At 45.1% G+C, this 144,179-nt stretch overlaps 1 protein-coding gene across 1 annotated transcript; it reads right to left on the reverse strand.

The window, feature by feature from the left end:
• Positions 1–1,997: 1,997 nt before the first annotated feature.
• LOC126188370 (antifreeze protein Maxi-like) lies at positions 1,998–89,421 on the reverse strand. The gene is made up of 4 exons (XM_049929969.1): positions 89,287–89,421; positions 63,722–63,848; positions 14,658–14,915; positions 1,998–2,275 (listed from the first exon to the last, which is right to left on the reverse strand). Exons 1-4 carry the CDS (start codon positions 89,419–89,421, stop codon positions 1,998–2,000), a joined length of 798 nt encoding a protein of 265 aa, XP_049785926.1.
• Between the last annotated feature and the right edge of the window lie 54,758 nt (positions 89,422–144,179).

The following is a 144,179-nucleotide window of genomic DNA, read 5'->3' on the forward strand; positions in this document are numbered from 1 at the left end:
CTGTATTAAGGCCCCTAAATCATAAAATTAAGCTGTTTCTCTTATTTTATTTCTTTCAGTTTTGATTTGAAGTGTCCATATTATCTTTAATTCTTATACAGTTAATCTTAAGTTCATACTTTTTCATAATTGTTGTACGTTTATATTCTGTGAATGTTTTTCACATAAGCAATTTGCGCAATATCACCCACAAAACGAGAATTATGGTCGCCTTAAGTACAAACTTTTCCTCTTTCTGGATCTTCAGACCTTTTTTGATCAAAATGTTAGACCTTGCCTTACTGTTTTTTAATTTAGCTTTATGTTGCTCTTGGTTAACATGTATCCTAACGTTTTGGTCTTTTTGTATGGTTGGCATCGCTACGTTGTCTTTCCAGTCCAAATATGTAGCGTGCAAGTTTACGAAGATTTTCTTCCAGTTAACGCTGTCAAGTACCTTTTCTAAATCAACAAAGACTCTGTAGGTAAAGTTCCCGGTACCGAAACCATTATTTAATTTTTATCCAGCAATGAGTACTTTGACAGACTCCGTAACAGTGACCTGAGTAGATGGCTGCCATGCGGTCGACCTGGGATCGATTTCCAGTACTGCCAAGGACTTTTCCTTGGTGGCAGAACTGGCATAGCGTTCACTTAGTCTCTTTATGCCAATTAAGGAGCTATCTGGATGGGCAGCAGGCACTGCAGGGTCTGGAAAGTCGGCAAAGCGGCCAGAAGAGCAGTGTGCTGACCACATGCCCCTCCATGACGGCGCAAGGCAGAGATTGACACGCCGGCCGGTCGGCGTTCCTTGAGCCTTCAAAGCCTGCACGAGGAGCTTGTTTCCTTTTTTTATGTTTAGTTAACAGTGTTGGATTTTTTCTTGTAACGAAAGTGCTACGGAAAATGGTATGTCCCGCCAAATAAACAAAAGAATAGCGTAAATTTGCCCCCTCCCTACGTTTGTGAACGGTTCAAGATATCACAAAGAGAATGGTGTAAATTTCCCTCCCCTCCCCCCCCCCCCCCTGCTACATTTGTGAACGGTTGAAGATATCACAAAGAGAATGGCGTAAATTTGCCTCCCCTCCCTACATTTGTGAACGGTTCTATATATCACAAAGAGGATGGCGTAAATTCCCCCCCACCCCCCTTACATTTGTGAACGGTTCAAGATATCACAAGACGTTTCCAGCAAATCATAGTAACTCTCTTATTAACCGAGATAATGAAGTAATTATGGGTTCTCTAACGGAACTAAACACTTTTTTAACGGCATTCGAAAGCTTCGAAAATGCGACTACAGGGATATAAAGCTCGTTAAAGGCGGTGTTGCAGGGATATAAAGCTCGTTAATGACGGTGTTGAAACGATTTGTGAATGTACGATACCGGACTCAAAAAAATTATTTCAAACGCATGTAGATACTCATGCTAAATGAAAGAATTTTTTTTTAGCCGGCCGCGGTGGCCGCGCGGTTCTAGGCGCTACAGTCTGGAGCCGAGCGACCGCTGCGGTCGCAGGTTCGAATCCCGCCTCGGGCATGGATGCGTGTGATGTCCTTAGGTTAGTTAGGTTTAAGTAGTTCTAAGTTCTAGGTGACTGATGACCTAAGATGTTAAGTCCCATAGTGCTCAGAGCCATTTGAACCATTTGAAAGATTTTTGTTGATATACGTATGCAATCGAAAGGTTTTTTCCTTGTTTTTTGAAATTTCTTGGCTTTTGGGACATGCCCAGACATCTGTCTCAGTAATGGAATGTCAGTTACGAATGTACGAACGTAAGGGCAGCACAGCACCTAGTACCCCAGCGGCCAAAATCTCCGACGCGGGCGGGAATCGAAACCAGGCCTCGCAGCTACCGAGGCAAACAATCGAAAGGGTTGATATAACGGCGCAGCCTGGAATGAGAGTCCCACTTCGCTGTGTTTACTCCGCCACTGTCGATTTCGACCGCTTTACCTTTCATCTTAAGAACATTTCTACAATATTTTTGCGAAAGGTTTCAAAGCGATCGTCAAAAAGCTTTTGGGGGGAGTCCAAATTTCGGAGTGGTGACAATGGCGACGCTTCGAACGATGCTTGAGACAGTAGCAGGGGGAGCGATCCAGGCGGTGCGGCCCGGCGCTCCGCCGCTGCCTGCGCGCTCCGCTGCAGGAGAGGCGCGCTGAAAGCGGAGAACAATTGACGGTGGCCGGCGGCGCGCGCCGCGTGACGGGCCCTCTTCCGGAGGAGCAGCGCCCCGGCTTGTCACCCAAACCCTCGGCCCGGTTGCAGCGCCGATGGAGAGGAGTGCTACAACGTAAACACCAGCACTCTTAGAAGTTGCAACTTTCGAACAATGGTTCGGAAAAATTTAAATATACCATTTGTTGTTTTCCTCTTCAGTCTGTAGCGTGGTTTCAGGCAGCTCCCCGTTCTGGTCTCTGCTATGAAAGCCTGCACATTTCTGTATAGCTACTGCAATCTACGTTATCTATATCCACTGAGGTACTGCATGTGATGCATAATACTAGATCCATTTTCAACATCTACACTACTGGCCATTAAAATTGCTACACCACGAAGATGACGTGCTACAGACGCGAAATTTAACCGACAGGAACAACATGCTGCGATATGCAAATGATTAGCTTTTCAGAGCATTCACACAAGGTTGCCACCGGGGGCGACACCTACAACGTGCTGACATGAGGAAAGTTTCCAGTCCACTTCTCATACACAAACAGCAGTTGACGGTGTTGCCAGGTGAAACGTTGTTGTGATGCCTCGTGTAAGGAGGAGAAATGCGTGCCATCACGTTTCCGACTTTGATAAAGGTCTGACTGAAGCCTATCGCGATTGCGGTTTATTGTATCGCGACATTGCTGCTCGCGTTGGTCGAGATCCAATGACTGTTAGCAGAATATGGAATCGGTGGGTTCAGGAGGGTAATACGGAACACCGTGCTGGATCCCAACGGCCTCGTATCACTAGCAGTCGAGATAACAGGCATCTTATCCGCATGGCTGTAAAGGATCGTGCAGCCTCGTCTCGATCCCTGAGTCAACAGATGGGGACGTTTGCAAGACAACAACCATCTGCACGAACAGTTCAACGACGTTTGCAGCAGCGTGGACTATCAGCTCGGAGACCGTGGCTGCGGTTACCCTTGACGCTGCATCACAGACAGGAGCGCCTGCGATGGTGTACTCAGCGACGAACCTGGGTGCACGAATGGAAAAGCGTCATTTTTTCGAATGAATCCAGGTTCTGTTTACAGCATCCGTGTTTGGCGACATCGCGGTGAACGCACATTGGAAGCGTGTATTCGTCATCGCCATACTGGCGTATCACCCGTCGTGATGGTATGGGGTGCCATTGGTTACACGTCTCGGTCACCTCTTGTGCGCAATGACGGCACTTTGAATAGTAAACGTTATATTTCAGATGTGTCACGACCCGTGGCTCTACCCTTCATTCCATCCCTGCGAAACCCTACATTTCAGCAGGATAATGCACGATACAGATAGCCGTACCGTAGGTGCAACCACTACGGAGGGGTATCTGTTGAGAGGCCAGACAAACGTGTGGTTCCTGAAGAGGGGCAGCAGCCTTTTCATTAGTTGCAGGGGCAACAGTCTGGATGATTGACTGATCTGGCCTTGTAACACTAACCAAAATAGCCTTGCTGTTCTGGTCCTGCGAACGGCTGAAAGCAAGAAGAAACTACAGCCGTAATTTTTCCTGAGGGCATGCAGCTTTACTGTATGGGTAAATGATGATGGCGTCCTCTTGGGTAAAATATTCCGGAGGTAAAATAGTCCCCCATTTGGATCTCCGGGCGGGGACTACTCAAGAGGACGTCGTTATCAGGAGAAAGAAAACTGGCGTTCTACGGATCGGAGCGTGGAATGTCAGATCCCTTAATCGGGCAGGTAGGTTAGAAAATTTAAAAAGGGAAATGAATATGTTGAAGTTAGATCTAGTGGGAATTAGTGAAGTTCGGTGGCAGGAGGAACCAGACTTTTGGTCAGGTGAATATAGGGTTATAAATACAAAATCAAATAGGGGTAATGCAGGAGTAGGTTTAATAATGAATAAAAAAATAGGAATGCGGGTAAGCTACTACATACAGCATAGTGAACGCATTATTGTGGCCAAGATAGACACGAAGCCCACGCCTACTACTGTAGTACAAGTTTATATGGCAACTAGCTCTGCAGATGACTAAGAAATTGAAGAAATGAGTGAGGAGATAAAAGAAATTATTCAAATAGCGAACGGAGACGAAAATGTAATAGTCATGGGTGACTGGAATTCAAGTGTAGGAAAAGGGAGAGAAGGAAACATAGTAGGTGAATATGGATTGGGGCTAAGAAATGAAGAGGAAGCCGTCTGGTAGAATTTTGTGCAGAGCATAACTTAATCATAGCTAACACTTGGTTTAAGAATCATGAAAGAAGGTTGTACACATGGAAGAAACCTGTAGATACTAAAAGGTATCAAATAGATTATATAATGGTAAGACAGAGATTTTGGAACCATGTTTTAAATTGTAAGACATTTCCAGGGGCAGATGTGGACTCTGACCACAATCTATTGATTATGAACTGTAGATTAAAACCGAAGAAATTTCAAAAAGGTGGGAATTTAAGGAGATGGGACCTGGATAAACTGGCTACACCAGAGGTTGTACAGAGTTTCAGGGAGAGCGTAAGGGAACAAATGGCAGGAATGGGGAAAAGAAATACAGTAGAAGAAGAATGGGTAACTTTGAGGGATGAAATAGTGAAGGCAGCAGAGGATCAAATAAGTAAAAAGACGAGGGCTAGTAGAACCCCTTGAGTAACAGAAGAAATATTGAATTTAATTGATGTAAGGAGAAAACATAAAAATGTAGTAAATGAAACAGGCAAAAAGGAATACAAACGTCTCAAAAATGAGATTGACAGGAAGTGCAAAATGGCTAAGCAGGGATGGCTGGAGGACAAATGTAAGGATGTAGAGGCTTATCTCACTAGGGGTAAGATAGATACTGCCTACAGGAAAATTAAAGAACCGTAGGAGAAAGGAGACCCACTTTCATGAATATCAAGAGCTTTGATGGAAACCCAGTTCTAAGCACAGAAGGGAAAGCAGAAAGGTGGAAGGAGTATATAGAGGGTCTATACAAGGGCGATGTACTTGAGGACAATATTATGGAAATGGAAGAGGATGTAGATGAAGATGAAATGGGAGATATGATACTGCGTGAAGAGTTTGACAGAGCACTGAAAGACCTGAATCGAAACAAGGCACCCGGAGTAGACAACATTCCATTAGAACTACTGACAGCCTTGGGAGAGCCAGTCCTCACAAAACTCTACCACCTGGTGAGCAAGATGTATGAGACAGGCGAAATACCCTCAGACTTCAAGAAGAATATAATAATTCCAATTCCAAAGACAGCAGGTATTAACAGATGTGAAAATTACCGAACTATCAGTTTAATAAGTCACAGCTGCAAAATGCTAACGCGAATTCTTTACAGACGAATGGAAAAACTGATAGAAGCCGACCTCGGGGGCGATCAGTTTGGATTCCGTAGAAATGTAGGAACACGTGAGGCAATACTGACCTTACGACTTATCTTAGAAGAAAGATTAAGGAAAGGCAAACCTACGTTTATAGCATTTTTAGACTTAGAAAAAGGTTTTGACAATGTTGACTGGAATACTCTCTTTCAAATTCTGAAGGTGGCAGGGGTAACATACAGGGAGCGAAGGGCTATTTACAATTTCTACGGAAACCAGATGGCAGTTATAAGAGTCGAGGGACATGAAAGGAAAGCAGTGGTTGGGAAGGGAGTGAGACAGGGTTGTAGCCTATCCCCGATGTTATTAAATCTGTATATTGAGCAAGCAATAAAGGAAACAAAAAAAAGTTCGGAGTAGGTACTAAAATCCATGGAGAAGAAATAAAAACTTTGAGGTACGCCGATGACATTGTAATTCTTTCAGAGACAGCAAAGGACTTGGAAGAGCAGTTGAACGGAATGGACAGTGTCGTGAAAGGAGGGTATAAGATGAACATCAACAAAAGCAAAACTAGGATAATGGAATGTAGTCGAATTAAGTCGGGTGATGCTGAGGGAATTAGATTAGGAAATGAGACACTTAAAGTAGTAAAGGAGTTTTGCTATTTTGGGAGCAAAATAACTGAGGATGGTCGAAGTAGAGAGGATATAAAATGTAGACTGGCAATGGTAAGGAAAGCGTTTCTGAAGAAGAAAAATTTGTTAACATCGAGTGTAGATTTAAGAGTCAGGAAGTCGTTTCTGAAAGTATTTGTATGGAGTGTAGCCATGTATGGAAGTGAAACGTGGACGATAAATAGTTTAGACAAGAAGAGAATAGAAGCTTTCGAAATGTGGTGCTAGAGAAGAATGGTGAAGATTAGATGGGTAGATCACATAACTAATGAGGAAGTATTGAATAGAATTGGGGAGAAGAGGAGCTTGTGGCACAACTTGACTAGAAGAAGGGATCGGTTGGTAGGACATGTTCTGAGACATCGAGGGATCACCAATTTAGTATTGGAGGGCAGCGTGGAGGGTAAAACTCGAATAGGAAGACCAAGAGATGACTGCAGTAAGCAGATTCAGAAGGATGTAGGTTGCATTAGGTACTGGGAGATGAATAAGCTTGCACGGGATAGAGTAGCATGGAGCGTTGCATCAAACCAGTCTCAGGACTGAAGAACACAACAACAACAACAATGCACGACCGCATGTTGCAGGTCCTGTACGGGCCTTTCCGGATACAGAAAATGTTCGACTGCTACCTTGGCTAGCACATTCTTCAGATCTCTCAACAATTGAAAACGTCTGGTCAATGGTGGCCGGGCAAGTGGCTCGTCACAATACGCCTATTACTACTTTTGATGAACTGTGGTATCGTGTTGAAGCTGCATGCGCAGCTGTACTTGTACATGCCCTCCAAGCTCTAACTCAATGCCCAGGCGTATCAAGGCCGTTATTACGACCAGAGGTGGTTGTTCCGGGTACTGATTTCTCAGGGTGTATGCAGCCAAATTTGCGTGAAAATGTAATCACATGTCAGTTCTAGTACAATACATTTATCTAATGAATACCCGTTTATCATCTGCATTTCTTCTTGGTGTAGCAATTTTAATGGCCAGTAGTGTACATCTAAATCTACATGGTTGCTCCGCAGTTCACAACTAAGTGCCTGGCAGAGGCTTCATCGAACCATTTTCATACTACTTGTCTATCATTCCACTCTCGAATGGCGCGTGGGAAAAAGGAACACCTAAATCTTTCCGTTCGAGCTCCTATTTTTCTTATTTTATTATGATGATCATTTTTCCCTACGTAGGTGGGTGTCAACAAAATATTTTTGCATTCGGAAGAGAAAGTTGGTGATTGAAATTTCCCAAATTGATCTCGCCGCAAAGAAAACCTCCTTTGTTGCAGTGACTGCCACCCCAACTCGCGCATCAAATCAGTGACATTCTCAACCCTATTGCGCGATAACACGAAACGTGCTACCCTTCTTTGGACTTTTTCGATGTCCTCCGTCAATCCTACCTGGTAAGGTTCCCATACCGCGAAGCAATATTCCAGCAGAGGACGGACAAGTGTAATATGGGCTGTCTCTTGTGTGGGTTTGTCGCATCTTCTAAGCGTTCTGCCAACAAAGCGTAGTCTTGTTTCGCCTTCCCCACAATATTATCTATGTGGTCTTTCCAATTTAAGTTGCTCGTAATTGTAATTTATAGGTCTTTAGTCGAATTGACAGCCCTTAGATTTGTGCGTTTATCGTATACCCAAAATTTATCGGATTTCTTTTAGTACCCATGTGGATGACCTCGCACTTTTCTTTGTTTAGTGCCAATTGCCACTTTTCGCACCATACAGAAATTCTCTCTAGATCATTTTGTTATTGGAATTGATCGTCTGATGATTTTACTATACGGTAAATTACAGCGTCATGTGCAAACAATCTAAGGGGGCTGCTCAGATTATCATCTAGATCATTTATGTAAATCAGGAACAGGAGAGGGCCTATGACACTACCTTGCGGAACGCCAGACATCACTTCTGTTCTACTCGATGATTTACCGTCTATCACTACGAGCTGTGACCTCTCTGAGAGGAATTCACGAATCCAGTCACACAACTGAGACGATACTCCATATGCATGTAAGTTGATTAATAGTCGCTTGTGAGGAACGGTATCAAAAGCCTTCTGGAAATCTAGAAATATGGAATCGATCTCGATCCCTTGTCGATAGCACTCATTACTTCATGGGAATAAACAGCTAGTTGCATAAGAAAGATACTTTCTGAATCCGTGTTGGTTATGTACCAATAAGTCATAATGTTCGATTACAGTATATGTTCCAAAATCCTACTGCAAATTGAGGTCAGTGATATGGGTCAGTAATTCAATGGGTTACTCTTATTTCCTTCCTTGAATATTGGTGTGACCTGTGCTACTTTCTAGTCTTTAGGAACAGAGCTTTCGTCAAGTGAGCGGTTGTATATGATTACTAAGAAAGGCGCTATTGTGTCTGCATACTCTGAAAGGAACCTGACTGGTATACCGTCTGGATTTGCGTTTCTTAAGTGATTTGATTTCATTCGCAACACCTAAGATATCTATTTTTATGTCACTCATGCTAACAGCTGCTCCGGTTTCGAATTCTGAAATATTTACTTCGTCTTCTTTCGTAAAGGAATTACGGAAAACTGTTTAGTAACTTTTCTTTAGTGGCACCATCATCGGATAACATTTCCATCGCTATCGCGCAGTGACAGTATTGACTGTTTCTTGCCACTGGTGTTTTCTACTATATTTTGAGACAATGTTTCATTGTGGAAACTATGAAAAGCATCTCGCATTGATGTCCGCACTAAATTTCGTTTTTCCAGGAAACTTAGCCAGTCTTGGGGATTTTGCATTCTTCTGAATTTGGCATGCTTTTTTCATTGCTCCTGCAACAGTTTTCTGACGTGTTTTGTGTACCATGGTGGATTAGTCCCGTCTCTTATTAACTTACGCGGTATGAATTTATGTATTGCTGTCGATACTGTATCTTTGAATTTGAGCCATATGTGGTCTACACTTACATAATTAGCTTGGAAGGAGTGGAGACTCTCTCTTAGGAAGGCATCAAGTGAATTTTTATTTGCTGTTATAAATAGATATATTTTGCGTTTATTTTTAGTGGTTTTGGTAGACATGGTTTTGAGCCTCGCTACAATGACCTTGTGTTCACTATACCCTGTATCCGTCATGATGCTCTCTATTAGATCAGGATTATTTGTGGCTAAGAGGTCAAGTGTGTTTTCGCAACCATTTACAATTCGTATGGACTCATGAACTAATTATTCAAAGTAATTCTCAGAGAAAGCATTTAGTACAATTTCGGAAGATGTTTTCTGTCTTCCACTGGCTTTGAACATGTATTTTCGCCAACAAATCGAGGGTAGATTGAAGTCTCCACAAATTATAACTTTATAACTGTAGGAGTGAGGTACTTATTTGTTGTGAGATTCAAGTTTTCTTTGAACCGTTCAGCTGTTATATCATCTGAGTCGGGGGGGGGGGGGGGGAGGGGGGCGGTCGGTGGAAGGAGCCAATTATTATTTTGTTATTTTGGTACGGCTGTTGAGTATAACCTCTACCCATAGTAATTCGCAGGAACTATCTATTTCAACTTCACTACAAGATAAACTACTACCAACATAGACAAACACATCACCACCTACTTTATTTAATCTATCCTTTCTGAACACGGTTTGCGCCTCTGTAAAAATTTCGGGCGGAATTAATCTCCGGCTTTAGCCAGCTTTCTGTTCCTATAACGATTTCAGCTTCAGTGCTTTCTATCAGCGCTTGAAGCTCTGGTACTTTTCCAACACAGTTACGACAATTTACAACTACAATAGCGACTGCTGCTTGGTCGATTCTCATCGTTTCTTTCCTCTGTACCCTTTGAGACTGGAGCCCTGTTTGATCTTTCCCGAGACTGTCTAATCTAAAAAAACCGCCCAGTCCACGCCACACAGCCCCTGCTACCCGTGTAGACGCCTCATGTGTGTAGTGGACACCTGACCTGTTTAGCGGAACCCGAAACCCCACCACCGTATGGCGCAAGTCGAGGGATCTGCAGCCTACACGGTCGCAGAACCGTCTGAGCCTCTGATTCAGACCCTCCACTCGGCTTCGCTGAGTCAAGTTGAAACCCTCTGCCGCTAGAGGGCTCCGAAATGTAGCTTGTAACGTCGCTATGTGTAACGTAACTACGTCGGCGCATGAGAAACAGCGTGCTGTAATCGAGTTTCTAACCACGGAAAACGTACCTTCAATGAAATCCGTAGAAGAATTCAAGCTGTGTACCGTGATAATTCTACCGTCGTCAGTAATGTGTGACGTTAGGTTGTTCGTGCTCGTATGAAAGAAACGGTGGCGCTAACGTCAACGTGTGTGATAGATTCGCTGGATCTCTGTTTTCGATTTGCTAGTGCGTGGAAAACAAATCGCCTACATTGATACTTTAACATTTGAAAAACTGTAATATTTAAGGCTGTGTGTACACAGAGCTACCGTAAATGATTCATTCGCTTTCAAATCTCTTTATTTTCCAGAGTATTACGTGTACAAATATGATCGATGGATTACTAGGACCGCAAAATCACCAAGTTTGTATTTAGCACTCTACAAATGTACCTTAGGCGCCAATCGGGTAACACGAGCTCGTAATGGAGCTCGTTCCATGCATTATATAGCAACATCTTGTCAATGCAGCATTGATACGCTCTCTGAGATGTTCCAGTGTTTTTGGCACTGGTGGGTACCCAAACACAGTCTTTAACGTACCCCCAAAGGAAAAAGTCACAAGGCGTTAGGTCAGGCGACCTGTGGCTTCAAGAGGACAGAGCCACATCATCGTTACCAGAACGCCCAATCTAGCGGTGCGGAAATTCGTCGTTTACGTAACGACAAGCATTAGTTCTCGAATGACGGGGTGCTCCCATCTTGTTGGAAGATGAAATTCTCAGAAGCAGCAGTCAGTTTTGGAAATAACCACAACTACAACTTATCAAAGTAAGAGGTACCTGTCACAGTTCCCTCACAGGGGAAAAACAACCCACAGAGATTTGTGATCTCGTTCATGCACCGCAACTTCATGACGATTTTCAATGCCCCACACTCCCACATTGTGGAGATTTATTTGCCTTTGCAGATAAATGGAAGGTTGCTTCGTCACTAAATACAGCTTGGAGGCGAAATGTTCATCCTCAAGTTCCTTCTGCATGGTGTCAAGGCAGTGCACTCGCAACACCAACAGGTGGACACAATAGGAACTAGGTGAGTTTACGATTCTACTCATGTATCAATTGTATTTGTACATATAATACTTTCGAAACCATAGAATTATGAGAAAGAATTAATCACTTATAGTATCCCTGTATATCTTCAACGAGTTCTTAAAAAATATGTTTAAAATGAAACAAAATGAATTTATCAGAACTGATCTTTGTACCACACTCATTTTTCAGTTTCTCAGGCACAGCTGGTAATCCTTTGAAGGGCTTAAAGGGCAGAAAGAGTATCTGGATCCATTTTAATCTCTTTTGTCCGCTCAGGTCACGCAATGTGTTAGTTCGAGTTTCGAAAATTTCTGATCCCATTTGAGTTTGACGTTCATACGATACTTATCTAACAAGGGGACCTCAGTTTTGACAAACGAAATTTTTTATGTTATATACAATGTTGCAACACACCGTGAATGCAAGACCACTTCAGTTCTTTACACTTTGAAAGTGGACGCCCGCTTCTAAATTTCATACACCAGTGCGGCGCATTTCACAAAAAAAAAAAAAAAAAAAACTGGTTTTGAAGATTGGTTGTTTTCACAGTTAAGTAGAAAACGGTTTAGGGCTCTCAACACACTCGTCAGTAGCACAGAAGTGCGTAGCGCTGAAATTATGAAGTCGTTGGTTCCATTGTCTCTCGTAACAACTTCTTTTTGTTTCTTTTTTTGTTATTTAAATTCGATGGGCATTAATAAATGAAACGTTTACTGATAAATATTGAATTATGCGTTTTTATTTTTAGGTACTGTTCGTATAAAAGTAAACCAAAGTTTTGATACAGACGTACAGTATAAGAGAATTAAATATAAAAGGAATAGTGAACGAGTAAAAATGAACGGATCTGAAAAAGGACAGATCACCTGTGAATAAGTTCCCAAAGATGAACGAGTTTGCGCATCTCTACTATAAGTACGTAGGTACGACACAAAGAAGCTATGATATCGGTGGACGATTTTTCTTCGTCCAGGATAGTACACAGTATGCCCGAGTTCCGTTAGGACCGTGGCTATGGAAAATAAAAATCATATTTTACGTTCACAAAATCACTGCATTTGTTGAAAATAGTATCTCTCTGAATCAATACAGAGCTGAAATTTTTCGAAAAATGTTTTGATAAAGTCGCTGTAGTCCTTTTCCTGAATTGTATTTGTTACTGCATTACAATTTTATTGGATGTTCTTAACTGCATGGTAATGGCATCCTTTCATTTCCATCTTCAGTTAGAGGAACAACCAGAAGTCAGCTGAGCCAAATACAGCGCCGGCCGGGGTGATCGAGCGGTTCTAGGCACTTCAGTCTGGAACCGCGCGACCACTACGGTCGCAGGTTCGAATCTTGCCTCGGGCTTGGATGTGTGTGATGTCCTTATGTTAGTTAGGTTTAAGTAGTTCTAAGTTCTAGGGTACTGATGACCTCAGAAGTTAAGTCCCATAGTGCTCAGAGCCATTTGAACCATTTGAACCAAATCCAGCGAACACGGCGGGTGATCCAGGACAGTGATCTGTTTGCTGGGCAAAACCTTTCGCTTTGTGGGCTGGGGAGCTGTGAAGGAGCGACCAGGAATCTATCTCCCCTTTTTTGAGGTAGAATTCGACGAATTCTCGCACACAACCACAAAACTTAACACATAACATGATGTTACCTCGCTGCTCCTTCGCCATTTTCCGCGATGCTAGCGCTGTGACTTCCTACACGGTTATTGTTCAAACTTCATGAATCGTAATCTCACAGCTCGCCACGAGATGGTACTGCACTTTGGAATTTACTGGGACCTATTGTGTATGCTACGGGCAACGGCCTTGCCGCAGTGCATACATCGGTTCCCGTCAGATCAGCGAAGTTAAGCACTGTCGGGCGTGGCCGGCACTTGGATGGGTCACCATCCGGGCCGCGATGTGCTGCTGCCATTTTTCGGGGTGCACTCAGCCTCGTGATGCCAACTGAGGAGCTACTCGACTGAATAGTAGCGGCTCCGGTCACAGAAAACCATCATAGCGACCGGGAGAGCGGTGTGCTGACCACAAGCCCCTCCTATCCGCATCCTTACTGAGAAGGGAACCTCCCCATCGCACCCCCCTCAGATTTAGTTATAAGTCGGCACAGTGGATAAGCCTTGAAAAACTGAACACAGATCAATTGAGAAAACAGGAAGAAGTTGTGTGGAACTATAAAAAAATAAGCAAAATATACAAACTGAGTAGTCCACGCGAAGATATGCAACATCAAGGAAAATGTGAGCTCAGGAGCGCCGTGGTCCCGCGGTTAGCGTGAGCAGCTGCGGAACGAGAAGTCCTTGGTTCAAATCTCCCCTCGAGCGAAAAATTTTTCTTTATTTTCGCAAAGTTATGATCTGTCCATTCGATCATTGACGTCTCTGTTCACTGTAATAAGTTTAGTGTCTGTGTTCTGCGACCGCACCGCAAAACCGTGCGATTAGTAGACGAAAGGACGTGCCTCTCCAATGGGAACCGAAAACATTTGACAGCAAGGTCATAGGTCAACCGGTTCCTCCACAGGAAAACGCGTCTGATATATTCTATACGACACTGGTGACGGAATGTGCGTCACATGACAGGAATATGTTGTCGACCCACCTAACTTGTATAGTTGGCGAATGGGTAAAAAGATTCTTCTACGTTGCCCGATTTAGGTTTTCTTGTAGATGTGATAATTGCTCCCAAAAAAGTGATGAAAACATAAGAATTTGTCACATAAACTGCAACACATGAATCCAAAAGTCTCAAAGTCGCACACTTTTCCCTGTGCTCTGTCAAACATATGTTTTTAACGTTTTCAAATTTTTCCGTGTGTAGACCGTCAAATCCTGCATATGTCCAAGCAAATCTGAACATGTCCTGGAATTTTGGAGAGCGAAGTTGATTATGTGTGAGTGCCTGAACTTTGATAATTGTCTGAAAATAAAAAATTAAACTTTTTGCTCGAGGGAAGACTTGAAGCAAGGACCTCTCGCCCCGCAGCTGCTCACGCTAACCACGGGACCACGGCGCTCCTCAGTTCTGGCTATCCTTGATGTTGCATATCTTCCGCATGGACTACTCAGTTTGTACATTTTTGCTTATTTTTTTAATAGTTCCACACAACTTCTTCCTGTTTTCTCGATTGATCTGTGTTCAGTTTTTCAAGGTCTATCCACTGTGGCAACTTATAACTAAATCTGAAGGGGGTGCGATGGGGAGGTTCCCTTGTGAGGATGACACGGCGGTCGGATGGTCCCGATGGGCCACTTGTGGCCTGAAGACGTCGTGCTTGCTCGGACTGTGTATGCTGTGTTCTCCCTGTCAGTTTTACTGAACACTGTTGTAAGGTTGAAGTGAACGGTGGGAGGATGCGCAGACGAGCTAACTGTGTGGGGAGCAGAGCTGGCGGCGGGCGAGTGCAGCGGACGCGACTGTACGCGGCGGGTGCGCGCTGCCGCTGCCGCTGCCGCTGCCGCTGCTTTCGGCGAGTCACGGCGCGGCCGGCCACTGCCCCGCTCCGCCGCCGCCGCCGCCGCCGCCGCTGCAGCCGTAGCCGCAGGTGCCGCAGCTGCTGCGCTCTGCCCTCTGCCTGCCGCACACACACACACACACACACACACTCACGACCGGCCCGCTCTTCCTCGTTACTGCTCGAAACGCAATACACGGAAACAAGGCGCAACGACACAGTCATACACACCATGCGTGTACGAGGCGTTGTCATTAAATTATCATCTCGGAAAAATCAAACTGCGACCACAAAACCTGTTGCTTCTCCACTACATATTCACCCTTCAGTGTGGCACATTTTTCCCAACACCTCAATACACTACTGGCCATTAAAATTGCTACACCAAGTAGAAATGCAGATGATGAACGGGTATTCATTGAACAAATATATTATATATATTATACTATAACTAACATGTCATTACGTTTTCGCGCAATTTGGGTGTATAGATCCTGAGAAATCGGTACCCAGAACAACTACCTCTGGCCGTAATAACGGCCTTGATACGCCTGGGCATTGAGTTAGAGCTTGGATGGCATGTACAGGTACAGCTGCCCATGCAGCTTCAACACGATACCACAGTTCATCAAGAATGGTGACTGGCGTATTGTGACGAGCCAGTTGCACGGCAACCGTTGACGAGACGTTTTCAGTTGATGAGAGATCTGGAGAATGTGCTGGCCAGTGCAGCAGTCGAACATTTTCTGTATCCAGAAAGGCCCGTACAGGACCTGCAACATGCGGTCGTGCATTATCCTGCCGAAATGTAGGGTTTCGAAGGGATCGAATGAAGGGTAGAGCCAGGGGTCGTAACACATCTGAAATGTAACGTCCACTGTTCAAAGTGCCGTCAATGCGAACAAGAGGTGACCGAGACGTGTAACCGATAGCACCCCATACCATCACGCCGGGTGATACTCCAGTATGGAGATGACGAATGCACGCTTCCAATGTGCGTTCACTGCGATGTCCCCAAACACGGATGCGACCATCATAATGCTGTAAACAGAACCTGGATTCATCCGAAAAAATGACGTTTTGTCATTCGTGCACCCGGGTTCGTCTTCCAGTACACCATCGCAGGCGCTCGTGTCTGTCATGCAGCGTCAATAGTAACCGCAGCCACGGTCTCCGAGCTGATAGTCCATGATGCTGCAAACGTCGTCGAACTGTTCGTGCAGATGGTTGTTGTTTTTCAAACGTCTGAGGGATCGAGACGTGCCTGCACGATCCGTTACAGCCATGCGGGTAAGATGCCTGTCATCTCGCCTACTCGACTTCGATATTCCTCAATCAGGAATAGAAAAGCAACTGAAATCACTCAACAGAGGAAGGTCCACTGGACCTGACGGGATACCAATTCGATTCTACACAGAATACGCGAAATAACTTGCCCCCCTTCTAACAGCCGTGTACCGGAGGCCTTTAGAGGAAAGGAAGGTTCCAAATGATTGGAAAAGAGCACAGATAGTTCCAGTTTTCAAGAAGGGTCGTCGAGCAGATGCGCGAAACTATAGCCTATATCTGTGACATCGATCAGTTGTAGAATTTTAGAATAGGTTGTTTGCTCGCGTATCATGACATTTCTGGGAACCCAGAATCTGCTCTGTAGGAATCAACATGGATTCCGGAAACAGCGATCGTGTGGGAGCCAACTCGCTTTATTTGTTCATGAGACCCAGAAAATATTAGATACATGCTCCCAGGTAGATGCCATTTTCCTTCACTTCCGGAGGGCGTTCGACACAGTTCCGCAATGTCGCCTGATAAAGTACGAGCCTACGGAATATCATACGAGCTGTGTGGCTGGATTGAAGAGTTTTTAACAAACAGTACACAGAATGTTGTTATCAATGGAGAGACTTCTACAGACGTTAAAGTAACCTCTGGCGTGCCACAGCGGAGTGTTACGGGACCATTGCTTTTCACGATATATATAAATGACCTAGTAGATAGTGTCGGAAGTTCCATGCGGCTTTTCGCGGATGATGCTGTAGTATGCAGAGAAGTTGCAGCATTAGAAAATTGCAGCCAAATGCAGGAAGATCTGCAGCGGATAGGCACTTGGTGCAGGGAGTGGCAACTGACCCTTAACATAGACAAATGTAATGTATTGCCAATACATAGAACGAAGGATCCTTTATTGTATGATTATATTATAGCGGAACAACCACTGGTAGCAGTTACTTCTGTGGTGTCACCGCCAGACACCACACTTGCTAGGTGGTAGTCTTTAAATCGGCCGCGGTCCGTTAGTATACGTCGGACCCGCGTGTCGCCACTATCAGTGATTGCAGACCGAGCGCCGCCACACGGCAGGTCTAGAGAGACGTCCTAGCACTCGCCCCAGTTGTACAGCCGACTTTGCTAGCGAAGCTACACTGACAAATACGCTCTCATTTGCCGAGACGATAGTTAGCATAGCCTTCAGCTACGTCATTTGCTACGACCTAGCAAGGCGCCATTACCAGTTAGTATTGAGATTGTAAAACCTGTACCTTAAAGAGCGATGTACACCAATTATGGACTAAAGTTAAGTATTCCAGAAGCTATGTACTATTTTTGGCTACTATAATTACTTGTCATTTTCCAGACCTCACGCCAGCCTGCGTGAGCTTTAACGCGTGCATTTCGGCCTCCTCTAGTTATACGGTGTTGGCTCTTCTGCCAACACAACAACTTCTGTAAAATATCTGGGAGTATGCGTACGGACCAATTTGAAGTGGAACGATCATGTAAAATTAATTTTTGGTAAGGCGGGTGCCAGGTTGAGATTCATTGGGAGAGTCCTTAGAAAATGTAGTCCATCTACAAAGGACGTGGCTTACAAAACAGTCGTTCGACCTAAAATTGAGTATTACTCATCAGTGTGGGATCCATACCAGATCGGGTTGACGGAGGAGATAGAGAAGATCCAAAGAAGAGCGGCGCGTTTCGTCACAGGGTTATTTGGTAACCGTGATAGCGTTACGGAGATGTTTAACAAATTCAAGTGGCAGACTCTGCAAGAGAGGCGCTCTGCATCGCGGTGTAGCTCGCTGTCCAGGTTTCGAGAGGGTGCGTGTCTGTATGAGGTATCGAATATATTGCTTCCCCCTACTTATACCTCCCGAGGAGATCACGAATGTAAAATTAGAGAGATTCGAGCGCGCACGGAGGCTTTTCGGCAGTCTTTCTTCCCGCGAACCATACGCGACTGGAACAGGAAAGGGAGGTAATGACAGTGGCACGTAAAGTGCCCTCCGTCACACACCGTTGGGTGGCTTGCGGAGTATAAATGTAGATGTAGATGTAGAATTGTTCGATTACAGGTCGAAGCGTCTGGACCAGGATAAAGACTAACATGATGTGTTACTGGCGCACCTTTTCCCACCTCAGCACGGAATGTTGCATAGAACTCTAACATCGATTTTTTCGGAAAACGGGGGCTGTTGCATGAAAATGCGTCAGCCAAGTACTGAGATCAGGCCCTCTACGCCACAACGAAAGACTCCTCAAAATCCTTGTAGGCCTGGACCCCTGTGACTGCCTCTGGTTTTCGGCGCGCAGTGGCACCGGCCGAGCCGGCGCCCTTGAGCTGCAGCGGCACGGCCCGCGGGTGTCGTTAAACCCGGCCACTTTGGGCTGAGGCTGCAGCCTGCGGCCCGCTCGCCCCAACCAGAACTAGTTTGCGCCTCGGCGGTCCTCCATTACCTCTCCCAACCGCGCCACCGGGGGCCGCTGTTTCGCCCGCACGCGCGCAGTCAGTTCGGCAGCGTGCTTGCTAATCCGCCTTCGTTTTCTTCCACCTTCCTCCTAAACTCGATACAGCAAGCGACAACAGACGCAGGCCAGCTATCCAATGGAAAACGTTCGACACTTTTCTTTCTTTGGCGCCTCGGAACTCCCGTGGCGTCGTGCGAAATCACACTCGTGACCGCTGACAGAAATCTCGCACTTTTGTTGACGCACGACGCGCGAGACACATACACTACTGGCCATTAAAATTGCTACACCACGAAGATGACGTGCTACAGACGCGAAATTTAACCGACATGAAGAAGATGCTGTGATATGCAAATGATTAGCTTTTCAGAGCATTCACACAAGGTTGGCGCCGGTGGCGACACCTACAACGTGCTGTCATGAGGAAAGTTTCCAACCGATTTCTCATACACAAACAGCAGTTGACCGGCGTTGCCTGGTGAAACGTTGCTGTGATGCCTCCTGTAAGGACGAGAAATGCGTACCGTACGTTTCCGGCTTTGATAAAGGTCAGATTGCAGCCTATCGCGATTGCGGTTTATCGTATCGCGACATTGCTGCTCGCGTTGGTCGAGATCCAATGACTGTTAGCAGAATATGGAATCAATGGGTTCAGGAGGGTAATACGGAACGCCGTGCTGGATCCCAACGGCCTCGTATCACTAGCAGTAGAGATGACAGGCATCTTATCCACATGGCTGTAACGGATCGTGCAGCCGCGTCTCGATCCCTGAGTCAACAGATGGGGACGTTTGCAAGATAACAATCATCTGCACGAACATTTACACTACGTTTGCAGCAGCATGGACTATCAGCTCGGAGACCGTGGCTGCGGTTACCCTTGACACTGCATCACAGACAGGAGTGCCTGCGATGGTGTACTCAACGACGAACCTGGGTGCACCAATTGCAAAACGTCATTTTTTTCGGATGAATCCAGATTCTGTTTACAGCATCATGATGGTCGCATCCGTGTTTGGCGACATCGCGGTGAACGCACATTGGAAGCGTGTATTCGTCATCGCCATACTGCCGTATCACCCGGCGTGATGGTATGGGGTGCCATTGGTTACACGTCTCGGTCACCTCTTGTTCACACTGGCGGCACTTTGAACAGTGGATGTTACATTTCAGATGTGTTACGACCCGTGGCTCTACCCTTCAATCGATCCCTGCGAAATGCTACATTTCAGCAGGATAATGCACGACCGGAAGTTGCAGGTCCTTTACGGGCCTTTCTGTATACAAAAAATGTTCGACTGCTGCCATGGCCAGCACATTCTCCAGATCTCTCATCAATTGAATACGTCTGGTCAATGGTGGCCGAGCAACTGGCTAGTCACAATACGCCAGTCACTACTCTTGATGAACTGTGGTATCGTGTTGAAGCTGCATGGGCAGCTGTACCTGTACACGCCATCCAAGCTCTGTTTGACTCAATGACCAGGCGTATCAAGGCCGTTATTACGGCCAGAGGTGGTTGTTCTGGGTACTGATTTCTCAGCATCTATGCACCGAAATTGCGTGAAAATGTAATCACATGTCAGTTATAGTATAATATATTTGTCCAATGAATACCCGTTTATCATCTGCATTTCTTCTTGGTGTAGCAATTTTAATGGCCAGTAATATATTTTGTTAGAATCGTGTACTGGCGGACCCAGGCTGATTTTCTGCACTGCTCCACATATAAAATTAGACAAGACTAACAAGCCTCGACCCGCGAGACAGGGCTGAACTTCTCATTACTCCAATGTCAATCATTAAAAGTGGTCAGACCACTTTCAGAAAGATTCCGAGACACGATCACTGGACCGGAATATGTTCACCGACAATACTTCCTAGACCGCCTTCAACTGGTTCGTAGTAACTTCCGCCCATACAGATACAAAAATACAACGTTCAGATTTCCACGAAAGCGAATATAATTTCTCATTCACTGAAGATTATCGTCCAGTGAAGTACTTCGCTCCACAACTTAAGTTGAGGTCTCCTCCTATTGTGGTGGACACACTCGCTTACGGGCAATACTCGCCGAGAAAATCGGAATGGTTCAAAATAATGTCAACGATTGCGCATAGGAACGCGCTTCCGGAATCTCAGTGTATGTACATCCGTTTTTATTGTATGTCTGGATTAGGCTTTGCAATGAATCAGGAACAGAATGTACGCATTCTCATCGATCTCTGTTCCCGTATCTAGCGTTGCAACAAGGGGCTGCTTCCCGACAGTTGTTTCAGGCGTTTCTCCGCTGATGATGGAAAAGCCCGATTTTTACGGGCAAATTACTCGCTCTTAAATCAGAGTACTCAGCTCCGACCAACGCCCGTTTAGAAGGATTAGGGAAGACCAGTCCCACCAGCTTCAAGCCGAAAAAAAAACCTCTTGCAACCGGAAACTGGCCAAGGCGACTAAAATAATGGCTAGGACTAGACCAAACGACACGTTACAACCAGGGTGAACGTCGTACAGGCAAAACAGGAACCGCAGCTGATCCGATTGTCCCAGTCGACAAATTATTCCGGTGCTCACGTTATTTATAATCACAATTGAGCCGCAAACAAAGGAGATTCATTGAGTACTTCGTATGTTTCCCTCATACCTGACGCCTTAGTAACAATCCGTCAGGCCCAGGCAGCACAAATAAATACCACAAGTATGCTGATCAAACCAATCAACTTGAAGACAGCTATCGAGTATTTCAGTGCTGACCTGTGCACATTACTAAAAATGGGCACACAATGTAGGGTTAAAGCTCAATTCATCCAAAACTCAAGCGGTTCTGGCTGATAACTATAGTCTCATTAGCCCGAAATATCGGGAATTCCTACCATCGTCAACGGGATAAGCGTTAACTTCTCTCCCTCAGAAAAGGAGATTAGGTGAAAACCTAAACTGAGCTGAGCACACAGATGTATCGAGCACGAAGGCACGAGCACCTCCCCATGACCCTCAAAATATAAAAAGCCATTGCCTTTTGAGCTAAAAGCGGAAACTTGTAAAAACGCTTCTATTTCCAATTGTTGATTACAGCGATGTTATACTACAAGGTCTTTCTCAAGAATACTCACAGTGCTTGGAACTCTTGATGGGTGCCTATGTATGACTTATCTGTGAAGTCCAACTTCTGTATCATATTTTATCATCTTATGCAGTGATATCGTGGTTATGTGGAGACAAAACCAGAGATTTCCATAATAGACTATGTCTGCTCTATCATGCTATCAACGTATATAGTTCCCAGCATCTCTCCTCTACCTTAACGCTCTTGTCTGACAATAAAGCAGGAACATTTTCCCCTGTCCTAACACACCTTTTTATCGGTGAGAAACTTTCTAGAAGTTCTTTACGTTATCAAGAACCTAACTGTGGAATGGTCTACCTCTGAATATCTTCAGATTCAAAACGCAGTTAATGATGTATGTACTGAAACAACAGTAATGTCAGCCCTTGTTCCTACGTAAATTCCTTTTCCCGTGAGCACTAAAAACCCTTCTTTCTAGTCACACTTTCTTCATTTCCCAAAAACCTCAGCTAGTGCAGCCTTTCTAAATTTCTCCCCCTGTAGAACTCGGTCTGTCAAAAAATGTTACTTTTGTACACGTACAAATACATTTTGTATGTGACACCATCACTGTTACTATTATCAGCAATAATAGTAAGAACATGTCTAATATTAATGATATTAGTTCTTAATCACTACTGCTATTCACAATGTCATCAGATACACTGAAATAATTTATAATGATATAATGCCATTTATCATATAAAATTATCGTCACTTCTTGAGTAACTATAATTTAAAAAGAACTGTATGTGTAAAACCCTGGTCTGATGTAATAATGAGGCAGAATGCCCGAAAGTGGTAAGATTAAATAAATAAATATACTTTTTTTAGCAGTTAGTAGGTACCCTTGTTTACTTAATCAATTCTATGGTTCGAGAGAGAAGTCATAAACGTAGATAGTGAACAAAGAAAATCGTAACCACAAACAGTTAATTTTTGTACAATCGTAATAGTATTGAATGTATGTCTCGTTTTAAGGCATCAACAAGTAGTTCCATTGTGGTTCTTGGCCAGTCTGCGGAAGTCGTTTTCATTAATCTTCCGTAGTTGTTTAAGCAGTTATTCTTCTCACCCTCCATACGTGAATGAAACGTGAAGATCCCGTAATAACTGGCACAGTGGGAAGTATGCTCTGCCATGCACTTCATAGAGTTTTTAAGAGTGTGAATAAAAGTTGTAGTTGTAGGTGAACATGCAGCTGCTGATCAGCTTCATCGTAAAGGAAAGCTTTGTCAGCCCGAAGGCTGGTTCGAACATCAGAGTGCTTTACCAGAAAAGATCTAATCAGAGGTGTTACGCTGTTGTCTCCCTCGGACCTATGAGTTAATTCACCTAACAGTTTAAAGGGAGTCCTAGAGTTTAGCGTGGACTCATAACCACGGTGCAACTCGCCATTTTTCATATTAAGAAACATTACCAGAGGGGAAACGGATGACTGTTAACGGGTACAAATATTAAGAGTGACCAGAGATCGAACCGCACACCTCTAAATTCGTAGTCTGACACATAAACCACTGAACCACACTCAACTACATCACGTAGCTAATTTAGTAACGACATTTCAGAAGCGAAATGATAGTATTTCAGTCCTAATCGTTAGCAGCATCATATTCATAATCATAAATGTCATCTTAATCCATTATCATTAAAATAATCAGAAGCAGTCATTTGAAATCTATTACCACTTAAAAGCCTCCTCTAGACTTTTCTGTTTTACGATATTTGGCTATACACGTCGATATCGTTCCTGTCTGTCTTCTTAGGCCGGTCTTCTCTTATGTCTTGAAACGCTGTTAGACATTGAGGTAAAACACAAAATTGTTTACAGATTGTATGTGCAGGGAGACAATGCCACTGAAACTGCAGCAGTCTTCAAATTATTCTACTTGATAAGAAACGAAGGAGACAAGACATAAAAGGCACAGAACTATCACTGTTCTCTCCACAGTCTGCAAGGTAGTCTCCAAATTTATTATCAACTGAAACTTCCTGGCAGCTTAAAACTGTGTTAAGGACCGGAATTCGAATCCGTAACCTTGGCTTTAATCTTCTACCAACTGAGATACGCAGGTGCGGCTTTCGAACACGCAAGGTGATATCCCAGTTTTTGTCTCTAATGCTGATAAATTTCAATAACAAATAAAAATTCTTAATAGGGCAAGTTTGAGAATAGATGTGAAAATCAGCCACAATGACACTAAAATAACACACACTGTGTAACAGAAACATACCGGCAAACTTGGAGGCGTTGTCTGTTTATTTTTTTATTTAATGCCAAATGATAGACTTGTTACCTGTCTTAAAACATAGTTATCGTTTTTTATCTTTTTTGCAGTTTTCCTTTATTTCGTTTTTATCTGCAACATTTTACGAAAAACAATACGCATTAAAATAACAATAAATTAAGATTAGAATATAAATAAAATTTTGTTACTTTAAGAAGAATATAAAAAGATGATACGATAGCGGAGAGATTTGTTAGCGCCATCACCGATTGTGACTGGTGCTGAATACCTCGAAATGGATTCTTCGAGCTGTTGACCGCTAGTCACAATGGAGAAAAACTGTTTGTTTAGTAGTAGCGAAGCAGTAAGCGTTGTGTAAGAAGTGTTGAGTTACAAATTGAGGAAGACAACCCACGTCCACAAACGTCGTGGAACTACGCTACGGAGCGTCGAGCTGACAGCGGCCAACGCCTGTTACTAGGCAACCAGTTCGGCAGCAGACGTGTTTACACGCCAGCGTGCAGGACGCTGGATGAAGTCGAACGCTTCCCTGCCCGGCGCAACGACACTGTAGACACCGCTAAGGCCAATACTACACTTGAAAAAGAACTTTTTGTTAAGAGAGTTTTATGAAAAATGGCTCTGAGCACAATGGGACTTAACATCTATGGTCATCAGTCACCTAGAAGTTAGAACTACTTGAACCTAACTAACCTGAGGACATCACACACATCCATGCCCGAGGCAGGATTCGAACCTGCGACCGTAGCGGTCTCGCGGTTCCAGACTGAAGCGCCTAGAACCAGAGTTTTATAAAACCATTGTACTGGGATTCTTTCTATGATATCTTCTATAGAAGTTAGTGTGTGTTCCTGAAGCTCTTATAAAAGATTTGTTAAAAACGTTTGAAAGTGTAATAAGGGCCTAAGCGCAGTGTCACCGAACAAACTCGGGTTTCCTGCCAGTGAGGTAGCTTCGCGGCAAGCATTGGCTCTTACAAATTCCATAACCTCTGGTGTAGTTCCGTGACGTTTCAGGACGTGGGTTCCTGACTTCAAGTTGACAAATTTTATTTATTTGGGACAATCTAATGGCTCTAAGCACTATGGGACTTAACAACGGAGGTCATCAGACCCCAGAACTAAGAACTACTTAAACCTAACTAACCTAAGGACATCACACATATCCATGCACGAGGCAGGATTCGAACCTGCGACCGTAGCTGCAGCGCGGTCCCAGACTCAAGCGCCTTGAACCGCTCGGCCACAGCAGCCGGCGACAAACTAATACAAGGACTGGAATGCCGCTAATGAACTAAAAAGAAGATTTTAAAAAAATGGCCTGGACTGCCGCTGGTAAGCTAAATAAAGTTTTCTAAATGAAATTTCTGGAGATTTGGAGTTCGAGATAATGGTAGCCAAATCATATACCTATTGAAGTGTGCTGTTGTGTTACTGGTACATACACTATGTGATCAAAAGTATCCGGACACCTGGCTGAAAATGACTTAAAAGTTCGTGGCGCCCTCCATCGGCAATGCTGGAATTTAGTATGGTGTTGGTCCGCCCTTAGCCTTGATCACAGCTTCCACTCTCCCAGGCATACGTTCAGTCAGGTGCTGGAAGGTTTCTTGGGGAATCGCAGCCCTTTCTTCACGAAGTGCTGCACTGAGGAGAGGTATCCATGTCGGTCGGTGAGGCCTGGCACGACGTCGGCATTCCAAAACATCCCAAAGGTGTTCTGTGGTATTCAGCCCAGGACTCTGTGCAGGCCAGTCCATTACAGGGATGTTTTTGTTGTGTAACCACTCCGCTACAGGCCGTGTATTATGAACAGGTGTTCGATCGTGTTGAAATATGCAATCGCTATCCTCGAATTGCTCTTCAGCAGTGGGAAGCAAGAAGGTCCTTAAAACATCAATGTAGGTCTGTGCTGTGATAGTGCCCATCCATGAAAAACACGACCATACCATAAAACCACCGCCTCCGAATTTTGCTGTTGGCACTACACACGCTGGCAGATGACGTTCAACGGGCATTCGCCATATCCACACCCTGCCAGCAAATCGCCACAGTGTGTTCCGTGATTCGTCACTCCAAACAACGTTTTTCCACTCTTCAATCGTCCAATATTTACGCTCCTTACACCAAGTGAGGCGTCGTTTTGCATTTACTGGCGTGATGCGTGGCTTGTGAACAGCCGATTCATCATGAAATCCAAGTTTTTTCACCTCCCGTCTAACTGTCATAGTACTTACAGTGGATCCTGATGCAGTTTGGAATTCCTGTGCGATGGTCTCGATACATGTCTGCCTATTACACATTACGACCCTCTTCAACTGTCGGCGGTCTCTGTTAGTCAACAGACGAGATCGGTCTGTTCGCTTTTGTGCTGTACGTGTCCCTTCCCGTTTCCACTTCACTATCACATAGGAAACAATGGACCTAGGGCTGTTTAGGAGTGTGGAAATCTCGCGTAGAGACGTATGACACATGTGACACCCAGTAACCTGACCACTTTCGAATTTCCGCAGAGCGGCCCATTCTGCTCTCTCAAGATGTCTAATGACTCTGAGGTCGTTGATATGTAGTACCTGGCAGCAGGTGGCAGCACAGTGCACCTAATATGAAAAACGTATGTTTTTGGGGGTGTCCGGATATTTTTAATCACATAGTGTACATTCTGTCAAAATAGGAACACCATATTTCTCTCATATTGCCGCGTATAACTGCGAAGATTTTGATGTTTTCTCACTTATTACAACGCGCACCAGTCGACGCCGTTAACAGCAACCTCCACCTTGTATTTTAGTTTCAGGTCTGAAGATGCCACAAATCAGCCGAAACTGGTAATAACAGCTGAATAAAAACATCATGCGCACTGTTTAGTTCATAAAATAATGAAACAATATCACGCTTTCTCCTGCGAGTCAGTAACGCCGTCCGCAGCTCGTGGTCGTGCGGTAGCGTTCTCGCTTCCCGCGCCCGGGTTCCCGGGTTCGATTCCCGGCGGGGTCAGGGATTTTCTCTGCCTCGTGATGACTGGGTGTTGTGTGATGTCCTTAGGTTAGTTAGGTTTAAGTAGTTCTAAGTTCTAGGGCACTGATGACCATAGCTGTTAAGTCCCATAGTGCTCAGAGCGAGTAACGCCTTTCGGTACATTTGTTGATGGAGGTGAACTGCCAACCTTGCACCAAGCATCGATTCTCTTCAAGTCTTATGAAGATGTCAGAACCCGTATTTCAGTTAGAAACAGGGTACTTAGCACTTCAGCAGTGAGCTACACTGTGGAACTGGACAGCGTCACACCAAGAAACACCAGTCCAGTTCTATTAGTCTTTGTAGATGTGCTTGTCACGTTACCAGTATTGAATGATTAAACTTCCCTTCCGTTCGAAACTGATCTCCAATATCGACAACCGTATGAGGTATGATCCGCATGGACCCGAATTAATGCTTCATTGAGACATGGAAGGAAACGGTCTTCGAATGTCATCTTCAAGAATTTTCCTTAAGAAATTCTCGCCATACCTGAAACACGTGCGTTGTCAGCTCATAGAGGCTGCTGGCTGGGGGTTGCTCAGAATGTACATGTCTTCCCAAAGCATTCAATGGTTGAGAAATCAAGGGACCAGGCTGTTCAGTCAAGGATCCGTACATTCCTGAAGGAATTTGTGGTCTAAAAATGGTTCAAATGGCACTGAGCACTATGGGACTTAACATCTGTGGTCATCAGTCCCCTAGAACTTAGAACTACTTAAACCTAACTAACCTAAGGACATCACACACATCCATGCCCGAGGCAGGATTCGAACCTGCGACCGTAGCAGTCGCGCGGTTCCGGACTGAGCGCCTGAACCGCTAGACCACCGCGGCCGGCAAAATTTGTGGTCTGAAATGCAGTGTGAGATCCCGTATTATCCTGCTGGAATGTAACATTCAGTACGCTGGTTGTGAAGGGTTTACCTTTCTTCGCACATACTGGCGATCATTCGGGCTTCCTTTAATAATTACTAAGTCACTCCTGTTGTCATATCCAATAACTCTCCACACCATGCGTTCCAAGAGCTGGATAGTTATGGGTCTCGAGAATCGCTGTTTTCTGTGATCTTCCACCACGAATACGTTCGAGCCGATATGACTCCCACAAACACAAGAGTCTGTTTACTGAACACCACACAATACCACACAGCGTTTCAGTTGACTCTGAGTAAGCACCATTCAAGTCTCTGTTTCGGTGGTATGGTATCTGTGGTGTCACCGCCAGACACCACACTTGCTAGGTGGTAGCTTTAAATCGGCCGCGGTCCATTAGTACATGTCGGACCCGCGTGTCGCCACTGTCAGTAATCACAGACCGAGCGCCACCACACGGCAGGTCTTGAGAGACTTACTAGCACTCGCCCCAGTTGTACGACGACTTTGCTAGCGACTACACTGACGAAGCCTTTCTCTCATTTGCCGAGAGACAGTTAGAACAGCCTTCAGCTAAGTCCATGGCTACGACCTAGCAAGGCGCCATTAACCATATCTGAGAGTCTCACTTGTATTATCAAGAGCGATGTACCACAAGGATGAATTAAAGTTAAGTAAACAGAAGCTCCGTACTTTTCTTTATAGCATTCATTAAGTATCCTGTTTCAGACCTCACGCCAGCCGGCGTGTGTGTACGCGTGCATTTCGGCTACTTCCGAGTGGCGTGGCTGTCGTGCAACGCCACAACAGTTGGCGACGAGCCAATTGAGTTTGTATTAATTTGCTTGTGTCATGGCTTCGCCACATTCTCCAAATGTACTGTCCGAATTTTATCGCTTGCAGAATCAGCAGACGCAGGCCTTATTGGATGCCCTTGAACAGCTCGTCCAGGGTCAACGTGCACTGCAAACCGATGCGGCAGCCGCCGCTTCATCGCTACCGCAGCCACAACACGCAGTTGCACCCCAGTTTCGTCTGTTTCACGCGGACGAGGAAAGCTGAACGGAGTGGTCACGCCAATTTGGATTCCATCTCGCCGCCTACAGAATTCAAGGTAACGAGCGGCAGCCTTTTTTGTTAGCATCCGTCGGAGTGCAGACATACCGTGTGATAGTGAAATTGTTTCCCCGACGCGACGTAGCAACTCTGTCCTACGAAGAAATTTTGTCTGCTTTAGATGCCTATTTCAAAGAAACAGTCAATGTCGTTGCAAAAAGGTATACGTTCTTTCGTACAAAACGTACGGCCGGTCAAACTAATCGGGAGTGGGTTGCAACATTGCAAGGCCTTACAAGGGATTGTGCTTTTGAATGTGAATGTGGACTCCCTTATTCAGATACTATGGTGCGTGATGCAATTGCACAGAACGTTTCTGATGTTCGCATAAGGGAACAGATTTTGAAACTAGTCAATCCCTCCCTTCAACAAGTGATAGACATATTGGATAGTCAAGACACACTTGACTTTGCTCAGGAATCATTTGAATCTTCGCCAGCTGTGTGTCGCATTAACCGGCCCACCAGGCGCGCTGCACGGAACTGTAAACAGCCTTCGCGCATGTCCGCACCGCCACGTGTGCCGCACAAGCCCGCAAATGCAGTGAAATCATGCCCGCGGTGTGCAACTAGACATTCGCGTGAGAATTGCCCGTCACGCCAAGCTATTTGCTTTTTCTGTAATAAAAAAGGACATGTTCAAAGTGTTTGCCAGAAACAGCTTAGATCGGACACTCACAACCATTCCAGGCCCTTTGCTTCGCGCCGGAATCGAACCAAGGACACTCAGGCTCGAGAACCTTCGCCCATGGACATTCATGTAGTTAATGCCACTCCACCCTGTGCTACTCTCTCTCACTGTGTCTGTGTTCGTCCCACAAAAAGTGTGCGTCGACGTCGACGGAAATGCCGTCACGTCGCAAGTGATTCTGTACCAGTGTCTGTTCAAGTTGCACAAAACAGTCGCTCTTGTCGTCAGCAGGACAATAAACTTTTTGTGGATTTGGGCTTTGCCGGACAAGTGATACCGTTCCAGCTCGATACCGGAGCTGCAGTTTCATTGCTCAATTACGCCACGTACAAACAAGTGGGCGCACCTCCTTTGCGTGCCGCAAATGTTCAGTTACATAGTTATTCAGGACAGCATATCCCTGTGTTAGGACAGTGCAGCCTTCTTGCAACATACAAGGGACGAACAAAACTTCTGTCATTTTACGTTCTTCGTTCTTCTGCTGCAGTGAACTTGTTTGGTTTAGATTTATTTCAGTTGTTTAACTTGTCTATCGTAAATCAGGTCCTACCAGTGAACCAGACTGTGCCTTCTGCCAGTGTTTCTCGTCTATGTGAAGAATTTGCAGACATTTTTGCACCGGGCCTTGGTTGCGCTAAGAATTATGAAGCACATTTGGAACTAAAAGTAAACGCGCAACCGAAATTTTTCAGAGCGCGCAATGTTCCTCACGCATTGCGTGATGAGGTCGCAAGAACTTTACACGATTTAGAATCACAAGGTGTAATTGAACGTGTGCAGGCTTCTCTCTGGGCCTCACCCTTAGTAATTTTGCAAAAACCTTCCGGAAAATTGAGACTTTGCGTGGACTTCAAGGCCACAGTGAATCCACAACTAGTGACTGCTACTTTTCCTTTGCCCCGTCCGGAAGATCTTCTTGACAAACTGTGCCCGGGAAAAAATTTTTCAAAGTTGGACCTAGCAGATGTGTACTTGCAAATACCGGTGGACGAAGAATCCCAGCGCGCATTGGTGGTTAACACGCATCTTGGATTGTACCGATTCAAAAGACTGCCATTCGGGTGTGCATCCGCCCTTGCATTGTTTCAGCAAAATTTACAAACTGTTTGTGCGTCGGTCCCTACTGCTGCCAACTATCTGGACGATATTGTGATCTCTGGAAAGACAGCAGCAGAACATTTTGCAAACCTACGAACATTATTTCAGGTCTTGCGACAAAATGGTCTTCGCTTGCGGAAGGACAAATGGTGTTTTTTGCTCGTGACTTGCCATATCTGGGACATGTAATCAATGCTCAAGGCATACATCCGAGTCCAGAGCACCTCCGTGCCATACAGGACTTGCCTTCGCCGCAGAATTTGAAGCAGCTACAGAGTGTGTTGGGAAAAATTAACTATTATCATCACTTTCTTCCGCATGCCTCTTCCATTTCAGCTCCGCTTCATCGCTTACGCCGTAAAGGTGTTCCGTTCGTCTGGTCGACGGAATGCGAACGCGCCTTTCGCCAATTGAAATCGGCGTTGCTTTCAAATACTTGCCTTACGCCATTCGATCCCCAGAAACCCCTTTTGTTGATGGTAGATGCATCGGATTTCGGGATCGGTGCTGTGCTTGCGCACAAAGATGGTTCGCTTGATCGCCCTATTGCCTTTGCGTCCAAATTGCTGTCGTCTGCGCAAAGAAATTATTCCCAGATAGAGAAAGAAGCTTTGGCTCTCGTGTTTGGTGTTACAAAGTTTCATGATTTTTTGTATGGTCGTCCCTTTACCATCATCACAGACCACAAACCTTTGACATCGCTTTTTCATCCGAACAAGCCTGTACCTCCGCGTACAGCGCAGAAATTCCTTCAGTAATTTTCCTTTTGTTGTCCGGATGTCTTCCAAGACGTCTTCTGCCACCATCCAAGCGTTGTCTGCTATCTTTTGCATTGAAGGTCTTCCACAGACAATTGTTTCCGACAATGGCCCACAATTCATGTCCGCAGAATTTCAGTCATTCTGCAAGGCCAATGGTATTCAACATCTGACATCCGCGCCGTTTTCGCCTCAGTCCAACGGTGCCGCTGAACGTTTGGTCCGGACTTTCAAGTCACAGATGTTGAAGTTGAAAGAGTCGCATTTTCGGGAGGACACGTTGTTGCTCTTTTTGTCTTCGTATCGCTCTCAGCCCCGAGATGGTCGCTCGCCGGCTGAGTTGCTCCATGGTCGTCCTCATCGAACCTTTATGTCTTTGCTGCATCCACCGCATCAGGTTCCTGTGCAGCGGCAGACTTCTGCTTTTGCTCCAGGCGACGTTGTATTCTATCGCAACTATCGCGGTTCACGGCGTTGGCTCGCAGGGCGCATTCTTCGCTGCCTCGGCCGCGCGATGTATTTGGTTTTGGGGGCCTCTGGTGAGGTGCGTCGGCGTCTCAATCAGCTGCGCCTATGTCGTCGCACGGGTTTTGCCGCTCCCCGTCTGCTTTCAGCGACGGTGCCGTCCGGTCAGCGCCCTGGGGACCCATCTACTGGCTCGCCTCATCCCCAGGTGTTACCGACGATGCCTTCCATTTTGCCCCATGGCGTCGCGCCGCCGCCGCAGCCGCCGCCGGCGCCGCCCGCAGTGGACGCTTCGCTGCAGCCGCCAAGCGCCTCTCTGGGTCACGCGCCGCCGTCCGCTTCCCGTGACCAGCTGTCCTCCGCCATGGAACTCTTGCCCGCTCCGGACCACATGGCGTCATCGCGCGTCGGATACCCCGACGCAATGGAGGTCGACCCTTCGGCCCCTCCTGTCTCTTTACGGGCGCATACGCCACATGTTGACGTGCACCCTGGACTAGGTTTTCAGGCGTTTCCTAGCTCCCCTCGGACCGAATGGCCGGGTGCGGGTGGCACAGCCTCGCCTGTTGTTAGGCTCCCCACCTCATCGCATACGTCAACATGGGGCCCTCCCCACGGCGGGCGGAAGCCTTATCACACGACCGTTCGCCGATTTGCGGGGGAGGAATGTGGTGTTACCGCCAGACACCACACTTGCTAGGTGGTAGCTTTAAATCGGCCGCGGTCCATTAGTACATGTCGGACCCGCGTGTCGCCACTGTCAGTAATCACAGACCGAGCGCCACCACACGGCAGGTCTTGAGAGACTTACTAGCACTCGCCCCAGTTGTACGACGACTTTGCTAGCGACTACACTGACGAAGCCTTTCTCTCATTTGCCGAGAGACAGTTAGAACAGCCTTCAGCTAAGTCCATGGCTACGACCTAGCAAGGCGCCATTAACCATATCTGAGAGTCTCACTTGTATTATCAAGAGCGATGTACCACAAGGATGAATTAAAGTTAAGTAAACAGAAGCTCCGTACTTTTCTTTATAGCATTCATTAAGTATCCTGTTTCAGACCTCACGCCAGCCGGCGTGTGTGTACGCGTGCATTTCGGCTACTTCCGAGTAGCGTGGCTGTCGTACAATGCCACAACGGTATCAGTGGTAAACGGCACACAGTAACTGCAGATCTCAAGCAACTTCTTGGTGAGATCATGCCTGCAAAGTCTGCCCTGATTTACTGCCCTCAAATACTGGAGTATAAGTTTCGTTGCTTTCGGGTGATTGTGTAATAGTTCCCGTCTCCATCAGTGTGTCAACGTGTTCTTGCATCATTCTGTGCATACAAGAAGGCTGTGTCCTAGAGATCAGAAACGAAGCTAGTATGAGGTTGCGTTGAGGGCTGCATACATCAGAGGTCAAGGCGCCGCTGTTGCGTTCGTGCTATACCGGTTATGACGAGTCTGACAACGACGACGCTGTTGTTGCTTCTACCCGCTGACCCGTTCCCTCTCGCTCAAACGTCCAGGAATGTGAGGCTAGTAGTGATCTGTTACGGAACATAATGCACGGTCTACCTGTTGTAACGTAGCACTGACAGGGCGAAACTGGGCGATTCTCTGGATCATATGCCTGTAACGGCGCTGTGCTTTGCGAGACTCTGGTGGGCGTAAGACGAAAATTAAGTGATGCAGTGCATACAACTGCAGTTGTGCAGCAAGAGAGGAATGAGAATGTCTGGAAAAAAGTTCGGAGCTACAGCACACGCTTCTGACGAAAAGCAAAAATTCGTCCTATACGAACAGAGTGGTTGTATTCTTCTTGTTTATCCCATCTCCACCATAGGAAAACACATAGACCCTGCGAACGAAAACAGAGCACAGAGCAACCTCACTGTTACGTTCCTGCGACCAAAAAGGGAGCTATTTGCGTCTTCTTCCGATCATAACAACTAGTGCTTATGAGCTAATAGCGAGTTGTTTCTGTAACTTATTCGTTGACAGCTGCAAATTTATTTTAATAATTAATTACCATTTAGAGAATACACTTCATCTTTTTGTCCGCCATTTTTTATTTTATTTTATTTTATTTTATTTTATTTTATTTTTTTGGCCTCACAGTATCGGTAACATGTCGAAATTGAGTGCGTGTCGACATAATTGTTAGACATTCTCTTAATAATCATCAAATATCAATAAAAATTTACAGCAATCATACACATACATACAAAAACTTATAAGTAGATAGACTCGTATGCACGTAGATACACACACACACACACACACGCACATACACACCGGACAAGCTTTAGGGAGAGATTCCTTACTCCAGAAGAAGAAAAAAATATCTAGTAAAAATGGGCTCTAAAATATATACCTTAGGAGCTATGAGCACGTGTTCATCTTCGATCTTCGATTCTATGAAACAGATCTCTTCTCCTGCAAGACTTTGCTTCCCTTATTTTGGGAGGAGGTAGTACGGACCAAACCAAGAAAAAAATATCCAGTACACATGTGTTCTAAAATTCATAGTTTGAGCTATGAGCACTCGTTCATGTTTGCTAGAGTGAAACACCTCTTTTCCATCAAACTAAGGCTCATTGTTCTTAAGATACCGTACGCATTTTAGAGCCCAAGTTTACTAGACTTTTTATCCTGTTTTGGTGCGAAGGAACGTGTCCCTAAACCTTGTCGGTGTTTTTCTAGGACACGAGAGTGCCACGAGTCCTCGGTTTCGTACTTGATCTGCTCCCTACGTTGGTGTAGTCCATTTTTTGTACGGGATAACAAAGCCCCCCATGAACCATGATCCTTGCCGTTGGTGGGAGGCTTGCGTGCCTCAGCGATACAGATAGCCGTACCGCAGGTGCAACCACAACGGAGGGGTATCTGTTGAGAGGCCAGACAAACCTGTGGTTCCTGAAGAGGGGCAGCAGCCTTTTCAGTAGTTGCAAGGGCAACAGTCTGGTTGATTGACTGATCTGGCCTTGTAACAATAACCAAAACGGCCTTGCTGTGCTGGTACTGCGAACGGCTGAAAGCAAGGGGAAACTACGGCCGTAATTTTTCCCGAGGGCATGCAGCTTTACTGTATGATTAAATGATGATGGCGTCCTCCTGGGTAAAATATTCCGGAGGTAAAATAGTCCCCCATTCGGATCTCCGGGCGGGGACTACTCAAGAGGACGTCGTTATCAGGAGAAAGAAAACTGGCGTTCTACGGATCGGAGCGTGGAATGTCAGATCCCTTAATCGGGCAGGTAGGTTAGAAAATTTAAAAAGGGAAATGGATGGGTTAAAGATAGATATAGTGGGAATTAGTGAAGTTCGGTGGCAGGAGGAACAAGACTTTTGGTCAGACGAATACAGGATTATAAATACAAAATCAAATAGGGGAAATGCAGGAGCAGGTTTAATAATGAATAAAAAAATAGGAATGCGGGTACGCTACTACAGACAGCGTAGTGAACGCATTATTGTGGCCAAGATAGACACGAAGCCCACGCCTACTACAGTGGTACAAGTTTATATGCCAACTAGCTCTGCAGATGACGAAGAAATTGAAGAAATGTATGATGAAATAAAAGAAATTATTCAGATAGTGAAGGGAGACGAAAATTTAATAGTCATGGGTGACTGGAATTCGGTAGTTGAAAAAGGGAGAGAAGGAAACCTAGTAGGTGAATATGGATTGGGGGTAAGAAATGAAAGAGGAAGCCGCCTGGTAGAATTTTGTGCAGAGCATAACTTAATCTTAGCTAACACTTGGTTCAAGAATCATGAAAGAAGGTTGTACACATGGAAGAACCCTGAAGATACTAAAAGGTATCAGATAGATTATATAATGGTAAGACAGAGATTTAGGAACCAGGTTTTAAATTGTAAGACATTTCCAGGTGCAGATGTGGACTCTGACCACAATCTATTGGTTATGAACTGTAGATTAAAACTGAAGAAACTGCAAAAAGGTGGGAATTTAAGGAGATGCGACCTGGATAAACTGACTAAACCAGAGGTTGTACAGACTTTCAGGGACAGCGTAAGGGAACAAATGGCAGGAATGGGGGAAAGAAATACAGTAGAAGAAGAGTGGATAGCTTTGAGGGATGAAGTAGTGAAGGCAGCAGAGAATCAAGAAGGTAAAAAGACGAGGGCTAGTAGAAATCCTTGGGCAACAAAAGAAATATTGAATTTAATTGATGAAAGAAGAAAATATAAAAATGCAGTAAATGAAGCAGGCAAGAAGGAACACAAACGTCTCAAAAATGAGATCGGCAGGAAGTGCAAAATGGCTAAGCAGGGAAGGCTAGAGGATAAATGTAAGGATGTAGAGGCTTATCTCACTAGGGGTAAGATAGATACTGCCTACAGGAAAATTAAAGAGACCTTTGGAGAAAAGAGAACCACTTGCACGAATATCAAGAGCTCAGATGGAAACCCAGTTCTAAGCAAAGAAGGGAAAGCAGAAAGGTGGAAGGAGTATATAGAGGGTCTATACAAGGGCAATGTACTTGAGGACAATATTATGGAAATGGAAGAGGATGTAGATGAAGATGAAATGGGTGATATGATACTGCGTGAAGAGTTCGACAGAGCACTGAAAGACCTGAGTCGAAACAAGGCCCCGGGAGTAGACAAGATTCCATTAGAACTTCTGACGACCTTAGGAGAGCCAGTCTTGACAAAACTCTACCATCTGGTAAGCAAGATGTATGAGACAGGCGAAATACCCTCAGACTTCAAGAAGAATATAATAATCCCAATCCCAAAGAAAGCAGGTGTTGATAGCTGTGAAAATTACCGAACTATCAGTTTAATAAGTCACGGCTGCAAAATACTTACGCCAATTCTTTACAGACGAATGGAAAAACTAGTAGAAGCCGACCTTGGGGAAGATCAGTTTGGATTCCGTAGAAATATTGGAACACGTGAGGCAATACTGATCCTACGGCTTATCTTAGAAGAAAGATTAAGCAAAGGTAAACCTACGTTTCTAGCATTTGTAGACTTAGAGAAAGCTTTCGACAATGTTGACTGGAATACTCTCTTCCAAATTCTGAAGGTGGCAGGGGTAAAATATAGGGAGCGAAAGGCTATTTACAATTTGTATAGAAACCAGATGGCAGTTACATGAGTTGAGGGGCATGAAAGGGAAACTGTGGTTGGGAAGGGAGTGAGACAGGGTTGTAGCCTCTCCCCGATGTTATTCAGTCTGTATATTGAGCAAGCAGTAAAGGAAACAAAAGAAAAGTTCGGAGTGGGAATTAAAATCCATGGAGAAGAAATAAAAACTTTGAGGTTCGCTGATGACATTGTAATTCTGTCAGAGACAGCAAAGGACTTGGAAGAGCAGTTGAACGGAATGGATGGTGTCTTTAAGGGAGAATATAAGATGAACATCAACAAAAGCAAAACAAGGATAATGGAATGTAGTAGAATTAAGTCGGGTGATGTTGAGGGTATTAGATTAGGAAATGAGACACTTAAAGTAGTAAAGGAGTTTCGCTATTTGGGGACCAAAATAACTGATGATGGTCGAAGTAGAGAGAATATAAAATGTAGAATGGCAATGGGAAGGAAAGCGTTTCTGAAGAAGAGAAATTTGTTAACATCGAGTATTGATTTAAGTGTCAGGAAGTCGTTTCTGAAAGTATTTGTATGGAGTGTAGCCGTGTATGGAAGTGAACCATGGACGATAAATAGTTTAGACAAGAAGAGAATAGAAGCTTTCCAAATGTGGTGCTACAGAAGAATGCTGAAGATTAGATGGGTACATCACATAACTAATGAGGAAGTGTTTAATAGGATTGGGGAGAAGAGACGTTTGTGGCACAACTTGACTAGAAGAAGGGATCGGTTGGTAGGACATGTTCTGAGGCATCAAGGGATCTCCAATTTAGAATTGGAGGGCAGCGTGGAGGGTAAAAATCGTAGAGGGAGACCAAGAGATGAATACACCAAGAAGATTCAGAAGGATGTAGGTTGCAGTAGGTACTGGGAGATGAAGAAGCTTGCACAGGATAGAGTAGCATGGAGAGCTGTATCAAACCGCCCGCATCTCGTGGTCGTGCGGTAGCGTTCTCGCCTCCCACGCCCGGCTTCCCGGGTTCGATTCCCGGCGGGGCCAGGGATTTTCTCTGCCTCGTGATGGCTGGGTGTTGTGTGCTGTCCTTAGGTTAGTTAGGTTTAAGTAGTACTAAGTTCTAGGGGACTTATGAACACAGCAGTTGAGTCCCATAGTGCTCAGAGCCATTTGAAGCTGTATCAAGCCAGTCTCAGGACTGAAGACAACCACAACAACAACAACAACAAAGTGACAAGTTTTCAGTTAAATGGGCAGCGGCGGAGACTGGCGTGTCTGGTGTGCGAGTGTGGCCGGCCGCTGTGGCCGAGCGGTTCTAGGCGCTTCAGTCCGGAACCGCGCTGCTGCTACGGTCGCAGGTCGGAATCCTGCCTCTGGCATGGATCTGTGTGATGTCCTTAGGTTAGGTAGGTTTAAGTAGTCCTAAATCTAGGGGAGTGATGACCTCAGATGTTAAGTCCCGTAGTGCTTAGAGCCATTTGAACCATTTGCCCGAGTGTACGCAGACGGCGAGTTGGGAAATGACGTGATAGGATCCTCTGCTGAGTTTAAAGCGAGTAAAGGGAGCTCATTTCTTATCTCTATGGTGTCCTGTGGTTGCAACTGGTTTCGCGAGGAGCAGCGTGAGATGGTAGCAGTGTGGCGGACCGGCTGTATGAAGCAGGGGGCGCAGCGGCACGTGCGGCCGACAGCCGCGGAGATTGGGGGGGGGGGGGGGGGGGGGGCGTGTGCCTCCTTATCGGCAGGCGGCAGGGCGGGACATTAGCGGCCGGCCCGCCCCTGGTCTGCTGTGGTCTGGTCGATGTGTGAGGCCCGGGACCGCCGCCTCCAAAGGTCACGGGTCACACGCCCGGGCCCGCACCCCTCGCCAAGCCGGCTCTGGACACCCCTGTGTTGCACGCGCACACCTGTACCCAACCCTGCATACTCCTCTCATTCCCGTCTTTTCCGGTAAATGTCGACTCACACTACACGTCGACGGAACGTTACAGTCAAATGAAGGCGTGTTCACCCTAGGTAGAACGTTAGCACATTACTTTACTAACAAGGGAACCTCCCCATCGCACCCCCCTCACATTTAGTTTAAGTTGGCACAGTGGATAGGCCTTGAAAAACTCAATACAGATCAATCGAGAAAACAGGAAGAAGTTGCATGGAACTACGAAAAAAATAAGCAAAATATACAAACTGAGTAGTCCATGGGCGAGATAGGCAACATCAAGGATAATGTGATCTCAGGAGCGCCGTGGTCCCGTGGATAGGGTGAGCAGCTGCGGAACCAGAGGTCCTTGGTTCAAGTCTTCCCTCGAGTGAAAAGTTTAATTTTTTATATTATCAACTTCGCTCTCCAAAATTCCAGGACATGTTCAGATTTTCTTGGACATATGCAGGATTTGACGGTCTACACAGGGAAAAATTTGAAAACGTTAAAAACATATGTTTTGACAGAGCACAGGGAAAACTGTGCGACTGTGAAACTGTTGCATTCATTTGTTGCAGTTTATGTGGCAAACTAATATGTTTTCATCACTTTTTTGGGTGTGATTATCACATCCACAAGAAAACTTAAATCGGGCAAGGTAGACGAATCTTTCTACCCATTCGCCAAGTGTACAAGTTAGGTGGGTCGACAACATATTCCTGTCATGTGATGCACACGCCGTCACCAGTGTCGTATAGAATATATCAGACGTATTTTCCTGTGGAGGAATCGGTTGACCTATGACCTTGCGATCAAATGTTTTCGGTTCCCATTGGAGAGGCACGTCCTTTCGTCTACTAATCGCACGGTTTTGCGGTGCGGTCGCAGAACTCAGACTCTAAACTTATTACAGTGAACAGAGACGTCAATGAACGAATGGACAGATCATAACATTGCAAAAATAAAGAAAATAAATTTTTAACTTGAGGGAAGAGTTGAACCACGCTAACCACGAGACCACGGCGCTCCTGAGTTCATACTGTCCTTGATGTTGCCTATCTTGCGCAAGGACTACTCAGTTTATATATTTTGCTTATTTTTTTCGTAGTTCCACACAACTTCTTTCTGTTTTCTCGATTGATCTGTGTTCGGTTTTTCAAGACCTATCCACTGTGCCAACTTATAACTAAATCTGAGGAGGGTGCGATGGGGAGGTTCCCTTGTAAGTGCAGTACCTAAAGGTGGAGGTGAGTTATGGGATACCATCCGTGGTACAAGAAGTCGGATTATTTTGTTAAGATAAGCGAAGTTCCACATTCTGACCCCTAGACTAGGCAATCTTACCCGACATACCCCCTCTGCCAATGTTGTCATTGGATGAGGTGTGGAGGGCATGTGGTCAGCAGACCGTTCTTTCGATCGTTGCCACGTTTCATGACCTGGAGTCACTACCACTCATCAAGGAGCTCCTCAGTTTATCTCTCGAGGCTGACTGCACCTCGTTCCAGTTTTCTCGCTGTGAATCGAATCCGGGTTCTCCAAATGGCAGCCATGCTGCCCCTCAACGGAGACGGAATAATTAGAATTAATGAATAAGCAATTATGACGGAGTTTATTAATGTCGAAAGCAAAACTCATAACAGGTGTTCTTGGCAAAGACTGTATAGAAATTTTTCCAGATTGCTAACAATTGGAAGAATAGGAAAAATGATATCAAAATATTTCAAAACACCTTTAATTTACTCCAGAAAATAAATAAAAACAAATACGTGAAACAACAGTCAGAAAGCAATACAGAAATCCTCGGCAACTTCTCCATAGATAACATCTAAAGTTTTCTCCGTCAAGAGTTCAAAATGGTTCAAATGGCTCTGAGCACTATGGGACTTAACTACTGAGGTCATCACTCCTCTAGAACTTAGAACTACTTAAACGTAACTAACCTAAGGACATCACACACATCCATGCCCGAGGCAGGATTCGAACCTGCGACCGTAGCGGTCGCGCGGTTCCAACTGTAGCGCCTAGAACCGCTCGGCCATCAGTCAAGAGTGTTAACTTCTCCAAAATAAGGTATGGTGATCAAAATTGTTTAACCAAGTTATGTTCTTATTTATGCACATTTTACAGAATATCGTTGTTCTCGTTGAAATTCCGTAAAATATCACGAAAAAAAAGCAAACAAGAAGAAAACATTAAAAGCACTAATGCACTAACTTCGATACAAGATAAATGAGCGTCGCGAGTGAAAGTTAACTACGGACACCATTGTCAGTCAGAAACCCCTTCCCGAGAATCCTTGACGTTGATGCCGCGTCTCCTTTGGCCTCCGTCCCGATTTTTTGACGGTCTGCGTGGATGCCACCATTTGAAAGGCATTGTGCAGTGTTTCGAGAATCCGTTCCCTCCCATTGACAGTCTGTGTATGTCGACTTCAGCTCCTCCAAGTCCCACAAGCGGACCACACTGCAATCACAGTTTTATATTTTTTATATTTATGTTACATGAAGTTCATAACTCAAATATCAATCAGCAAAACTAGTTCGCGCTACTTACAGAATTTCTCGAGGAAAACGACTTTGAAGTTTTCCGACTGTCTATAATATGCTAAAGCGAGCTGTGCTTTTTCACAATAGCCGGTGAAGTTATGTGGTAGAATGGGGTGGTAGAATCGGGTGGGTTCAGTTCTCAGCCTTGGCAAAATCGTAAACAAAGTTACATGTGCCATGAACATTTCTCTGGCGCGTAAAACACGTAACGACAAAAAATAATTTAATTTTGTAATGTTTTTTCTTAAATTTAAACTTTTTTTTACGAAAGATCAACGAAAATTGGATCTTTGTGTGTGATACGAGAATGTAATTAGAAATAAGACGTGCAATTATCATAAAAACAGCAAATAGATATCTGTTAATTAGGATATATTCGATGAAAAAATTGTTCAAATGGCTCTGAGCACTATGGGACTTAACATCTAAGGTCATCGCTCCCCTACACTTAGAATTACTTAAACCTAACTAACCTAACAACGTCACAGACATCCATGCCCGAGGCAGAATTCGAACCTGCGACCATAGCAGCAGCGCGGTTCCGGCCTGAAGCGCCTAGAACCGCTCTGCCACAGAGGCAGGCTATATTCGATGGATTTTATGTATATATGACTTACGTATTCGAAATGGACGAAAAAAAAGAAAAAAAAGAAGTAAAACGGGACTCGAACCAGCGATTATCAGTCTAGAGCGCTACTAATTTTTTCCCATCTTTATGTATTTTAAATTTCACGGAAATGCCAGTAGAACATGCACCTCTGTTTAGAAATTTGCATCAGACAGGAATCGAATCTGAAACACCCACATGGCTGACGAGCATTCTACCACACGACCACGCGATCGGCAGTGAAAAATCGACCTTGCTTTAGCTTATGGACGATGGTCGGAAAACTTCAAAGCCGATTTGCGAGAGAATTTTTGGTAGTTGTGTCGAACATTATGAGAGACTAATACTGGAGTTATGAACATCACGTACCATAAATATAAATATTTTCATAAATCCGAATGCTGTGTGGTCCCCTTCCTGAGGTTCCCTTTCCAACTAACAGTGATTCTTCCGCTGTATAGTTGAATTTTTGGAACACAGCCTGTTTCTTCAGTCAAGAGGAGCTGAATATCTTACAGACAAAAAAATTGCTTCCGAGCTTCTTGATAACCGATTTACATATCAAAGTAACGGTGCAAGGTTTAATACTTTGTTTACGATTTTGCCAAGGCTGAGAACTGAACCCACCCGATTCTACCACCCCATTCTACCACATAACTTCACCGGCTATTGTGAAAAAGCACAGCTCGCTTTAGCATATTGTAGACAGTCGGAAAACTTCAAAGTCGTCTTCCTCGAGAAATTCTGTAAGTAGCGCATTTTCGGTGCATAGATCCTGAGGAATCAGTACCCAGAACAACCAACTCTGGCCTTAATAATGACCTTGGTACGTCTGGGCATTAAGTCAAACAGAGCTTGGATGTCGTGTACAGGTACAGCTGCCCATGCAGCTTCAACTCGATACCACAGTTCATCAAGAGTAGTGACTGGCTATTTTACGAGCCAGTTGCTCGGCCACCATTGACCAGACGTTTTCAGTTGGTGAGAGATCTGGAGAATGTGCTGGCCAGGGCAGCAGTCGAACATTTTCTGTATCCAGAAAGGCCCATACAGGACCTGCAACATGCGCTCGTGCATTATCCTGCCGAAACGTACGGTTTCGCAGGGATCGAAGAAGGGTAGAGCCACGGGTCGTAACACATCTGAAATGTAACGTCCACTGTTCAAAGTAACGTCAATGCGAACTCAGATGGAATGTATACCGCAGAGACAGGCTGGACAGTGAAGGAGGAGGCGTGTTTATAGCGATAAGAAGTGCAATAGTATCGAAGGAAATTGACGGAGATCCGAAATGTGAAATGATTTGGGTGAAGGTCACGGTTAAAGCAGGCTCAGACATGGTAATTGGATGTCTCTATAGGCCCCCTGGCTCAGCAGCTGTTGTGGCTGAGCACCTGAAGGATAATTTGGAAATATTTCGAGTAGATTTCCCCACCATGTTATAGTTCTGGGTGGAGATTTTAATTTGCCGGATATAGACTGGGAGACTCAGACGTTCATAACGGGTGGCAGGGACAAAGAATCCAGTGAAATTTTTTTAAGTGCTTTATCTGAAAACTGCCTTGAGCAGTTAAACAGAGAACCGACCCGTGGCGATAACATATTAGACCTTCTGGTGACAAACAGACCCGAACTATTTGAAAAAGTTAATGCAGAACAGGGAATCAGCGATCATAAAGCGGTTACGGAATCGATGATTTCAGCCGTAAATAGGAATATTAAAAAGGGTAGGAAGATTTTTCTGTTTAGAAAAGTTTTGTCTCAAGTACAGATAGTGTTGAGGATCAGTGGACAAAGTTCAAAACCGTCGTACATAATGCGTTAGATGAGTATGTGCCAAGCAAGATCGTAAGAGGTGGAAAAGAGCCACCGTGGTACAACAACCGAGTTAGAAAACTGCTGCGGAAGCAAAGGGAACTTCACAGCAATCATAAACATAGCCAAAGCCTTGCAGACAAACAAAAATTACGCGAAGCGAAATGTAGTGTGAGGAGGGCTATGCGAGAGGCGTTCAATGAATTTGAAAGTAAAGTTCTATGTACTGACTTGGCAGAAAATCCTAAGAAATTTTGGTCTTATGTCAAAGCGGTATGTGGATCAAAACAAAATGTCCAGACACTCTGTGACCGAGATGGTACTGAAACAGAGGATGACGGACTAAAGGCCGAAATACTAAATGTCTTTTTCCAAAGTTGTTTCACAGAGGAAGATTGCACTGTAGTTCCTTCTCTAGATTGTCGCACAGATGACAAAATGGTAGATATCGAAATAGACGATAGAGAAACAATTAAAATCGCTCAAAAGAGGAAAGGCCTCTGGACCTGATGGTATACCAGTTCAATTTTACACAGAGTACGCGAAGGAACTTGCACCCCTTCTTGCAGCGGTGTACCGTAGGTCTCTACAAGAGCGTAGCGTTCCAAAGGATTGGAAAAGGGCACAGGTCATCCCCGTTTTCAAGAAGGGACGTCGAACAGATGTACAGAACTATAGACCTATATCTCTAACGTCGATCAGTTGTAGAATTTTGGAACACGTATTGTGTTCGAGTATAATGACTTTTCTGGAGACTAGAAATCTACTCTGTAGGAATCAGCATGGGTTTCGAAAAAGACGGTCATGTGAAACCCAGCTCGCGCTATTCGTCCACGAGACTCAGAGGGCCATAGACACGGGTTCACAGGTAGATGCCGTGTTTCTTGACTTCCGCAAGGCGTTCGATACAGTTCCCCACAGTCGTTTAATGAACAAAGTAAGAGCATATGGACTATCAGACCAATTGTGTGATCGGATTGAGGAGTTCCTAGATAACAGGACGCAGCATGTCATTCTCAATGGAGAGAAGTCCTCCGAAGTAAGAGTGATTTCAGGTGTGCCGCAGGGGAGTGTCGTAGGACAGTTGCTATTCACGATATACTGAGGCTTTTTGCAGATGATGCTGTGGTGTATCGAGAGGTTGTAACAATGGAAAATTGTACTGAAATGCAGGAGGATTTGCAACGAATTGACGCATGGTGCAGGGAATGGCAATTGAATCTCAATGTAGACAAGTGTAATGTGCTGCGAATACACAGAAAGATAGATCCTTTATCATTTAGCTACAAAATAGCAGGTCAGCAACTGGAAGCAGTTAATACCATAAATTATCTGGGAGTACGCATTAGGAGTGATTTAAAATGGAATGATCATATAATGTTGAGCGTCGGTAAAGCAGATGCCAGACTGAGATTCATTGGAAGAATCCTAAACAAATGCAATCCGAAAACAAAGGAAGTAGGTTACAGTACGCTTGTTCGCCCACTGCTTGAATACTGCTCAGCAGTGTGGGATCCGTACCAGATAGGGTTGATAGAAGATATAGAGAAGATCCAACGGAGAGCAGCGCGCTTCGTTACATGATCATTCAGTAATCGCGAAAGCGTTACGGAGATGATAGATAAACTCCAGTGGAAGACTCTGCAGGAGAGACGCTCAGTAGCTCGGTACGGGCTTTTGTCAAAGTTTCGAGACCATACCTTCACCGAAGAGTCAAGCAGTATATTGCTCCCTCCTACATATATCTCGCGAAGAGACCATGAGGATAAAATCAGAGAGATTAGAGCCCACACAGAGGCATGCCGACAATCCTTCTTTCCACGAACAATACGAGACTGGAATAGAAGGGAGAACCGATAGAGGTACTCAAGGTACCCTCCGCCACACACCGTCAGGTGGCTTGCGGAGTATGGATGTAGATGTAGATGTAGAGGTGACCGAGACGTGAGATGAATGGCACCAGTATGGCGATGACGAATACACGCTTCCAATCTGCATTCACCGCTATGTCGCCAAACACGGTTGCGACCATCATGATGCTGTAAACAGACCCTGGATTCATCCGAAAAGTGACATTATGCCTTTCGTGCACCCAGGTTCGTCGTTGAGCACACCATCGCAGGCGCTCCTGTCTGATGCAGCATCAAGGGTAACCGCAGCCATGGTCGCCGAACTGATAGTCCATGCTGCTGCAAACGTCGTCGAACTGTTCGTGCAGATGGTTGTTGTCTTGCAAACGTCCCCATGTGTTCACTCATAGATTGAGACGTGGCTGCACGATCCGTTAAAGGCATGCGGATAAGATGCCTGTCATCTCGACTGCTAGTGATTCGAGGCCGTTGGTTTCCAGCACGGCGTTCCATATTACCCTCCTGAACCCACCGATTCCATATTTTGCTAACAGTCATTGGATCTCTACCAACGCGAGCAGCAATGTCGCGATACGATAAACCACAATCGCGATAGGCTACAATCCGACCTTTATCAAAGTCGGAAACGTGATGGTACGCATTTCTCCTCCTTACACGAGGCATCACAACAATGTTTCACCAGGCAACGCCGAGCAACTCGGATAAATTTCGCGTCGGTAGCACGTGATCTTCGTGGTGTAGCAATTTTAATGGCCAGTAGTGTGTCTTGAGCTTGGACCGTTCACTTTTTCTAGTTTTCTTCTTATTTTACAGTACAGTACACCTTCTTCCTGTTTTCATGCTTGACCTGTGTTCAGTTTTCCACGGGCTATCCACTGGGCCATTTCACCACTAAATCTGAGAGTGATGCGATGTCGGTAGTGGGGATGGGGGGGGGTGCTATTATAGATAATTCTCATTTGTGAGTGAGTGCGGAAATCAAACGCCGGTACGGTAACATCCGTACGCACGAATGGGTCTTACGGGGCTCCGGAAAGGCTCAAATCATGAAAAGTTCAATTTTTACTTTTTTGCGTTTTCTGAATCTGCAGACTATTATCTTTTAATAGATCTATAATTTATTCAATTCCGAAGACTACAACTATTTTTAAATTTTTTTTTTTAAATGTGTTCTACATGGGCGTGACCCACTGTGGCCCTGTTAAACTGCTGTCAAATGGTGTTATTATTAACGTCCGTGTTCATCAGGTACATTTTAGTGATGTGAAATAAAGTATGTGTTGTGGCTAACCTGTGATGGTTCAATATATATCGCTGGTGTGATTGTCGATTGTTTCATGTTTATTTACTCTGTCGTTATCTCGAAAATATTCGTAATTAATTCTGTTTCTTGAGTCTCTGTTTTGTTGAAGTATAATAATGAGTAAAAGTAAAGTTATTAGAAATCCTCTGAAGGCTTTTAAGAAAAGGAGAAATGTTGGAAAGCCAAAGGTATGTGTTATTACTGTAAACAATAAAGACGATAACCAAGTGAGTGTACCTAACCTCTCAAGTACACCTGCCCATAGCAGTCAAAGTGGGAAAGAAAATACTTCACAAAAGTAGCTTGGTTCAATGAGTGAAAACTATGAATGTTTTATGGGCGAATCGGATGTGAATGAAATATTTGATATGTCGGTTCTCAAAGGAATTTTTTTCAAACTGTGTAAGATGTATTCATTGTAGTGAAGTTGGTCTGGAACTCTCCATAATAAAGCACGTAGGACTTGCTAGTGAAATACAACTGAAATGTGATAAGTGTTCATACATGACCACCTTTTGGAACAGCGTTGCAGTAACTGCAACTGAAGAAAATGGTAGCAAAATCTACGAACACAACAACGAGCGATGCTTGCTTTAGACAAGGAACGCCTTCGGGCTGCAGACAGGGCTGTAAAGAGTCTATAAATACAAGCAAGAGTAAACAGGAGGAGGAACAAGAGGAAGCTGGAGGAGGAGTTTGCAGAGGATGAAGATAATCCATCCTATGGACCTGGAATGCACTAAAAAGTTAATCCAATCTTTGTCGCTCGATTCCCAAAACTTTTATTTTCTCATACTAATTACATGTTTTCTAAGGATCTTCCAAACATATTTGTTTCAAACTTTCAGTAAATGTTACACAATACCTTCTGCATAATTTAACACAGCCTTTTTTCCAAAAAACTGTATATTTTTGAATATATAAATAAAAAATTGCAAAAAAATGTTGTGAATTTTCATTACAATTGAAAAAAAAATCATCTTTAATAACTGAACTAAAATTTTGTAAAATCCCTGTGTTAAGTTGTAGCCCATATTCCAATAAGTAATCTGTAAAAAGTTCAACTTCCTACATCAAATACTTTGTGAGGAAAGATGTAATTTATAAGCGTTATTTTAACATTGCAAGTATAGAGCGTTCCGGAGCCCCTTAACGCCGAAACTGATGCTCGTGTTGTGTGTGGCGCGCGGTGCGTGGCGGCCAGGGCTGCAATACGCATCGATTGCGGCGTGTGCGGGGGGCGCTCGCCTGTATATTCGCGTCACAGCGCGGAGCGCGCGCAGAATCACAGATGAGAGGCGCCGTCTCCCGCCACCCATCAGCATTCCGCCGCCGCATGCCAGCCAGCCGCCGCGGAACTCCGCCGTCACGGTGCAGGCGCGCGCCGTGCTATTACAGGCGGCGTTACGTGTCACACAGACACGTTAGGCGCTCCTTTCATCTCGCCCTCGGAGCTCCGTGACGTCGCGAGAAGTCCCGCTCGGCAGCCGCGACCACTGTCCTCGCGCTCTTGCAGATGAGCGGCTGTCAGACAAGTTACGCCACGTCTCGCTCAGCGCATTAGCTCGGCTACGTTTGTCGGCAAACTCAGATCAATAATCTGTACTGCTACGCTTATAAAAATAATCTACACTGCCTGACAGAAAAGGTGAAGCGCACGGAAGAGCAGGAGAAAACGAAACTTCACGGAGTCAGGCAGATGTTGTTGTTGTGGTCTTCAGTACAGAGACTGGTTTGATGCAACTCTCCATGCTACTCTATCCTGTGCAAGTTTCCTCATCTCCCAGTACCTACTGCAACCTACATCCTTCTGAATCTGCTCAGTATATTCATCTCTTGCTCTCCCTCTACGATTTTTACCCTCCACGCTGCCCTCCAATACTAAATTGGTGATCCCTCGAAGTCTCAGAACATGTCCTACCAATCGATCCCTTCCTCTAGTCAAGTTGTGCCACAAGCTCCTCTTCTCCCCAATTCTATTCAATACCTCCTCATTAGTTATGTGATCTACCCATCTAATCTTCAGCATTCTTCTGTAGCACCACATTTCGAAAGCTTCTATTCTCTTCTCGTCCAAACTATTTACCGTCCATGTTTCACTTCCATACATGGCTACACTCCATAAAAATACTTTCAGAAACGACTTCCTGACACTTAAATCGATACTCGATGTTAACAAATTTCTCTTCTTCTGAAACGCTTTCCTTGCCATTGTCAGTCTAGGTTTATTATCCTCTCTAATTCGACCATCATCAGTTATTTTGCTCCCCATATAGCAAAACACATTTGCTACTTTAAGCGTCTCATTTCCTAATCTAATTCCCTCAGCATCACCCAATTTAATTCGACTACATTCCATTATCCTCGTTTTGTTTTTGTTGATGTTCATCTTATATCCTCCTTTCACGACACTCCATTCCTTTCAGCTGCTCTTACAGGTCCTTTGCTGTCTCTGACAGAATTACAATGTCATCGGTGAATCTCAAAGTTTTTATTTCTCCTCCATCGATTTTAATTCCCACTCCGAACTTTTCTTTTGTTTCCTTTACTGCTTGCTCAATATACAGATTGAATAACATCGGGGAGAGGCTACAACCCTGTCTCACTCCCTTCCCAACCACTGCTTCCTTTTCATACCCCTCGACTCTTATAACTGCCATCTGGTTTCCGTGCAAATTGTAAATAACCTGTCGCTCCCTGTATTTTACTCCTGCCACCTTTAGAATTTGAAAGAGAGTATTCCAGTAAACAATGTCGAAAGCTTTCTCTAAGTCTACAAATGCTAGGAACGTAGGTTTGCCTTTCCTTAATCTTTCTTCTAAGATAAGTCGTAAGGTCAGTATTGCCTCACGTGTTCCAATATTTCTACGGAATCCAAACTGATCGTCCCCGAGGTCGGCTTCTACCAGTTTTTCCATTCGTCTGTAAATAATTCGCGTTAGTATTTTGCAGCTGTGGCTTATTAAACTGATAGTTCGGTAATTTTCACATCTGTCAACACCTGCTTTCTTTGGGATTGGAATTATTATATTCTTCTTGAAGTCTGAGGGTATTTCGCCTGTCTCATACATCTTGCTCACCAGATGGTAGAGTTTTGTCAGGGCTCGCTCTTTCAAGGCCGTCACTAGTTCTAATGGAATGTTGTCTACTCCCGGGGCCTTGTTTCGACTCAGGTCTTTCAGTGCTCTGTCAAACTCTTCACGCAGTATCGTATCTCCCATTTCGTCTTCATCTACATCCTCTTCCATTTCCATAATACTGTCCTCAATAACATCGCCCCTGTACAGAGCTTCTATATACTCCTCCCACCTTTCTGCTTTCCCTCCTTTGCTTAGAACTGGGTTTCCATCTGAGCTCTTGATATTCATGCAAGTGGTTCTCTTTCCTCCAAAGGTCTCTTTAATTTTCCTGTAGGCAGTATCTATCGTACCCCTAGTGAGGTAAGACTCTACATCCTTACATTTGTCCTCTAGCCATGCCTGCTTAACCATTTTGCACTTCCTCACGATGTCATTCAGACAGTATGTGGTGTTATTTCAGTGCTTACAAAACCGGTTAAATTTTCAAAGAACTTGGCATTATGAGCCCACCAAGCAGTATGAGTTGCACCTCCTCTGTCCTTGACGCATGGCTGGCCCTAGTGACCGGTTCTAGGCGCTTCAGTCCGGAACCGCGCTGCTGCTACGGTCGCAGGTTCGAATCCTGCGTTGGGCATGGATGTGTGTGATATCCTTAGGTTAGTTAGGCTTCATTAGCTCTAAGTTCTAGGTGACTGATGACCTCAGAAGTTAAGTCGCACAGAGGTCAGAGCCAGCCACTGATTCGGTTGGGGACGCTATCATAAAGCCATGGTGTCCTTTCTTAGGAAAACTCGCCCACAACTGCTGTAACAAGGCCTTGGTGTCCTGGATACGGTAGTGGAACGCAGTTCTATCGGAGACTTGTCAGCTGATCTCGCTGGTAACTGGAGTACCTCGATCTCACGAAGAGAGTTCATAGAGACACGTGCCAAGTGTGGGTGCGCGTTGTCCTTTCTAAACAAGGCACCAATATACTATCGCTTCAGAGGTAGCACAAGACGGCGCATGATGTCTGTGCCGTGCCACTGTGCCGTCACGGTTCTCTCAGTGACTACTAGCCGTGGCTTGAAATCATAACCGATTGCTGTCCACACCATGACGTGAAGGGTAACACAGCTGTGTCTCTCCAAAACATTGGAAGAATTGGACATCTGCACACGTCGTCGACATACACTCCAACAATGATCATCCGGCGTACTGTAAAACCGCCACTCGTCGCTGAACACAGTCCGACGCCATTCATCAGTAGGCTATGTTTCCCGGTCACGGTACTACTCCAAATGCAGCCGTCCCAGTTCTGGTGTTGACGGCAGTCTACGCATGCGACGGTAATTCTAGTCCGACCGATGGCGAGGTGTGAAACAGAACGTTGTAGACTGGTCATTACTTGTTCTGCGATGCCATATGCACATGTGAAGGGATCGCGATGTGCTTGACATATAATATGGCGACCCTCCCTCCCACTGGTCAGAAGTAGCGGACCGTAATCTTGTACGAGGTGCATTCAAGTTCTAAGGCTTCTGATTTTTTTTCTCCGGACTGGAAAGAGATAGAAACATGCGCATTGTTTTAAAATGAGGCCGCGTTCATTGTCAATACGTCCCAGAGATGGCAGCACCGTACGGCAGATGGAATTTTACCGCCAGCGGCGAGAATGAGAACTGTTTTAAATAGTTAAAATGGCGATGTTTTCCTTACTTGAACAGCGTGCAATTATTCGTTTTCTGAATTTGCGTGGTGTGTAATCAATTGAAATTCATCGACAGTTGAAGGAGACATGTGGTGATGGAGTTATGGATGTGTCGAAAGTGCGTTCGCGGGTGCGACAGTTTAATGAAGGCAGAACATCGTGTGACAACAAACCGAAACAACCTCGGGCTCGCACAAGCTGGTCTGACGACATGATCGAGAAAGTGGAGAGAATTGTTTTGGGGGTTCGCCGAGTGACTGTTGAACAGATCGCCTCCAGAGTTGGCATTTCTGTGGGTTCTGTGCACACAATCCTGCACGACGACCTGAAAATGCGAAAAGTGTCATCCAGGTGGATGCCACGAATGCCGACGGACGATCACACGGCTGCCCGTGTGGCATGTTGCCAAGCAATGTTGACGCGCAACGACAGCATGAATGGCACTTTCTTTTCGTCGGTTGTGACAATGGATGAGACGTGGACGCCATTTTTCAATCCAGAAACAAGGCGCCAGTCAGCTCAATGGCAGCACACAGATTCACCGCCACCAAAAAAATTTCGGCTAACCGCCAGTGCTGAAAAAATGATGTCCATGTTCTGGGACAGCGAGGGCGTAATCCTTCCCCATTGCGTTCCAAAGAGCACTACGGTAACAGGTGCATCCTACGAAAATGTTTTGAAGAACAAATTCCTTCCTGCACTGCAACAAAAACGTCCGAGAAGGGCTGCGCGTGTGCTGTTTCACCAAGACAATGCACCCGCACATCGAGCCAACGTTACGCAACCGTTTCTTCGTGATAACAACTTTGAAGTGATTCCTCATGCTCCCTACTCACCTGACCTGGCTCCTAGTGACTTTTGGCTTTTTCCAACAATGAAAGACACTCTCCGTGACCGCACATTCACCAGCCGTGCTGCTATTGCCTCAGCGATTTTCCAGTGGTCAAAACAGACTCCTAAAGAAGCCTTCGCCGCTGCCATGGAATCATGGCGTCAGCGTTGTGAAAAACGTGTACGTCTGCAGGGCGATTACGTCGAGAAGTAACGCCAGTTTCATCGATTTCGGGTGAGTAGTTAATTAGAAAAAAAACCGGAGGCCTTAGAACTTGAATGCACCTCGTAAGACGAGTATGTCTTCTCTCACGACCCAATACACTTCAACATCGAGCCGCTCTTACAGATGTGCATGTTGCACCAATCGACCATTCGACCAAGTCGAGACCCGAACTGAGGCCCCTTTCAAACTGCGTCAGATTGTCGTGTCCTGACATAGGTGGGAGAGGGAAAAAAGGGGTTGTTGGTCAGTCTGCGCTCCCGAGCGGTACAGAGCAGAAGGCAGATGGACAAATCACAGTGAAGGCATTTGATTGTTTTCTTCCATCTGAGCCAACACTGGTACATTTACTAGAAATGCAGGTGGGGAGACTCGGTAGGGAACTCGTTGTGGAGACTCTTGGACAGACAGGGTTTTGAAATAGTTGTTTATTCCAGACAGGACTAACTAATACACTGGAGGCTAGTTTTAGGATTAGAAAAGCATGAATAACACTGTTACAAAAGAATCCAGTGCAGAAGTCACAGGAGTGGATGCTAACCACGGTAGCAAACACTAGCAGCGTCTTAAGGCAACAACTTAGTTGCAAAACAAAACATACTGAATGTGACACTGTTCACTGAGGCACTCCAAGTGAGAGAGCAGACTTACGCGGAGCTGGACCGAGGCTGGAGTCGATGGACGCGGATTCGGCGCACAGATCGTCTGACTGAGAACTCTGCCAAAATGCGGAATGTAGAGGTTTTAAAGAGTCGCGTGGGGCACTGTTTTTCCTACACTCCTGGAAATTGAAATAAGAACACCGTGAATTCATTGTCCCAGGAAGGGGAAACTTTATTGACACATTCCTGGGGTCAGATACATCACATGATCACACTGACAGAACCACAGGCACATAGACACAGGCAACAGAGCATGCACAATGTCGGCACTAGTACAGTGTATATCCACCTTTCGCAGCAATGCAGGCTGCTATTCTCCCATGGAGACGATCGTAGAGATGGTGGATGTAGTCCTGTGGAACGGCTTGCCATGCCATTTCCACCTGGCGCCTCAGTTGGACCAGCGTTCGTGCTGGACGTTCAGACCGCGTGAGACGACGCTTCATCCAGTCCCAAACATGCTCAGTGGGGGACAGATCCGGAGATCTTGCTGGCCAGGGTAGTTGACTTACACCTTCTAGAGCACGTTGGATGGCACGGGATACATGCGGACGTGCATGGAACAGCAAGTTCCCTTGCCGGTCTAGGAATGGTAGAACGATGGGTTCGATGACGGTTTGGATGTACCGTGCACTATTCAGTGTCCCCTCGACGATCACCAGTGGTGTACGGCCAGTGTAGGAGATCGCTCCCCACACCATGATGCCGGGTGTTGGCCCTGTGTGCCTCGGTCGTATGCAGTCCTGATTGTGGCGCTCACCTGCACGGCGCCAAACACGCATACGACCATCATTGGCACCAAGGCAGAAGCGACTCTCATCGCTGAAGACGACACGTCTCCATTCGTCCCTCCATTCACGCCTGTCGCGACACCACTGGAGGCGGGCTGCACGATGTTGGGGAGTGAGCGGAAGACGGCCTAACGGTGTGCGGGACCGTAGCCCAGCTTCATGGACACGGTTGCGAATGGTCCTCGCCGATACCCCAGGAGCAACAGTGTCCCTAATTTGCTGGGAAGTGGCGGTGCGGTCCCCTACGGCACTGCGTAGGATCCTACGGTCTTGGCGTGCATCCGTGCGTCGCTGCGGTCCGGTCCCAGGTCGACGGGCACGTGCACCTTCCGCCGACCACTGGCGACAACATCGATGTACTGTGGAGACCTCACGCCCCACGTGATGAGCAATTCGGCGGTACGTCCACCCGGCCTCCCGCATGCCCACTATACGCCCTCGCTCAAAGTCCGTCAACTGCACATACGGTTCACGTCCACGCTGTCGCGGCATGCTACCAGTGTTAAAGACTGCGATAGAGCTCTGTATGCAACGGCAAACTGGCTGACACTGACGGCGGCGGTGCACAAATGCTGCGCAGCTAGCGCCATTCGACGGCCAACACCGCGGCTCCTGGTGTGTCCGCTGTGCCGTGCGTGTGATCATTGCTTGTACAGCGCTCTCGCAGTGTCCGGAGCAAGTATGGTGGGTCTGACACACCGGTGTCAATGTGTTCTTTTTTCCATTTCCAGGAGTGTATTTAAAGCTACCCATCCAATCCCGTAGGTTTCTTGCAAGTGCCTGCCAATCACGGTTTAGTTAGGTCCCCTCTACTGCTCCTAAGGCGGGGATGTTAATGCAGTTTGTAACGCCGGAAATGCATATCCTTCTATTTCCATCTATTGTACTATAAATTTTTTCCTTATTTTGTTACGATGTATTATTGGTTTATTTTGCAAATATTGTTTGTTTATTTACGCTGGATCTTGCCTAGGGAAAAATATGCTATCGAACGATTACATCGGTAGGTCGTGTGGAGAACCAAAGTGTTTAGGATCTTTGGTAGTGTTAACTCTGCCGCGTGGAGCGCGGGCAGAGCGGGGTCTCGCTGGGGTGGTGCAGTGGAGCAGGTGTGTTGTGTGAAGCTCCCGCGAGTTGCCGCGCTTTCGGGGTTTGGCAGCATGTAATTGCGCTCGACTTGCTATGATAGTTTCTGACATGGTGTCGCGGACGGGAAGCATTAGCTGTCGCACATCAAGAGCCCGTTTTGCCTGGTGACCGTGTCGAGAAGAAGGCGCGCCAACATCCAGCTTCTGCAACAGCGACGGCCGACAATAAGTGATTGTCGCCACCTCCTCGATCGACGACTTCAAACCTTCAATCAAGCAACAAGGAAGACTGGAAGCACGTTAAGTTTTAGAACTGTATGGCAGACCTCAGCTTGTCAAACTGTTCCATTTGTATCACAAAAATATAACATCTTAGCATGAACCTTTGTTGCTCATTGTCCAAATTGCATTACCAAGCAGGGTCCCTTCCTTTTCCGATCTGAACCCGTGTGTCGTTGATATTCAAACGCCAGCGTTAAAGTAATATCATTCCATTTCACTGCTTTAATTTCAAAGTTCAGTCAATATATTCATAGCTGGCTACAATATTTACATTATACAAGCACAAATTAAGAGTGCGAGTTTTGTTACCATATTTTAGCTTACCTGTGACTCCAGCTCAGCTTGGTACGTACTAAATTCTACTATTGTTAATTGTTCAACATCATTTAATTCAAGTTCAAAGTTAAATCTCTTATTTCTAAATTGCGTAGATTCAAGTAGCTTTTGAGATGATTGTTGAGGTAGCCCAAGACTAACCTGATTTAATTTAATTTCGTAGTGCTTCATAAACAAAGTTCACTATTAAATTCAGTCACTAAATTAACTTTCAATTTTCGGATCTTTTTTTTTTTTTTTTTTTTTTTTTTTTTCTTTTTTTTTTTTTTGCTAAATTAAGTCAGAGTGTAGCGAAATTTATTAGCTCCGACAAACATTAAGTTCTCACACAACACGTGTCAACCTTCAGTTGCCACGCTTTTAGTGCTAATGATACGTGCATTAACCTTTCTTTTTCAGTTACTATAGTAATTGTCCTTAGGACTGGCGACCGTAATTTCCCCCAAATCTCAAATACCTAATTACCGCTAGTTGATTGTTAACGTAACGACCGCACATTTACTTTCTTTATTAACTTTACCCTTTTTCAAAATTAATTTACACCAATTTTATTTGCATTTTTCCTTTCATTTGGATGTAACCCTTCCTCCCTCTTTACGGACAGATTAACTTCGGTAACGATTGCTTTTCCCAAATTTCCATTAGGTACACGCGGTTTAATTTTTCTCGGTCATTAAGGTCGATAAGTGAGGGGGAGGTTACAAGGTACACTAACTACGTCCGTATTTGGTATCAACATTGTTCAGCTGAAAGCTAAACGTAAATGCTCTGCCAAATAACGCTTGCAACATTATTGTTATACGTCATTTAGCCCAGCCCCTCGCGCTCCCCGGAGTAGGGAGTGCTAGGTCAACAGTTCTTTGGCGTTTTCGCTCTCTTTCTAACCCTTGTGAGTCCACTGACGTTGCTGTTCTCAGGCCTGGTATCAAGCTGGCTTTATACGCTCATACGTGCTTGTTGGTTACAAAGTTCTACAGTGGCAACCTACCACAGTGTTTAGGCGACATATGAAGTTACTTGTTAATTCCTTGAAGAGTAACTAACGCCCTGGGAGCGCGTCTGGGGGCGTCTGCATTTTCGAAAGGCTCTGCCCTTACTGTTTCCTTCATGTAACAATATCTCTCCTAGTTTCGTCTGCCCTCAGCATCGTCGCTGCCTCCATGCCTTGGATAACACTACAGTAGCAAGGAATAATCAGTATATTACAATGTGCTGATAACGCTGTCTCATGCGAGTAATGCGCCTTTGACAGCAATCAATCAATACCTAATGCTGTTCGGGCCCCTTACATACCCCTCAAAATCTGAAAACAGTAAGCACCAAGAACACAAGTGCACTCTTTTGGTCGCCTTTCTATCTGTCACACAGAATTGCGACCCTGATCTCGTTGATTGTGTATACGTGTACAAAGATACATTGATATCCAACCATGCCTTCCGGATTTTTCACTTGTTTTGTCAGGCAGTGCAAAGCTCGTTGATTGTGTATACGTGTACAAAGATACATTGATATCCAACCATGCCTTCCGGATTTTTCACTTGTTTTGTCAGGCAGTGCAAAGCTTTTTACCACTTTCTCTTCGACCAGAAACCCAGAGTTAAACTGGAAATTTCCTGCCAGATTAAAACTGTGTACCACATCGGAACTCCAAGCTCTACCATCTGAGTTATCCAGACATGATTCGTGATCCGCTCTCGCAACTTTACTTTCTACAGTACTTTACTCCTAAGCTTCACGGAAACACTCCTGCATACCTTACTGGATCAGCACTACTGGAAGAAAGAATGTTAGAAAATGACATAGTCCCAGCCTAGAGGGTAGTATCCACAAAACATATTCGTTCTACAGCTATTTCTCCACAGTACCCTTTCTCGTCATCTTGGAAGACGTGAGTGTCCACAGTATAGCATGCATTGTTAGTTGCAATATAACAGACAGACGATATTGCTACCGTCCGCCCCCGGTAGCTGAGTGGTCAGCGCGACAGAATGTCAATCCTAAGCGCCCGGGTTCGATTCCCGGCTGGGTCGGAGATTTTCTCCGCTCAGGGACTGGGTGTTGTGTTGTCCTAATCATCATCATTTCATCCCCATCGACGCCCAAGTCGGCGAAGTGGCGTCAAATCGAAAGACTTTCACCAGGCGAACGGTCTACCCGACGGGAGGCCCTAGTCACACGACATTCATTCATTCATTCAATTGCTAGCGATGCTATCTCCATCCTGTCCTGGATTATATGAAAGCGTAGCAGCCATAAAAGTAGTAAGAAACACTAAAAACTAGAAATGAACGTATTTTGAGAGCTATTTTGCCTTCTGTAATGCAGATGCCGCTAGTGATTGGAATGTGCTCGATACTACTTCCGCAATAAATAAATAAATAAATAAATAAAATTAATCTCTATTGTGTAGCTTACGTCAGTACAGATGTAAGAATGAGATATTTCCGAAACTTGCCGCTCTGCTGGGTGCGATCGCCCGAAAGTGAATCAGCAGCCGCTATCACTAAAGTCTGCGTCATTCATCGCTCTAGTGACGTGTTTCGCTGCATGGCTGCATCGCGGGGTACTCCCTGAGAGGGAACCGGACGCTGGTCGGTTTGCCGAGGTGAGGTGCCAGGAAACAGTCGCTGGTGATCCTGTCTGTCAGTCCGGACGCAGCATCGGGCCTAATTTGTGCTGCGGTCACCAGTGGCTGCCGCTCTACAGAGACGCTCCCGACGTGAATCTGCCAGCCGCCACCATCCAGAGCTACTGCAGTGACTAAGTTCGTCTTTCTCGAACCACTGAGACAATTACAGCCACACCACGTCGAATGAGTAGGGCAATCCTTTGGAAGGAAAATTTCGCAGGGCTACGAGACGACCTGAGCTTGTTGACAACGTTCTGTCGTGTGTTCAATGCCTACAACGCGTCAGCAAGCCAGAAAACAGCAAGTCGTACTGACTCGGGGGGGAGAAGGAAGACGACCTCATTAGAGACGGAGCACAATCTCGGGACTGACAAGAAGGCGTAAGGCAAGCCGCCGTGTCCTTTTCAAAGGGATCGTCCCAGCATTCGTCTTAAATCTCTTTCCTTAATTCCAGTCAACGATCACAAATTCCCGTCATACTATCGTTTTCCGCACGTGGTGTTGTAATGGTACTTGAATTACGTAACCATTACGGCACCTCAACTTAACCTCTCGATACCAGCAATATTCTACTGTGTTTCTGTAAAGTAGTTGACATATTTCTGAGACAACATTCAGATTTGATTTCATTAATGTAGAGGTACTTTGATACATCGATATGTTTATGTTGCAAGATATTATTCTTATGTGTATTCTTTCTTTTGTCACTATGATCTTTGACGTACTTGTAACTCTGATTTTTGGGCGCGTAAGCGGTTGCCGGTTAGTAGTTAGAGAGTCGGACCTTGAGGAGGTCAAGTCTTGGACGTCACGTTGGAAAGACGCATATTGTAGCCAGTTCATAAAATGTGAACTTTAACAGTGAGGAAGATGTTTTCAAGTATGTTTTGTATTGTGAAGTGATGTTTTGTGCGTTACGTGCCATTGCAACAAAAGCAATAAAAAAAGTGTAATTTGAATTCGGAGTGCTGATTACTTTTTTTACATCACCATTGTGCTAACTTTCAAAGGTTGAATCTTCAAGAATGGTTTGTGAAACACATCTATAAAACTTTTGAATATAGCAGTATAAAACCTAGGCCTCTTTGCATCCGAATTTGGAATCATCACCACCTAGATTTTCGACGATTGAGCCATGATTTTACAACGAGACCAGCGTGGGAAACACAGAAAGATGAGTGCCTAGTTTATTCATTATTAGATGATATGACTTTATTAACTGTGCTCTAATGACACCTGCCACATAATAACTTCGTTGTTGGCCGAAAATGCAATATTTAGCAGCAACACCACAATCATTATTAAATTTTGACCTTTGTTGTGGTAGAGTTGTTAGAGTGTGTATTTCAGATATGTCAGGAAAACGGAAACCAGATGCAAGTGGTGGGTGGTGGTGGTGCGTTCCTGTGGGACCAAACTACAGAGGTCATCGGTCCCTAGGCTTACACACTACTTAATCTACCTTAATCTAACTTACGCTAAGCACAATACACACACCCATGCCCGAAGGAGGACTCGAACCTCCGACGGAGGGAGTCTCCCGAACAGTAGCAAGGTGCCTAAGAGCACGCGGTTACCCTGCGCGGCAACGAGTGGCGGGAAATATCCACCTTGTAAACAATAAACCGTAACCTGAAGGAAAGGTGCTCATTTCATATGCAATCAAATCTAGAAATAAGAATAACCTTCACTAAAGTTTAAAGTTACCTACTGTAGTCCACAAAGGTGCGCATTATTTAGGAAGAACCACTACCAGTAACTTACCAGTAGACAAAACGTTTAGCTACCGTACTATAAGAGATCAGTCTAAGAGGCGCCTGCTAAAGGATTTACTGATGGAAGACTCCTTCTCTATCTGCTCCACTGACAACTTTCTTAGTAGAATTAATTGATGTATACAGGGTGTCCCAGCTATCTTGTCCACCCAAAATATCTCTGGAACAATAACAGCTATTGCAAAACGACTTTCACCGGTATCAATGTACGGCTGGGGCCCATGAATGTACATATTTGGAAACATTCTAAAACGAAAGCATATGTGTTTTTTAACACAAACTTATGTTTTTTTTAAATGGACCTCCTATATTTTTTCTTCAGCAACCCATAGCATGACAAAGCACATACACAATGGCGTTGATTGCATCGCAATATTCCCATTACATCCCGAGATATTGAGACGCGAACTTGACGCTTGAAACACCCGACATGCGCTGCTAGCGCACGTCCTGAGGCTCAGGCGTGAACCCCATGCTGCCCGTAATCTCAGCAGGATGGCAGCAGATCGTATTATTCGTTTCGGATCTCTTGATAAGTGTGGAAGTGTGATTACGCATGTCAATCAACTCGGATTACGGGCAGCATGGGGTTCACGCCTGAGCCTCAGGACGTGCGCTAGCAGCGCATGTCGGGTGTTTCAAGCGTCAACTTCGCGTCTTAATATCTCGGGATGTAATGGGAATATTGCGATGCAATCAACGCCATTGTGTATGTGCTTACTCATGCTATGGATTGCTGAAGAAAAAAATATAGGAGGTCCATTTAAAAAAACACAAGTTTGTGTTAAAAAAACACATATGCTTTCGTTTTAGAATGTATCCAAATATGTACATTCATGGGCCGCAGCCGTACATTGATACCGGTGAAAGTCATTTTCCAATAGCTGTTATTGTTCCAGAGATATTTTGGGTGGACAAGATAGCTGGGACACCCTGTATATTGAAGCTTCCTGGCAGATTAAAACTGTGTGCCGGACCGAGACTCGAATTCGGGACCTTTGCCTTTCGCGGACGCGTGCTCTACCAACTGAGCTACCCAAGCAGGACTCACGCCCGTCCTCACAGCTTTAATTCCGCCAGTACCTACTCTCCTTTCATTCTAGAAACATCCCCCAGGCTGTGCCTAAGCCATGTCTCCGCACTATCCTTTCTTCCAAGAGTGCTAGTTCTGCAGGGTTCGCAGGAGAGCTTCTGTGATGTTTGGAAGGTAGGAGACGAGGTACTAGCGGAATTAAAGGTGTGAGGATGGGGCGTGAGTCGTGCTTGGGTAGCTCGGTTGGTAGAGCACTTGCCCGCGAAAGGCAAAGGTGCCGAGTTCGAGTCTCGGTCCGGCACACAGTTTTAATGTGCCAGGAAGTTTCATATTATCGCACACTCCGCTGTAGAGTAAAAATTTCATTTCGTCACATAAGGTAAATATCGTGCAGCTATTAAAGATGGCCGTACGAATCAATATGATGGGGAACGATGTGAGCGACATTCAGGCAGTTTGGTGCAGAAAGTTCATCACAAAGTGAGAGAGACCAGACGCTTTACGATTTCGACGTTGTGTGATGTTGCCTCAAGTGTCAAGAAGTGTGCTTTATGCAATTGTTACTGAACTTGTAAATTATCGAAAGTTATGCTCAGGCGGCAGATTTCAACGAGAATGCTATTCGAAAGCTGGTATTTCCTTAAAAAGTACGTCTCGTACATTTAAACATTTCCTGAAAGGTTTGTTATTACTTCTGAAATGAAAATACGTTTCAGGTGCTTTTACTATTTCGGTATAGTACCGGGCGGGAAGGAGCGCCTGGTCCCCGGCGCGAATCCGCCCGGCGGATTTGTGTCGAGGTCCGGTGAACCGGCCAGTCTATGGATGGTTTTTAGGTGGTTTTCCACGTGCCTCGGCGAATGCGGGCTGGTTCCCCTTATTCCGCCTCAGTTCCACTATGCCGGCGATTGCTGCGCAAACAAGTTCTCCACGTACGCGTACACCAACATTACTCTATACGCAAACGTAGGGGATACACTCGTCTGGTGTGAGACGTTCCCTGGAGGCTCCATCGGGGGCCGAACCGCAGAATAACCCTGGGTTCGGTGTGGGGCGGCGGAGGGGTGAAGTTGACTGCGGTAGCCGTCGTGGGATTGTGGACCACTGCGGCTGCGGCGGGGACGGAGCCTCTCTGTCGTTTCTAGGTCCCCGGTTAACAAACAATACATACAATACAATACAATTCGGTGTAGATGAGGACTGTTTAACTAACGATCTGTTGAATAAATATTAGTATATTTCTTTTCCTCAAATATTTCTTGTGTATTCTCGTTTTCTGACGTATTTTGTATCCTTGAGGATCTCCTCTCTATGGATCTATGGAACAAATAGTAATCTAATCTTCGTTATTTTCCTACGTCACCTGAGCGTTCGTTCAGTGCGGAGACGACAAATCAAAAATCAAATGGCTCTGAGCACTATGAGACTTAACTTCTGAGGTCATCAGTCCCCTAGAACTTAGATCTACTTAAACCTAACCAACCTAAGGACATCACACACATCCATGCCCGAGGCAGGATTCGAACCTGCGACCGTAGTGGTCGCGCGGTTCCGGACTGTCGGAGACGACAGTCTTTTATCACAGCCCTGATCTGCGTGCCACCTCTAATGAACCAAATATGGACGTGAAGTTCTACCCAAAAGAAAAAGTTAGAGGAAATAATTAATTTCGTCGGGGGATAGTGAGTGAGTGACTTTTGTAATATACTATTAATATTTTCGTGTTAATATTTACCTTGACATGAAGTGTCTTATACTGTTAGTTCGTATAGGCTACCATCAAAGGTGAACAGAAATGAATATCTGTTCTGCTGTGCCGGCCGCGGTGGCCGTGCGGTTCTGGCGCTGCAGTCCGGAACCGCGGGACTGCTACGGTCGCAGGTTCGAATCCTGCCTCGGGCATGGGTGTGTGTCCTTAGGTGATGTCCTTAGGTTAGTTAGGTTTAAGTAGTTCTAAGTTCTAGGGGACTTATGACCTAAGATGTTGAGTCCCATAGTGCTCAGAGCCATTTGAACCATTTTTTTTGTTCTGCTGTGTCAAATGTACGCATATAGTAAAACATAAAAAGCAAAACGAAAATTACTTTTCGTATCGAATTCTCCTTACACTTTTTATGTTGTCTTAAATGCTTAGAATCGACAAAAGAAAAGAGACGTTTTCTTTTCAAGTTCTGACGACAGCCAATAGTGGCCGATTGTGACTAACAGCGTGAACAATTCCTGCGACTGCGTCAACGAACAGATTAAGCGTACAATAGGAATTTGTGAAGAGAGAGAGACAGGGTGTGCTGTCGCAGGCCGGGCCCCCTGCTTCAGCAGGTGTTGAGAACCGCAGTGGGCCTTCAGCCTCTTCCGTCGCCACCCCCGCGCCGCCCGCCTCCTGCGAAAAGTAATCTGCCGGTTGTCAGCCGGTGCTTTATCCCAGATATAAATGAATTCAAAGAAATCGCGTGCACAGCGTCTATTCTCAGCCGGGCTGTCTGCTCGCCATTGTGTCTGAAGCACTCGCCATCTCTCACGCGCCCCCTCCTTATCCACTGCTTATCCTTCTGTTCGCGCACTACTGAATAAATGCTCTGACCTCTGCACGAAGAAACATCCTCCGTTTTCAAACACGTCGACAGCATCAAGAGCTCAGTCTTTCTTGAGCAACATCGTTCCCCTCTTCTACCGTTGAAAACACTTGCCCCTTATGAAATACACGAATTGAAGAAAAATATGGAAAGCCGGCCGCTGTGGCCGAGCGGTTCTAGGCGCTACATTCCGGAACCGCGCGACTACTACGGTCGCAGGTTCGAATCCTGCCTCGGGCATAGATGTGTATGATGTCCATAGGTTAGATAGGTTTAAGTTGTTCTTAGTTCTAGGGGACTGATGATCTCAGATGTTAAGTCCCATAGTGCTCAGAGTCATTTGAACCTTTTTTTTTTCTACGGTCGCAGGTTCGAATCCTACCTCGGGCATGAATGTGTGCGATGTCCTTAGGTTAGTTAGGTTTAAGTAGTTCTAAGTTCTAGGGGACTGATGACATCCGATGTTAAGTCCCATAGTGCTCAGAGCCATTTGAACCATTTTGAAAAAATATGGAAACACTGCGAGAAATGTGTGCTTCAACATAAACGCAGGTAGAGCTTTTGTGTTTGGCCGCAAGTGGCACCCGCGCGAAGTCCTCAATACGCTGCAAGTGTCAGGCGCGGTCATAACAGTGCTCTATAATGTAAACGTCGTGTAAATAGGGCCTCCCGTCGGGTAGACCGTTCGCCGGGTGCAAGCCTTTCGATTTGACGCCACTTCGACGACTTGCGCGTCGAAACAGTGCTCTGTGTAGTCGTGAGTGCATTAGGTCTGAGCCAACTGAATTGGACAATGTGCAAATTGTTGGTAATCGTATGGTGGGTGTTTCTACAACCAAGAGAGCCGAAGTGTGTTTCAAGAGACGCCGTATCGAAGATTGATATCGCATACAGCGAATGCGTAAAAACATCATCTGCCAAGTCACAGAGCGGGTAAAAGTGTGTGTCGAGTGATCGTGATAGACGTTCACTGAAAAGTATTGTCACGAAAAATAAGTGGAAAACAGCCGCAAAAGTCACTGCAGAACTGAATGTCGGACTCGGGAATCCTTTCAGCACGGAAACACGAGGTTCGCTTCATAAGCAGTAAATCGTCGGTCGACCTGGAATTCCAAAACCACTCCTCAGTGATTCAAATGCCAATAACAGGAAGTACACTACTGGCCATTAAAATTGCTACACCAAGAAGAAATGTAGAAGATAAACGGGTATTCATTGGACAAATATATTATACTAGAACTGACATGTCATTACATTTTCGCGCAATTTGGGTGCACAGATTCTGCGAAATCAGTACCCAGAACAACCACCTCTGGCCGTAATAACGGTCTTGATACGCCTGGGCATTGCGTCAAACAGAGCTTGGATGGCGTGTACAGGTACAGCTCCCACGCAGCTTCAACACGATACCACAGTTCATCAAGAGTAGTGACTGGCGTATAGTGACGCGCCAGTTGCTCGGCCACCATTGACCAGACGTTTTCAATTGCCGAGAGATTTGGAGATTGTGCAGGCCAGGGCAGCAGTCGAACATTTTCTGTATCCAGAAAGGCCCGTACAGGACCTGCAACATAGGTCGTGCATTATCCTGCTGAAATGTAGGGTTCCGCATGGATCGAATGAAGGGTTGAACCACGGGTCGTAACACATCTGAAATGTAAGGTCCACTGTTCAAAGTGCCGTCAATGCGAACAAGAGGTGACCGAGACGTGTAACCAATACCATCATGCCGGGTGATACGCCAGTATGGCGATGACGAATACACGCTTCCAATGTGCGTTCACTACGATGTCGCCAAACACGGATGTGACCATGATGATGCTGTAACCAGAACCTAGCTTCATCCGATAAAATGACGTTTGGCCTTTCGTGCACCCAGGTTCGTCGTTGAGTACACCATCGCAGGCGCTCCTGTCTGTGATGCAGCGTCAAGGGTAACCGCAGCCACGGTCTCCGAGCTGATAGTCCATGCTGCTGCAAACGTCGTCGAACTGTTCGTGCAGATGGTTGTTGTCTTGCAAACGTCCCCATCTGTTGACTCAGGGAATCAGAGGTGGCTGCACGATCCGTTACAGCCGTGCGGATAAGATGCCTGTCATCTCGACTTCTAGTGATACGAGGCCGTTGGGATCCAGCACGGCGTTCCGTATTACCCTCCTGAACCCACCGATTCCATATTCTGCTAACAGTCATTGGATCTCGACCAACGTGATCAGCAGTGTCGCGATGCGATAAGCCGCAACCGCGACAGGCTACAATCCGATCTTTATCAAAGTCGGAAACGTGATGGTACGCATTTGTCCTCCTTACACGAGGCATCACAACAACGTTTCACCAGGCAACGCTGGTCAGCTGCCGCTTGTGTTTGAGAAATCGATTGGAAACTTCCCTCATGTCAGCACGTTGGTAGGTGTCGCCACCGGCGCCAACCTTGTGTGAATGCTCTGTAAAGCTAATCATTTGCATATCACAGCATCTTCTTCCTGTCGGTTAAATTTCGTGTCTGTAGCACGTCATCTTCGTGGTGTAGCAATGTTAATGTCTAGTAGTGTAGTAGTGCTGAAGTCGTAAAATCTGGACTGTGCAGCAATGGAAGAACGTCATCTGGTCGGATGAGTCTTGTTTCACACTATTTCCAACTTATGGCCGAATTTACGTCCCAAGTATGATTGTTTTGGCAGCCATATTGTGGTATTCCACGGGCCTCATGGTTGCTCTGCAAGGCAACATTACTGTCCACGATTATGGCCGGCTGCGGTGGTCTCGCGGTTCTAGGCCCTCAGTCCGGAACCGCGTGACTGCTACGGTTGCAGGTTCGAATCCTGCCTTGGGCATGGATGTCTGTGATGTCCTTAGGTTAGTTAGGTTTGAGTAGTTCTAAGTTCTAGGGGACTGATGACCGAGGATGTTATGTCCCATAGTGCTCAGAGCCATTTGAACCATTTTTTTTAAAACCAGGATTATGTGACCGTTTTCGCTGATCAGGTCCATCCAGTGGAACAATGTCTGTTCCCTGATGGTGATAATGTTGTCCGAGATGTCAGGGCCCTGTTCACACAGCTCGCATCCCCCAGGACTGATTTTGAGAGCATGAAGATGACTTGTCGCATATCTCCTGGCCACTACAGGCGCCAGATCTCAATGTCATTGAGCCTTTGTGGTGTACTTTGGAGAGAAAGGTACGCGATTGCCATCCACCTCCATCACCATTACCTGAATTTGACACAATGTTACAGGGAGAATAGCATAAGGTCCTCCTGAAGACCGTACAGTAACAGGTTTATCCATTATGAAACGACTATAAGCTGCTTTGAATGCCAGTGCATTTCATACATCTTACTTGGCATGGCAATGCCAACCAGCGTGGATTTCGAAAACATCACATCGCATACTGAAAGCTTTGTACCAAGGTAACCGCAATATTTCTTGATTTCCGAAAAGTATTTGACTTAGTACAGCACCTACGCATATTGTCAAAAGTATGATCATATGGAGTATCAAGTAAAATTTGTGATCGGATTGATGACTTTTTGATAGGGAGGACACGGCATGTTATCTTGGATGGAGAGTCAAAAACGTCAGATGTAGAAGTAACTTCGGCTGTGCCCCAGGGAAGTCTGTTTGGATCCTTCCTATTCGTATTGCATAATAATGACCTTGGAGACTATATTAATAGTAGAATCAGGCTTTTCGCAGATGATGCAGGTATCTATAAAGAGAGAAGCTGCACAAATATTCAGTCAGATCTTGATAAGATTTCAACGTGGTGCAGATTGGCAGCTTGCTCGAAATGTTCAGAAATGTAAAATTGTGCACTTCACAAAACGAAAGAAGTAGTATTCTATGACTATACCAATGAGTCACAGTTGGAATCGGCCAACTCATACAAATACCTGGGTGTAACACTTTGTAGGGATATGAAATGAAATGATCACGTAGGTTCAGTCGTGGGTAAAGCAGGTGGTAGACTTCGGTTTATTGGTAGAATACTGGGGAAACGCAATCAGTCTACAAAAGATAATGCTTGCAAATCACTCGTGCTACCGGTTCTAGAATATTGCTCAAGTGTGTGGGACCTGCACCAGTTAGGACTAACAGGGGACATAGACCGTATACACAGAAGGGCAACACGAATGGTCACTGGTTTGTTTAATCACTGGGAGAGTGTCACAGAGATACTGAAGGAATTGAAATGGAAGTCTCTTGAAGACAGACGTAAACTATCCCGAGAGAGTCTATTAAAAAGTTACAAGAACTGGCTTTAAAAGATTACTCTAGCAATATACAACAACTGCCTATGTATCGCTCACAAAGGGATCGTGAGGATAAGGTTGATTACTGCACGCACAGACGCATTCAAACAATAATTGTTCCCGCGCTCCATACGTAAAGGGAACAGGAAGAAACCCTAATAACTTGTGCAATGGGAAGTACCTCTGCCCTGCATCTCTCGGTGGTTTGCAGAGCATAGATGTAGATATAATGTCTTGTGTTTTCGTCCACCCTCTGTATTTCGCTTACTGAGAAACGCCACACAGTCGAAAAATAAGGCAAATATGTTGAGAAAATCCGCAACGCATCTCGAAATGTATGACCAATAATCTATAAAATTGCATAAATGATGCAAAAAATTATTGTAATGTGCACATGCACGTATTCTTCTAGCACTTTCGGTACTGTGGGACAAGGTGTTATTTCTTAGCCGGCCTGGGTGGCCGAACGGTTCTAGGCGCTTCAGTCTGGAACCCCGCGACCGCTACGGCCGCAGGTTCGAATCCTGCCTCGGGCATGGATGTGCGTGATGTCCTTAGGTTAGTTAGGTTTAAGTAGTTCTAAGTTCTAGGGGACTGATGACCTCAGAAGTTAAGTCCCATAGTGATCAGAGCCATTTTTGTTATTTCTTACAAAAAGAAAAGCAGCAACCAGCCACCGTTAATAACATTTCTGGCACGATAACTTTTCCTCCTGCGATTTGTAGTTATTATTTATTTTCCAATACTGGCCAGCTGCGTGATTTTACTTGGCTGCCCAACCGCCAGTCTTTAGCGGGCAAACATCAAACATACGGCAAGTAGTCATGCGAACAACTTGCGCAGAAACGTAAAAAGTAGTACCAGGAAGCATAGCACTACCCAGAGCGAATCAACAGTAAAAACAGAGCCCCCCAAATCATCTAACAGGAAAGTCTGAGACGAAAGTCAACTACGTCTCACTCAGTTGCTATTGTTGAAAGTATTTCGTAAGTTTCGTGCGACTGTGGTACCCGCCCGAAGAAAAGTTAATAATGCTCTTCATTATGAACAAATAGCGCCATTCTCGGCTTCGAGCTGACAGATTCATTGTGAGACAACTGTACACATTTACACTTGCTTATGCTGTACACGCCACGTACAGCTGCTTGTTGAGTAGGTCTTCCTCTCTGAACTACACTTTTACATCTCTCTTAAGCCACACGACTTAAGATGTTGCTTTAATTGTTTTAAAGGTATTGTTGCAGGTATTATTGTTAAATTTTATGAAGTTTTATGGTAACTGCGCAGATAGCCATTGTGTATTATATCTATCGATTCAAAATGGTGACACTTCTCGTATTATTCGCAATGGCTTTTTGCTGTTTTTTATCCGGCTTAACTCGTATCCTTATTCACTTTGTCCGTTTTCGACAAAATAGCATTAAGTCTTTTTAAGGTTTGTGTTTGTGAGCAGGGTACCTGACAGTTTTCAACACTGCATTTTTCAAAAAACATGTAAGAAGTTACTCACTGAGGTGAGGTGTAAATACGGGTGATAGTCAAGAAATGGACAGGAAAGTGTTCCTAAAAATCGCAACCAAAGTCCCATTTCGACCGGCAGTGCAAGAGGGAGGCTGACGACACACTTCTCGTGAATCACGAGAATGTAATGTTTGAAAGTTTTCCGTGTCCTCCACTCTGAAACGCAAGTCATGATTCCGAAAAAGGTTCACGGTGTACTTAATATATAAATGATGTTCCTGGTTTCACGAAGGTCACCATAGAACAGTCCCATATTTGTACGTGCCAACTGCGCTTATTTGAACTGTCTTGATTTTCAAGAATTTAAAGGATGCCACTGTTTAGACTGCTTGCAAGACTGCATCCCAACTTAATAAACTTATGTTTCACTACCAGACATAAAGACAAGGGTACAAAAACGGATGCGCAACTGGCGGAGATTGTGTTTTGTGAGTAGTTGATAAGCGAAAACGTAATGATCATTGTCATCCACGACGTTGAATGTCGTCTGGTGACCATATAAGCGGAGCAGAGACGAATGCGGAATCATTCTTGCGACGACACAGGCCACAAATCAAAAAAATCCACAGACACAGTCGGCTTTGACAGAGGATAAATAATTGTGCCTGGCGCTTGGGATGGCTGTTGGCGTGCGACAATCGTGAGCATCCATTGAGAGTGGTTAATGGAAGATCTGGATGATCTATAAAGTAGCATAGATGGTGATCTGTGGCAGATCGGACAACAGAGCACAATGCTGGTCCAGACACAAATGTTTGGGGCCGCGCATTGTTGACTGTGGGGATACGCAGTTGACGACCCACATGTATTCCCATGCATTGACCCAACGACGTGGTCACATATGACTGCAGCTGACACTTGATCATCGAGACTGGACTGTGGATTAGGGTAAACGTGTAGCCTGATCCGATAAATCACGTTTCTTGATACACCAGGTTAGTGGTTGTGTGTGGGTACGCCGTCATATCGCCGAAAAGCAGCTCGAAGCATACACTCAACCATGACGATAGACAATGGGGAAAGTACACTACTCACCATTAAAATTGCTACCCCACGAAGGTGACGTGCTACAGATACGAAATTTAACCGACAGGAAGAAGGTGCTGTGACATTCAAACGATTAGTTTTTCAGAGCATTCACACAAGGTTGGCGCCGGTGGCGGCACCTACAACGTGCTAACATGAGGAAAGTTTCCAACCCATTTCTCATACACAAACAGCAGTTGACCGGCGTTGCCTGGTGAAACGTTGTTGTGATGCCTCGTGTAAGGAGGACAAACGCCTACCATCACGTGTCCGACTTTGATGAAGGTCGGATTGTAGTCTATCGCGATTGAGGTTTATCGTATCGCGACATTGCTGCTCGCGTTGGTCGAGATCCAATGACTGTTAGCAGAAAATGGAATCGTTGGATTTAGGAGGGACATACGGAACGCCGTGCTGGATCCCAACGGCCTCGTATCACTAGAAGTCGAGATGACAGGCATCTTATCCTTATGGTTGTAACGGATCGTGCAGCCACGTCTCGATCCCTGAGTCAACAGATGGGGACGTTTGCAAGACAACAACCATGTGTACGAACAGTTCGACGACGTTTGCAGCAGCAGGGACTATTAGCTCGGAGACCATGGCTACGGATATTCTTGACGCTGCATCACAGACAGGAGCGCCTGCGATGGTGTACTCAACGACGAACCTGGGTGCACGAATGGCAAAACGTCATTTTTTGGATGAATCCAGGTTCTGTTTACAGCATCATGTTGGTCGCATCCGTATTTGGCGACATCGCGGTGAACGCACATTGGAAGCGTGTATTCGTCATCGCCATACTGGCGTATCACCCGAAGTGATGGTATGGGGTGCCACTGGTTACACGTCTCGGTCACCTCTTGTTCGTATTGACGGCACTTTGAACAGTGGACGTTACATTTCAGATGTGTTACGACCCGTGGCTCAACCCTTTATTCGATCCCTGCGAAACCCTACATTTCAGCAGGATAATGCACGACCGCATGCTGCAGGTCCTGTACGGGCCTTTCTGGATACAGAAAATGTTCGACTGCTGCCCTGGCCGGCACATTCTCCAGATCTCTCACCATTTGAAAACGTCTGGTCAATGGTGGCCGAGCAACTGGCTCGTCATAATACGCCAGTGACTACTCCTGGTGAACTGTTGTATCTTGTTGAAGCTGCATGGGCAGCTGTACCTGTACCCACCATCCAAGCTCTGTGTGACTCAATGCCCAGGCGTATGAAGGCCGTTATTACGGCCAGAGGTGGTTCTTCTGGGTACTGATTTCTCAGGATCTATGCACCCAAATTGAGTGAAAATGTAATCACATGTCAGTTCTAGTTTAATATATTTGTCAAATGAATACCCGTTTATCATCTGCATTTCTTCTTGGTGTAGCAATTTTAATGGTCAGTAGTGTATTATGTTATGGGAGACGTTCACCTATGGATTCACTGGACCTCTACCCGTAATCAAGGACACAAAGACGTGTGTGGACTACGTGAACATTGCTTTGGACCACATCCATCCATTCACGAATCATGTCTTCCCCAATGGCGATGGCACCTTCCAACAGGCTCACTGTGTCACAAGGCCAGAAATGTGTTTCAGTGATGCGAGAATGATGGTGAACTCACAGTGATGTCTTGGTATCCATATTAGCCTGGTTTGAGCCCCTTGAAATACACCACTAACGGTATTAGACACCAGCTCCGCATCTATAGACCATCGGCCCGTAGTACCGGGAACTGCGTGACCTGTGTGTGGAGATATTGAGCCTCATACGTCGGAAACGCAGAGACGAGTAACCGAGGTGAAGCAACACACTATTAACCAGGTGGTCATAATTTGTTTTCCATCACCAGTTGCACAGTGCTAGATAGTAAGGAATTTCGTACAATGTCTCTCGATTGAAACCCAGTATCATGTCACACTCGATGCGGAACGAAATTTTACGACAAAATGGTTGATTGTGACTCGATGATTTTGCCGCACTTTTCACTTGCACGCCCAAGAATACGTGCCTAAATCCTAGGCATTCCATCTCTCGCGTTCATGTTTATTTACACGGCCTTCTTAAAAGTATAGCATAATTACACTGCTTGTCCTTCACTCACTTCTGGAAGCTTTTTTTTTCCTTTAATCAATTTCGATTCCCCCCGAAGGGGGGCGGGCTGGCAGCAGCTTAGTACGCTGCTCTTCTGCCTACAGAATTTTTAAAATATAAGAAGATAGGAAACAATAAAAACAGGCGACAAAATGGTGACTTAATTGTAAAACGGCGGAAAATTGTGGGAAGTTAAAACATAAACATAGGGGGGCGATGCTAATACGAGGTGCATTCAAGTTCTAAGGCCTCCGATTTTTTTTTCTCCGGACTGGAAAGAGATAGAAACATGCGCATTGTTTTAAAATGAGGCTGCGTTCATTGTTAATACGTCCCAGAGATGGCAGCACCGTACGGCAGATGGAATTTTACCGCCAGCGGCGAGAATGAGAACTGTTTTAAATACTTAAAATGGTGACGTTTTCATTACTTGAACAGCGTGCAATCATTCGTTTTCTGAATTTGCGTGGTGTGAAACCAATCGAAATTCATCGACAGTTGAAGGAGACATGTGGTGATGGAGTTATGGATGTGTCGAAAGTGCGTTCGTGGGTGTGACAGTTTAATGAAGGCAGAACATTGTGTGACAACAAACTGAAACAACCTCGGGCTCGCACAAACCGGTCTGACGACATGATCGAGAAAGTGGAGAGAATTGTTTTGGGGGATCGCTGAATGACTGTTGCACAGATCGCCTCCAGAGTTGACATTTCTGTGGGTTCTGTGCACACAATCCTGCATGACGACCTGAAAATGCGAAAAGTGTCATCCAGGTGGGTGCCACGAATGCTGACGGACGACCACACGGCTGCCTGTGAGGTATGTTGCCAAGCAATGTTGACGCATAACGACAGCATGAATGGGACTTTCTTTTCGTCGTTTGTGACAATGGATGAGACGTGGATGCCATTTTTCAATCCAGAAACAAAGCGCCAGTCAGCTCAATGGAAGCACACAGATTCACCGCCACCAAAAAAAAATTCGGGTAACCGCCAGTGCTGAAAAAATGATGGTGTCCATGTTCTGGGACAGCGAGGGCGTAATCCTTACCCATTGCGTTTCAAAGGGCACTACGGTAACAGGTGCATCCTACGAAAATGTTTTGAAGAACAAATTCCTTCCTGCACTGCAATAAAAACGTCCGGGAAGGGCTGCGCGTGTGCTGTTTCACCAAGACAACGCACCCGCACAATGAGCTAACGTTACGCAACAGTTTCTTCGTGATAACAACTTTGAAGTGATTCCTCATGCTCCCTACTCACCTGACCTGGCTCCTAGTGTTTTTTGGCTTTTTCCAACAATGAAAGACACTCTCCGTGGCCGCACATTCACCAGCCGTGAAGCTATTGCCTCAGCGATTTTCCAGTTGTCAAAACAGACTCCTAAAGAAGCCTTCGCCGCTGCCATGGAATCATGGCGTCAGCGTTGTGAAAAATGTGTACGTCTGCAGGGCGATTACGTCGAGAAGTAACGCTAGTTTCATTGATTTTGGGTGAGTAGTTAATTAGAAAAAAAATCGGAGGCCTTAGAACTTGAATGCACCTCGTAAAATACACAGGAAACAGACAGATAAAATAGCAGACAGACAATTAAAAAGCACGGTGACAGTCTGGTTTCTGTTCGCAAGAGATATATAAATCTCACCCAGCGACAGTATGATGTCCGTTCGCAACACTTCGGAAAAGACGCACAACACTGGAAACACTGCACTAAAAAGTCGGCACGAATATGACACACCACAGCCAAGGGCAGATGGGGTTTGGGGGGGGGGGGAGGACCTGGACAGATGAGAGGAAAAAAGGGGGGAGGAGAGGAAAAACGAAAGGAGGGGGGGGGAAACCGAAGGAGGGAGTGGACTCAGAAGGGGGGGGGAGGGGCAGGGCAGACGCGAGAGTGAATGGACAAAGGCAGAGGATGGAAATGCAAAAGGACTCGGTGGAGAGAAGGGAGGCAGAGAGAGCGTAGACAGGGAAAAACAGGATGGAAGGGGGGTGGGGAGAGGGAGCCTGGGAAAAGGACAAATGGTTCAAATGGCTCTGAGCACTATGGGACTCAACTGCTGTGGTCATAAGTCCCCTAGAACTTAGAACTACTTAAACCTAACTATCCTAAGGACAGCACACAACACCCAGCCATCACGAGGCAGAGAAAATCCCTGACCCCGCCGGGAATCGAACCGGGGAACCCGGGCGTGGGAAGCGAGAACGCTACCGCACGACCACGAGATGCGGGCAGGAAAAGGACAGATGAAGGGAGGGGAGGTGAGGTTCAGAGTTGATAGGTGGGATAAATGGAGGGAGGGAGGGCAGCATCTGGGAGAGGGAGTTGACGGAAGCCACCTTGGGAAAGGAGATGAAGCGTGTAGTGATGGAGGGTGGGGGGACACAACAGTGAGGGCGCGGCAGAGGGTGGGGGTTGGAGAGGAGAGGAGCAATCATGGGACGAGGGGATCAAGGTGGCGGTAGGTGTAGAGTATGCAGATATGTTCGAGGAATAGGAGCATATGGGGGAAAGGAATCAGGTCGTAGAGGATCCGCATGGTGGATGGGTCTCTGGAAGCTGCTACATTTCAAATATTAGTCGTCCACTATATCATTGCACCTGTGAGTGACGGCGCTTCGGTAGGCTTATTGTGATTTTTTTTTTATCGTGATATTTCACGAGGACACTTTGAACCAGTTGATAGAATATGCACAATTGTCTTGAAAACTGCTACATTTCAAATATTAGTCGTCCACTATATCATTGCACCTGTGAGTGACGGCGCTTCGGTAGGCTTATTGTGATTTTTTTATCGTGATATTTCACGAGGACACTTTGAACCAGTTGATAGAATATGCACAATTGTCTTGAAATCATTCACAATGCGGTGTGTTCTCCTTAACCGCCAATGTGTTTGTTTAGCATAACTTCACCACGAGGCCACGGGAAGACAAGGGCAGTAATATCGTGGTCAGGTAATAGCTCACAATGAATGACAACACCGCTCTGTACTACCGCACTGATAAATCGAATCACTGACCGCAGCTCACACCCGGGTGGGGAGAGAAGGGAGGGTCTGTTTATTTCTGCAGTCGCTTTTAACTCCATGCCTCCCAAACAGGAATCGACTACTAACCGAGGATTTCTACAACTAGCGCAAGTCGCTTGCTGCGGCGACTCATATTTTCTATCCAATCGAGTCTCATTATTTAGATTTGTCTCGTACCTGCTCGTATACAAGGTCAGTATTTCTGCTATCTCTGAAGATAAGTTCCGCAGTTTCGAAATGAAATGAAACCTGCTTTGATTTGTAACCGAGCACAAATAGTATTCGTTTTCAAGCACGAAGCGAATGCACGAGAATACTTTGCTTCAGCAAACGACAGAAAACCCGAAAGAGTTTTTGTACATTTAATGACAGTTTTGATAATCCACTTTACATTTCATTTTCTATTGTTGTGCATAATACCACTGACTACTGTACGTATTTCAAACATCTGAAGATAAATTTTCAATTAAGTTTGAAACCAAATTGTGATTATTCGGGCTACTTCGGTACATAGCAATTTTCAAACGGCTTTTGGTCATCACTAATGTTGCCGAGTTTCTCTTTATCGCGCCACGAACGTTTATTCGCCAAAAGGCCCTCTGTTTCAGTGTTTACATGGGTTCAGTTATTCTAATGCGTATAACTCTTTTTCTGTCCCCACAAACAGTCTTAATTTTGTGTTGTTTCGACAATGGCAATGTATTTTGTGCTCATTTGGAGAAAAATTGCGTGAGGGATTCACAGGAAAGCCTGAGAAAGTTAAGGAGTCATTCGTTCAATATTCATGAACTCTGTCTTGCCGTGATACAATTCTTCTTCAGAGAGAATATCATAACAACCTCATAAAGAATTCCCGTAGCAGATTTATCTAGTTCGAGAACTTATGACAGTGTCACGACAACAGTATACGACATGTACCCTCCTTTAACGCAGAAAAATTCAGTTGAACAACAGCAGATTAACAAGTGGAAACTTGACACTTGATGAATCTTTGACTTTCCATTAAATGAAACAACAAGTTTACTGTTGTCACCGTTTTATTTATTTCCACGACGCGTTTCAAAGGTTTAAACCTCCATCATCGGGTGGATTTACATTAGTTATTATGAGATTTGTGTGTGCTGTGTTACGATTTTTTGAGGAACTTGTGGCACTGTCTAGTGGAGAAACAAGACACTATTTCAGAAAATTGTTTTGGGTCTCTTTTGACAAAAAATTAAACTGATATCTAACGGTAAACATAAAATAAGTAAAGTAGAGTACCTCCAGTGGTCACAGGTTCCTTTCGCTGTCGTAACACATCACATGTATATTGTCATATTTGTAAACAAATATGGCGTCTGGCATCTGCTGGGTGCAAGGTTCGTATAGCAGAAGAGAAGACATAATCGCAAAGTACAAAGAATATACATCGTAACAACATTATTACAGAATAATTATTTAAAGGATTTGGAGGTGTTTGTTTTGAGGTGTCCAATACATGTGTGTATACTTCAGGTGGCATATAAATCCGATTTTGACATGTTAAAACAGCTTAAACTTCATACAGTCAGGTGAAATGTTAAAATGGCTTAAACTTCATACTTGTTAATAACAATCAGGTGAAATGTTACAGACTTTGCGAACAATAATCATATTGGCTACAGCAGTAAAATTATACATAAATGACTATATTTGAATGGGATTTATTTGTCAATTTCGGTTCCATGTATCACACGGTTCCCTAACAATATCGAAATTAATACTGCGCAAGCGCCTTTCGTACTTTATCGGTATATTGGTACTATTACTTATTATGATATCTGACCGACTTGCCTGCTACAACATATAATACATGGAACTATTCTTTGATTTGTAGAGCTTCCTCGCATATCTTTTTTATTTATTTATTTTTTTTTATTTTCACTATGGGACTTAACTTCTAAGGTCATCAGTCCCCTAGAACTTAGAACTACTTGAACCAAACTAACCTAAGGACATCACACACACCCATGCCCGAGGCAGGATTCGAACCTGCGACCGTAGCGATCGCGCGGTTCCAGACTCATAGCGCCTAGAACCGCTCGGCCACACCGGCCGGTCTCGCATGTCTACTCAGTTCGTTACGGCAAGTGGCATAATCCTCAGCTACTGGATAACCAAAGTTATTATTCAACTTCGATATTAGTAAAGCATACTACTAAAAATAAAGGAGCAATACGTCGTCACGCCTGCGCCTTAGGAGTTTGGTTGAACAACCCTTTGTTTTATTACTTCGCTGAATCGCGTTCCCTTTGCCTGACGACAGGCACCTTAGTGGACTCAATAAATCTGACATAAAAATCATTTCATCATTCTAAAACAAATATCAGCTAGCAATCCTATTTTTTGTCTTTTTATTGAAATCCGTGTGCTGAATAAATACAAATTTGAAATACTCGTTCGCGGTATTCCGTCGCATTCTTTGGCGTGCTTTAGCAAAGGTTCAATGTTTTGTTATCCTCGAGGTAATGAGAGAAGCAGAGCAGGTTCATATTGTGCAAGGAAGGTGCAAAGAAACAGGCTACAATCTTCTGTACGTGAAGTGACAAAAAATGACGGTGTTCAGATTGGGATTTGAACAACACTGCTCCCGTAAACGAATCAAGTGTTTCAACCGCTCTGCCGTCTCCTTCTATTGCACTGTTAGTAGTCTTTGATAGACTTCACACTTCATTCGAATACTGAGTGAGTGACTGTGTCACGAAATTGTTCCAGTAGTGTGAAGAGGATGTCGGTTGATTTAATATTTCTCCTTTAAAACCACAGCCCTTTGGACTGAGAATCTGTGTAACGAGCTCCGCAATTCTTATCCCAGTTTTATTGCCTCAGTAAGTCTCTGAGATTACTATATGGATGCAGTATATTGCAGCGTAATGTATCAGAAAATTTCTAATAACATATTCGTGATTTTAATTTTCTCTTAAAGATTCCATATTTCAGTTGCCGTCTGCGGAGAAGATTTTAGGTACCGTAATACTTGACTGGTGCTGGATCTGATCGCGTTTCAAGTCCATGAACGTCCATCCTAAATTACGTCATTATCTCTGTTACGAGCTCCGCAACTCCATCCCAATTTCATCGCCTCTGTAACTCGCTGAGATTGCTATATGGGTGCATTATATTGCGAGAGTACTACATCCGAAAATTTCTAAAAACGTATTCGTGATTTTAATTTTCGCTTGAGGATATCATATTTCAGTTGCCTTCTGGCGAGAAGAAAAAAAATGTTCAAATGTGTGTGAAAACTTATGGAACTTAACTGCTAAGGTCATCAGTCCCTAAGCTTACACACTACTTGACCTAAATTATCCCAAGGACAAACACACACACCCATGCCTGAAGGGGGACTCGAACCTCCGCCGAGACGAGCCGCACAGTCCATGACTGCAGTGCCTTAGATCGTGGCGAGAAGATTTTAGGTACTGTAATATTTGACTGTTGCTGGATCTGATCGCATTTCATGTCCATGAACATCCGTCCTAAATTACGTGTTTTGAAATTTCCTCTCTGCAGATGGATACTACAGTGATTGCATTCACAGCACCACAGGCAGTTTATTTTCTGTCCCTACGCTATTCGGCAAATGCTTCATCTTATCTTTCCTCATAAGAAGCATGGTCAGATGATTTCGAGTGCCTAATTGATCTCTAGTAAATCGAAACATTTCCGGAGCTTCATGATGAATTCATAGACATAATTAGACTCTGCTTCTCTTACAATCTCCCAGACTGTTCTTTTGTAAAATTTAATCAGTTTTGAGCTTACAGGGCTTGCGACGTAGCTTGTTACTGCTGCCAGCAAACTACAGACGAACTGACTGTCTCTTAATGAATTAGATCATATGTGTTTTAGTCGTAAGCAGTATTCGATGTATTCGCAACAACCCACTTGTTCGAAGTGGCCTAACAATTCTGGAACCCGTGGGAGGACGGGGCGACTATAGTATTATGGCTCGAACAGAAACCTGTTATTACGGAGACACGTAGGTCTATTTCCATGCACTTTTATGAAGGCAGCGGTGTATCAGCAAGTGAAGTAAGGTATGCACAACAGGTTCTAGAACACTCTTGGAATGGACAGAGCAAAAAACTTTTTCGTAGTGATTTACAGTGTAAATCCAAAGTGCACCCAAAATAGAGGGTAGAAATCATTGTCCTCCTTTCCCAATATTTTAGGTAGTGTTGCAAGAATTGTTACTTTTAGATACGTAGGAAGATTTAAGGAAAAGCAAAAGTCATGGTGAGATACTGCGTATCGGCACTGGTGCTTAATAAGTTTGACTGAGGAGATGTACTGGTATTTGAGAGGACATCATGATCAATTGACTAAATGCGCTTCGCTTCTTTGTCCTTTTCGGACAGTAATCTCTTGTTTTTTACCAATCACTTAACTTGTACCTCTGCATAAGAAAACAGCAGCGTTGTCATAATAGCGTTACAATAAATTAGATTTCTCTTTGATATTTTATATCTTTTTCAGTTTTTAATTGACGATCAAGACTGACACGGATGTCGTAAAGCAGTTACCCAATCCCACGTACTTTTTTAAAGTTTCCAGATAAGTCGGCGTTCAGTAGGAAAGGCCCCGTAGTAAAACTTCCACACTATTTGACGTTTTTTCTGGTAAAACGGCCCCATTATCCTTGCTCACTAAGCCAACTCGACTCTAATAAGGAATCGTCATCGTTTGGTCTTAAATCTCTAAAAGCAGCTTTGTTTTCAGAATAAATTTAGATCTATCACCTACGCTAATAACTATGTGCTGTCATCAGTTGGTACTTTCATTTAGTCTATTGCACGCACAACAGAAACACATTTATAGTGTTTTGTAATTTTCGACGATATAAGTTGCAGGTTGCTCGTTAACATTACGTTCACTCTTTTTGTGTTTATTTCTGCAACATGTGAGCATGTACACAAACCGAAAACCAAATTTACTGCGAAATATTTTCTCGCAACAAAATTACGTTTAAAGATGAAGTGATTCGCTAAACTGCTAGCCAACCGCACAAAAACATCATTTCGTTGCAGATGACAATCTGTGACAACCCATGTAGTAATGTAAAGAAAGTACTGTTGAACTTAACACATTAGTGGATAAGGTAATAATCAAAATAGATATAGAATGTTTTGAGATAAGATTTTCGTTTCAATGAATATTAATTAATAGTATTTTAATCACCGAATAAAAGTACCGATTGACGGTGGCGCATATGTGTCGAATTGGCGGACATGAATTCACATACCCTAGTCACAATTGGTGCGAGCGCAGATCCTGTCGTACTTGTGGTTGAGGATTTTGTTATATATGTCCTAAATACGTTCCATGTTCTAATATGGAAGTTCTGTCGGTACCTAAATATGACGCCATTGCACTGTCATAAAGACCCATCTTCGAAAGAAAAAGAAAATCCCCTAGACCATGAGGTAATGAGATGACGGTCTGTTGACACACAGTTAGTACGAATTCAGAAATATCCTTCTTTTGAAATACAACTAGCTTTTAATTCGCAAGAAGCAATGAGTGCTGTCGACAGGGGCTCTCGAATTGATTCCATATTTCTAGAATTCCAGAAGGCTTTTGACACTGCTGCTCACTAGAGACTTCTAATCAAATTGCGTGCCTATGGAGCATCGCTTCAGTTGTGTGATGGATTCGAGATTTCCTGTCTAACAGGTGATCGTACATAGTAATCGACGGAAAATAATCGATAAAACAGAAGTAATATCCAGCGTTCTCCGAGGAAAAGTTTAGGAGAAAATCTGGGCAGGTCTCTTATAGTGTTTGCAGATGATGCTGTCGTTTTCCGTCTAGCAAAGTCATCAGAAGATCAAAACCATAATCATCAAGACTTAGGCACGGTATTTATATGGTGCGAGAAATGGCAATTGTCTCTGAATAAGAAGAAGTGTGAGATCATCCACGTGAGTACGAAAAAAAACTCCTTTAAATTTAAGTTACACGATAAATCACATACGTATTAAAGGCTGTCGAATCGACTAAATTCCCAGGAATTACGAGTAACTTAAATTGTAAGGATCACATAGATAATATTTTGAGTCAGGTAAACCAAAGACTACGTTTTATTGGCAGAAAACTTAGAAGATGCGACAGGTCTATTAAAGAGACTGCCCACGTTACGCTTATGCGACCTCTGCTGGACTGTTGCTGTGCAGTATGGGATCCTTACGAGGTAAGATTAACGGAGGACATCTAGAAGTTTCAAAGAATTATCGCAGAACAGGAAAGATAATGTCACGGATATGATAAGCGAGTTGGAATGGCAATCATTAAAACAAATCCGTTTTTGTTGCGGCGAGATCTTTTCACGAAATTTCAATTACCATCTTCCTCCTCTGAATGTGAAAATATTTTACTGTCACCAAGATCGAAGGGTAGAAATGTTTCATCATAGCAAGAAAGAAGAAACCACGGAAAGATTTAAGTGATCAATTTTCCCACGCATTGTTAGAGACTGGAACGGCAGAGCAATAGTCTGAAAGTGGTTCGAAGAAGCCTCTGCAAGACCCTTAAGTGTGAATTGCAGATTACTCATATAGATATTGATCTAGACATTCCCTTAAAAATCAGAGAAAGCGCTTCTCCTTTTTTTAAAAAAAATAGGTACACCATAATTATTTAATTTATTATATTAGCCGATAGATGTATGGTAACGACTCAAGCTATGCAAATGGGCTCAGAAGCTCTGAAAGTACACAGCTACCGGAAAGGAATTTTCGTATGTAGTGGAATGCTGGAGGGTTTTCCCGTATCGAGCTAAGGTTCACAAGGCAGGCACGTATAAAACACGGAACAATCGCATCAGACCAACAAATATACAGAGTGATTGAAAAAAATACACCCGATTTCACAAATCTGCTACATGACTGAAGGTGGAAACTTGAGGTATATATTAATTTACATATGAGACTAAAAATTTTTGTTTTCGAAAGAAGCAATTGAGTCTACGAAGGTATATCTATTACATGCTTCAGGTACTTATTATAATCACGTTTAGCATGAAAGATTCATAAATGTTTAATATACCTTACACTGCACGTACGGGAAACACCCACATGATAGTCAAACTTCATACTTTCGCAAATCTGTCTGAAGTTACAATATTCACTGCTTTTGTTATGCGACATCGCAGTTCACCCATCGTCATTGGAAAGGGAGGTGCATAAACAGAATATTTCAGAAACCAATACCCAAAAAAATCATATACTTTGAGTCAAGCGATCTTAGAGATCAATGGTGCAATGTGAGATCGGTACACGTCTTGCACTGTAGAAACGCTCCTTGCACTGTAGAAAGTGCAGTCATAATTTCATGTCTGACGGTGGTGCTACACACAGCTTTATATATTTAACATGTGGCCCTTGGATAGTTAATTTGGGAGGATGCTCGCGTCGATCGAGTGAAGCATGCGGATAAAGGAAAGCTACTTGTAGCTGTTCTACAGTTTTAGTTTCTAACGGTCGCTGATCACCCTGAAGCCGATACGTGGGTTCGCTGAAATTGTAGAAATGCTTCGATCAGTGGATGGAACGAATGGAAGGAAATTTGGTCTAAAGCGGTCCTGCTTTGAAAGCGGGTACTTGTTTGATGAATACACAAACTTGCAACATCAGTCTCGCTTCGTTTGTGCCGCAGTCCCTTCCGTAAATGACCACAAAGGATAAAGTCCGTCGTCGTCGCACCTGAAGATCGCACCGTGGAACTGGGAACGAAGGAAACTTAGACTATCTTTTCTTCTGTAACAAAGCCATTAGAGGCGAAGCAGTGCCTCGGATGGTTAAGGAGCATAAGGAAAACGGTCGTGGCTTACTCGAAGAAACTAAATTTTGCTGGCCGAACATGTAACTGAACCTCCATTCCTTTCAAGACCAACCCAGTGTCTTAGCTACTGCACCAGCTCGTTGGATGTCTTGAATGAGATGAAAACAAAGAGGTCGCCAGGTCCGGATGGAATTCCAGTTCAGTTTTATGAAGAGTATTGTGCGGTGTTTGGCCCCTTACTTAGCTTGCGTTTATCGCGAATCTCTCTCCCAAGGGTCCGGAAAACGGCGCAGATGGTTCTTCACATAAAAAGTGTAAAAGAACTGACTCGCAAAATTAGAGACCAATATTCTTAATGACGGTCTGCTGCGGAATTCTTGAACATATTCTCAGATCGAATATAACAGATTACGTTGAGACAGGAAAAGTCCTGTCCGTAAATCAGCACGGTTTTAGAAAGCATCGCTCTTTCGAAACTCAGCTTGCCCCTTTTATATGACATCCTGCGAACTATGGCTGAAGGGTAACAAATGGTTCAAATGGCTCTAAGCTTTATGGGACTTAACATCTGAGGTCATCAGCCCACTAGACTTAGAACTACTTAAACCTGACTAACCTAAGGACATCACACACATCCACGCCCGAGGCTGGATTCGAACCTGCGACTGTAGCAGCAGCGCGGTTCCGGACTGAAGCGCCTAGAACCTCTCGGCCACAGCGGCCGGCTGAAGGGTAACAAGCAGTCTCCACATTCCTAGATTTCCGGAAGTATCGGACACGGTGCCCCATTCCAGTCTGTTATCGAAGGTACGAGCATACTGAATAGGTTCCCATATATGTGACTGACTCGAAGACGTCTTGAGTAATACAACCAGTATGTTATCCTCAACGGCGAGTGTTCATCAGAGACAAGTGCATCGACGAGCGCCCCATGGGAGTGTGAGAGGACTGCTGCTATTCTCTATATACATGAATGATCTGAAGGAAAGCGTGAGCGGAAATCTGCGGCTATTTGCTGATGATACTGTGCTGTACGAGAACTTGGAACTTGTCATCGTTAAGGTACTACAGGATGATAAAAGATGTCTTAGAAAAAAAATCTAATTTGTCTGATGAATGGCAGCTAGATCTAAATGTATAAAAATGTAAGTTAATGAAGATGAGTAGGAAAAACGATTTTGTATTATTGAAATACAGCACTAGTGTGCTACTTTACAAAGCCAGACTGATTAAATATCTAGGCGTAAGGTTGCAAACTGATCTGAAATGGAACGAGCGTGTAAGGATTGTAGTGAGGAAGGCGAATGGTCGATTTTGGTTTAGCGGAAGAGTTTTTTAGAGTGTGTTTAATCCGTAAAGGAGACCGCATACAGAAAACTAGTGGGACCCTTTCTTGAGTACTGCTCGAGTACTTGGGATCCGCACCAGGTCCAATCGAAGCAATTCAGAGACGGGCTGCTAGATTTGTTACCGATAAGTTCAGCGCTCATGTATTACGTAGATCTTTCGGGAACTCAAATGGGAATCCGTGGAGACAAGGCAACGAACCCTCCTGAAAAATTTTAGAGGAACAGCGTTCGAAGCTGACTGTAGAACAATCCTACTGCCGCCAACGCACGTTTCGCGTGTGGACTACTAACATGAGGTAAGAGAAATTAGGTCTCGTACGGATGCTTATAGATAGTCGTTTTTCCCTCGCTCTATTTGCGAGTGGAACAGGGAGGGAAATAACTAGTAGCCCTAGAACGTACCCTCCATCACGCACTGTACGATGGCTAGTGGGGTATGTATGTAGATGTAGATGTAGACGTAGATGTAGAACAGGCTACCAAAAAAAATTCACATTTGAGCAGACTGGCCATGAAATAATTCAGTAACTGCCGCTATGTAGTAGTCTATCACGAACAGAAAGTAGTTGGTAGTTACGCAAGGAAAACAAATTGCATGTCAACAGAAACAGCAGTAGTTGACCCTACGGAAAAGGAATTTCTCGGTGAAATAAAAGCCGTAGGGCTTGTATCCTGGCGTAAGCTTTTTTATTTGATGGCTGTTCAGCGGTTACTTTCTCATTGTCCCTGAAAACTATCCCTCATTTCTTCCAGTGTGACCGTATGACAATGCAGCTGTATGAATTTTTTTATGTTCAGTTCATGAGAGATCGATTCCAAGACAGTTTAGTCTCATGAGGTACGAGACGCGCCTCAAAAATCGAGTGTCATAAAAAGTAGGAAGCAATGACAGAAATACAAGAAATATTAAGGTCTAGGAATAGGATTAAAGAGAGGTCCAAGTTTTGTGAAGTATGCTATATCGGCTGAAGCCACTCGGTCATGATTAGATCTAGTAGAGGAACGGAGCTGCAGGGAGGTTTGACACGCTATCTCAAAAATGACTTACAGTCTGCACTGAAGACATTTTTGTGGAGTTACGATCACGGGATTTAGCGGACCATTCATGGTGACACTCGCCGTATGACCTCCCCAAATCAGGAACGCAAGGGTGCCAGCTTGTAAGAATGGCTGTTGTCATCATGGAAGGCAAAGCTCTCCACAGCAAAATAAGGTGCAGAAGAAAGGGTAGGACTTGGAGATTGAGACTGTTGAAATAAACATACTCATCCGTTTTCCTGAAATGTTCTCGGGTATTCTGCAGGGTGGCTTTGTCCAAATGGAACGATGTTTCGACAGACTGACTTGTCGCCTTATTCAGGCTGGACGCCGAACAGAACCTAATCAAAAATGGTTCAAATGGCTCTGAGCGCTATGGGACTTAACATCTGAGGTCATCATTCCCCTAGAACTTAGAACTACTTAAACCTAACTAACCTAAGGACATCACATACATCCATGCCCGAGGTAGGATTCGAACCTGCGACCGCAGCGGTCGCGCGGTTCCAGACTGAAGCGCCTAGAACCGCTCGGGCACACCGGCCGGCAAAACCTAATCAATCATCGGTATCCCCAGAAGGTGGCAGTAAGTCAGCTTACCAAAATATATCGCTATCTAGAGAATACCAAGTGGGGCTGAATAAATGAGAACATTTAAAAAATCACACACCGGGCAAGTCTAAAATCAAACATCCTTGTTCATGTTCACGGTAACCTCAATGATTCTGCCTAAGTATGAATAGCCGGCCAGTGTGGCCGAGCGGTTCTAGGCGCTTCAGTCTGGAACCGCGTGACCGCTACGGTCGCAGGTTTGAATCCTCCCTTGGGCGGTAGCGTTCTCGCTTCCCACGCCCGGGTTCCCGAGTTCGATTCCCGGCGGGGTCAGGGATTTTCTCTGCCTCGTGATGGCTGGGTGTTGTGTGCTGTCCTTAGGTTAGTTAGGTTTAAGTAGTTCTAAGTTCTAGGGGACTGATGACCATAGATGTTAAGTCCCATAGTGCTCAGAGCCATTTGAACCATTTTTTGAACCTCCCTCGGGCATGGATGTGTGTGATGTCCTTAGTTAGGTTTAAGTAGTTCTAAGTTCTAGGGTACTGATGACCTCAGATGTTAAGTCCCATAGTGGTCAGAACCATTTGAACCAAGTACGAATAATGTCCCCGAAACGTAACAGGCTTCCGGCCTAAACTTCACCCACCACACACTGTCGGTTAAGTGCCTCATTCGGCCAATGATGCATTCGATACGTAGCAACACTCGAAAAGAGGCAAAATCGGAACTCTTCGTACCACACTACACAATTCTAGACAGCAACTGTGCGGTTTCTGTGTAGTATGGAGCGTCGAAGACGTGCAGCTTTATGTGACAGGGTGAGCAATGGCCTGTTGCCCAACCTGAAATGACCACGGAATGTAATTCTGTTTGCAGTGTTGGCTCGGAAACTGGTTGAGATGGATCTGCATTCACCGACAGTTGCAAATTTCCGTGGGGTCTGAAACCGACTGTCACTGACGAGGTGTTAAACTCGAATGTGGTCCCCTATAGACCGTTTCTACGACCACTGTCCTTCCGCCGTGTAAATAGCCCTGACAAGGGAACCTCCCCATCGCACCCCCCTCACATTTAGTTATAAGTTGTCACACTGCATAGGCCTTGAAAAACTGAACACAGATCAATCGAGAAAACAGGAAGAAGTTGTGTGGAACTACGAAAAAAATAAGCAAAATATACAAACTGTGTACTCCATGCCCAAGATAGGCAACATCAAGGAGAATCTGCGCTCAGGAGCTCCGTGGCCCCGTGGTTAGCGTGAACAGATGCGGAGCGAGAGGTCCTTGGTTCAATTCACGCCTCGAGTGAAAAGTTTAATTTTTTATTTTCAGACAATTATTATCTGTCCGTCCGTCCTTCCGATGCGAGGTAACTGCGCCGTAGTATGGGGACGTCGTATGAAAACGTTAAAAACATATGTTTTGACAGAGCACAGGGAAAACTGTGCGACTGTGAAACTGTTGCATTCATTTGTTGCAGTTTATGTGACAAACTCTTATGTTTTCATCACTTTTTTCGGAGTGATTGTCAGATGCACAAGAGAACCTAAATCAGGCAAGGTAGAAGTATCTTTTTACCCATTCGCCAAGTGTACAAGTTGGGTCGGTCGACAACATATTCCTGTCATGTGACGCACATGTCGTCACCAGTGTCGTATAGAATATATCAGACGTATTTTCCTATGGAGGAATCGGTTGACCTATGACCTTGCCATCAAATGTTTTCGGTTCCCATTGGAGAGGCACGTCCTTTCGTCTACTAATCGCACGGTTTTGCGGTGCGGTCGCAAAACACAGACACTAAACTTATTACAGTGAACAGAGACGTCAATGAACGAACACATGGCTCTGAGCACTATGGGACTCAACTGCAGTGGTCATAAGTCCCCTAGAACTTAGAACTACTTAAACCTAACTAACCTAAGGACATCACACACATCCATGCCCAAGGCAGGATTCGAACCTGCGACCGTAGTGGTCACGCGGTTCCAAACTGTAGCGCCTTTAACCGCTTGGCCACCACGGCCGGCATGAACGAACAGATGATAACTTTACGAAAATAAAGAAAGTAAACTTTTCGCTCGAGGGAAGATTTGAACCAAGGTCCTCCCGTTCCGCAGTTGCTCACGATAACCACGGGACCACGGCGCTCCTGAGCTCAGACTCTCCTTGATGTTGCCTATCTTGCGCATGGACTACTCAGTTTGTATATTTTGCTTATTTTTTTCATAGTTCCACACAACTTCTTCCTGTTTTCTCGATTGATCTGTATTCAGTTTTTCAAGGCCTATGCACTGTGCCAACTTATAATTAAATCTGAGGGGGTTGCGATGGGGAGGTTCCCTTTTGAGTGGTGCACCACTCCTTGTAGGCACCTTGGACAGTCCGTAGTGATACACAACAAATTGAGCAACGTCATCACGGAGTTGTAACTGACAAGTCCAAATACGACAGCGTTCTGCCGTTGCGTCCACGTCGACCTGCCTTCCTGCACTGACCGACTGGCGCCACTTCACTTACGTCAGCGCTCCACGACCGCGCTGGAGAGCGAGGGGTGAGCCTGTAAGAAGGCCGACTTACCACAGGAGAGCGCGCGCTGGCGGCAGCGGCGGCGGCGGCGGCGGCGGCGCCGGAGCTGTGCGGCCGGGTGGCGGCGGCCGGCGCGGCGCTGAGCAGCGAGTTGGCGGAGCGCGAGGTAACCACGATGATGGCCATGCGCGCTCTCGGCCGGCGCACGCCTCACGCCCCGGCACGCCGGCACGCGCGCCGGGGGCGCATGCGCCGTGGCCGCGGCACGCGACACGCGAGCGCCAGCGCACGCCGCCCGGTCGATCACGGCCCGCCCGCCGCCGCCGCCGCCGCCTCCGCCGCCCCCTAATCCCTTTGTTACGACAACAAAGTCCCGGCTCTGGAACTGTGTCACCTAGCTCACCGACGAAAACTCTCACTTACGGATATACATGTCGGTTCCGCACCATAGATGTTTCGTGATGATGATAATAATCGTATGGCATTGTTGGCCGGGAGGTCCCATGCGGGGAAGATCGGCCGCCGTATCGCAAGTTCTTTTTAGTTGACACCACTTAGGCGACTTGCGAGTCAACGATGATGATGAAATACTGAAGAGGGACACACAACACCCAGTCATCACGAGGCACAGAAAGTCCCCAGCCTCGCCGAGAATCGAACCCGGGACTCCGTGCGCAGGAAGCGAGAACGCTACCGCAAGACCACGAGGATGTTTCGTGATGCTTCGGCATAAAATCGTAACAAATGTTTAGTACAGCTTTCACCAAACATTCCCCCCTCCCCTAAAGTGAAGTTCAAATAAGAAACAGATGGCTCGAAATAAAGAAAGTGTATTAAGAAAAATGATACGGATATGATTCGAATTTTCAGTTTTTGAACAATGTGTCACTCAATAAGCCGAGTCTATTGCAATGCATTGTTGAAAGCAACTTCGCAAATCTTCATCACCCTAACGGGCATTTTTTTGAGGAATAAGGACAGTTTCTTCCTCTACGATATCTTTTCATTGTTTTGACAAAATCACATGCAAACTATTTATCTATTGTTGATTACCTAAGTTCGTGACAACCTTGTTTCGACATATGTGCCATTATCAAAAGTTCCTTTTGGCATTTTATTCTGCGTCTATGTAATAGCATTATCAAATTTTATCTTATATTATACTTACATCTAGGTGGAATGACGTCCATAAATCATCTGGGAAAGTAACTTGTTTTGCTAGCTATGTTGTTAACGTAGGACGAAAGCTGACATAACCCCTTTGTTACAATCACAACAAGGTCCCGGCTCTGGAACTGTGTCACGTACCTCACCGACGAAAACTCTCACTTACAGATGAACCAAAAAAATCTGTATGTACATTTCGGGTCCGCACCATAGATTTTTCGTGACCCTTCGGCATAAAATCATAACAAGTGTTTAGCACAGCTTTCACCAAACATCCCCCACTAAGAATGAGATTTTCACTCTGCAGCGGAGTGTGCGCTGATATGAAACTTCCTGGCAGATTAAAACTGTGTGCCCGACCGAGACTCGAACTCGGGACCTTTGCCTTTCGCGGGCAAGTGCTCTACCAACTGAGCTACCGAAGCACGACTCACGCCCGGTACTCACAGCTTTACTTCTGCCAGTACCTTGTCTCCTACCTTCCAAACTTTACAGAAGCTCTCCTGCGAAACTTGCAGAACTAGCACTCCTGAAAGAAAGGATATTGCGGAGACATGGCTTAGCCACAGCCTGGGGGATGTTTCCAGAATGAGATTTTCACTCTGCAGCGGAGTGTGCGCTGATATGAAACTTCCTGGCAGATTAAAACTGTGTGCCCGACCGAGACTCGAACTCGGGACCTTTGCCTTTCGCGGGCAAGTGCTCTACCAACTGAGCTACCGAAGCACGACTCACGCCCGGTACTCACAGCTTTACTTCTGCCAGTACCTTGTCTCCTACCTTCCAAACTTTACAGAAGCTCTCCTGCGAAACTTGCAGAACTAGCACTCCTGAAAGAAAGGATATTGCGGAGACATGGCTTAGCCACAGCCTGGGGGATGTTTCCAGAATGAGATTTTCACTCTGCAGCGGAGTGTGCGCTGATATGAAACTTCCTGGCAGATTAAAACTGTGTGCCCGACCGAGACTCGAACTCGGGACCTTTGCCTTTCGCGGGCAAGTGCTCTACCAACTGAGCTACCGAAGCACGACTCACGCCCGGTACTCACAGCTTTACTTCTGCCAGTACCTTGTCTCCTACCTTCCAAACTTTACAGAAGCTCTCCTGCGAAACTTGCAGAACTAGCACTCCTGAAAGAAAGGATATTGCGGAGACATGGCTTAGCCACAGCCTGGGGGATGTTTCCAGAATGAGATTTTCACTCTGCAGCGGAGTGTGCGCTGATATGAAACTTCCTGGTACCGGGCGTGAGTCGTGCTTCGGTAGCTCAGTAGGTAGAGCACTTGCCCGCGAAAGGCAAAGGTCCCGAGTTCGAGTCTCGGTCGGGCACACAGTTTTAATCTGCCAGGAAGTTTCATATCAGCGCACACTCCGCTGCAGAGTGAAAATCTCATTCTGGAAACATCCCCCAGGCTGTGGCTAAGCCATGTCTCCGCAATATCCTTTCTTTCAGGAGTGCTAGTTCTGCAAGTTTCGCAGGAGAGCTTCTGTAAAGTTTGGAAGGTAGGAGACAAGGTACTGGCAGAAGTAAAGCTGTGAGTACCGGGCGTGAGTCGTGCTTCGGTAGCTCAGTTGGTAGAGCACTTGCCCGCGAAAGGCAAAGGTCCCGAGTTCGAGTCTCGGTCGGGCACACAGTTTTAATCTGCCAGGAAGTTTCATATCAGCGCACACTCCGCTGCAGAGTGAAAATCTCATTCTGGAAACATCCCCCAGGCTGTGGCTAAGCCATGTCTCCGCAATATCCTTTCTTTCAGGAGTGCTAGTTCTGCAAGTTTCGCAGGAGAGCTTCTGTAAAGTTTGGAAGGTAGGAGACAAGGTACTGGCAGAAGTAAAGCTGTGAGTACCGGGCGTGAGTCGTGCTTCGGTAGCTCAGTTGGTAGAGCACTTGCCCGCGAAAGGCAAAGGTCCCGAGTTCGAGTCTCGGTCGGGCACACAGTTTTAATCTGCCAGGAAGTTTCATATCAGCGCACACTCCGCTGCAGAGTGAAAATCTCATTCTGGAAACATCCCCCAGGCTGTGGCTAAGCCATGTCTCCGCAATATCCTTTCTTTCAGGAGTGCTAGTTCTGCAAGTTTCGCAGGAGAGCTTCTGTAAAGTTTGGAAGGTAGGAGACAAGGTACTGGCAGAAGTAAAGCTGTGAGTACCGGGCGTGAGTCGTGCTTCGGTAGCTCAGTTGGTAGAGCACTTGCCCGCGAAAGGCAAAGGTCCCGAGTTCGAGTCTCGGTCGGGCACACAGTTTTAATCTGCCAGGAAGTTTCATATCAGCGCACACTCCGCTGCAGAGTGAAAATCTCATTCTGGAAACATCCCCCAGGCTGTGGCTAAGCCATGTCTCCGCAATATCCTTTCCTTCAGGAGTGCTAGTTCTGCAAGTTTCGCAGGAGAGCTTCTGTAAAGTTTGGAAGGTAGGAGACAAGGTACTGGCAGAAGTAAAGCTGTGAGTACCGGGCGTGAGTCGTGCTTCGGTAGCTCAGTAGGTAGAGCACTTGCCCGCGAAAGGCAAAGGTCCCGAGTTCGAGTCTCGGTCGGGCACACAGTTTTAATCTGCCAGGAAGTTTCATATCAGCGCACACTCCGCTGCAGAGTGAAAATCTCATTCTGGAAACATCCCCCAGGCTGTGGCTAAGCCATGTCTCCGCAATATCCTTTCTTTCAGGAGTGCTAGTTCTGCAAGTTTCGCAGGAGAGCTTCTGTAAAGTTTGGAAGGTAGGAGACAAGGTACTGGCAGAAGTAAAGCTGTGAGTACCGGGCGTGAGTCGTGCTTCGGTAGCTCAGTTGGTAGAGCACTTGCCCGCGAAAGGCAAAGGTCCCGAGTTCGAGTCTCGGTCGGGCACACAGTTTTAATCTGCCAGGAAGTTTCATATCAGCGCACACTCCGCTGCAGAGTGAAAATCTCATTCTGGAAACATCCCCCAGGCTGTGGCTAAGCCATGTCTCCGCAATATCCTTTCTTTCAGGAGTGCTAGTTCTGCAAGTTTCGCAGGAGAGCTTCTGTAAAGTTTGGAAGGTAGGAGACAAGGTACTGGCAGAAGTAAAGCTGTGAGTACCGGGCGTGAGTCGTGCTTCGGTAGCTCAGTTGGTAGAGCACTTGCCCGCGAAAGGCAAAGGTCCCGAGTTCGAGTCTCGGTCGGGCACACAGTTTTAATCTGCCAGGAAGTTTCATATCAGCGCACACTCCGCTGCAGAGTGAAAATCTCATTCTGGAAACATCCCCCAGGCTGTGGCTAAGCCATGTCTCCGCAATATCCTTTCTTTCAGGAGTGCTAGTTCTGCAAGTTTCGCAGGAGAGCTTCTGTAAAGTTTGGAAGGTAGGAGACAAGGTACTGGCAGAAGTAAAGCTGTGAGTACCGGGCGTGAGTCGTGCTTCGGTAGCTCAGTTGGTAGAGCACTTGCCCGCGAAAGGCAAAGGTCCCGAGTTCGAGTCTCGGTCGGGCACACAGTTTTAATCTGCCAGGAAGTTTCATATCAGCGCACACTCCGCTGCAGAGTGAAAATCTCATTCTGGAAACATCCCCCAGGCTGTGGCTAAGCCATGTCTCCGCAATATCCTTTCCTTCAGGAGTGCTAGTTCTGCAAGTTTCGCAGGAGAGCTTCTGTAAAGTTTGGAAGGTAGGAGACAAGGTACTGGCAGAAGTAAAGCTGTGAGTACCGGGCGTGAGTCGTGCTTCGGTAGCTCAGTTGGTAGAGCACTTGCCCGCGAAAGGCAAAGGTCCCGAGTTCGAGTCTCGGTCGGGCACACAGTTTTAATCTGCCAGGAAGTTTCATCCCCCACTAAACTGAAGTTCAAATAAGAAACAGATGGATCAAAATAAAGACACTGTATTAAGAAAAATGATACGTATATGGTGCGAATTTTTAATTTCTTAAACAATGTGTCACTCAAGAAGCCGCCTCTATCACAATGCATTGTTGAAAGCGACTTCGCAAATCTGCATCACCCTAACGGGCATTTCTCGAGCAATAAGAACAGTTTCTTCCTCTACAGTATCTTCTTCATTATTTTGACAAAACCACGTGCAAACTATTTATTTCTTCTTGATTACGTAAGTTCGTGACAACCTTGTTTCGACATATGTGCCATTATCAAAAGTTCCTGTTGGCATTATATTTATATATCATTTTATTCTGCGTCTATGTGATAGTATTATGAAATTTTACCTTATATTATACTTACGTCTAGGTGGAATGATATCCATAAATCATCTGGGAATGTAACTTGTTTCACAAGCTATGTTGTTAACGTAGGTCACATATTTACTTTCAATGGAAGAAAGCTGACATAATCCCTTTGTTACAACGACAATAAAGTACCGGCTATTGAACTGTGTCACGTACCTAACCGACGAAAACTCTCACTTACAGATGAACCAAAAAAATTTGTACGTACATTTCGGGTCAGCGCCATAGATTTTTCGTGATACTTCGGCATAAAATCATAGGGGTGGCCGAGCGGTTCTAGGCGCTACAGTCTGGAACCGCGCGACCGCTACGGTCGCAGGTTCGAATCCTGCCTCCGGCCTGGATGTGTGTGATGTCCTTAGGTTAGTTAGGTTTAAGTAGTTCTACGATCTTAGGGGTCTCATGACCTCAGAAGTTAAGTCCTATAGCGCTCAGAGCCATAAAATCATAACGTTTAGCACAGCTTTCACCTAACATCCCCCACTAAACTGAAATTCAAATAAGAAACAGATGGATCAAAATAAAGAAACTGTATTAAGGAAAATGATGCATATAGGTTCAGAATTTTTCATTTTTTAAACAATGTGTACTCAAGTAGCCGCCTCCATTCCATTGTATTGTTGATAGCGACTTCGCAAATCTGCATCAGCGTAATGGGCATTTCTTGAGGAATAAGAACAGTTTCTTCCTCTACAGTATCTGCTTTATTATTCTGACAAAATCACATACAAACTATTTATTTCTTCTTGATTACATAAGTTCGTGACAACCTTGTTTTGACGCATGTGCCATTATCAAAAGTTCCTGTTGGCATTATATTTATATATCATTTTATTCTGCGTCTATGTGATAGTATTATGAAATTTTATCTTATATTATACTTTCATCTAGGTGGAATGACGTCCATAAATCATCTGGGAATGTAGCTTGTTTTGCATGATATGTTGTTAACGTAGGTCACATATTTACTTTCAATGGACGAAAGGTGACAGTTGTATAATGACAGATCGTTCCAATGGTGGGTTATGTTTGGAAGTAAATTATATCTTAGGTAGTCAGAGGCGTTTCTTATCAGATATATAATGTACAGTATCTCTGACAAAAAAGCGTCTAACTACCTAATATACAGAACGGTAGAGCACTTTCCCGTGAAACGCAAAGGTCTCGAGTTCGAGTCTCGGTCCGGCACACAGCTTTAATCTGCCAGGAAGTTTCATATCAGCGCACACTCCGCTGCAGAGTGAATATCTCCTTCTGGAAACATCCTCCAGGCTGTGGCTAAGCCATGTCTCCGCAGTATCCTTTCTTTCAGGAGTGCTAGTTCTGCAAGGTTCGCAGGAGAGCCAGACTAGGTACTGGCAGAAGTAAAGCTGTGAGGACGGAGCGTGAGTCGTGCTTGGGTAGCTCAGTTGGTAGAGCACTTGCCCGCGAAAGGCAAAGGTCCCGAGTTCGAGTCTCGGTCCGGCACACAGCTTTAATCTGCCAGGAAGTTTCATACCTAATATACACTTTTCTTGTAAACATAAAACTTCATTGGAGCGATCTGTCATTTTACAACTGTAAAAAAAATCATTCCCATTATTCTATAGAAAGTGAATACGTGACCTATGGTAAGAACGAAGTCCATAAAAGAAATTATATCCTAGGATTATTTATGGACGTCACTCCTTTCTTTTCTTTCTTTTTCTTGTGCCGGTTTTCCCACTTATACGCAAGGCCGGCATGGTTAATGTGGCAGTGTTAGTTGAAGGGGTGGCCAGATGCCCTTCCCGTACCCCAACTGTCTGCGACTAGTGGTAATCCATGGAATAGTGCGAAAGTAGTCAGATGTCTGCGAGCCGTGTAACTAAGGTTGGACGTGAGGACCAGCCTGGTATTCACTTAGGGGGATGTGGAAATCCGCCTAAAAACCACATCCAGGCTGGCGGACACACCGGCCCTCGTCGTTAATCCGCGCGGGCTGATTCGATCCGGGACCAGCGCGCCTACCCGAGTCCAGGAAGCAGCTCGTTAGCGCGCTCGGCTTAGCTGGCGGGTCATTTATGGACGTCACTCCATCTACACGTAAATACAAATCTCACAGTAACATTACATAGACGTATTAGTATAATGGAGTAAAATGATATATAATTGGACTATCAACAGGAACATTTGATAATAGCACATATGCCGAAGCATGGCCAGATAAGAAATAAACAGTTCGCTGCTAACTTTGTCAAAAGTATAAAGAAGGTGTCATGTGACAGCGAGAGCGAGAGCACCAGCAGCAGCACAGTACTGTTTGTATAAAGCGTTTATTTTGCATTTTGTTTACGACCTTCCACTAAGGAAGGGATTCTATTTGTGTTTATCTGCTCTGCATAGTAACTAACAGTTCTTGATAAAACTTTACGTAGTTTCCGTGTTAGATTTCTTAGTGTTTTCTTGATCGTTTAGAACAGAAAGCGCCCTAAAACCGTCATTTGTTTGTTTCGCGGCCGTTAGCCACTAGTCACTTGAATCAGCAGTTGTCTTGTGACAGCGAGAGCGAGAGCACCAGCAGCAGCACAGTACTGTTTGTATAAAGCGTTTATTTTGCATTTTGTTTACGACCTTCCACTAAGGAAGGGATTCTATTTGTGTTTATCTGCTCTGCATAGTAACTAACAGTTCTTGATAAAACTTTACGTAGTTTTCGTGTTAGATTTCTTAGTGTTTTCTTGATCGTTTAGAACAGAAAGCGCCCTAAAACCGTCTTTGTTTGTTTCGCGGCCGTTAGCCACTAGTCACTTGAATCAGCAGTTGTCTTGTGACAGCCAGAGCGAGAGCACCAGCAGCAGCGAGTACTGTTTGTATAAAGCGTTTTTGTACTTATTTGCTGCGCTTAGCTTTTAAATAGTTTTTCTGGGAAAACCTAGCGTAGTTTTCGCGTCTCGTATTTCAGTGAGTGTTTCTTGATTATCAGAGTAGCTCATCAGAAGATTATCTTGGGAATTTGTCACCGTATAGGGTAGGGTAAACATAGTCATGTGTAGGGACTGTGGTTGTTGTGAGCGGACGCAAGGAGAATTGGCCACTCTTCGGGGGCAGGTGGAGGCTTTGTCTGTTAGGCTCATCGAGCTCGAGGCGCAGGCGTCGGCTCGTAGTGGCGTTGGGGCAACTGTGGTGAGACCTATGCCTACTTCGGTGGCCTTGGAATCACATGGAACCCCTGATGTCGCTGCGTCTTCCGGCAGTGAGCATCTTACCGGTCAGCCATCACTCCAGGGTGAATGGCGGACAGTGGTGGGCTCGCGCGTGCCTGGCCGAAAGGCGAAGGTGGGATCTGGCCGCGTGGCAGCTGCCTTACCCCTTTCCAACAGGTACGGGGTGCTTCCTAGTGGTGATGACATCGTTTCCGAGCCACCACAGGATGCCTCGCCTGTTGGGCCAGTGGCCGATTCTCCGGCAAGGTCCCGACAGTCACAGAGGGCGGGCCTATTAGTTATAGGGAGCTCCAACGTTAGGCGGGTTATGGAGCCCCTCAGGAAAATAGCGGGTAGGTCGGGGAAGAATGCCAGTGTGCACTCGGTGTGCTTGCCGGGGGGTCTCGTCCGTAATGTGGAGGAGGCCCTTCCGGCAGCTATTGAACGCACTGGGTGTGACCGGCTGCAGATAGTAGCACATGTCGGAACGAATGACGCCTGCCGCTTGGGTTCTGAGGCCATCCTTGGTTCCTTCCGGCGGCTGGCTGATTTGGTGAAGACAACCAGCATCGCACGCGGAGTGCAAGCTGAGCTTAATATCTGCAGCATAGTGCCCAGAGTCGATCGCGGTCCTCTGGTTTGGAGCCGTGTGGAGGGTCTAAACCAGAGGCTCAGACGACTCTGCGACTATAATGGTTGCAAATTCATCGACCTCCGTTATTGGGTGGAGAACTGTAGGGCCCCCCTAGACAGGTCAGGCGTGCACTACACACCGGAAGCAGCTACTAGGGTAGCAGAGTACGTGTGGCGTGCACACGGGGGTTTTTTAGGTTAGAGGGACCCCCCCTTGGGCGAAACGATAAAATACCTGACGGCTTACCAGAGAGGACATTATCATCGTTGATAAAGAACGTCCGTCCTCAGAGACCAAAAACAGGAAAAGTTAACGTAATATTGGTAAACTGCAGGAGTATCCAGGGCAAGGTTCCTGAATTAGTATCTCTTATTGAAGGAAATAGTGCGCATATAGTATTAGGAACGGAAAGTTGGTTAAAACCGGAAGTGAACAGTAACGAAATCCTAGACACAGAATGGAATATATACCGCAAGGATAGGATAAACGCCAATGGTGGAGGAGTATTTATAGCAGTAAAGAATTCAATAATATCCAGAGAAGTTATTAGCGAATGCGAATGTGAAATAATCTGGGTTAAGCTAAGTATCAAAGGTGGGTCAGATATGATAGTCGGATGCTTCTATAGACCACCTGCATCAGCAACCGTAGTAGTTGAGCACCTCAGAGAGAACCTGCAGAACGTCGTGAAGAAGTTTCGTGATCATACTATTGTAATAGGGGGAGACTTCAATCTACCAGGTATAGAATGGGATAGTCACACAATCAGAACTGGAGCCAGGGACAGAGACTCTTGTGACATTATCCTGACTGCCTTGTCCGAGAATTACTTCGAGCAGATAGTTAGAGAACCAACTCGTGAAGCTAACGTTTTAGACCTCATAGCAACAAATAGACCGGAACTTTTCGACTCCGTGAATGTAGAAGAGGGTATCAGTGATCATAAGTCAGTGGTTGCATCAATGACTACAAGTGTAATAAGAAATGCCAAGAAAGGAAGGAAAATATATTTGCTTAACAAGAGTGATAGGGCACAAATCGCAGAATATCTGAGTGACCACCATCAAACGTTCATTTCTGAGGAAGAGGATGTGGAACAAAAATGGAAAAAATTCAGAAACATCGTCCAGTACGCCTTAGATAAGTTCGTACCGACTAAGGTCCAAAGCGAGGGGAAAGATCCACCGTGGTATAACAATCATGTACGAAAGGTACTACGGAAACAAAGAAAGCTTCATCATAGGTTTAAGAGTAGTCGAATCATAGCTGATAAGGAAAAGCTGAACGAAGCGAAAAAGAGCGTAAAGAGAGCAATGAGAGAAGCATTCAACGAATTCGAACATAAAACCTTGGCAAACAATCTAAACAAGAACCCTAAAAAGTTTTGGTCATATGTAAAATCGGTAAGCGGATCTAAATCCCCTATTCAGTCACTCGTTGACCACGATGGCACCGAAACAGAGGACGACCGAAGAAAGGCAGAAATACTGAATTCAGTGTTCCGAAACTGTTTCACTGCGGAAAATCGTAACACGGTCCCTGACTTCAGCCGTCGCACGGACGCCAAAATGGAAAATATTGAAATAAACGATATCGGAATTGAAAAACAACTGCTATCACTTAGTAGCGGAAAAGCATCCGGACCAGACGAGATACCCTTAAGATTCTACAGTGATTATGCTAAAGAACTTGCCCCCTTTCTATCAGCAATTTATCGTAGATCGCTGGAAGAACGTAAAGTACCTAGCGACTGGAAGAAAGCGCAGGTCGTTCCCATTTTCAAGAAGGGTCATAAATCAGATGCGAATAATTATAGGCCTATTTCGCTTACGTCAATCTGTTGTAGAATAATGGAACATGTTTTGTGTTCTCGTATTATGACGTTCTTAGATAATACAAATCTCCTTCATCATAACCAACATGGATTCCGCAAACAGAGATCATGTGAAACTCAGCTCGCCCTATTTGCCCAAGAAATTCACAGTGCCGTAGACACTGGCGAGCAGATTGATGCCGTATTCCTGGACTTCAGGAAGGCATTTGATACGGTTCCGCACTTACGTTTAATGAAAAAAATACGAGCTTACGGAATATCGGACCAGGTTTGTGATTGGATTCAGGATTTCCTAGAAGAAAGAACACAACATGTCATTCTTAACGGTTCAAAATCTGCAGATGTAGAGGTAATTTCGGGAGTACCGCAAGGAAGCGTGATAGGACCTTTATTGTTTACAATATACATAAATGACTTAGTTGACAACATCGGTAGCTCCGTGAGGCTATTTGCAGATGACACGGTTGTCTACAAGAAAGTAGCAACATCAGAAGACTCGTACGTACTCCAGGAAGACCTGCAGAGGATTAATGCATGGTGCGACAGCTGGCAGCTTTCCCTAAACGTAGATAAATGTAATATAATGCGCATACATAGGGGCAGAAATCCATTCCAGTACGATTATGCCATAGGTGGTAAATCATTGGAAGCGGTAACGACCGTAAAATACTTAGGAGTTACTATCCGGAGCGATCTGAAGTGGAATGATCACATAAAACAAATAGTGGGAAAAGCAGGCGCCAGGTTGAGATTCATAGGAAGAATTCTAAGAAAATGTGACTCATCGACGAAAGAAGTAGCTTACAAAACGCTTGTTCGTCCGATTCTTGAGTATTGCTCATCAGTATGGGACCCTTACCAGGTTGGATTAATAGAAGAGATAGACATGATCCAGCGAAAAGCAGCGCGATTCGTCATGGGGACATTTAGTCAGCGCGAGAGCGTTACGGAGATGCTGAACAAGCTCCAGTGGCGGACACTTCAAGAAAGGCGTTACGCAATACGGAGAGGTTTATTATCGAAATTACGAGAGAGCACATTCCGGGAAGAGATGGGCAACATATTACTACCGCCCACATATATCTCGCGTAATGATCACAACGAAAAGATCCGAGAAATTAGAGCAAATACGGAGACTTACAAGCAGTCGTTCTTCCCACGCACAATTCGTGAATGGAACAGGGAAGGGGGGATCAGATAGTGGTACAATAAGTACCCTCCGCCACACACCGTAAGGTGGCTCGCGGAGTATAGATGTAGATGTAGATGTATGCATGCTGTGGGACCAGCACAGAAGTTATTCCTATAATTGCATTTCTTACGGCAGGCAAAGTCCTCGGCCGATATTCGAGCATCTCAACCTTAAGATACACCAAAAAAAAAAAAATCTCAGGGTATAAGGCCCGATAATCGTTCTGCCCAGGCGACGTCGGCACGTAAGAAATTAAGCACCCGGAAAGCATCTGTCTCGGTACATCGAGAGAAATCTGAGATGTGTGAGCTGTGGTTCGGTCCTGATATCTGCCAAAACTGCAGCGCATTGAGTATTGGTGAACAAAAAGTGTAGATCACGTGAGTGTATCGATGAGAGTTTACTGTCACGGTGGCACCATACCTTCCACAAAATTAAGGACCAATTATCCCAACTCTTCCAACCATATAAGATCGTTAATAGTCATTACACAGGGTTATTACAAATGACTGAAGCGATTTCACAGCTCTACAATAACTTTATTAATTGAGATATTTTCAAAATGCTTTGCACACACGTACAAAAACTCAAAAAGTTTTTTTAGGCATTCACAAATGTTCGATATGTGCCCCCTTAGTGATTCGGCAGACATCAAGCCGATAATCAAGTTCCTCCCACACTCGGCGCAGCATGTCCCCATCAATGAGTTTGAAAGCATCGTTGATGCGAGCTCGCAGTTCTGGCACGTTTCTTGGTAGAGGAGGTTTAAACACTGAATCTTTCACATAACCCCACAGAAAGAAATCGCATGGGGTTAAGTCGGGAGAGCGCGGAGGCCATGATATGAATTGCTGATCATGATCTCCACCACGACCGATCCATCGGTTTTCCAATCTCCTGTTTAAGAAATGCCGAACATCATGATGGAAGTGCGGTGGAGCACCATCCTGTTGAAAGATGAAGTCGGCGCTGTCGGTCTCCAGTTGTGGCATGAGCCAATTTTCCGCGGGCTACGCGTGAAACTTGCCCGCACGCGTTCAACCGTTTCTTCGCTCACTGCAGGCCGACCCGTTGATTTCCCCTTACAGAGGCATCCAGAAGCTTTAAACTGCGCTTACCATCGCCGAATGGAGTTAGCAGTTGGTGGATCTTTGTTGAACTTCGTCCTGAAGTGTCGTTGCACTGTTATGACTGACTGATGTGAGTGCATTTCAAGCACGACATACGCTTTCTCGGCTCCTGTCGCCATTTTGTCTCACTGCGCTCTCGAGCGCTCTGGCGGTAGAAACCTGAAGTGCGGCTTCAGCCGAACAAAACTTTATGAGTTTTTCTACGTATCTGTAGTGTGTCGTGACCATATGTCAATGAATGGAGCTACAGTGAATTTATGAAATCGCTTCAATCATTTGTAATAGCCCTGCATAGTGAGTTTTTATGAAGTTCACAAATGTTCTGTCCACTTAAATATCGGAAAATTTGACGATCAACACGTCCTGATCCGTGAAAATGTGCTCCGTCATTGTGGAGTACCACAGCATCTTCAGCCACTCTTTCAACGATGTTTGCACATAACCTAACACAACTGTCACAATAGCGATCAAATAATTGTTGAACAACGACTGTCTTATACGAATGAAACTGTAAGTACTGTTGCAAAATTGAACGCGTCGCCACTTGTAAACACAACTTCCTACTCCATAGCTGCCGTTCACGTTAATACAGTTTCTTCATTTTGATCCATCTGTTTTCTGTCTGAACTGTGGATCAAGGAGGAGCCGGCTGCGGTGGCCGAGCGGTTCTAGGCGCTTCAGTCCGGAACCGCGCGACTGCTACGGCCGCAGGTTCGAATCCTACCTCGGGCATGGATGTGTGTGATGTCCTTAGGTTAGTTACGTTCAAGTAGTTCTAAGTTCTAGGGGACTGATGACCTCAGATGTTAAGTCCCATAGTGCTCAGAGCCACTTGAGCCATTTGAATCAAGGTGGATGTTTTGCCGCACCCTTTAGAAGTATGTAATTTCATTAGCAACCTCTTTAATACGTAGTACTGTCATTAAGGTTCTGAGACTGGTCGTATACCGGAGGTATACGAACGTTTCAAATGATGCAGCAGCTTTACGGTGGTGACGCACTGACTCGCAGTGTTGTGTGGTAGGCGTCACCGACGTTTTTCGTAAGGGAGAATCATTGTATGGGGTGATGAGCCTACTGGTCGGCCACAAACCGTTACAGCTGTACGCAAGTGCGTGACAGCCGCCCCAAGACGGTAGACAACATCTCACACCAGTAGGGGTCAAAGATGATGAGAACTACAAAATGGTTCAAATGGCTCTGAGCACTATGGGACTTAACATCTGAGGTCATTAGTCTCCTAGAACTTAGAACTACTTAAACCTAACTAACCTAAGGACATCACACACATCCATGCCCGAGGCAGGATTCGAACCTGCGACCGTAGCGGTCACGCGGTTCCAGACTGAAGCGCCTAGAACCGCACTGCCACACCGGCCGGCTTGAGTACTACAAAATCCTGGTTAATAACCTGATTTCAAGTCGCGCGTTACGCAGCACGGTGTGTTACAGACATTGACGCAAGGTCAAGGTGACGATCGCATGACGATTTATGGGGACTTGATCAGTAGTGCTGACAATATCCGAAGCTCCGCAACCGGATCATAAATGGAAACGAAACATGGTGCTTTCTGCACAACCCGCAACTGAAGCGACATTCGACCTACTGGAAAACACAAGTATCGCCACGACAGACAAAACCAAGGCAAGACAGGTCAAAAGGCAACTTGGAGCTTGAACTGTTTTTCGATTCAGCTGGAATCGTTCACACGAAATTCATCCCATAAGACGCACGCTACAAGGAGACCTTGGCCGTCTATACGAAAGTGTCCTGATCTTTGGCTATTGCTATACGACAACGCCCTTAGACATCTCTCCGTCCTCGTCCAAGACGGTCCCGCAAGGCAACGAGTAACTGTTTTGCCACACACGGCAAACGTGCACAGCAGGCAATGGCGACTATTTTGAGGAAGTATGTGGATCTATAAGCCGTGGTGTGGCCGTATGGCTTTGAGAACAAAAGCTGATAAAAAAGAAAGTGATTGCCGTGCTACTCAGCATCTTGTGAGACATTCAGGTTCTTGTGGTGCCTACCCTTCAGGCGTGAGTCTCAACACTTAATGACTGCAGTAGTACAATTGTTTCTGTATTGGCCGGACGAAGTGGCCGAGCGGTTCTAGGCGCTTCAGTCTGGAACCGCGTAACCGCTACGGTCGCAGATTCGAATCCTGCCTCGGGCATGGATGTGTGTGATGTCCGTAGTTTAGTTAGGTTTAAGTAGTTCTAAGTTCTAGGGGACTCATGACCTCCGTTGTTAAGTCCCATAGTGCTCAGAGCCATTTGACCATTTTTTTGTTTCTGTATTGCCTTCCGACGGCTGCCCACGATCCGTCGAAGTTTGACTGTCGATGGCCGATGGGCCAGATACGTAATCGCTTTGCGCCGTTTTCTCATTTCCTTTCCAGTGCTGCCGTAGCTCACGCATTCGCTCGGCACTGGACTTTCCACGGTTTTTGGAATCCTTTCGACGCGAGTTTTCCTCTGACCAGCGTTATGTATGATTCCGAGTACATTTGCGAGTCATATGAGAAGGTATCTTTCATTATTTTGTAATTTTCAATTTAATACCGACTTTCGATTCTACCCATCAAATATGTTTACTAACTCACCTTTTTTTCTAGTAGTGCTCCGAGAGATCTTCTAAATGACACACGAATAAACGTTCTAACTAAACGCGTTTCCACGCTACACCAATAAATTTATAGCTTTACACAACGGTAATTCGTATCAGTCATGCATATACGCTTGCACTGATACGATGACGTCACAGGTGAAACAAATAGGACTACTGCGCGACAAACATGTACAGTTGTGGGCTGAACCTTGTTTATGCATTATTAGCAACTGAAATCTGACAGTCTTCTGTCATATAAGAAACTTCGACCAACGAGCGAACACACGTTCTCTAGAGAAAAAGAGGGAATGAACATTAATGTCTAACGTCCCTGCACACTAGCTATGATTAGGGAAGCGTGGGGAAGGAATTCGGCCGCCATTGTCAGAGGAACCATCCCGGCATATGTCTTAAGCGATTTAGGAAAATCACGCGAAACCTAAATCTGGATGGTCGTTCTGCCGAATGTGCGTGCAGTGTGTTAACCACTACGCCGTCTCGCTCGATTACACGTTGTCGGCAGATGCGTTTTAACCCTGCTGTTCTATTAGTATCTATAATGTCGCATGTACAGGTATATTGACACCACAAACAGCTTTTTATCCAGAAGGAAAATAAAAAATGTGTGAAGGAAATACTATTTAGATACCAGGGAGGGAATGAACATTAATGTCTAATGTATCATGAGATAAAAGAAATTATTCAGGTAGAGAAGGGAGACGAAAATTTAAGAGTCATGGGTGACTGGAATTCGACAGTAAGAAAAGGGAGAGAAGGAAACATAGTAGGTGAATATGGATTGGGGCTAAGAAATGAAAGAGGAAGCCGTCTGGTAGAATTTTGCACAGAGCATAACTTAATCATAGCTAACACTTGGTTCAAGAATCGTAAAAGAAGGTTGTATACATGGAAGAATCTTGGAGATACTAAAAGGTATCAGATAGATTATATAATGGTAAGACAGAGATTCAGGAACCAGGTTTTAAATTGTAGGACATTTCCAGGGGCAGATGTGGACTCTGACCACAATCTATTGGTTATGAACTGTAGATTGAAATTGAAGAAATTGCAAAAAGGTGGGAATTTAAGGAGATGGGACCTGGATAAACTGACTAAACCAGAGGTTGTACAGAGTTTCAGGGACAGCATAAGGGAACAATTGAGGGGAATGGGGGAAAGAAATACAGTAGAAGAAGAATGGGTAGCTCTGAGGGATGAAGTAGTGAAGGCATCAGAGGATCAAGTAGGTAAAAAGACGAGGGCTAGTACAAATCCTTGGGTAACAGAAGAAATATTGAATTTAATTGATGAAAGGGGAAATATAAAAATGCAGTAAATGAAGCAGGCAAAAAGAAATACAAATGTCTCAAAAATGAGATCGACAGGAAGTGCAAAACGGCTAAGCAGGCATTGCTAGAGGACAAATGTAAGGAAGTAGAGGCTTATCTCAGTAGGGGTAAGATAGATACAGCCTACAGGAAAATTAAAGAGACCTTTGGAGAAAACAGAGCCATTGTATGATTGTCAAGAGCTCAGATGGAAACCCAGTTCTAAGCAAAGAGGGGAAAGCAGAAAGGTGGAAGGAGTATATAGAGGGTCCATACAAGGGCGACGTTCTTGAGGACAATATTATGGAAATGGAAGAGGATGTAGATGAAGATGAAATGGGAGATACGACACTGTGTGAAGAGTTTGACAGAGCACTGAAAGACCTGAGTCAAAACAAGGCCCCGGGAGTAGACAACATTCCATTAGAACTACTGACGGACTTTGGAGAGCCAGTCCTGACAATACTGTACCATCTGGTGACCAAGATGTACGAGACAGGAGAAATACCCTCAGACTTCAAGAAGAATATAATAATTCCAATCCCAAAGAAAGCAGGTGTTGACAGATGTGAAAATTACCGAACTATCAGTTTAATGAGCCACAGCTGCAAAATACTAACGCGAATTACTTACAGACGAATGGAAAAACTGGTATAAGCCGACCTCGGGGACGATCAGTTTGGATTCCGTAGAAATGTTGGAACACATGAGGCAATACTGACCTTACGACTTATCTTAGAAGAAAGATTAAGGAAAGGCAAACCTACGTTTCTAGCATTTGTAGACTTAGAGAAAGCTTTTGACAATGTTGACTGGAATAGTCTCTTTGAAAATCTAAAGGTTCCAGGGGTAAAATACAGGGAGCGAAAGGCTATTTACAATTTGTACAGAAACCAGATGGCAGTTATAAGAGTCGAGGAACATGAAAGGGAAGCAGTGGTTGGGAACGGAGTGAGACAGGGTTGTAGCCTCTCCCCGATGTTATTCAATCTGTATATTGAGCAAGCAGTAAAGGAAACAAAAGAAAAATTTGGCGTAGGTATTAAAAACCAGGGAGAAGAAATAAAAACGTTGAGGTTCGCCGATGACATTGTAATTCTGTCAGAGACGGCAAAGGACTTGGAAGAGCAGTTGAACGGAATGGACAGTGTCTTGAAAGGAGGATATAAGATGAACATCAACAAAAGCAAAACGAGGATAATGGAATGTAGTCGAATTAAGTCGGGTGATGCTGAGGGAATTAGATTAGGAAATGAGACACTTAAAGTAGTAAAGGAGTTTTGCTATTTGGGAAGCAAAATAACTGATGATGGTCGAAGTAGTGAGTATATAAAATGAAGACTGGCAATGGAAAGGAAAGTGTTTCTGAAGAAGAGAAATTTGTTAACATCGAGTATAGATTTAAGTGTCAGGAAGTCGTTTCTGAAAGTATTTGTATGGAGTGTAGCCAAGTATAGAAGTGAAACGTGGACGATAAATAGTTTAGACAAGAAGAGAATAGAAACTTTCGAAATGTGGTGCAACAGAAGAATGCTGAAGATTAGATGGGTAGATCACATAACTAATGAGGAGGTATTGAATAGGATTGGGGAGAAGAGAAGTTTGTGGCCCAACTTGACTAGAAGAAGGGATCGGGTGGTAGGACATGTTCTGAGGCATCAAGGGATCACAAATTTAGCATCGGAGGGCAGCGTGGAGGGTAAAAATCGTAGAGGGAGACCAAGAGATGAATACACTAAGCAGATTCAGAAGGATGTAGGTTGCAGTAGGTACTGGGAGATGAAGGAGCTTGCACAGGATAGATTAGCATGGAGAGCTGCATCAAACCAGTCTCAGGACTGAAGACCAGAACAACAACAACCAGGGAGTAATTAACCGACATGACTGCCTTTCTTGTAACTTAGTTCGTTACGAAGATATGAAATGAAATACATCTTTTTTAAATATCTTTTCCGTATTTTTCATACGGTAATCGACTTGCTCTCTTCAAGACGCACTTCAAAAACTCGTCATAGTGTCACATTCATGTAAACATGAGATTATTAAAACCGTAATACACGTCTAACTTTGACTCTTCTGCACCTCACAGTAAGCTTTTCCACTTGCTAGAACTGACAGTAAACAAATGAAAACAAAGAAAGTGCATTCTGGTCATTCGGTCAGCCAACCGTCTTCGAAGATACGTGTTTGTGCAAAGTATACTAATGAAGAGACGGTAGAAATGCAATTCATCTGTGGAGGACGTAAGTTTGGGATGAAACATCCCGTTGCCTGATGCGTTAGAGAAGACAAGATAACACCGTCGGGAAGGTGGGGTCTTATCAGGGTATCACTCACTGTAGACTTCCTCTGCTTGAGTATCATCACACCCACCTTCAATCACAATTGAAGGACAATAATTATGATGCAGTTTTTAATCAAGGATTGTCTTTACTATGCACACACACACACACACACACACACACACACACACATACATACACTCACACACACACACACACACACACACACACACACACACACACAATGTCGTTTAAAGGCGCTACGGAACTGTACTACATGTTCGTGTGTTGCAAATAAGAAAAGATTAGTGCAGTTACTGTTCTGCTAGCTTTCATTCTCCGTAGATGCGTAGCATTTCTACCTTCTTTACATGAGCTGCAGATTTTCATACCTCCTCTTTTATTTTGTGAATATTCCCGTATGACTTCCAGTGTTTGAACGCCCTCTTGTTATCCCTGGTACTGCCGCAAGAGACGACGGCGAGACAGCCGGAGCAAACGGAGGAAGCGCTCATTTGACAGGAGATGAGCCGACCGTTGGCCGATTAGTGCGCCTACGGTGCAATGGTCCGAACTGGCTCCTTATCTGACCTTGGAGTCGGTAGGCTAGCAGACTCATCGAATTAAAATACCACACTGAGACGCGCACGCAGCACCACCGCACTCGATCATAAAAAATCGACGCGCTGCGCCTATGTCAAGAGAACAAGAAAATGTAAATATGCAACGGTGAAAGATGCAGAACTTGGCAAAAAAGTAGGCAACGAGCGCGTAATGTCACAGTAATAACACAAAGCAACCATTTAACTTTATGCTGTTTTTGTTGCACTCTTCAGTTCGAGGACGGGTTTGATGCAGATCTCCACGCTAGTCTACCCTGTGCAGATTTTTTCATCTTAAAATACACTCCTGCAAATGGAAAAAAGAACACATTGACACCGGTGTGTCAGACCCACCATACTTGCTCCGGACACTGCGAGAGGGCTGTACAAGCAATGATCACACGCACGGCACAGCGGACACACCAGGAACCGCGGTGTTGGCCGTCGAATGGCGCTAGCTGCGCAGCATTTGTGCACCGCCGCCGTCAGTGTCAGCCAGTTTGCCGTGGCATACGGAGCTCCATCGCAGTCTTTAACACTGGTAGCATGCCGCGACAGCGTGGACGTGAACCGTATGTGCAGCTGACGGACTTTGAGCGAGGGCGTATAGTGGGCATGCGGGAGGCCGGGTGGACGTACCGCCGAATTGCTCAACACGTGGGGCGTGAGGTCTCCACAGTACATCGATGATGTCGCCAGTGGTCGGCGGAAGGTGCACGTGCCCGTCGACCTGGGACCGGACCGCAGCGATGCACGGATGCACGCCAAGACCGTAGGATCCTACGCAGTGCCGTAGGGGACCGCACCGCCACTTCCCAGCAAATTAGGGACACTGTTGCTCCTGGGGTATCGGCGAGGACCATTCGCAACCGTCTCCATGAAGCTGGGCTACGGTCCCGCACACCGTTAGGCCGTCTTTCGCTCACGCCCCAACATCGTGCAGCCCGCCTCCAGTGGTATCGCGACAGGCGTGAATGGAGGGACGAATGGAGACGTGTCGTCTTCAGCGATGAGAGTCGCTTCTGCCTTGGTGCCAATGATGGTCGTATGCGTGTTTGGCGCCGTGCAGGTGAGCGCCACAATCAGGACTGCATACGACCGAGGCACACAGGGCCTACACCCGGCATCATGGTGTGGGGAGCGATCTCCTACACTGGCCGTCGAGGGGACACTGAACAGTGCACGGTACATCCAAACCGTCATCGAACCCATCGTTGTACCATTCCTAGACCGGCAAGGGAACTTGCTGTTCCAACAGGACAATGCACGTCCGCATGTATCCCGTGCCACCCAACGTGCTCTAGAAGGTGTAAGTCAACTACCCTGGCCAGCAAGATCTCCGGATCTGTCCCCCATTGAGCATGTTTGGGACTGGATGAAGCGTCGTCTCATGCGGTCTGCACGTCCAGCACGAACGCTGGTCCAACTGAGGCGCCAGGTGGAAATGGCATGGCAAGCCGTTCCACAGGACTACATCCAGCATCTCTATGATCGTCTCCATGGGAGAATAGCAGCCTGCATTGCTGCGAAAGGTGGATATACACTGTACTAGTGCCGACATTGTGCATGCTCTGTTGCCTGTGTCTATGTGCCTGTGGTTCTGTCAGTGTGATCATGTGATGTATCTGACCCCAGGAATGTGTCAATAAAGTTTCCCCTTCCTGGGACAATGAATTCACGGTGTTCTTATTTCAATTTCCAGGAGTGTAGTAAACGTAAGACATGATCGGATGTCAATGTAACTTCGTAAACGTAAATATCATCGGCGGGTATGTAAATGGTTAAGAGATGCAATTCTGCGTGGCAAGGAGAATGGCCGGCAGACTGCACTGGCTTTGTTTGTGATCACTGTGTGGAGTTTGAAACCAAGCAGTCTGATTGTAGCTCTACGCTTAGCCGGCTGGCCGGATCCTACAGTATCAAGATCTGCTGGGCATTGGGATGTGACAACGTCTCTTCCTTGGAGTGCATGAGAACGTGAGGCGAAGCATATTCGGTGTCAGTCTTCCGATGGACCACGTCTCACATCCATTGAAACGTCTCAGTGGAGTCGTTTCACAAGACGCTTGTCTCACTTGATTCTGTGCATCCTAATCTGTCCACCGCCTGATTGCGGTTTAATTTATTGACTCTCCCAGAAAGACTGAGCAATCAAACTAAGGCTTATTAAATGATATTATGTTTGATTGTTTTGTGTTGCATAGGAAATCATGACCTGTATTTATTACGTTTTTCCCTTCACCTTACCCTATGTGTGCGTGAATGTGACTGAATGAGTGTTTTTACGAGTGGTTTCGAGTTTCTTTTCAGGGGAACGCTGAGTTGGTTGTCGTCTGCTAGGAGCAGGTGATGTTTGCTTCTCGTTTGCAGGGTAGCACAGGAGGACGAAATTAGGCTTGGTTCAAATGGCTCTGAGCACTATGGGACTTAAAATCTATGGTCACCAGTCCCCTAGAACTTTTAGAACTACTTAAACCTAACTAACCTAAGGACATCACACAACACCCAGTCATCACGGACGAAATTTGGATCCCAGTACCTGGACAGAGAGGTTTACCCCTTTTAGTCTGAGGTTAGTTTCACTGTCTGGTTGGTGGCGGAACGCTACCCCTCTGGTAGCTTCCGTTGCACCGGTAGTTAGGCGAAGCTCGGTGGAGAAAGGACACTCTGCAGCTAGCGGTTGGTGAGTACAGTTCGTAGCTCCTAGAGAGGGTTTCTGCTGATAGGAAGTAGGTCGAATTAGAACCTCCCTATGTTAAAGTCATGGCATATTTAAGTACTTCAGCTTAACTGAAGCGTGTGAATTATGTATTTTCAGAATGTGGCATAATTATTTTGTTGAAAATCGGTGATAATGGTGGTTGAAATTAAAAGTGTAGAAGTTGCTTTGTTCCTTTCGGACAGTCGTGGGTACGCCTATGTAGATGGAATGATTGAATTATTGTGTTCCACTTCCCTTTTGTGCGTTTTTCCTTTTTAATTGCTCGATTCTACAATTTTTTGCGAATTAATTAGTTACAATTTTTTATTCAGGCACCAGTCATGTGTCTTCATAGGATGTGCGTCAAATTCAGTAATGAAATAAATGTGCTACGTAAAAGATGAACTCTGCGTCCTTTATCTTTCTCATTGATGACGGTTTTCAAATTAATTTTCTATTCCCTGATTTTTTTAGGTTAATCTGCTTGCTTGTGATGAACATAAATGGGGAAAAAAATCAAAGTAAACGGTGTACTGTCTCAAAATTAAGAAATTATCACATTTAATTAAACAAGTTCATTGATATACGACATACAATGCTGTTCGTCTTGTTAGTTTCTTTTAAAAATGCATTATTATAATTAAATTCTTAATTTAATTAAAATGATGATTTCCAGTTCGGTCTTTTCTCAATTATTAGGAAGGGCTTGGGCTGGTGGCGACCCTGTAGTTTTTTAATTTATAATTGGCATTGTGAGGTGGCTTAACCAGAAATTGCGCATAAGGGTTACATCTCCATTATTCTTGGTACGTAACGTATGTCGATCCTTGGCTAGGATCCGTTTCCAGTTATACATACATACTTTACACCATATTGTGCACCAAGCACATCGTCACCCCTTCATATCTGCCCCCTGGCATTCGAGACTCGCTAGGACATTTTGTTCATCCTGTACTATTGGTCAGAGACTAGCAACAGCCGAAGCAAGGAATTACCGTCCCATGCGTTAGCCGCCGTTAGCACCACGGACTGTTGCCATCACCAGATCATGGACTGCTGATGAAAGGCATCACACTGCATTCAGCGATGAGCAGCGGTTCTGCACTAGCCCGAATGGCCATCGTCGGTGAATATGCTGGAGATCTGGAGGAGGATTCCATTCTACTAATGTTTTGAGAGACACAGCGGTGTTACTCTTGCCGTCATGGTGTGGGAAGCCATCAGGGATGACTTGGGGTCACGGCCGGTGGTGACGGAGGGAACTCGGACGGCACGAAGAATGTGACGGATACCTCGCGTCCTCATGTGTTACCCCTCATGCGGCACTATCCTACTTCAATTTTTCAAACGGACAATGCATACACATGACACATGTCTCTATGGGCTGTCTGATGCTGAGGGCCAGCAAGAGCACCAGATCTGTCTCCTATAGAACACCTTTAGGAGCAGCTTCTGGTCCAGGATGTTAAGGACCAATTTCAACAATTGTGGGACAACTTGCCTCAAGACAGGACACATCGGCTTTATGACACCGAACGGAAACAACACATGCATCCAGGCCGTTAAGGATACATCATATTGATAATTGGACTAATATTGCCAAGTTGGTTGTAAATTTGACTCTATTTTGTTGTCGCCGCAATTACATCAGGCAGTGTAGCTACTGCATCCTATCTCCATTTGAACCTGCTTGCTATATTCGTGCCTTGATCTACCTGTACAATTTTTTGCTCCCATACGTTCTTCCATTACCGAACTGACGAATCCTTGATGGTTCGGGTTCAGGTTGTGACCTATCAACCGAATTCTTCTATTAGTCAAGTTGTGCGATACATTATTTTTCAGTTACCTCCTCATTAGTTAATCGATCCACCCATCATGCTGTAGCACAACTTTTCAGAAACTTCTATTCCCTTCTTCTCTGCACCACGTATTGTCCACGCTTTAGCTTCGTACTAGTATACACTACAAATACCTTCAGCAAAGACTTTGCAGCATTTAAATATGTATTCGATATTAACAAATTCCTCTTCTTCGGAAATGCTGTTCTTGATTTACAATGTTTGCACTTTGTATCCTCTTACTATCCGCCCCTGGTAGCTGTGTGGTCAGTGCGACAGAATGTCATGTCTGCCGGTCCGGTTCGATTCCCGGCTGGGTCGGAGATTTTCTCCGCTCAGGGACTGGGTGTTGTGTTGTCTTTATCATCATCATTTCATCCCTATCGACACGCAAGTCGCCGCAGTGGCGTCAACTCGAAAGGCCTGCACCAAGCGAACGGTCTACCCACGGGAGGCCCTATCCACACAGCATTTACATTTTTTATCCTCTTACTTTGGTCATCGTCATTTGCTGACAGTACAACAAAACTCATCTACTACCTTACGTGCCTCATTTGCAAATATAGCTTCCTCAGCAGTTTCAGTTCAGCTGCATTCCATTATCCTTACTTTCCTTTTTCTTTTTCTGTTGTCCATCTTATATCCTCCTTTCAAGACAGTGTCCATTTTGTTCAACTCCTTGTCCAAGTCTTTTGTTGTCTCTGACAGAATTATATTGTCGTCGGCTAACGTCAAAGTCATTATTTCTTGTCCTTTAACTTTATTTTTCTTTCTATGGTTTCCTTTACTACTTGGTGTGCTGATTGAATATCACCGGGGGAAGCTTTAGTCCTCCCTCACTCTCTTCTCAACCAGTGCTTCCCTTTCATGCCCTTTGACTCTTGGAACTGTGAATGTTACAAATAACCTCTCACTTCCTTCATTTTATCCCCGATACCTTCAGAATTCCAAACAATGTGTACCAGGTAACATTGTCAAAAGCTTTATCTAAATCCACAAATGCTATAAACGTAGGTTTGCCTTTCGTTAATCTATTCTACGGTAACTCGTAGGGTCAGCCGGCAGATGTGGCCGTGCGGTTCTAGGCGCTTCAGTCTGGAAGCGCGTGACCGCTACGGTCGCAGGTTCGAATCCTGCCTCGGGCATGGATGTGTGTGATGTCCTTAGGTTAGTGAGGTTTAATTAGTTCTAAGTTCTAGGCGACTGATGACCCCAGAAGTTAAGTCGCATAGTGCTCAGAGCCATTTGAACCATTCGTAGGGTCAGTACCTCTTCGCGTGTTCCTACATTTCTCCACAACCCACACTGATCTTCCCCGAGGCCGACTTCAATCAGTTTCTCTCCTGCTCTATAAATAATTTGGGTCATTTTTTGCGACCGCGACGTATTTAACTTATGTACGGTAATCGCCACGTACAGTAAATTCTCTCAAATTCTAAATCAAGTTTGCTTTAAACAATTTAATAATTGAAAGACATAGAAAACATATTCTCCACCGATTTGATTAAGATCTCGGATAGACACGACACTGTATTATTAGACACAACATATCGTTTGCAGCAATTGGTCGCAGCTTTGGGTGTCATAGCTTCCCGTACTCCATCTGGTCATCAGACGGGCACCTTTTCCAAACCTTACGTAACACTTCACACACTCTACAGATCAGTGATGTTGAGCGCGGCAGGGAAGCTACGGCGATTGACAATGCACTGTGCAGATTAAACAGAAGAAATAGCAATAAAATACACTATACGATTCATGCAATGTTTGTTCTTTGTGATTTAGCTATGTTAACGAGAACGATGGCTTATGTTTGCCTCATGCTTTTTAACGTTGCAAAAGTCAGCTGTTACTTTTAAGAAATTGTATTATAAAACAATTCCTGCAACAGCTCACCTCAAAATTTAATCGCAACTTCCAAGATAATGGGAGGTCAACTACAGTGCGCTGTAACGAGCCCTGATTGGTCGTTCATTCGCTTGGGTGTTGCTGGCTTCAGGCATAACAATACGATTTCACCGACAGTGGCTGACCTTACGGTGGAGTAGGCCGTTCGGAGAACCAGCTGTGTTCCATTACAGCATCACTGAGAACGAATTATTTCTTTTACAACTGTGTGAAGTGAGTCACGGAAACTTCGATCTCTAACCAAGAATTTACTCAGGATTCAGGAAGCAACTTCTCCGTCTCAGAATTTAGCATGCAAGAGGTCATTTTATTCGAGTTAGTCGATTACTACATTTTTCTGTTCCGCGTATATTAAGTTTCTGCACGCCGATATTCATGCAAGAAAGAACAGCATTTCTGATTAACTTTTAACCCAGAAAAATTTTCCTGCTGTGCCCAAACCAAAGAGATAGATATAGCAATAGCTTACACGAGAAATATGAAAGAGTATACATTACAAATAACCTTCCATTTAGAGCGAAATATGGTGCTGTACAAGACATTCCCTCGATTAAAGTTGGCATACACTCCACTTGTATTAATCTACGCTTTATTGCCAAGACAACGAAAAATCGATCAAATGCAAATAACAGAACTTCAGTTTCGTCACACCCTTTGAAGCAGAGTGATCAGCTGTCAACTTGCCCACGAATGAAAGCTATTCACTTCCCATCGCGTGCGACAGCGGCTGAATGCTTAATTAAACGCGGCTGAGCGTCTGGCGGCGAACAAAGCGGTACCTGTCTTCCATCTCATTGTACACGATTGCACAGCGAGATGCACGCTGCGAAATACGACTAACTCTAACATGCTCACAGCTGTGTATTGCTCGGTTGTTGTAGAAGAGTACTTTATGCGCTTTGCTCTAGTGGGACATGAATTACGACCTTTACATACACTGACGGAAAAAAATCGCAACACCAAAAAATAATTGATGTTAAGTAATAAAATATCGGGTGTACGTTCTTCCAGGTCACATATTTCAGTTATTAACACTGCAAAATCACAGTTTAATGTAAGCACGAGATAAGCCATTAACCAGACGTACGCAAAGAGTCTGTAATCCTACGCATTCTGTCTCATTTGAGCACTCTTTTTGATCTTCCACGACACTCTCACTTTTTCACCACAGAGTCTCTTTCTATCTTCAGTTCAATTTGTCTCAAGGGACTTAATTCTCTGACCTGACATTTCACATGTGTATCTTGTGCCGCATCAGTCAAATGCCTGTGTCCGTCGTGCCTCAGACGACGTCAGAGCTGCGCAAACTTGAATGCGGTTTCGGTAGATGTAGGAAGTGACCTCGCAAAGACTGTATACCATCCTGGATTGCTTAGATTTCACAAAAACAACTGTTTGGGTCCCGCCCATAATGTTCACTAAACCGCGTGGCAAGTAGCAAGAGCATTTTCCATTTTTAAGGCGAGAAATTAACTTTTGGTCATTAGAAGTCAGAGCGATAGACCATTTTACTAGGAACATCCCGTAGAGGTTGTCTCTACACTGTTAATAGTGTTCTTTCCGATGGGAATATTATTATTATTATTAGGGAGATTATTACATTTTGTGTGTGTGAACTTTTACAGAATATATTAAACAGTTAAAACTCAAACTTTTATTTACAGCCATTGTTTCTGTGGTGTCACCGCCAGACACCACACTTGCTAGGTGGTAGCTTTTAAATCGGCCGCGGTCCGCTAGTATACGACGGACCCGCGTGTCGCCACTGTCAGTGATTGCAGACCGAGCGCCGCCACACGGCAGGTCTAGAGACACGTCCTAGCACTCGCCCCAGTTGTACAGCCGACTTTGCTAGCGATGCTACACTGACAAATACGCTCTCATTTGCCGAGACGATAGTTAGCATAGCCTTCAGCTACGTCATTTGCTACGACCTAGCAAGGCGCCATTACCAGTTTATATTGAGATATTAAAACCTGTACAGTCAAGAGCGATGTACACCAATTATGGATTAAAGTTAAGTATTACATCAACTACGTACTTTATTTGCTACTATACAAAACATAACTGTTCCAGACCTCACGCCAGCCTGCGTGAGTTTAACGCGTGCCTTTCGGCTACCCGTCACTGTGGATTGGCTGTCTTGCCAGTCCACAACAGTTTCAGATCCTGCTGAGTAAATATCAAGTAGGAACATTTTCTTTCACTGAGCACAAAGAGTAATATGAACTTACAGACTGGAAATTACAGTCAGTATGTTCTTCATCGCTTCCTGGATGACCGCAAAAGTACTTTTCAGGCTCTTGTAAATGGCGAAGGTAACTTTAAAGCACCCATAGACAGTCTAAGTGTCTTTTAATAACGAAGTATCGACCATTTGATTATGAGCCGCCACCCCACATCTGCTCCGCTTGTATAGTTTCCTTATCGCGTCACGTGCGTGTACTCAGTTTCGTGGTGGGAAGTAATCATTGTGCTTTGGCTCATCAGTTGTAATTATGCAATGTTTCTCTGTACTTGTCATGTTATTGGCTATGTTGATGACTGCATCGTAATTTCTTGTAATATGCAGGTGCCTGAGGATTAAGCCATAACAGGCTTTGAATGGTTCAAATGGCTCTGAGCACTATGCGACTTAACTTCTGAGGTCATCAGTCGCCTAGAACTTAGAAGTAATTAAACCTAACTAACCCAAGGACATCACACACATCCATGCCCGAGGCAGGATTCGAACCTGCGACCGTAGCGGTCACGCGGTTCCAGACTGAAGCGGCTTTAACCGCACGGCCACACCGGCCGGCAACAGGCTTTGAAATCGGTTGCAAATAAGTAAAATAACAAACACAGCTGAGTTGAAAATTAGTATGAAAATATTCTATGTGCTCTAAAACAAACCATTAGCAGCTACAGTTCCCATAATCCAGCGTCATGGTAGCGAGAAGATTTCTGTTTACCTCTCATAATGCTTCTGCCACCAATAAATAATATATTAGTTCGACTAAAAATCTAGTAACTTGGAAGAAACGTAGTGTATTTATGTCTGGGAGACCAAATGAAAGACACCTTCCTTGTTAGTGTAATAGTAGTGTTTTAAATTTAGCAGCTTAATGCAGATAACTGCAACGCGTGCGTGTAGGGCGTAGTGTTGATGGTGAAGAGTGTAAAATCTCGATTATGAAAATTTTTTTCGGTTACCCAGATTCACATTATTTTCATTTCAGCTTCGCCGCTTCACAAAAGCGCATCTAGTGGAACTGTGGTTCACGAATTAACGCTATGATATGATCTCTACCCAGTTTAAATGATTTAAATGTACTGAAATCAGATCAAAGTGGTTAGTCTATGACAGCAGATTAATATTCCAATACAGATGAAGCAACACATGTCTTGTAGCGTAGTATGCTCCTGATCTACACTGCTGACCACCGTAAATGCAACACCAAGAAAGACAAGAGGTAGCACAACAAAATTTATTTTGTAGATAACATGTTGACCAAGTATCAAATAATTACGTTTACAGACGTCTGTGACATGTGGTTCCTGCCAGAATCAGTAGCCAGAGTAGCCGCCATTGTTGGAGATCACCGCTGCCACACGTCTCGGCATTGAGTCAAAGAGACGTTGGATGTGTTCCTGGGGTACAGCAGCCCAAGCAGCTTCCACACGTTGCCAAAGATCATCTGGTGTGGCAGCTGGGGATGTAATCTGGGTCACTCGTTGAGCAACCATGGACCACATGTTTTCTATCGGCGAAAGATCCGGAGAGCGAGCCGGCCAGGGAAGCAATTTAATCTGGTTATTGACGAACAACCGTTGGACAATGCGTGCCACGTGTGGTCGCGCATTATCCTGTTGAAATATGGCTGTGGCCGAGCCCTGAAGGTAAGGAAGGACAACTGGCTCCAGCACCTCGGATATGTAGCGCCGGCTATTTAAAGTACCGGCAATGCGTACTAGAGGCGTGCGAGAGTAATATCCAATACCGCCCCATACCATAATACCCGGTGCAAGACCAGTGTGGCGGTGCATAATGCAGCTGTCCAGCATCCTCTCTCCACGGTGTCTCCACACTCGAATCCGACCATCGTGGTGCTGCAGACAGAAGCGTGCCTCGTCAGTAAAGACAACGTCATTCCATTCTGCCGTCCACATCCGTCTGTCATCACACCATTGGCGACGGAGACGTCTGTGGTTCTGCGTCAATGGTAGACGAAGCAATGGACGTCTTGCGGACAGACCACTCTGCTGTAAACGGCGTCGAATGGTACGCGCAGACACTGGATAATGCGTTACAGACGCAATGTGCTGTGCTATGGTTCGGGATGTCGCTGAGCGATCCGTCACTGCCATGAGCACAATTTGCCTATCAGCACGTGCAGTGGTGCACCGAGGTGAATGCGATCGACCACGTCGGTCCGTCGTACCCTCCTGCATCCAACGGCCACATATCCGCATTACAGTTGTTTGGTTTCGTCCAACACGACTAGCGATTTCTCTGTATGATAATCCACAATCTCGGTAAGCCACTATCCTTCCTCTGGTGAACTCGGATACTTGATCAAAAGATGTTCGCTGTATTCTACGAGGCATAACTGATCGTCTTGTGAAGGTAAACACACGTGCCGAACGTACACTCGTCGAAATCGACAAGCCTTAAATGGCGCTATGAGATGGCGCCACAGGCGCGCGTGATGTGCGTCTGCGCTGAAATTCTAATCAGTTGCATATCTCATCGCTGCAAACTCATGGTGTAAATTTCACTTGATTCGGATGCTTCCTTCAGGGTGTTGCATTTACGGTGGCCAGCAGTGTATATTTCGTGCGAAATACGAGTACATGACTGTATTTTACTGTGTTATGAATCCTAATTTGAAGGGCTCATACAATAATGAGACAGCAGATACATGGGTGACTGGGGAAGGGTCGCACAAGCCAACGAAATGTCTTGACTTGTGGAAGAATTATATATTTTCACAACTGATCAGTTAAGGCTGGACGTATAGTGTTTTAATCTTAGTTTTATGTTGCGTAAGCTGAGCATTAAAGGACTGTCAGTGGCAACAGAAGATAGTATGAAGAATATTTTCTCAAACGACAAAACGTTGGAGTACCTATATAGCATAAATCTCAAAGTAGGTTTTATTTAGTACTCTTTGTAATGTTAAAATTAATTGTAACGTGCATTAACTCGGTCCGAACACGCCTCGCAGGGCCCAAAGGTACCAACCGGCGGCCGTGTCATCCTCTGCCTGTGGCAGCATCGGTTGCGGATTTGGAAGGCCTTGTCAGTTTTCGTGACTTGGATTATGAACAAAGTAAGAGCACATGGACTATCAGACGAATTTTGTGTTTTTGGATTGTAGAGTTCCTAGATAACAGAACGCAGCATGTCATTCTCAATGGCGAGAAGTCTTCCGAAGTAAGAGTGATTTCAGGTGTGCCGCAGGGGAGTGTCATAGGACCGTTGCTATTCACAATATACATAAATGACCTTGTGGATGACATCAGAAGTTCACTGAGGCTTTTTACAGATGATGCTGATATGTATCGAGAGGTTGTAACAATGGAAAATTGTACCGAAATGCAGGTGGATCTGCAACGAATTGACGCATGGTGCAGGGAATGGCAATTGAATCTCAATGTAGACAAGTGTAATGTGCTGCGAATACATAGAAAGATAGTCCCCTTATCATTTAGCTACAAAATAGCAGGTCAGCAACTGGAAGCAGTTAATTCCATAAATTATCTGGGCGTACGCATTAGGAGTGATTTAAAATGGAATGATCATATAAAGTCGATCGTCGGTAAAGCAGATGCCAGACTGAGATTCATTGGAAGAATCCTAAGGAAATGCAATCCGAAAACAAAGGAAGTAGGTTACAGTACGCTTGTTCGCCCACTGCTTGAATACTGCTCAACAGTGTGGGATCCGTACCAGATAGGGTTGATAGAAGATATAGAGAAGATCCAACGGAGAGCAGCGCGCTTCGTTACAAGATCATTTAGTAATCGCGAAAGCGCTACGGAGATGATAAACTCCAGTGGAAGACTCTGCAGGAGAGACACTCAGTAGCTCGGTATGGGCTTTTGTTGAAGTTTCGAGAACATACCTTCACCGAAGATTCAAGCAGTATATTGCTCCCTCCTACGTATATCTCCCGAAGAGACCATGAGGATAAAATCAGAGAGATTAGAGCCCACACAGAAGCATATCGACAATCCTTCTTTCCACGAACAATACGAGACTGGAATAGAAGGAAGAATCGATAGAGGTACTCAGGGTACCCTCCGCCACACACCGTCAGGTGGTTTGCAGAGTATGGATATAGATGTATTAGATGTAGATTGCTACTACTCTGCTAAGTAGCTCCTCAGTCGGCCTCACGAGGCTCATAGCGCCCCGGTAGGTCAACAGCGCATAGCGAGCCTGATTGTCTCCCATCAATTTGCCAGCCACGCCCGACCGTGCTTAACTTCGGTGATTTGACGCGTGCCGGTGTATCCACCACGGCACGGCAACTGACCCATAACATACATTAACAAGCCCTAATTCTTATTTTAACAAGAATAGTGAAAAGAGACGAACCAGAACGTATTTTTGAAGTAAACAACCTCTTGCTGCAAGTCACGTGTTTCTTTCCCCGTGGTTTGCACGATATGCCAAAGCGGCCGGGAACCGTAATCACTCTAAACGAAGCCATTTTGCCATTTGCGTGGGAGAAACGAAAATGATTTCTTGTTTTTAAGAAAGTAAGCAATAAACAGATACACATTCTAGTTTGCACAGAAATTTCTGAAAACGTATAGACAAGGCGAGACTGGTCCCGGCAAAGACGTAGGAGCAGAGGGGGAGCAAAAACTCATCGATAAACGAAACAAGACAGAAATCCGGATTAAGAATTAATCTCCCACCCATCGTCCTCCTATCTTCTATCTGAGGGAAGAAACCTTCCACCTCGCCGGCCTCTGTGGCCGAGCGGTTCTAGGCGCTTCAGTCCGGAACCGCGCTGCTGCTACAGTCGCAAGTTCGAATCCTGCCTCGGGCATGCATGTGTGTGATGTCCTTAGGTTAGTTAGGTTTAAGTAGTTCTAAGTCTAGGGGACTGATGACCTCAGATGTTAAGTCCCATAGTGCTCAGAGCCATTTGGACCATTTGAACCTTCCCCCTCGGCCCGCGACTGTAAACGCATGATATTGAAGTTAGTGCTGCTACCGAACCGTCACCTATCTCTTACGTTATCTGCGTCGCAGCAGTGCGTTCGGTTCACAAAGGTGCCGCCTAAACCGCTCGCTCGTGTTGCACGATGAATTTCTTGCTACTTCTTCGTTTCGGTGTTGTAGAACCTCAAACTATCGGCGAGCGGGTGTGAAGCAAATGCGCTGTTTGACCGACGCTTTAGATTTTTACCGACTTCTACGTTAAGCCCGACGGGACAGTGGAGGAAGCAACCAGAACATGTGGAAGAGGTATGTCATTTACTTGCGTCTCCAATCAGTACTTCTGGTGCTCCCAATTTTCGGTTCAAAAAATGGTTGAAATGTCTCTGAGCACTGTGGGATTTAACATCTGAGGTCATCACTCCCCTAGACATAGAACTACTTAAACCTAAGTAACCTAAGGACAACACTCACATCCATGCCCGAGGCAGGATTCGAACCGGCGACCGTAGCAGACACACGGTTCCGGACTGAAGCGCCTAGAACCGCACGGCCACAACGGCCGGCAATTTTCAGTTGCTACGATATGTTGTGTAAATAAGAAAGAATTCAAGAAGGCGCCTTGTGTGGTTGATTAACAACATTAAGGGAGTTGTTAATCGTTGTGCTAACAGACAGCTGTACTCTGTCCATATAAGCTGAAATCTCGTGTAAGTAAACGTATGGTCTGCCATTAGTCATCGCTGCATTGCTCAAGGACCTGGTATCGTAAAACAACTGGAAGTAGGCTTTACATACGAATCTGGTCCTTTGTTGTTATTCTAACGCTAATGAAACTCTGACACTCACGTAAGTGTCGAAAGCTTGCAGTCGCTTTGCTAATCACTGCGCCAGAAGTTTGCCTCTTGTTGTTCTTCTATCAGATCTAACTGGACAATAGATTTCACTGTGACTGGCTGTCGTGCCCATAAGGACCAATGTCCTGCACTGTAATAATCAGAGCTCAGCAGAGCGCGCCTGTTCGTCTTTTCTAACTTTGTTCTGTCTTGGGTGTTCAATGTCTGAGTTATCACTACCGTAGCAGCAATTAATGTTGAGTTGGCTGGGTGTTTCTCTTAAGATTTGAGTTGCAAGGAATTGGCTCCACATACCACTTCGTAATAAATGTCACAATCTAGTTTATGGAGAACTTCACCTTCACAGCATTTATTTGAGTATCCAATTTGATGTATTGTAAATGTTTCATGTGTTTTGTTTATGATTTTGAGTTTAGTCATAATAAATCAAATTGTTATTTTGGACAGAACTTTCATTCTGTTAATCGGTAGCGCAACCCTTTCATTTCTCACTACGTTACTGAAACTTTCCTTTATTTAATTAATGTCTATCAAATTAAATTATTGCAGGTGCCAAACTCTTTTCTACTCCATTTGCAGGGTCGCTTACAGTCAGTTCGCGTGTCTTCTTAATCCATGTGCAACAGCAAAAGTAGGAGTTAGAAAAGGAGGGGGGGGGGGCTTAGAGCATCATTTCCATATGAAGATTCGAGAAGAATTTAGTGTTAAATACACTGCTAGCCCCGGGACCTCGCAGAGTTCATTTAAGTAAAGTTTTCCAATAAAATTTTTATTAAGCCTAGTTACAAGTGAGGCAATACTGACCCTACGACTTATCTTAGAAGCTATATTAAGAAAAGGCAAATCTACATTTCTAGCATTTGTAGACTTAGAGAATGCTTTTGACAATGTTGACTGGAATACACTCTTTCAAATTCTGAAGTTGGTAGGGGTAAAATACAGGGAGCGAAAGGCTATTTACAATTTGTACAGAAACCAGATGGCAGTTATAAGAGTCGAGGGACACGAAAGGGAAGTAGTGGTTGGGAAGGGAGTGAGACAGGGTTGTAGCCTATCCCCGATGTTATTCAATCTGTATATTGAGCAAGCAGTAAAAGAAACAAAAGAAAAATTCGGAGTAGGAATTAAAATCCATGGAGAAGAAATAAAAACTTTGAGGTTCGCTGATGACATTGTAATTCTGCCAGAGACAGCAAAGGACCTGGAAGAGCAGCTGAACGGAATGGACATTGTCTTGAAAGGAGGATATAAGATGAACATCAATAAAAACAAAACGAGGATAATGGAATGTAGTCGAATTAAGTCGGGTGATTCTGAGGGAATTAGATTAGGAAATGAGAACTTAAAGTAGTAAAGGAGTTTTGCTATTTGGGGAGCAAAATAACTGATGGTCGAAGTAGAGAGGATATAAAATGTAGACTGGCAATGGCAAGGAAAGCGTTTCTGAAGAAGAGAAATTTGTTAACATCGAGTATTGATTTAAGTGTCAGGAAGTCGTTTCTGAAAGTATTTGTATGGAGTGTAGCCATGTATGGAAGTGAAACATGGACGACAAATACTTTGGACAAGAAGAGAATAGAAGCTTTCGAAATGTGGTGCTACGGAAGAATGCTGAAGATTAGGTGGGTAGATCACATAACTAATGAGGAGGTATTGAATAGAATTGGGGAGAAGAGGAGTTTGTGGCACAACTTTACTAGAAGAAGGGATCGGTTGGTAGGAAATGTTCTGAGGCCTCAAGGGATCACCAATTTAGTATTGGAGGGCAGCGTGGAGGGTAAAAATCATAGGGGGAGACCAAGAGATGAATACACTAAGCAGATTCAGAAGGATGTAGGTTGCAGTAGGTACTGGGAGATGAAGAAGCTTGCACAGGATAGGGTAGCATGTAGAGCTGCATCAAACCAGTCTCAGTACTGAAGACCACAGCAACAACAACATCAAAATTATAAAATTTGGTAAAGACAAAACAAATAATCTTGTCTTAAAGAGCACCGAACGTCTGTTTTCTGTTTCACTCTTACTACCTTACGAGTATTTCTAACCTCGTTCTTTCGTTGGCCTACCTAAAAATAGCTGCTGTCGCTTCAAGTCACGTAACATCCGTAAGGAGATGGTGTTGGTGACTGATGTAGAAGACTTTCTTGTGGCAGATAGTACAGTAACTACATAGCTTCACCGAGACGTACGCGCTGGGAGCGCTCGAAAGCCCAGCTATCCCCTGGTACGCGGGCAACCCGCGTAACCAAGACATTTGCAGTCACACGTCACGGTAAGGCTGTCGCGAAATAAAGACTACCGAGCACTCAGTCAGATATAACAACGGGGAGTGTCTTCAAAGATAAGTCGTAGAGTCCTTATCGCCTCATATGTTCCTACATTCCTCCGGAACCACAACCGATATTACTCGAGACCGGCTTCTACCGGTTTTTTCATGCTTCTGTAAATAATTCGTGTGTCTTCCAACCACACTTATTAAACCGATATTTGATTACATTCACATCTGTTAACACTTGCTTTCTTTGCAATTGGAGTTCTTACATTCTTTTTGAAATTAAGTATATTTACCCTGTCACGTACATCTTTCACAGCAGGTGGAATAGTTTTCTCGTGGCAGGCACTTCCAAGATTATCAGTAGTTCTGAGAGAACGTCGTCTACGCCAGGGACCTTTTTCGACTTAGGTCTTTCAGTGTTGTCTCAGATTCTTCTCGCAGTATCGTATCTCCATTCTTACGTTCATCTACTCCCTGTTTCCCTTCCATTTCTCTTGTATAGCTCCTCTATACATTCTTTACATCTTTCGGCTTTCTCTTCTTGCTTATTACTGTATTTTCCGTATGGCATCTTGCTATTCTTACAGCTGTTTCTCTTTCCTCTGCATGCTTCTTTAATTTTTCTATTGGCGATATCCATCTTCCCCTAGTTAAACACGCTTCTGTAGATTTGCATTTGTCTCCCAGCCAATCCTGCTCAGGTACTGGGCGTCACCCAGTTGTTTCCATATGTCGATATACAGATACCTGTAATCTTTTTTCACCTAGACGAAAAACGACAGGAGCCTAAAGACACAAATATCTATTCCTTTTCGGTACTTCAAGAATCACCTGGATGCAAACATTGACTTTTTTAGATAGGAAATTATGTTTTATTGCGCCTTAAAAGCAGATCTGTACGAGAGAAATTCGGTACACTGCTAACTCTTTTGTAGATCTGACAAGATATTACAGAGAAATATATATTTGCTGTGCGGATTTTTGTGCTGTTGTGCAGCTGTCTAGATGCCTTACTGCGTTTAAATCTGTCCCAGCGTTTACTAGCATCTTCGAGTGATGCTTGATACGTGATTTATACGTGACTCATCCAAACAAAGCAAAAAAATCCCTATATTCAACGAATTTTTACTGTGAAATTTCTTGTCAGTCATAAAAAAGAAATCCCGTCAGTTTACTATGCTGGTGAAAAGAAAGTTCCCTAATATAAAATTAATGTCCTTATCTCGTTGATTAACGAAACTGCGAAAAAGCACTGTGCTTCGTTTCACGAGACCCTGGCCGCTATTTGTCTAGGGGAGAAGAGGTTGCAGGTATCTTTAAAGGGTCAACACTCGTCTGAGGCGAAAACGTTAGGTGGCTCACAATCGCAGCAACTAATCTCGGAGGATGCGCTGGGGATATTCTCTGAGTACTTTAGCAAGAGATGCCCTTGGTTAAATGTCGCTCGTTAGATAGTAATTGCATTTCGTTTAATTTCTTACACCCATTTACCTCTGCATCTTTGTTGTACAGAAAATATCTACACAGCATTGAAACATTCGACGATATGCTCGTGTGTCGTGTTATTCCATTCACTCATGGTACTTGGTGTTGACGCAGTGACGCTGTTTTTAGTCTTCCCCCTGAAAGTTGCAGTCAGTACAGCTCGTTTGTGTTTTACGTTCGTTTTTTTCCAGCTATGTTACTTGTTCGTTAACTATGATACACAGCAGTAAGGGTATGTTTACTGATGAAAAGCGGCCGATATTCACCTTCTGTGTGAGTTAACTGCGTCGTATTGAAGTGGGGCGCAAACCGAGACGGAACCAAGCACTGCTCAGTGCAAGCTTGAGGGTGGAGAATAAAGAGGACATTACTGCTGTCAACAAGAACGATCACAAGAGAATAGAACAATTCTGTTTGCAGACAAGGCAGGCTGTACGTACCGTCACCTCTTTTGCTGTAGTACAGATTCTTTCAATGCAATAAAGATACAAACGACAGAGGTCAGAAATAAAACGAAATGCAATTACTGTCAATCCGCAGGGTCGCTCATTCGGAAATACTCGGTTCCCGAACAGCCTCTGAAATTTTATGCGTCAATTTTGAGTTCACCTTGTGCATTTGTGGTTCATCAAATTCGGGCGTACGGACTAGCCATTAAAAATAAATAAATAAATTCTTCATGTAAGACGAAGGTACATTAGAACGTCTCTGTTGTGTCGGTGTCCTATAAACCGCCCCCGGTGAAATTTGTGTCCAGAAAAAGTCGAAGGAAGGTCCACTAACCCCCTGTCAAACTCACGCAACTTGCCCGGCAGGTAGACGACCCGACGGCTTCCATGTGCCGTGCTGATGAAGAGGACTGCCTCGAACCAGAAATGTGACGTAAAAACTTTTACAATCGTAAGTGATCATAATTTATTTTACTCGTATTTCCTGTCGGAGGTAATCACAAAGTTTTTCCTAACAACTGAATCTCCATAAACTAGAATCGAAAACATAAAAACCAAATTACTAACCTGAAATTGAAAAATTGTATGTCTTCTACTTCGTAAAGTATAAAACAATGGTTCAAATGGATCTGAGCACTATGGGACTTAACATCTGAGGTCATTAGTCCCCTAGAACTTAGAACTACTTAAACCTAACTAACCTAAGGACAACACACACATCCATGCTTGAGGCAGGATTCGAACCTGCGACCGTAGCAGCAGCGCGGTTTCGGACTGAAGCGCCTAGAACCGCTTGGCCACTCCGTCTGGCTCGTAAAGTATACTTTAAAGCAAATATAAAATAAAATGTAGTGCACAGTCGTTGATAAGCACACGGTACGGCTAATGAACGTAAGACATGCATTGTCATACTATCTAAAAGACCAGGCGTACAAATGAAGTGTACTTTAAAACGACAGAGTATGCGTCTTAAACAACTTTCGTAATAGGAAAAGTTAAGGTGAAAATGCATAACGATTTTTCGTAGTGGGACAGAGTATGCATCGTAAAAGAAAAAAAAACAGGACTTAAACGTTAAAAGAACTAGAACAAGTGCAACACGTGTGTTTAAGAGGGCTACAGTAGACAGCTGTCGGCGCTCCCCTTTCAGCAGCAGGATGTTTACGTTGCAAGTCGTTAGCATTCCGGTGTCGGCGCGGCTGGGGTACAGCGGCGCAGCGCTTTGCAGGTGGGCCGTGACTTCAGTCAGCACTGCGAATACTGGGAGAAAATTTCACAGATCTTTGCATCGGCATGAATTTCACAGTTTTCATATATCCGTTGTGTCCTGCTCGCGCACTCACCTCAGCAGTGAGCACCCGCCCTAATGGCAGGGAAAGAGGGGGAAGGGGAGAGCAGGGATAGGGATGATAGAGGAGGGGAGGGGAAGAGGAATCGGAACAGAGCAGCTCGGCTCGAGAAACTGTTGCCATGAGTTTATTCTGCGACCGTTATTGTTAGTCCTAAGGAGAAGTATCTCCACACGGTGACTACTTAAGTCCTTTCGTGGCAAATTTATTTCCTACAACTGCTGAGTGATGAGGAATGACAATGAACAGAAAGAAATTTTCACTCTACAGCGGAGTGTGCGCTGTATGAATCTTCCTGGTAGATTAAAACTGTGTGCCGGACCGAGACTCGAACTCGCAGGAGAGCTTCTGTAAAGTTTGGAAGGTAGGAGACGAGGTACTGGCAGAAGTAAAGCTATGAGGACGGGGAGTGAGTCGTGCTTGGGTAGCTCAGTTTGTAGAGCACTTGCCCGCGAAAGGCAAAGGTCCAGAGTTCGAGTCTCGGCCCGGCACCCAGTTTTAATCTGCCAGGAAGTTTCAATGAACAGAAACTTATATTTCTTTCAGTTGATGAGGCGAAGAATATGGGACAGCTAAGTAGGAAAATTGATACTTTTTACGACTGATCCAGCTTTCTGAGGGTCGTGTTTGAATGAAGTTGCCACCAACTTGAATTTCATGGGTACTTTATTCGCAAGCTAAAAATAGACACTCAGTGTCAGAGAATACTACTCATTTTGCTTTTGATTAATGCATCAATTTAAGGCACCACTTTCTGAGCACTACTTTCGAAGGTAAGCTTTTAAGTTCAAGTCTCTGTGAGTTTTTGTGAGGAGATGTGTTTCTCTTCACTGCCGAAAAAAGTTGGTTGCACAAAAATGTAGGTCCAAAACTCGACATTATCGCAGGTGCAAACTTGTGAAGTCGTGGAAATTTACGAGAAAAAGATTTTTATACGAGTCTGCGAGACTTCATTTATTATGAAACTGATCACACAACTGGCTGCAACACGGCAGGTCTAAAAATTCTAACCGTAGCTAGGCATCTTGTTCAAATGGCTCTGAGCACTATGGGACTTAACATCTGAGGTCATCAGTCCCCTAGAACTTAGAAATACTTAAACCTAAGTAACCTAAGGACATCACACACATCGATACCTGAGGCAGGATTCGAACCTGCGACCGTAGCGGTCGCGCGGTTCCAGACTGAAGCGTCTAGAGCCGCTCGGCCACAGGGGCAGGCAGGCATCCTGTATTGACTTGTTATACTGGATGGAGAAAAACTGTGTCACGAAATTCTAACCTTGGATAGCTGATGCCAGTAGGAACCAAAATTACTAATGTTGTGTAGGTCGACAACGCACGATTTTTAAACTACGCAAGCTTGGCGCCACGCGATCCGATTGGCCGCGGGACTGCCCTGCTGCCGGATGCTCTTAACAACGCATGACCGCCAATGTTTTGCCTGCCGGAGATCGTGATGCATCCACGCTCTGTGGTAGCGCGCCAGCCTTCCACTCTGGGAGCCTGGGGTCGAATCCGCCGGGGTCCCGACACATCAAATGGTTCAAATGGCTCTGAGCACTGGGACCCAACATCTTAGGTCATAAGTCTCCCAGAACTTAGAACTACTTAAACCTAACTAACCTAAGGACATCACACACACCCATGCCCGAGGCAGGATTCGAACCTGCGACCGTAGCAGTCCCGCGGTTCCGGACTGCAGCGCCAGAACCGCTAGACCACCGCGGCCGGCCCACGACACATCCACTGTAGTTTTATGATAAGACATAACGGGAACAAATCCACCAACAGCTGTTAGTTCGCGTGCAGAAAATCTTTTTCAAATTGCGTAGGCCCTAAAAAGGGCCTTTTTCGTAACTACACTCCCGGTAATGGAAAAAAGAACACATTGACACCGGTGTGTCAGACCCACCATACTTGCTCCGGACACTGCGAGAGGGCTGTACAAGCAATAATCACACGCACGGCACAGCGGACACACCAGGAACCGCAGTGTTGGCCGTCGAATGGCGCTAGCTGCGCAGCATTTGTGCACCGCCGCCCCGCCGTCAGTGTCAGCCAGTTTGCCGTGGCATACGGAGCTCCATCGCAGTCTTTAACACTGGTAGCATGCCGCGACAGCGTGGACGTGAACCGTATGTGCAGTTGACGGACTTTGAGCGAGGGCGTATAGTGGGCATGCGGGAGGCCGAGTGGACGTACCGCCGAATTGCTCAACACGTGGGGCGTGAGGTCTCCACAGTACATCGATGTTGTCGCCAGTGGTCGGCGGAAGGTGCACGTGCCCGTCGACCTGGGACCGGACCGCAGCGACGCACGGATGCACGCCAAGACCGTAGGATCCTACGCAGTGCCGTAGGGGACCGCACCGCCACTTCCCAGCAAATTAGGGACACTGTTGCTCCTGGGATATCGGCGAGGACCATTCGCAACCGTCTCCATGAAGCTGGGCTACGGTCCCGCACACCGTTAGGCCGTCTTCCGCTCACGCCCCAACATCGTGCAGCCCGCCTCCAGTGGTGTCGCGACAGGCGTGAATGGAGGGACGAATGGAGACGTGTCGTCTTCAGCGATGAGAGTCGCTTCTGCCTTGGTGCCAATGATGGTCATATGCGTGTTTGGCGCCGTGCAGGTGAGCGCCACAATCAGGACTGCATACGACCGAGGCACACAGGGCCAACACCCGGCATCATGGTGTGGGGAGCGATCTCCTACACTGGCCGTACATTACTGGTGATCGTCGAGGGGACACTGAATAGTGCACGGTACATCCAAACCGTCATCGAACCCATCGTTCTACCATTGCTAGACCGGCAAGGGAACTTGCTGTTCCAACAGGACAATGCACGTCCGCATGTATCCCGTGCCACCCAACGTGCTCTAGAAGGTGCAAGTCAACTACCCTGGCCAGCAAGATCTCCGGATCTGTCCCCCATTGAGCATGTTTGGGACTGGATGAAGCGTCGTCTCACGCGGTCTGCACGTCCAGCACGAACGCTGGTCCAACTGAGGCGCCAGGTGGAAATGGCATGGCAAGCCGTTCCACAGGACTACATCCAGCATCTCTACGATCGTCTCCATGGGAGAATAGCAGCCTGCATTGCTGCGAAAGGTGGATATACACTGTACTAGTGCCGACATTGTGCATGCTCTGTTGCCTGTGTCTATGTGCCTGTGGTTCTGTCAGTGTGATCATGTGATGTATCTGACCCCAGGAATGTGTCAATAAAGTTTCCCCTTCCTGGGACAATGAATTCACGGTGTTCTTATTTCAATTTCCAGGAGTGTATAACATTGTTTACTTAAAGGAGGTGCTCGAACCAACGACCCTATGACGCGACACAAGCTTGGTAACGTCGAACGGTGTTTTACCGAACTCTTTCAAATATTCCTGGCATTGCCCTGATGTGATTGCCAGCATGTTGAATGCGATCCATCAATTCCTCTTCGTTCTAGATGGTTCGCGTCTGGCTGGGTGAACTAGAAACCTTGAAGAATCCCCACAGCAAAGTGTCCGGTGGCGTGAGTTCTGATGATCACGGGAGCTATGTCGTATGAGCACCTCTGCAAAGTACCCGACCGTCGAACACTTAATTATCCGCACACAGCACGACTGTTATGTGCGTCCCATCATGCTGCAACCACACGCGTAGCCGTATGTCCAGGGAAACATCTTCCAGCATGCCGGGTAGAGTTTCTTGCAGAAAGTGAAGGTAATTTGCCCCAGTAAGCCGAGGAGATAGTCGGACCGGCCCAATCAGATAGTCACCGACAATGCCTGTCCAAATGATGAGCAAAATCGTTCCTGGTGTCCATGGACGTACGTGAACTGAGGATTTCCCCTTGCTCAGTAATGAACGTTTCGAGTGTCGTAAAGGCCATCCCGATGGAAGGTGTACTCGTCGGCAAACAGCACAATAGCGGGGAAGTCGGAATCTGTGCAACATGTCGCAGAAACCACCGGCAAAAACCTAGTCTGTGTTCATAGACCGCCACAGAATTTAGGTCTTAGACAGGGTGGAAACTAGACGGATGCTGGCCGTCATCCCCTAAAACCTCTCAGACTAACCGATGAATGACTCCCACGTCGTGTCCAACCGCTCGAGTACCTGTCGTAGGTGCTTCCTCGAAGCGCTCGAGAACAGACTCTTCGAATGCAGCATCCCATCGTGTCGAGGTCTTCCAGCATCACCATGATACCCCGCTAACGTGCCAGTGAATTGCTGTAACGTTTGAGGGTGTGGTGGCGTCTTGCTGGGTACCGTTCCTCATAAAATCGTCGAGCTTCATGCTCATTACCCTCGGCTGGTCCATAAACAAAAACCATATCTCGTTGTTCTTCAAACGAATACTGTGCCACCATGTTTACTGTATGACTAAATCGCTGGTAACGTGTGTATGCTTCGAAGCGAAGCTTAAGTGTGAATGCCTCTGACGTGAGTTAGACAAACAGCAAGATCTATTCGACGCGTGTGCGTATCACGTTGGGATAGTGACGGGGCGAGGGACGGTTGTATGTGTAAACCAGGGCTTAACAGCTGGCCGTTTTGAACGCGAGTACTCGCGTCTGCTCAGGCACGTGCTCGCGAGCAGGTGCAAGGTCGCGGAGTAGGGAGGGAGGGGAGGGAGGGGAAATGCGCGCGCACGTTTGATTGTGATCTCGCGTTCTTAGCAGATTTAACTAGCCATCTGAATGCTTTGAACATTTTACTACAAGGTAAAGATCTGCCAATTACTCATTTCATAGATCGAATACGAGCTTTTAAAATGAAATTGACACTTTGGGTGAGTCAGCAGGAAACAGGAAACCTAGCTCATTTTCATAAATTATCATCCATGCAAGATGTTCACAAAGACTGTGAACGTTATTCACATAGTTGAGCTGATCAGCGCTTTCAAGATCTGACAGCACTAGACAGTGATTTTGATCTGTTCTCTCTATATTCAGCGAATATTTAAGAGATTCGTCCTGAGCTGCAGCAAGAAATTATTGACCTGTAGTGTGACAGAGAATACAGAGACAAATTTCAGAACAAGAAAAACATTTTGGAATTCTACAGACACTTCCCTCAGGATAGATTTCCTCGTTTGCACAAACTGGCGGCTACAATAATATCAATGTTCGGTTCCACGTACGTTTGTGAACAACTGTTCTCTGCAATGAAATGTAACAAGACGCGCCTGAGAAACACATTGTCTGATCGAAATTTAAACTGCACGCTGCACCTAAAATGCACAAGAACAATTACTCCGAACATAGACGCAATTGTAAAGGGCAAAAAGTACAAGATAACCGAGAATCCCACACTTCAGTGACACCTTTTATTGTGTAACAGTTCACAAATTAATGCGAATGTAGAGGCATACACTAAGCTAATAAAATTATGTGGCATGTGTACATTCTCCTTTATTTGTTTCATTTGTCGCAGTAATAATTCGTGAGTGATATCCCTGCAGGTGGCCGCGGATTTACATTGACTGGCGGCAGCTGTTGTGTGCCCCACGTGACTTTCCCCACTCTGCGATCTGGTCCGGTAGTGGGGGTAGCGTGCTCGCGCTGCTCCGTGCTCGCGCCTTGCTGCTCACAGCTTGCTCCGCGAGCACCTATGTTGTGAAGCCCTGGTGTAAACTGACAACCATAGCGCTGCCCGTCAACCGACGGGCAAACCCACGGTCAATCGGAGCGCGTGGCGTCGTTTCCGTAGTTTGAAAATGGAGCGTTGTCGACTTCACAACATTAGTAATTTTGGTTCCTTGCGGCGTCAAAATTTCGTGACACAATTTTTCTCCACCCTGTATACTGATACCGGGGTGTCTGAACTTAGCGTTGAAGTTTCTATCCAGGCGATAATGCTGCTTTTCATCGAATTTAAAAGAGCTCAAAAATGTTTCAAATGGCTTTGAGCACTATGGGAGTTAACTTGTGAGGTCACCAGTCCCCTAGAACTTAGAACTACTTAAACGTAACTAACCTAAGGACATCACACACATTCATGCCCGAGGCAAGATTCGAACCTGCGACCGTAGCGGCCGCGCGGCTCCAGCCTGTATAGCGCCTAGAACCGCTCGGCCACTCCGGCCGGCTTAAAAGAGCTATTCTCCGCTTGAAGCACTGGGCTGTTGAGTATACATCCTTGCGTCTTAGGCTTGGCGAACTTAATAACGGTCATCCCTTGAAGACATAGCACAGTTTGCATTCCCCCTTGCACTATAAATTGACTTCTGACTATCCGAGTTTACCGCGAGTGCTCACTACACAGGCGGCGAGAGAGCGTGTGCGCTCTTGCTCGTCTAGCTCCCTCCTGAACATGCCTGGTCTAAAACACGTTTCCTTAATGAAACAGTTCAGGCTGTTAGGATGTGTCCAACAGTTGGCGACGAAACGTGCGTTAGGGCACAACCTAAAGCCCAGATGAGAAAAATCGCCGACGACGTAACCACAGGCCACGCAGGCAAGAGTGTCTTGTCTGGCCCTGTCAGGTAGAGCGAGCGCACAGTGCAGGTGCCGGCAGATACGGCGCTTCATTTGGCCGCGTGGCGGGATGCAGCAGCTAGCCGTGGCCGAGCCGCTAGCGGGACAAAGGCCCGCCACACAATGCCAGCTGGCCTTGGGCCCCCCCTCTCTCTCTCTCTCTCTCTCTCTCTCTCTCTCTCCCTCCCTCCCGCACTCTCAGCCTGTCCTGTTCTGTCCTGTCCCGTCCGCTCAGCTGGGCAGCGCGCACACCTCCGCGCTCGTCTTCGCTGCGACCAAATACCACAAATAGTAACCACCAATGACCATTTCCTCCTGTAGTTCACTAACGGTTAAACAAATATATGTGATGTTCGAAAGAACAGAGAACGTGTGTTCTCACACACACCCTTATATATACACTACTGGCCATTAAAATTGCTACACCACGAAGATGATGTGCTACAGACGCGAAATTTAACCGACTGGAAGAAAAGGTGCTATGATATGCAAATGATTAGCTTTTCAGAGCATTCACACAAGGTTGGCACCAGTGGCGTCACCTACAACGTGCTGACATGAGGAAAGTTCCCAACCGATTTCTCATACACAAACAGCAGTTGACCGGCGTTGCCTGGTGAATCGTTGCTGTGATGCCTCGTGTAAGGAGGAGAAATGCGTACCATCAAGTTTCCGACTTTCAACAAGGTCGGATTGTAGCCTACCGCGGTTGCGGTTTATCGTATCGCGACATTGCTGTTTGCGTTGGTCGAGATCCAATGACTGTTAGCAAAATATGGAATCGGTGGGTTCAGGAGCGTAATAAGGAACGCCGTGCTGGATCCCAACAGCCTCATATCACTAGCAGTCGAGATGACAGGCATCTTATCCGCGTGGATGTAACGGGTCGTGTAGCTACGTCTCGATCCCTGGGTCAACAGGTGGGGGCGTTTGCAAGACAACAACCATCTGCACGAACAGTTCGACGACGTTTGCAGCAGCATGGACTATCAGCTTGGAGATCGTGGCTGCAGTTACCCTTGACGCTGCATCACAGACAGGAGCGCCTGCGACGGTGTACTCGACGACGAACCTGGCTGCACGAATGGCAAAACGTCATTTTTTCGGGTGAATCCAGGTTCTGTTTACAGCATCATGATGGTCGCATCCGTGTTTGGCGACATCGCTGTGAACGCACATTGGAAGCGTGTATTCGTCATCGCCATACTGGCGTATCACCCTGCGTGATGGTACGGGGTGCCATTGGTTACACGTCTCGGTCACCTCTTGTTCTCATTGACGGCACTTTGAACAGTGAACGTTATATTTCAGATGTGTTACGACCCGTGGCTCAACCCTTCAGTAGATCCATGCGAAACCCTACATTTCAGCAGGATAATGCACGACCGCATGCTGCAGGTCCTGTACGGGCCTTTCTGGATACAGAAAATGTTCGACTGCTGCCCTGGCCGGCACATTCTCCAGATCTCTCACCATTTGAAAACGTCTGGTCAATGGTGGCCGAGCAACTGGCTCGTCACAATACGCCAGTCACTACTCTTGATGAACTGTGGTATCGTGTTGAAGCTGCATGGGCAGCTGTACCTGTACACGCCATCCAAGCTCCGTTTTAGTCAATGCGCAGGCGTATCAAGGCTGTTATTACGCCACAGGTGGTTGTTCTGGGTACTGATTTCTCACAGGATCTTTGCTCCGAAATGGCGTGAAAATGTAATCACATGTCAGTTCTAGTATAATATATCTGTCCAATGAATACTCGTTTATCATCTGCATTTCTTCTTGGTGTAGCAATTTTAATGGCCAGTAGTGTATTATTACTTCGATTATTCCCTTTTGAGAGAGCGATTGAACTTGAGTAGTCATGATTTCTTCTTCTTTCTTCGTTCTTCCCAAATTCTCTTCATGCGTTCACTGTGTTCTCTGTTGCGTTCTTCCAACCATCTTTTTCCCGTTCCGTTCTCCGTATGTTCTTGATTAAGTATGTGTTTCTGTATGATGTTTCTAAACTGTTCTCTATTGTTCATGTTCTATTGTTTGATGCCCAATTCTTTAATGTCCTTTTCTGCTTCAGTGATCCACTTTGGCCGGTCGGTGTGGCCGTGCGGGTCTAGGCGCTTCAGTCTGGAACCGCGTGACCGCTGCGGTCGCAGGTTCGAATCCTGCCTCGGGCATGAATGTGAGTGATGTCCTTAGGTTAGTCAGGTTTTTTGAGAATTTGGGTCCGACGGGAGTCGTGCTAGAGTAGTCCGTGCAGTTACGATGTCCACTATGTCCGGATTTCTCAGTGGTATGTCCACCCGGCTTCAGACCCCGCTCCGGCAAAAATTTTCAACTTTCCTCAATGATTTAAATCAGTGCTCACTCTTAAGATCAACGTCTGTAATTCCTTTCTGTCACAAAATAAAAAAAATAGGAAACCGCATTAGGCAGCACTTAATTTTGGTTTTGTAATCAGTACAAACCATTAAGGCTCTGTTACACGATCTATTTTCTTCTCTCAAGTGATTACTCGAGACGAGTGTCTGCTGCAGCGTCCCTGGCGTTTTATACCTGTACTGATGAGAAAATGGCCATTTCCGTAACCTTATTTCCCAGAAACTTCGCTCAGTGGAATAGGAGACGAAATAAGCGAACACGTGTCTCGACATACTCGGCCGTTTCTGAGAAAACGACGATCAAAGTTGCGACGTACTTCAGATGCCTTTTAGAGCGCGCCTATCTCATCCGCAGTGCTGGCACAGTGGCTAGCGTCGCAATCATTCACTTCTCCCCCCTCCTCCCCCTCCGTGTACGAAACCCGATTACTGTTTTCATTTATTTTGTTTTTTTTTTATTTTTTCATTTATCTGCCCATGTCTGTGGAAGTTACTACACGAATGTATCATATCACATTAAGGGATACAAGGGCGTTACAGTAATTTTAAAATTACAATTCGGTTTCACAATCTCATATATTTATTGTATAATACATGTGACCGGTATTTTCGGGATTACACTGTTTTCAAATTCTCGTACTCTTATATCTAATCTTATACTAATTCATATATTTTAATCATGTTTATTCTTCAGGTAGGTTTGGTGCATTCCCTTGGATGGTACCGATTGATAGATAGAAATTCCGAATAGCGCCGGCGTTGTGGCCGAGCGATTCTAGGCGCTTCAGTCCAGAACCGCGCTGCTGCTACGCTCGCAGGTTCGAATCCTGCCTCGGGCATGGGTGTGTGTGCTGTCCTTAGGTCAGTTAGGTGTAAGCAGTTCTAAGTCTAGGGGACTGATGACCTCAGATGTTAAGTCCCATAGTGCTCAGAGCCGTTATTTCTGAACAGCACGAGTGTCGCCCAAAGGAGATTTTTCCACAGTAACATTTTTTCGTATGAATCTCACTTTGGAAGAAATGTCGTTAATAACGCTGAAGATTTCATGCGTTGGCAATAATTTCGCGGGTACCACGCAGAGTGGATCACTTTTTCGAAAGCTGTCTCTTGCAGTGTATAATGAATCACGATACACTACAGGATTTTCACTGAAAACAATTCACTGTGCTACTCCTTCGATTCAACCATTTACTCCCTACAAAGCACACCAAGTACCTCGAAAACTTTGACCGTCGTTTTCTCAGAAACGGTCGAGTATCTACGGATAAGCCGAGACACGTGTTCGCTTATTTTCAGTCCCTCTTCTACTGAGCGAAGTTTCGGGTTGAGTACTTGGCGCGTTTCTCCTAATGACTCTCGTCTGTCTCGAGCGGTCATTTTCGTTTACGCGTCAGCGCCATAACCGCGTGTCTTGGGACAGCTGTTTGCTGTGCAGTTTGGCATCTTATCCGTGAAAGTGAGAATATGGGAGACTATTCTTTTTACGAAAAAATCGATAGTTAGCAAAAAAATATGGGAACAAGCAATGATAACATTTATTAATGACTTTCATAGCGAAAGTACTTGTCAAAGGTCGTGCTGTTAATTCTTAACACTCATGGGAACTGAAAGAATAGGAAAACTGGCTTTCAAAAAATTCAGAACATATAAATTTATTTGCTCGAGGAAATATATTCTCGCAAACACACCAAACAATATCTAGAACGCAGTAAATTGCGCCACTTTTCCTTCATCCTTTGTATCTTGTTTTCTTCTGAAGTGGCAAGTAATATCGAAAAATATGTATCTCTTCAAATTATTTTGACACTTTCACTGTTGAAATAATTTTCATCACAGACATATATGTGCTTACTTCCTCATTTATGCAATGTGCAGGTTTTTTTGTCTGTGAAGCGTAAATATCTTTTTCTTTTCTGATAAAATGTAAATGTCGTGTGACTAGGGCCTTCCGTCGGGTAGACCGTTCGCCGGGTGCAAGTCTTTCGATTTGACGCCACTTTGGCGACTTGCGCGTCGATGGGGTTGAAATGATGATGACTGGGATAACATAACTCTCACTCGCTGAGCGGAGAAAACCTCCGACCCTTACGATTGAGGTTCTGTCGCTCTGACCACTCAGCTACCGGTGGCTGACTGTTTTCTGATATTTCATCTCTCTTCTGGCAGAACGTTATTAGGAAAAATACCAGGACCTTCTGCAACCTTTTCATTGCGTCGCGAAAACAAAGCAAACAGCACAACAAAGTTTAAGAACACACAAAAGCACAAATTCCAGTTCTATAACAGGACTGAGCTCGGACAAAATAGATTACCTTCCGACACCGTCATAGTCTCTCTCTTCTGCGCATGCGCAGTGTGCAGCATCCCCAACAATTTGGAACTCAATATTTGGCACGATCTGTAGATCACTGACGTCATACGGCCACTCGAGACGTGGTTGGCTGCTGATTTACACGCAGCAACGAAAGGCACACTCACTTCAAATAGTCGATTTTGTCCAGAACGTCGCTCGTGTAAAACGGGCCGAAGTCCGTAAACGAACCGCTCACATATTACAATTTCGTTTTAAAGCCACCTAAACGTACATGTGCAGGGCGTGTTAAAATCAACAGTGAAAACAACAAAAGCAAAAACTATCCAGCAAACACGGGTCCGCCAAAGAGCCGTTTACGATATACAAGAGAACGTACGGTTGCGAACATTACTGACTTCGACATTAGTGACTTCGGTATGAAAAGGCACGTTCCTGGATTTCCGGAAGGCTTTGGATACACTACCTCGTTGTCTACTAGCGAACAAAATTCCATATTACCGAGTACTGGGACAGATTTGTTATTGAATTCAGGATTTACTTGCGAACTTAACTCAGCATGTTGGTCTTAACGGAATAAAATCGACGAATGTAAACGGTAATTTCGGGAGTACTCCGAGGGAGTGTTGTAGGGGCGCTACTAATTATAATTTATATTACTGATCTAGTGCCTAACGTTGGAAAAAAGCGTTATACACCTTCAAATACCTTACGCAAGATTGTCATATTCCCTCGATCGCTACACGCAAATTATTACTCCTAAAGAAAAATGAGCAAGATCTTTTTGTAGCAAATTTAATGTAGTTAAACTCTGTGTTGGGAAACATATTCGAGAGAGGCAGCAGTTTTCGAGTTATTCAAGAAAGCGAACAAAAGTGACCTACAAACGGGTTTTTCTTGAGGACCTCGAAAACCATGATCGCAATTGGAAACGTACACCAGCACAAAATTTAACAGCATTAAATTTCTTGCAAAAAGGTGCTATTCATTTATTCAGTACGACTAACAGTTTCCACGTAGCGAGCGAATATGAAAATCTCGTGTATGATTTTTGAAGGCATTACATGTTGCACAAAATCCATCGGTAGGGCAACTGAAACACGTTGTATATCACTGAATGTACCTGCAGAATTATGCCATATGACAACATATAGTTCGGGAGGTATGGCAATTTACAAATGGTAGTTCAATTCGTTAAAGAGCTTTATTGGTGATGGTGTATCACTCCCAAAATATTCCAGAAGTGCTGTTTGTCCACTTGGTTGAAACTGCAGCTATTACTCGTGAAACACCTGGTTGTTACGAGCGCGTGAGACGGTCATTAGCATGTAGGTCCCAGTTGTGCATTAATGTAAACATACGAGGGGCGTTTGAAAAGTCCGTGCAAAAATAAAACTACTTAAGTGTTTGGGGTAAACCTTTTTTATTTTTCGACATAGTCTCCTTTTAGACTTATAACTTCGTCCACAATTGTTCAAATTTGTTGATCCCTTCCGAATAATAGGAATCGCCCAAGTCTGCAAAATAGCTATTCGTTCTGCAATCATTTGAATAAAATCTTTGTCCTGCCAGCAATTTCTTTAAATTTGAGAACAAATAGTAATCCGAGGGAGCCAAGTCTGGAGAATAGGAGAGATGTGAAAGTAGTTGGAATCCTACTTCCATTAATTTTGCGAACACAACTGCTCAGGCGTGTGCCGGTGCGTTGTCGTGATGGAAAAGGACTTCTTTGCAGTCCAATCGCCGGTGGTTTTCTTGCAGCTCAGTTTTCAGGCGGTCCAATAACGATGAATAATATGCACCTGTAATAGTTTTACCCTTTTCCAGATATTCGATGAGGAATATTCCTTGCGAATCCCAAAAGACAGTCGCCATAACCTTTCTGGCCGAAGGAATGGTCTTCGCCTTTTTTGGTGCAGATTCTCTCTTGGTAACCCATTGTTCAGATTGTTGTTTGGTCTCAGGAGTATAGTAATGTATCCATGTTTCATCCACAGTGACGAAACGACGCTTTAAGTCCTGCGGATTCTTCCTGAACAGCTGCAAACCATCCTTGCAACACTTCACAGGATTCCGTTTTTGGTCAAGCGTGAGCAATCGCAGAATCTATCTTGCGGATAGCTTTCTCATGTCCAAATGTTCATGCAAAACATTATGTACCCATTATTTCGAGGTGCCCACAGCACTAGCAATCTCACGCACCTTAACTCTTCTGTCATCCGTCACCATATCATGGATTTTATCAGTGTTTTCTGGAGTCGTAACCTCCACAGGGCGTCCTCCAGAACGTTCACTATCACTTGTGCCCGTATGGCCACTCCGAGAATTTTGAAACCACTTATAAACTGTTCAGATCGAAGGTGCAGAGTCACTGCAATATTTATCAAGCTTCTCTTTAGTCCCTTGAGGCGTTTTGCCTTTCATAAAGCAATGTTTAATCACTACCCGAAACTCTTTTTCGTCCAATTTTTGACAATCACTCGACTTCCTTGTTTTACACGAATGCCAAACACAAAGAAATAGACCAATATGGCTGAAACGTGGCGTGCGTTCTTTCCATAGAGTAAATACCTCTGGAGTGAGCATTGCGTTCTGCGCATGTTGTCGACATTAAACCAGGACTGTCACGTGTTTTCGGGACTTCACTGTGCGTGTGTGCTTTCTGCAACGTTTGAAGTTTATAATATAAAGAGTTTTTGTTGTGTTTCACCGTTCGTTGATAGTGTAATAACGATGGTGAATTACTGTTGTTGCTACGGATGCAAAGAAAGTTATGTGAAAGCAGGGATAGTAACTTTTCATGGGTACATACCATGTAGCTCTGATTATAATTATCATATTAGTAAGAGACAATGACTCTTACTAATGTATATGTTTAATAATTTCGAGACGCATTATAATTAAGGCTTGATTCTGTAGACCCGTTTTTCAACGATTTTATGACTATATAATATATATTACGGCTTGTACAAAAGCTTACGAACAACCGCTTCCTCTCGTAAATTTGCTAGTGGAACAGGAAAGGGAATGGTTAGTTGTTTCAGCAAATACTGTCCTCCATGCATTTATCAGTGACTTGTCGATTATGTATATAGATTACTCAGTCTACTATTTATTTAATAAACTGGGAGCAAGTACGTAAAATGCGTTAAATAAATACTTCAAAGTGTCACCAGTAAGAAAAATTGTGCTTTAGGACGCAAAAACGAGAAAATAAATACGCAGAAATAGCAGAAAAAAGGAAGAATTAGCAGGGATATAATCGCTAATGTGTGGCAAATTCGGTGTTTTTCGGACACTTGCAAAAGTACTAGCGTACTGTCAAGTCGTTTTGCAAGACTATCACTGCAAAAATGTACGTCAGGTTCTGTAATACTAAAAAGTGCCGTATCATACCGAAAACTACCAAAAATCGAGTGCATCTGAATTGTGACACCTATGGCAAAGAAGCAGGATGTAATATCACTCGCCCTTAAAAGTTACGTAGCTGGTCTATTCCCGCTATCAAATGGATACTGTTAAAATGTCTGCGCAACATATATAAATAATCCACGACACGTACGAAAAGAATCCGTCTGTGTTAGTGATGTAGTGACATTCTAAATATACAGGGCGCTATACGGACAAACACA

Source organism: Schistocerca cancellata, chromosome 5, assembly GCF_023864275.1.
Source record: "Schistocerca cancellata isolate TAMUIC-IGC-003103 chromosome 5, iqSchCanc2.1, whole genome shotgun sequence".
NCBI lineage: Eukaryota > Metazoa > Arthropoda > Insecta > Orthoptera > Acrididae > Schistocerca > Schistocerca cancellata.

Bases quoted from the DNA above. Each gene is read 5' to 3' on its own strand.
- LOC126188370 (XM_049929969.1), bottom strand. From the start codon at position 89,421: ATGGCCATCATCGTGGTTACCTCGCGCTCCGCCAACTCGCTGCTCAGC. The intron at 63,849-89,286 runs GTAAGTCGGCCT...TACTTTTCGCAG, and splicing joins CCAGCGCGCGCTCTCCTGTG to GAGGCGGGCGGCGCGGGGGT. The intron at 2,276-14,657 runs GTAAAACTGACA...TTTACGTTGTAG, and splicing joins CAACCTTACAACAGTGTTCA to CACTCCTCTCCATCGGCGCT.